At 42.7% G+C, this 130114-nt stretch overlaps 1 protein-coding gene and 1 pseudogene across 1 annotated transcript; both read right to left on the reverse strand.

The window, feature by feature from the left end:
• Window positions 1–15172: 15172 nt before the first annotated feature.
• FAM194C (family with sequence similarity 194 member C) lies at window positions 15173–109565 on the reverse strand. Its single transcript, XM_090284223.1, has 17 exons — window positions 109078–109565; window positions 85070–85119; window positions 84149–84837; window positions 83237–83374; window positions 76267–76395; window positions 68219–68354; window positions 66958–67242; window positions 58521–58673; window positions 57630–57750; window positions 51823–51954; window positions 45025–45145; window positions 40878–41127; window positions 33307–33610; window positions 31184–31291; window positions 29777–29919; window positions 18326–18457; window positions 15173–17704 (listed from the first exon to the last, which is right to left on the reverse strand). The coding sequence occupies exons 3-17, from the start codon at window positions 84648–84650 to the stop codon at window positions 17608–17610; spliced, it is 2751 nt and encodes a 916-aa protein (XP_090140349.1). The 5' UTR covers window positions 84651–84837; window positions 85070–85119; window positions 109078–109565; the 3' UTR covers window positions 15173–17607.
• Window positions 109566–125236: 15671 nt separating this feature from the next.
• Window positions 125237–125624, reverse strand: LOC150004989 (cysteine-rich PDZ-binding protein pseudogene; annotated as a pseudogene).
• Between the last annotated feature and the right edge of the window lie 4490 nt (window positions 125625–130114).

Raw genomic sequence — 130114 nt, forward strand, 5'->3', positions numbered from 1 at the left:
CTAGTAGAGGCTGCTGTCATCTTGCATGGTTTCCTTCAGGAGCCGCCTTCCAGCTGCCTTGTGGCAAGGGGGCTGCAGGCTGAAGTCAGGTCCTCTCCGGCTCAGGGGGTCCCTGGCGAGGGGGACAGTGTATAGGGGAGGTGAAGAGGCTCTTTTACGTGTGGCCTGGCAGGACCCGTGCATGAATCATTATGATGATCTTGCAGTGTGAGCTGGGGACAGAACTTTGACAGCTTGGAGTTTGGACGAACGTGTGGATAGCACATGGGGGTTGGAGCCCTAGCCTCACCACTTCCCAGCTCTGGGCCCCCAGGTCCCTTCCCCTTTCGGGTATCCCTCTTCTCATCTGTAGAATGGGGGCATTTCTAGCATCTACCGCACATGTCCGTTAGGAAGATGTAATAATAAAGACTTTCAAGCAATTAGCCTGGCAGTGCCTGGAACCTAACTTCTCAGTAAGCATTAGATATTATTACTCAGTATTCTTAATGAAATATCTGGCACATGGTAGGCAATCAATTAGGATTTGATGTTTTTAACAGGTAGATATTTGCTTGTGTTTGTGAAGGTCCAATCCACACACCATTTCTCACTGACTTGACAGTTTGATTAGCTAACTTTTAACTATTTATAAATGCAATCTTTTCCCATTTTGCTTATGAACAGGTAGCAGCACCCAGCCCTTGCTCTGCAGGGACAGTGTCCAAGGGTCTAGTCAAACTCTTACTTTTAAAGCCTGAGGAGGATTTGACTCTAGCTGTGAACACCTCATCCGGGATCCTGAGACCCCGTGCCTTTGGAGATCTGGGATTGGTGCCTCCTCAATATGGCAGGCCTGTGGCGCTTTGAACATTATCTGTTTAATCTCCATGAGCACTCTCCATGGCAGGTATGATTATACCCATTTAACAGGAGAGGACGCTGAGGCTCACAGACTTACACACTTGCCCAGGGATATACAGCCCGTGCACAACAGAAGCTTGTGATCCCAGGTCTCTTGTAAGCACACAGTTGGCGCTTTTCCCATTGCACTTAATTCAGACTGTCCCAATCAAAATGTAGACAATTTTCCCTGAAACAGTGCCAGCTGCAGCACCTAGGAGGACTTAAGGGTTTCTGTGGCAGAGGTACCCCTGAGATGGGTGGTAGGGCAATATTAATAACCCCTGGCTTCTCCCCTCATGTTCACCTTAACCTCATTCATCAGCACTTCTTTGTGCCAAGTCCTAGAGGGAACCAAGAAAGGTCAGACACACTCAGCAAGCGATCAAAAAGCGTCATTGGTTCTTGCCTTGTACCCAGGACCAGCTACGTAATTTGCGGGGTCTAGTGCAAAATGAAAATTTTGCCTCTCTTTCAAAATTAAGAATTTCAAATGGTGACAGCAGAACATGGCGGGGTTAAACCAAGCATGGGGCTCTCCTGAGTGTGTGTCCCTGTGAGACGGCACTGGTCACCCACTGTGAAGCTGACCCTGCACATCAGCACCAGGAAAGCAGCATCTGGGAGAGTCCAGCCCCTGCTCATAGCCAGGCACCAAGAAGGAGCTAAACACGTATTTACTGAGTGAGTGAGTTCACCCCAACTCTGTGAGATGGACACAGGATTGTGGTTTGCAGGTGGGTAAACCGAGGCTCAGGAAAGCTCCTGCCTCACCCGAAACCCAGGTCCCTGCCTCCTGCCTGGCGTGCCTGCCCACTGTTCCATGCTGACCCCCCGTCCTGGTCTTTGTTTTTCTGATCCCAGAGAGAAGAGGTAGTGTTTACCACAGGCTGAAGTTTATTTTATTTTTGTGTTTTCCAATAATTGATTCCAACAGTTCCTACAGATGTCCTGCCGAAGGAAAACATGTTTTCCTCACTCAGCCTTCGACTTCCTCATGGTGCCACAGTGGTGGGGGCCCACGACCATGAGGAAAGCGTGGGGTGACTTTTCCCATGGTTATTTTATTTTTTTCCATCTCCCTGCCGGGGACAACAAAACATGTTTTTCTTTTTTTTTCCCAAAGGAAATTGGAGCTTTTTTATTGATCACTTGTTACCTAAAATTCATCTTCCTTCTGTAATTGACTTGAATTAGGCAAGTTGTGAGTGAACTTCAAAATAAAGGACTGTCCTTCATTTTACTAAAAGGACAATGATCACAACTAAAATTCTCATTCACACGAAGCCATCGACACCACTGAAATTCACCTTAGCTTTCTCATCAGCCTGTATACATGTTTAAAGTGGCTTTATTATTGCAAGCCCACCTTTTTCAGAGTGCAGAACTGGGAAACCATACACATAGCCTATATTCTGGGCAAGGTGAAGGGCTGCAAAGAGTTCACTGCAACAGGTATTGGGTGTATGGTATGTGGTAGAGGTCAACAATCTTTTCTTCCTCACGTGCATACCCAGCTGATCCAACCCCATTTCCCACTGTACAGCCTCTGAATTGTCCTAACTCTGGTGATTCTACGCATGTTGGTCCAGCTCTGGACTTTCTGGTCTGTTCTCTTAGCCTGTTTGTTTAGCTTTGCACCAAGACCACCTGATTTAATTACTATTCTACCCACTGAAATCAATACATCATGGTTGGCTAATAATTTAGGTTATTTCCAGTGTTTTATTATTATGACTTGTATAATACTAAGTCAGAGTAATAAAAAAAAGCAATTACAGCTGAGGTGATGTGCCAGGCTCTGTTCTAAGTGCTTTCCATATATTAATCCATTTAATCTTCACAAACACCCTTGGAAGGAGGTGCCGTCGTGATCTCCAGTTTGAGAGATGAGGATCTCAGGGCCCAGAGAGGCTAAGTCATTTGCCTTTGGTCCCACAGCTTCTGCACGGTGGGGCTGGGGTCTGAACTCAGGCAGGCTGGCTTTGGAACCTATAAGTTTATCCACTCCCCTCTGAAATCAATGAATGGATGAAAAGGGTGTGTGTGAAGGAATTAAACAAATGTGGCCACTAATACCTTTCTTATCCTCTTTAATGAATTAACGGGCTCAGTGGCTGTGGAGCCTGAGGACCCCGAGGCTCCGCCCAGCTCTACCACTCACTGGCTGTGTGAAGGGCAGGTCACTACTCTTTCAGTCTCAGCTTCCCTGTCTGTAAGATGTAGACAATCGGCCGACTTGTCTGGGCTGCATGGGGCTTCAGAGACCAGCCACAGTGCCTGCTGAGTCAGAGGAGGTTCCCTATCCTGTTTTAACTGCCTGACTGAGGGCCTAGGGGCCTCTGTGCTTCAGAGGGCTCCTCCCAAAGAGGATTCTGCTTTGCAGGCCTTCCAGGCTTCCTACTGGATCTGGAGGGACGTTCCCAGATGGAGAAACTGAGGCATGGAACAGCTGAGGACATGACCAATGGCACCCCAGACCCTGCTTTTCATAGCCTGTCTCTATATCTGTAGATCTGAAGCTCGAGACTTTCCTGATCATCAGCTCACCAGGGTGGGTGCTCTGCCCCCATTCACTGGGCAGCACCTCCACCTTCAAGGGCTGTCCCCCACCTCACCGGCTCAGCTCAGCTCTTCTAGTCTCAATATTGCCAGCTTCCTGCCACTGGCCTGTGAGCTCCTGAGGATGGGACCCTGTTGTAGCTCTATCGATCGAGCCTGGCACAGGGAGATCAACAGGTATTGACTAAATGAACAAATGCCTTGGTTTGCCCTGGAATGAGGGGTTTCCAGGGGTACAGGACTTTTAGTGCTAAAACTTACATCAATGTCTTGGGCAAACCAGGAAGATTGGTCACCTGAAGTACCACCGTGCAGCAGGTTCTGGGGTCAGCCTTTATAGTCACCATTTGATCTAATACTCATGTCTAAGTTTGGGTCCCCTAGAAGCAGAGCCTGAGCCAGGGACCCAGGTGCACGTAAATTATTGAAGAAGTGCTGTCAGCAGGAGTATGGGACGCAGGGAGGGCAGGAACAAAGCACCAAGCAAGATTGTGATCGTGGTTGGAGAGTAGCCTCAGCCTGGCCCCCAGTGGAGCTCTGTAGTGCAAAGCAGATCGGCCCCCACCTGACGCAAGGGGCCCAACCTGGAGAAAGGTGGTAGCTGAGGGCCACGCTCAGGAGAAGGGGCAGCTGTCAGCCATTAGAAGCCAACATCACTGCAGCTGGGGGACAGAAGAACTTGGGGATCCAGGCAGGAACCCTGGTGTCCACTATACTTCAAAATAGCTATGAAGGGAGGTCAAGTATGATTTTATACCCTGAATGACCTTTTTCATCTAACATCACCCCATGGCTCCCATTGCACTGAGAATAAAATCTGAAGTCCTTACAATGGCTGTTGCCCCTGCCCTCCTCTTCTCTCCTCTGCATTTTATTTAAATCCCAGCCACCCCGGCCTCCTCTCCTGTCACCAGGCACGCTAAGCTTTGCCTGGTCCAGGGCCATCGTCCTTGGTGTTTATTCCTTCTGCCCGGACTCCTCTTGGTCCAGATCTCTCCCTGGCTGGCTCTTTCCTGTCATTCAGGTCTCAACTCCAATGCTACCTCCTTGTAAGTGTCCCTGGCTCTCCCACTAACATCCCCCATATGCCCCTAGTCACTCTACCCTGTGACTTGAGATTATTTTTATCATAACCACTGCTATCTGAAATTACCACTTAATTTCTTCAATAGCCTTATGCCCATCTCCATCTCCAGAACATAAATTCCATGAGAGTGGTGAGCTTTCCTGTTCTCTAACTGCATCTTAGGCCTCGAAAGTACCTGACACACAGCAGGTGCTCAGTAAATATTTATTGAATGAATGAACATGCCCCATTTTATCAATGACAAAATAGAGCATCTGCCAAGTGGCAGAGCTGAGAATCAAACCAAGCAGACCCTAAGGTTGGCCTCCTCACCACCAGCTGCCTCACCTTTTTTGCCTCAGGACCAGCCCATGGCCGGGGAGATTGGGTATGATTCAACACCGACAGCTCCCTAGCTCCTGGCTCAGGACCTGGCCCAGAACAGGGGCTGGCAGATATGCTGCAGCAGATCAGTGACAGGGCCACTGATGAGAAACCTTTCTTGCCCTCTTGGAAGGGGCAGCTGAGATTGTGCCCTGCCTGCATTTCCTGGGGACTCTAGACACAGGCATCACCATTCTGCCATCAGAATGCGCTGGCTGGCTCCTGGGAGGTGGGGTGGCGGGTACTGTCGGCCTCGGTGATCAATGTGAATAATAAACGTTTAGAGTTAATAAGCTCGAGTTAACTTCTCTCGCTTCAGTGACTAATGGGCTTCCCGGAGCCCATAACTCATGCTGTCGGCAAGCCTCCCTTCCCTTGATGGCTGCCCTAGACCCGCCTGCTGTGAGAGGTTGCCCAGGGAGGAGGGACCTGGCTTGGCAGAGACCTTATTTATGGCAGTGAATGCAGTGCTTTCGGGGAGCGGCAGGGTCTTTCCGGCTAGTTTCTGGCTCCAGAGAGGAGACAAGGGCTGGGGAGGAGGGAGGTTGGTGATTGATCTGCCATCCAGGCCCACCTCTGCCACTAGCAGCTGGGGGATCATGGGAGAGTCCTGTCCCCTTTGCACCTGCAGTTTCTCATTTGTCAAGGAAGATAACAATAACCTTGGCTGTTCCAAGAAACAAATGGTGAGATGGGTGTAAAAAGTGCTAGACAGTGGGAAGGGTTGATCATTTTGCCTGCAAATGCGTGAAAAGTTGATGCAGAAGAGAAGGTATCTGAATGGAGGTTTCAAAGATCCTTGCCCCATGCTCCTCAAAGACTGGTCCTCAGACCAGCAGCCCCAGAATCTCCCAGGGGCTTCCTAGAAATGCAGAATCTGGGGTAATGTCCCAGAACTGCTGGACCTGCATCTGCATATTAATAAAATACCCAACAATTTTCATGCACGAGGTCAGTCTGATAATCACTGGCCTAGACCAACCATGGCCAATCACCAACTTTGATGCTGCCATTCACCAGTCCCCTGCTGAGAGTAGACATCGCTAACCCATCACCACACTCTTGCCAGTGGAGCCTAGAAATGGCCCAGGATCGCTTTCTGCCACTGTTCAGAGCTGGTAGTGTACTAGCCTAGGCTCTGCACCCCCAAGTCTCTGACCAAGATTAGGAAACCCAGCCCAGTTTATGAAACCTGTACTGCTCACAGATCAGGGGAGGTAGATGAGACACGGGAGAGGCAGATGTGGGGAACGGAGGCAGGGAGCACCCATGAGGCTCAGTGAGCAAGGGGATTCCTGCTAGTGTGATGGTGAGCAGAGGAGTGGACATTTGAATATCTCTTAGAACTCAGGAGAGGGTCCATAGTGGGCTGGACCCTCCAGCTCACCAGGGAGAAGACAACCTTTCTCACTAGTGTTCTTCATTCATTATGATGACGTGACAAGCAGATCTCTATAAGAACAGCTTTAAAATGACTTATAAGAAAAAGTATCTTCTGCTTAAATTATTAGAGGTATAAAAAGTTATCGTGAAAGTAAAAAAAAAAGAGATGTGAAATAAATTTCTTGTCTCTTGCAATCCTCTTGCCCTGGGGTAACTGATATTAGCAGTTTGGTGAATATTTCTTTCCAGTTGGCTCTTTAAAACATATTTACAAAAATAAGATCATACCATATACCTGACTTTGAACCTGGTTTTTTGTCTAATAATATACCATACACAGGGTTCCAGGTTCATACATATGTTTATACATATATACATACATACATACATACTATCTAATTATTTTTATCAGCTGCCTAATATTTTATAGAATAAAGGTCCCAGGATTCATGCAATTATTGCCCTATTAGTTAACATTTAGTCATCTCTCTTCCTGTCTCCCCTCTTTTGCAGCAAACACCCTGTAGGTATCACCTTACATGTCTATGTGGCTTTGCAGGATAAACTCTCCAAAGTGGAATTGCTTGATCAAAGGGCATACACATTTTAAACTTTAATAGAAACTGCAGCTGACTGTCCCAAAAGATTATAGCAGCTCACACTCCCACCAGCAGTGTCAAAACGGCTTTACTGCCCCCCTCCTTGCCAGCACTGAACGTCATCAATATTTAATATATTTTTTTCCAATCTGATGGGAGAAAAATGGCATCTTATTGTTCTTTTAATTTGCATTTGCACAACTGCCTGAGAGGTTGAGCAGCTTTTGATTTGTTTGTTAGCCATTTGCATTCCTGCGGTGAATTGCCTGATTGTATTCTTTGCCCACCTTTCTTTTTTTCTTTTCTTGTCTGTTCTTTTCTTTCCTCCCTTCTTTCTGTCTGTCTTGTATTTTTGTTAGCTATTTTTAGGCACTTCTTGAATGTTAGTGTTAAGTCCTCGTCTGCCTGATATGGGGTCCACCTCTGTGCCGGAAAGATCTCTGTAAGCTGCATGGACAGAATTCCACAAGAAGAAACAATAGAAATAAATGCAAATTCTTCTTGGGTTTGCAAGCCTGAGCTACCCATGGAGGAGACAGGGCTTGTTGTCCATACAGGGCATCAGAGGATGGTGAACTCAGCAGGAGGTAACAGTGGGATCAGCTGCTAAAACAGCTAAATTAGGACCAGAGGGTGCATTCATCGAGATAGAGGATTTAAAATGCTCTTTCTGCTTCTGGGAAAGGCATTCAGCTCTGAGCTGCTGGGGTAGGGCAAGAAGGGGCTGGATCCCTCTTCCCACGAGGAGCTGGCCCTGCTCAGCCTGGAAGAGAGCAAGGCTGTCCCGGACAGAAGTGGTGGGGCTTCAGGTCCAGGGAGCATCCAGGGAGCTGGGTCTCAGCGAGACTGAGGAGACATTTTCTCCTTAACCCCCTACTTTTAGAATTATATCCTAAGCAATTCCTACTCCTTTCCCTGTTTTTATCTTCTCATAACGCTTGCACTTTCTAACCTCCTGTAAATGTTGTTGTGTGTGCTGCCTGAGTCTCCTCCCTAGAATGTCAGCTCCCTGAGCAGTTTTTTTCTGTTTTGTTCTCTACTGTATCCCTTCCAGGAAATTGTTATTGTGTCTCCTAGTCCGAGCTGTGCAGATAGGGGATGGGCTGACCAATAGCTAGTGAGCTCCCCTTGGGAGATATGAACAAGCTTCTGCTTGGCCACCCAGCAGCCTTTCTGTGCAAGGGACTCCAGGATTCACCTGTGATCCTCTCATCAGAGTAAGGTCTGGAAGGGCCTTTGGATCAACAGGAGACCCCCTGGGCCTCCTCTGGCTGCAAGGGGCCTGTGAGTCAGCCAGCTGGGGCACCAGAGCGCTCCAACTGGGTCAGATTCTGTTTATGTCCTTGTCCTGGCCCATCCTGAGCCCTGGCCCCACCCCCGGTCAGCCCCAGTCCAACCTCAACTCTCCCCTCAGCATGAGGCCCTCATGTTTTGGAAAATCAACCAGCATCACACTAGACTGAAAATATCTCAAAATATCATTTGTGACTTCCTCCCGCTCCCCGAGGTCCCCCGCCCGGGTGGACAGCAACCTTTCCCTTGCTGTTGATTTTCAAGAAAGGCTCTTCCATAGCTGGGACACAGGGAATTTCCAGTATTTTTCTTCCTCTGGGTTTTTTTTTTTTTTCCTTCAGACGCCCACATTGTGTTGTCCTGACGCAGCTCCAGGCAATGTTTGGCCCCAAAGGCCTGGGCTGGGTCAGTGCAGCCTGGACCCGCAGCCCTGGCTCCTTGGGCAGCAGGAACAATGCCTCCATAATTCATTGAAAACTCCCCTCGATGACTTTTTCCTGTTGCTGATTGTCTCCGAGTTCCAGGCCTGCACAAACTGCTTTTTCCTCCAGCTAAATTTAAAAGGGCCAGACCCTGGAAATGGTGCACTAGGCTGGCCTCAGTGTGAGGGCAAAGGTGGAGAAGCTGGGTAGAAGCAGAGCCCCAGAGCCAGTGCTTCACCATCAGCATCCCCCCCCCCCCCCCACACACACACAGGTAGCTGCAGCCTTGTCTTTATTTTAATTCCCCAAATTACACTTAGAGCTCCTTGGACCACAAACTGGAGTTTAGAAAACCCTAGTGGGTCTGTAGAAGTCAGAGAGGCCCCTACAGTGCCAGGGCAGCAGGGAGGTCTTGGGGTCTGCACTGCCAGAACCTGGAGGGCATTGGAATCACAGGGTGAGGAAGAGGAGATTTCTCTCAGGCAGAGCAGAGCAGAGTAGGGAGGAAACAGGTGGCCAGAAGGGAGTGAGTCCCTCATCACAGGGGATATGCAAGCAGAAGGGGCATGCCCACTGACCAGGAAAGCAGTCAAGGGCTGACAGTGTTAGGTGGGAGGCAGGTGGCTGAGGGCCCTTCCAGTCTTCTGTGGCTCTGTCTTCTCCCCAGGAGGGGCTAGCATTTCTGCGCCAGCAGCCTGGGAAGTTCCAACAGAGAGGGAGACCACAGCCTTGCCCCCTCTGCTCACATAGTCCTGACCCATGTCTTTTCATAACAAGGGAGCCAAATTCTCTGGGCCTGACTTCCAGCTCTGCTACTGACATGCTGTGTGACCTTATGCAAGTCTTTTCACATCTCTCTGCCTCAATATCCCCATCTTCAAAATGGGAATAATAAATGCAACTGCGTCACAGGGCTTTTAGGAAACTAAGCAAATTAATATTTGTAAAGTGTTCAGAATATTGCCTGACACAGAGTAAGTACAATAAAAATGATGGTGAATAATATCGAGGACTCTGAGGAAAAGCCTTCACCTCTCATATTCAGAGATGGCAGCCTTTTGTGTTAAGCCGTGCCCTCTCTGGGGATCCACTTTAAACACTTGTGAGGAAAAGTAAATCCCTAGTGTCTGGTGGGCCTAACTTTGTCCCTAAAGGTTGGCCACATGGTTGAGCACACGTTTGGGAGGAGGCACAGTCCTGTGGCCCATCCCTCTAATCATCCCGGCTCCTCCTGCCTCCCAGGGAACGTGGGGGCCCAGCCCAGCATCCACTATCATTGTGCCATCCTGGGTCAGCCGCTCACTTCCCGGGTGACCTCACCAGCTTCCTGGCCTCTCAGTGTTGGTCCCCACATCACAGGGCTGCTCAGAGGGAAAGGGATAGTGGAGATAGCACCCAGAGTGTGGGGAGCTGTGATGGAGACCGCCCTGGGAGACAGAAAGTGAAACTTGGTGCTGCTCCGAAGCCCGGAGGACCGAGGGTGGGAGCTGTGGAGTCAGTGCATCCAAGACAGAGCAAGTGTGAGCAGATCAGTCCAGTGTGAAGACGCCCCCCAGTGGACTGGGGCCCAAAAAGGATGCTGACCTGGCTCTGTAGAAAGAGGTTCTCAGCTGTCCCAGAGCCTCGCTGAAGCTGGTGGGACAAAGGGTGGATCCTACCTTATCCTACTTCATAGAGGAAAAGGCCAGGGGACTAGAAAGAATGAGGGAGCAAAATATTACAGCAGACAAAGTACCCAAAACAAAAGGACTGACCAAGCCAAGCCACAGAGCAACCCTGCAAACACAATTAAGGGAATGTTTCCCAAGTGCTGGTATTTATGTGTCACCTCCATGATGTTTGCCATGTTTATTTATTGAATATGTTAAACCCATTCACATTTTCAACTTAGATGCCTTTAAAAGAAACTTCCAATCACTGCCATGATTTGCCACAAATTAAATACAGGGACACTATAAAACAGACTGGACATTCCAGCCCAGCACTGTTGCCTGCAGAGGCTCTGGGCTTGACACCTGCTCCACCTTTGTTAAGAAGGGAGATTGGCAAGTGTCAGAGGTGTTAAAGATGGGGTAGCGCCCGCCTGAGACTCTCCTCCATGTAATGTGAGATTAGGATGAGGAAGAAAAGCAATGCCTTTCTCACTTTGAGCCCTGTCTGCTGGTACCTAAAACAAATTGCTTACAACCCGTGACACAGCTGAAAAGTTCCCTTGAAAGTACTAATGAGGTGAGAATTCCACATCCCCAGGGGAGTCCCCTCCTGACCTGCCTACCCACAGGACCCGCAGACCAGCCTGGGGGAGAGTCCTGGATTTCAGGCTGGAGAACCCCAGGATCTGGGCCACACCTCATTCTCTTTGGGGTGTCTGATCCTTCTCGGTACCTCCTTTACCGCTTGCAGCCTCTCCAGTATCTTGCCTCCCCCCAAAAGTTCCTGCCTGATCTGAGAGACCGCTCCCTTCCTCTTTCATGTGCAGAGGAGACGCAGTGGATGGAACCTGGGGAAGGTGGCATCAGTCCCCTCCACCTGGGTGCCTAGTGGGACTCCCTAATTAACACAAACAAAACCCAGTTCCTAATCCCTGCCCCCACCCTCTGTTGGCTTCCCTTGCACTTCCCAACTCAGGGACAGCACAGCATCTCCATCCTCCCAGAACACTGGAGTCATTCCCAAGGCCCCTCTTCTCTTCCATCCCAAATCCGATCTGTTAGGAAATTTAACTTGGTCTTCAAAACATAGACTGTCTTCCCCAAGAGCCAGAGGGATCCTGTTAAAACCAAATCAGGACCCGTCCCTCCTCTGCTCCATACCCTCTATGGCTCCTACCTTGCTCAGGGTAAAAGCCAAAGCCCTTCCTGTGGTCGTCACCTCTGGGTCCTCATCTCTTCCCCCACGGTCCCCCAGCTCCTCCACTCTGGCCTGCCTGGCCCTCACTGTTCTTCCAACACTTCAAGCATGTTCTGACCCAGGGCCTTTGCTTGGAAGGCTCTTCCTTCAGACATCCACATGGCTCACTCCTCACCTGCTTCAGGACTTTGTTCAAAGATCACTCTTCTGTGAGGCCCTCCCTGCTTTACTTCCTCATAGCACTTATCACCAGGGGGTACAGTGAGCACTGTACTTCCTGGGTTTGGTGTCTGCCTCTCCTCTCCCCAGAGAGAGAGGTTTCGCCTATTTTGTTCACTGCTCTACAGTCCAGTGAGTGCCTCACATTGGGGGGTCAACATGTTTGCTGAAGTGCAAGTAGGTGACTCACAGGTAGAGAGACAGACTTTTGATGCCCTGGGGCATTAGCTGTAACTAATGTGGCTCACCTAGACCGCCCCCACTCAGCTCCAGCAATAGGCTCCTGGGAGCATAGCAAAGCCTGTCATCAGGGGCTCATACAGCTGTGAAAAGCTGGGTGGCTTCTGGGCTGGACCCAACACCCAGCATGGCCCTGAGCAGGGGGAGTGCGTAGGTCTCCTCCACAGCCCTGCGGACCACCCTTCTATCTTCCCTGCTGTCTCTGCCCCAGCCCAGACCCCCATCAGGGCTCCTCTGGACAACCAGTCTCAGGACAAGGAGCTAAAAGGACCCAATCTCTCTCCCACCTGCAAGCTGACAGCTCCAGGGCAGCTCAGGGGCCCTGCATCCCAGAGACCTGGGGAAGTAAGAACCCAAAGCCATTGGGGAGGGCCCATCCCAATCTCTTTGTCTAGGAAAGTCATTATGATGCAGCCAGCAAAGGCGCCTCAGCCTAGGAGAGGGGACTTTCATTTCCGAGACGTGAGCTGGGGGGCTGGAAGAGATCGCTCACAGATAGGGAGACACTGCTGCCAGGGCTGCTACTTCATTCTTGCTCCTCCGTGACAGGCAGCCCAGCTGCTTAACCCTTGATGGAACTGGAGCCTGGGAGGCAGCCAGCAGGTGGGCCTTGCTGCTGTGCAGGTTGGTGTTGGGCCAGGGGACTCTTTAATCACTTTATTAATAAATAGTTCGTTTCATTCATGACCACTGAGTATGAGCTTAGTCCTTCCTCTGCGGTATCATTCAATCCACCCATATCCCTGGGAAGTTATAACAGTTGTCCTGTCATCCTCATTTTACCGATGAGGATGTGGAGACTCAGAGACCAAAGTCACTTGCCCACAGCCTCAAGGCTTGGAAGGGAGGAGGAACACAGGGAGATGTGGGTTTTGATTTTTGGAGGGAGAGATACTTGTGAGATCTGGGTGGGGGCTCTCAGGGGCCTCAGCAGCTGGGGTCTTGGATTTATTCCGCATCTTCCAGAAAACCCCTGGGCTCTCAGCAGAGGGGCCCCATCCTCTCTCTGGCAAGCCCTTGGCTCCTTCTTCTGCCTCACTCCTGGGCACTAAAGCACCTGTGTTACAGATCTCCTGTTCCTCAGCCACTTGCACTGTGTGTTTAAGACCCCATGTCACTGTGTGTGCAGCCTGGCCCACTGCTTCTCACTGTGAAACCAACGTGACACATTGTTCTTGTGTCCAGCGCCTTCTTAAATCCATATTAGTTCTAATGGTTTGCCTTTTGATTCTTGGTTGATTTTTCTAGATAGATGATTAATCACTGCAAACTGACAATGTTATTACCATTTCTTTTCACATCCTTCTCTCTCTCTGCTATGGGCTGAACATTTGTGTGTTGGTCCCACCCCCGACTTCCTAGGTTGAAGCCCTAACCTGCAATGTTATTCGGAGATAGAGCCCTTGGGAGGTGGTCAGGTATAGTGGGATCATGAGAGTGAAGCCCCAATGATGATATTGGTGCCCATATAAGAAGAGGAGGAGATATTTCTCATGTGACCATATGCCAAGGAAGGCCAAACCCAGGAGGAAGGCCATGCCCAAAAAGAGGGTCCTCACTAAAACTCTGACCATGCTGGCACTCTGACCTTAATCTTCCAGGCTTCAGACAGTGAGAAATATGTTTCTGTTGTTTAAACTACCCAGGCTATTGTACTTTGGGATAGCAGACTGAATTCACTAAGATGCTCTTCTTTCGTTCCATATAATGTTCAGGATTTCCAATATATTTTGCATAGTGGTGTTGACAGTATTACCCTTGTCTTGCTCCTAGCTTTAAAGGAATGCACTTACAGTGTCTCTGTTAAGAAAAACATTTGCTTCATTTTTTTTTTTGCTTTTTTTTTTGAGATAAAATATAAATAACATAAAATTAGCCATCTTAGGCATTTTAAATATACAGTTAACTGGTTTAAATATTGGGTTGGCCAAAAAGTTGATTTTTCCTCCATAAGATGGTTCTAGGAGTGCTTAGTGTTTTTAACTTTATTTGAAACAGTTTTGTTAAACTTTATAGTGACAGCTGTCATTTCAGGTTTATTTAAAAAAATCATTAAAATTGGTGAATATTTGTGTAGCCACTTTAATATTGAAGATAAAAAACCAACATTTTTGGTATATTATGCTTTATTACCTTAAGAAAGGTATAAATGCAACTGAAACACACAAAAAAGATTTGTTCAGTGTATGAAGAAGGTGCTATGATTGATCAAACATGTCAAGAGTGGTTTGCGAAGTTTCGTGCTGGAAATTTCTTGCTGGACAAAGCTCTACTGTCGGGTAGACCAACTGAAGTTGATAGCGATCAAATTGAGACATTAATTGAGAACAATCAACACTATACCACGCAAGAGATAGCTGACATACTCAAAATATCCAGATCAATAAAGTTATTGGTGAAAGTGAAAAATGTGTCTTTTATTTTATGGAAAAAACCATACGGACTCTTTGGCCAACCCAATATATTCACATTGCTCTGCAATGACCACCAGCATCAATCAACATAATTCTTTTCATTTTGTAAAATTAAAACTCTATACTCATTAAACAATTTCTCCACTTCCACTAGTCACTAGCAACTACCATGCTACTTTCTGTCTCTATGATTTTGACTTCTCTAGGGAACCTCATATAAGTGAAATTATACAGTATTTATCTTTTTGTGAGTGGCTCATTCATTCAGCTTAATGCTTTCAAGGTTAATCCATGTTGTAGTATATTGCAGAATCTTTTTCCTTTTTGAGGCTCAATATTATTGTATGCATGTACCACATTTCATGTACCCATTCATCTGCTGATGAACACAGGCTACTTCCATGTTTTAGCTACTGTGAATAATGTTGCTATGAACGAGGGTGTACAAATATCTCTGTGTGATCCTACCTTCAATTCTTTTGGATCTACACCTAGAAATGAAATTGCTGAGTCATATAGTAATTCTATTTTTAATTTTTTGAGGAACCTCCACGGTGTTTTCCATAGCAGCTTTGCCAATTTACATTTCTACTAACAGTGCACAAGGGTTCCATTTTCTCCATGTCCTCAGAGCACTTGCTGTTTTCCCTTTGATAGTAGTCACCCTAATGGGTGTGAGGTGGTGTCCCACTGTGGTTTTGGTTTGCACTTCTCTGATGCTTAGTGACATGGAGAATTTTTCATGTGTTTATTGGCCATTTGTATATCTCCTTTTGAAAAATGACTGTTTAAGCCCTTTGCCCAATTTTGCATTAAGTTGTTTTAGAAGATCTCTATATATTCTGGATATTAATCCCTTATCAATATATAATTTTCAAATATTTTTGCCCATTCTGTGAGCTGCCTTTTTATTCTTTGGATAGTGTCTTTTGATGTATACATTAAAAATATTTTCATGAAGTCCAATTTGTCTATTTTTTCTTTTGTTGCCTGTGCCTTTGGTATCATAGCCATAGAATCATTGCCAAATCCAATGTTACAATGCTTTTGTTCTATGCTTTGTTCTAAGAGTTTTATTGTTTTAGGTCTTACATTTGGTCCCTGATCCAGTTGAAGTTAATTTTTGTATATGGTGTTATGGAAGAGCCCAACTTCATTCTTTTACCTGTGGAAATCTAGTTCTTTACCAGATCTTATGAAACCATACCCTAAACACACAGTTTAGCAGTCAGCTGAAGACTCAGAGTCTAGACTTCTCTGCATAGCTCCCTCTTTGCTGATACTGTGCCCACAAATTCTACTCATTGCTGTCTCTCCAAACTCTGATTTCTCTCCCCAATTCAGAAATACTTTATACTGTGCCTGAATTCTCTTTCCCTGCACCATGATCCAGAACGTATGTCTGGCAGAAAGCTGGGAGTGATTGTAGAACACGCTCTGTGTCCCTTCCTGGTTGGTTGTGTCAGGAGGAAACCCCAGTACTAGTTACTCCAACATGTCTGGAAGCAAAATTCAGTCCATATCTTTTTTGTTTGAGAATATCTTGTTCCTTGCTTAGGTTTTCAGATCCTTCCTTTGTTTATTTTAACATTTTAAACATATTTGTTCTGTACTGTGTCTGACAGTTCCAATATCCAAGGTCCTGTATGTCTGGTTTAACATCTGATATTTGTTTTCATTCACTTCAACTTACATTTTTAAATTTTGGATTGTGAGCTAATGTTCAACCAGGTTCTCTCTGTGGGAATCCTGTGAGATCTAGATGAAGAGTGAACATCTTCAGAGATGGTTTGTGCTTGCTTCTGCCAGGTATCTGGGGGCGCTACTCACTGGGTTTCTGAGACCTCATAGATAGCATCCAGACAGGGTAGGGCAAAAGTGGGTTTACAGCTGTGAGCGCATGAAACACAGAGTTTACTCTTGTAGCAGTATTTATTAATTATTGTCACACAAACAACTCTAAAGTTACTTTTGCCCCACCCTGTCTATATATAAACCAGTATGTGACGGTCGATCTGGACAGGGGTAGAATTTGCTTTCCCTTGCCTTCCAGTTTTTGTGTGTTCCTGTGCTCCGACGGGGAGGAGGGGAGACTGGTTGGGTGTCCAGGACCCCTAACATATATCAGGGCCTTTAGGTATCAAGGGATGCAGGCTTAAGAACATAGCATGTCATTTCAAATCTATTACTAGAGGACAAATGTATAATCCATAAGAAGCCTTTGAATGATACAAATGATAAAAATTAAATCTCAAAAAATTTAGGTTAAAAAAAGCATCTATTACAAAGGGAGCACAGGTTGTTAAGTATAGAGCATGCCACTGAACGCCACCCACAGATCAGGGCCTGAAGTCTCTATTCCAGGCTTGGAGAACAAGGCAGACCCTCTGGGGTCCTCACCCTGCTCTTGAGAGCTGCAGACAAGGAGAGCCAGAGCTGGCGCGCTCTCTGCCCGTCTCAGCTGCCACAGGGAGGCATCAGCACACTAGATGGGCTGCCATCTCTGGCTCCTTGATGCTGGTAAGGATTCTTCACACCTGCTAGCTTAGGCGCTGAGGGTGGGCTAAATGGGGACATTAGCACACAGCGGCCACAGGGGCTCTGGTTTTCCAGTGCTACCAAAGGGCCCTTGGGTGCGGCCTCTCACTGCCTCTTCTGTCCCACTCCATGGCCCTCTCCCTCTCTGTCCACCAGCCTTTCTTTCTCCCTCCTCCCTCATTTCTTTTTCCCTACCTTCCTCTCCCCTCCTTCTCCCCTTCCCTCTCCCCTTTCTCCTGTGCTCTCCCTTCTCATCATCTGTCCCCCCTACTTTCCCTTAGTCTCTTCTCCCTCAACTCCCCTTTCTTCTTCCTGTCTGCCTTCTGCCTCTTCTCTCTCTGATTCCCTGCTTGCCACTTGGGCCATTCCCACTTGGCGAAGGGGAGGAGGGCATAAGCAGTGCCATCACAGACCTCCCTGTGGTTAATGTCTCATTTAGCTTGTCCCTCCTGTCAGGTTCATTTCTTTGGGAGCAGAAGAATCCCAGGCTGACTTCGCTAGCCACAGAAGAAGCTCTGGGTTGGAGCAACCAACTTTCCAAGGACTGGGTCTAGAATAGGGCTGCTGGGGGCCTCAGCCTTGTAGAGCCAGCCTACCTAGCCCATGGCCTCACCCAGATGCTGGAGGCATGCTTCTTTATTACATAAAAGGCTCAGAGACAGGGGGCGGGGGCTGGGGAGGCAGGGCAGGGTGGCCAAGTGGGTGAGGGATGAGCCACGCCCAGGCCTGGCCCTCTGGTGGTCAAGGGGCCTGCATCACTTCTTGGGGGCCAGTTTCTTCCAGTCGTTTATCTTCTTACTGGCCTTCCTGCCTTTGCTGGGAGGATGCAGATCCATATCAGAATGTTTCATCCTAAAAGTCAAAATAGAGAGAAGTGAATGCTGGGAAATGGGTGGAGAGGGCTGGTCTGGACAGCGCCCTGAACCCTGGCCTGGCCTGGCCTGGGCTTGCCTGGCCGAGGTGGGAGTGATTCTTCACCTTGCACAGCTGAAGGCCTCTGGGTGGCTCCAACCCAGGGTCCTGGTGGCACCTGCGACTTTTCTAGGTGCTCACAGTTTTGCTTTTCTATCTTCATGAAAAACATGTGATTTTTCACGCTCTTGCAGAACACGATTTGCTTCACAGCGAACATGGCTAAGTTAGTGGGCTTGACAGGTCTAGTAAGTTTCTTGCAGGGACACAGCTGGCAGTCCCCACCCTTCTCAGACAGGCAGATGGTTTTGGGCTGTGAGGTTTCACTACAAAATTTAAAGGTCTCAACTCCACCAATCAGACCACTGCCAGCAGCTCCAAGGAAAGCAGTTGGGCAGCATGTTGACAAAACAGGCCAGAGGTCAAGGATTGCTGGAGATGACCAGTGCCCAGGGGGATGTGACTACCCAAGGTCACTTAGCCCCGTGTGGCCTCTGTGAGCCATGCTATTCTTCTGACCACAGGAGGGCCCCTTAGTCTTGGGCCAGGGAAGCCACTTACTTCTCAGCTTCAGGGGAAGACTCCTCCATCTTGTCCCCTATGGTCAACGAGGAGCTGCTTCCTTGGACGTCTTCCAACAGTGCTCTCCTGGCTGAGTCAGGGTCATCCAGGACCAGGATGGAGGTTGAAACACTGCAGGGAAGGCATGGAGGGGTGGGCAATGCTCAGTGGAGGCACAGTCTGAGGGGTCCAGAGCTGGGGTGCCTGGCCAAGCAGCCCTCACTTAGAGCTGCCCCTTCAATGTTCCAGTTCCTAGAGAGAAACAGGTGCTTCTCCCTGGGGACCCAGAGACTCACTGGAGGTTGGCTTCCCTGGCTTCTTCTTAAGGTTGGTATTGCCCTAACTCTGTGTCCATGATACCTGTACACTCAGTCTGACCATTAGACAAGCGAAGGAGAGAGGACAGGCAACCAAGAAAATAAGTCATCATGTACAGAGTTATGGGTTGTGCCCTCCCAAATTTACATACTGGAGCCCTAAGCTGTAGTACCCCAGAGAGTAGGAAATAGGGTCATTGCCGATGTAATGAGTTGAGAAGAAGTCATACCAGAGTAGGGTGGGCCTCAATCTAATGTAGCTGGTGTCCTTGTTTAAAAGGGGACACCTGGACACAGACATGCCCAGAGGGGAAGGCCACGTAAAGGCGGTTGGCGCTGCCACAGCTAGGCAGGACTAGAAGCTAGGGGGCTGGAACAGATCCTTTCTTAGCACCCTCTGAAGGAACCTGGCCTACCCACACCTTCATCCTGGACTTCTGGCCTATTGAACCACAAACCCATAAATTTCTGTTTAAGCCACTCAGTCTGTGGAACAGTGTCACACCACCCCAGGAGACTAATGAGCGCATGTGGTCACTCCTCACCTCCGCACTGCAGCTCAAGGCTTTCCAGCCATTCTCTGTCACCAAACACTTTCCAGTTTACAAGATGGTTTTGAGCATCGCAGCAGCCCTGGGTCCCCATTTTACCAACAAGAGCAGAGAGAGGAGCTGGAGGGCACACAGTAGGTTCATGGCAGAGACAGGACTGGCCCTTGTACTCAATGTCTCTTCATATTTATTGAGCCCCCACTATGTGGCTAGCTTAAAGGATGAGCATCTCAGACAGGAGACAAGGGGAGAGAGAAGAGTGAGAGCTCTTCCATTATTGCAAGGGCCCCAGTAAAACAAAATAAAAAAAGGAAAAGTACCAAAACAGGGTCATAGAATCTGGGTACATTCCCAATGTCTGCATTTAGGAAACTAATGCCTCTCTTCACAGCTCACTCTGCCACCCTGCCCCAAGGGGAGCATACACACAAAGTCAAGTGATCCTTTGCATCACAGCAATGGAAACAAGGACAAGGGCCTAGCTGAGGCTCTTTGAGAAGTCAGGTCCTCGGATGGCTTGTGGAGGTGTCCAGGCTGAGCCTAGGGGTGCTGGCAACCATTTCTGCTACCCCCAAGGGAGTGGGCCAGGTGCAGGGTCAGAGCCAGGACCCCCTGCAGGGCTCCAGCCAAGGGTGGGAGGGGAGGAAGTCCCTGGGCTCTATGGGTCACATGGGATACTTGGGGGGGTGCAGGGGGAAAGCCCAGAAAGAAGCATGGTTCCCCTAAATTTCATCATTCATTTACTCACATCACGAGTATTTACTGAGCACCTACTCTCTGAGCTAGGTTCCAGGAGTAAATACTATAGGCCCTGAGCTTACAGCTGGCTACTCAAGCCTGAAGTGGCCTCTCCAGGTCACTGGCCTCCTCCCTGGCCTCCCTGCTTCCAGCCTCACCCGTTCCCACTCTGTCTGTACTGCTGCCTATGGGCTCATCCTCCTCGCTCTGGCATCATCTCTCCCATTTAAAGCCAGTGTGCGGCTCTTCAACTTCTGCAGAGTTGAATCCCAACTCCCTGTAGTGATGCCCAGCTCAAGGCCCATCAGAACTTAACCCCACACCACCAGCATGTTTTTCTAACAGACCTCTTGGCAGCCCCCACTAAATCCACAGCTATCTGTTCCCTGGTCCCCAAAGTACACCTTGCCTTTGCCCACCTTAGTCCCTGCCAGGAGTGCCTTTTCCTTCTCCCTTTCTGCTGGGCCTTCTACTCATCCTTCAAGGCCAGGTTCCCATGTCACCTCCACTGGGAAGCCCTCCCTGAACTCTGACAGAAGGAGTGATTTCCTTGACTGCTTATAATGGTGCAGGGTTCATAGCTCTGTGAATCTGCCTCCAGTCAACTGAGGGGAGGATTTGATTTTAGCAACTTGGCATGGCTCTCAGTAGGTATGAGTGAGTGAATGAACAAATGAATCAAGTGACAGGGACACCACAGGAACGCGAGTGACTAGGACAGTGGGGCCATGCAGCCATCTTGCTGGGATGACAGGAACACTCTTGTTCCTGTTGACCATAGGCCAGGTGCTTCCCTGGAAGAATAATCTAGAGATGGAAGCCAAGACCATCCTTTCATCAGGGATAAGAGGAATAGCCTCCTGGAAAGGGAAGTGGTTGCAACAGGGCAGCCCCTCCAGCAATTCCAGAAACCTTTGTGCTTACTTCAGTGAAGGGAAAGTGTCAGCAAATGCTGGCCCTTACCAGACATGAAGCCCGCCTCTCAAAGGCATCAAGGTCAGCCCCCTGTTTCTGAGCCCCCAGCCCATACTTCAGGAAGGTAACCTCTCTCCACTCAGCCCATCCAGGTTCCCAGTATTAGACAGAGGTGGCTTTAAAACCACCTTCATCCATACTGAGTGCTCCTGTGACAAGCTTATGACATGCTGGTTAGTCCCAACCCAGTCCCTTCCAGATTCATGAGTAAAGACCAATTCTAATCAAGCTTCTCCCCAGCTCAAGAACCTTTAATGGCTCCCCATTGCCTGCATGATCAAATCACGAAACCTCCCTTGCTTATCCAGAGCCTGTTTGTCCTTCAGCAGAGGACCCTATTCCGACAGGTCTGGCCAGACTCCCCATGAGTGTGTCCACAGTGATGGCCTAACACGGGAAGAGCCCGGGCATTACCTGACTCTGGCAGCTTTCTACTTTCTCCTCTCTACAAGCTGACAAGTCTTATCTCACCAGCCAGGCCTGGCCTATAGCTCACATGTCTTGGGGTCCCTTAACAAAGTGGTTTGACCCAGAGCAGGTCAGCAACAGGCTCACAGTGCCACGAAACCCTGGGGCTGAACCAGAGTTTTGCATGAGAACTGCCACAGCTGGGTAGGGACAGCCGCCTGGGTGTGGAGGTAGGGAGGCAACTTGGGACAAAGAGGGAGGTTTGAGGGCCAGCTCTGTCCCTGCTGTCCCCCCCCCCCCCCAGAACTCTCGCTTCCCAGGGCCAGGCTTGCAGGAGCTGTAGCGGTACCCAAGGACAGGGTGGGCAAGGCTGTTGAAGGCAGGGAGTAAGTGGGCTTCCTGGGTTGACGGAGGAGGCTAGCATGAGCAGCTGGTGCCATGGAGTGCCCTCCCTCAGAGCAGGATCACTGTAGGAGGGTCTGGCCGAGGCGGGCTCCTATCTGGGCACTGGGCCCACTCTTCCCATCACCATCCTTAGAGACATCCTGGCAGGGGAAGCTGAGGTGGGCTTGGGCCTCCAGCACAGCAAACTAGAGAAGAGACCCAGGCCTCCTGACCCTGTACCCTGGCCCTCCCTTTCCTTTCCCCTACCCCTCTGCTCCCTCTCAGCCTCTTCCTGCCTCTCCTAAGGTGAGCAAGAAGTAGTTGTGTTACCAAGTGGCACAACTGTGAACAGCTTCCTGTCATATATGAATGGCACTTCACAGTTTACAAAGCCTATTGAGTATTACATGGGCATTTACATAGTACTGTGCCTTTCCAGTTTGTAATATACTCTGCACTTAACAGTTTATAAAGTGCTTTGTCATTTATAGAGTGTCTTGTGGTTTACAAAGTGCTTTACAGGGTATTGGGTACATTGCTGTTTATAAAGCACTTTACAGGGCTTCCAGCTTACAAAGTGCTTTGGAGCAGGTCCATCTGCCAGTTTGGATGGAGGGAAGTTTACAAGACACTTTGCAGGTCACAAGGCACATCACAGCTTCCAAAGCCCTTGGTGATTTATTGGGCATGTGGCACTGTACAAAGGACTTTGTTTTGTATAGATTTCATGATAATTTGGAAGGTGCTCTGTAGTTGGACAGGCACATTACAGTTTACTTTGGGCTTTGCGGTTTCCAGGGCACATGGCACTTCGTCATTACAGAGTGCATTATCTCTTAGTTTTTGATCCTCTCAACTCACTCCTAAGAATGCCTTGAAAGAATGATGTGCTGAATTCCCAGGGAGACAGCTGAGGCCCAGGGCGGGCAAGTGACACATCTGAAGCTGTGTCTGTGCTGGCCGGCACCCTGTCTCTGCAGAGCGTATCCCTGCCCCCGCTGGCTCCCTGCCTCTCTGTAGAAGGCTCGCCTCACAGACTCCCATATGGCCCTGCAGCTGGGCTTGAAGTCTACAGCTTCGCGCTTCTCTCCCCACTGCCCAGTGGGCAGCAGAGCAAAGGCGGGTGCAGGTGGCGGGAATCGCAGTCAACAGAGTGAACCTCTCCTCCGTGGCTCCAAGGTGTGGACCAGCCTGTCTCCCTGTGCCCTTCAAATCCCACATGCACAGAGGTGGCAGGAAAGCAGAATCCCAGGAGTGGGTCTCTTAAGACTTCCTGGGCTTGGCAAACTGCAGTGAGCAGGGTGAGGGGAAACAGGGTGGCACTGGGTTCTTCCTCACCCCCACCCAGCCTGCCCCTACTCCTGGGATGGCGTGTGGCTCAGCATTTCTTAGGAATTCAAAGCACAGCTAAATGGGGAAATGGAGTCAAGTCCAGGGCAACAGAGGGGAAGGACCCTTGGGTTATATGATGAGAACCAGTGTGACCAGGACAGAGGAGACATCCCTGGAGCCCCCATGAGGACCCCCACCAGGCCTAGACTCTGTTGGCGAAGGAGGTATATTTGTACCTAGAGAGCTAACCAGCTAGTAGAGCCTGGCTGTCTCTGGAAGATGCCCTGGAGTGGCAAGGCCAGAGGGGACTGGAGCCTTTGACACACCCTGGGGCCTCTGTCCCCCTTCGATTGATCACATCCTGTCCTGACCTGGTCCCGCTGTGGTACAGTGTGCCTCTGCTCTCAGGCACGAATCTCAGGGGCTGCCAACAGTATGACTTCTCTCGGCCATGACGAGGACTCATCAGGCCAACGAGAAAGAGAGAAAGAGCAGCCACCAGGAGTCAGGTGGATGAAGCCCAGACTCAAGGTGAGCCACCTCCTCAGGACACAACCCTATCTATGTGTCTTAGCTGTACTTCCTGCCCACCAGACTGCTGCCCACTCCACCAGGAGCTTTCCTGACTGTCCAGCCTGCTGAGCAGTCCCTTATCATGGCTCCCTCTGGGGGTCTAGAGCTTGACTGGATGAGGACAAGCCCTGTGAGTCCCTGTGGCTATGTGCTTACCCCTGAACCCCATCCCCAAGCCGCAGACCATCAGAGAGAAGCCAAGAGGGCAAAGAGGGGCCAAGTCTGGGTGAACTCAGCCCAGGACAGAATTGTCCCTGGGGATAGGGGCGGGGTGTCATTAGCTGCTTAATAAATGAAGGAGGGAAAGAAGACACAGGGCAGGTGGAGGAGCTGAGTCTCATGCGGCTCTGGTCTCCAGGACAGTCCTGGAGCTAGGAGCCTTCTTTGGGCCTGACCTTGGTGCAGGCCCACTCAACCCAGTCCTGAGGGTCGATGATGAGGACCATGGCAGCTGCCCCTGAGGCCACGCCATACCGCAGGCTCCCTCCCCTTACCCACTTCTGCTCTGCCTGGCTGGCTGCGCATCCAGGTTCCTTCCCTTCAAGGAAGGAGCTGCACCAGGGAGTACCCCAGGAAACCTTCCAGGGAGACACGCACTCATGCTGGAATTCCAGGTTGTGGGGCAGATGTGAGGGACTGATGTGGACAGTTTGGTGGAACAGGAAGATGTTCTGGTGGGCAGAGTGAGGACGGGACCTGGTGCTACCAGAGTGGAGAGGGTGGACTTTGAAGCTCTTGCCTGGGGAGCTCCCTAACTGAGAAACACAGCCCCTTTCCTTCCCTGTCAGCTGCAAGCACCCACAGAATATCCTTCCCCTCCCCACTTAAGAATTGTGGGTAAAGGCATATAACACACAATTTATGATCTTAACTATTTGTAAATGTACAGTTCTGTGGCATTAAGTGCATTCACATGGTTGTGCTACCACCTCCACCATCCAGTTCCAGAGCTTTTTCATCTTCCCAAACTGAAACCCTGTGCCCATTAAATACCATGTTTCCCCCAAAACAAGACAGTGTCTTGTATTAATTTTTGCTCCTAAAGACGTGCTAGGTCTTATTTTCATGGGGATGTCTTATTTTTTTCATGAACAAGAATTCACATTTATTGTTGAACAAAAAAATCAACATTTATTAATATACTGTACTCATGTCATCACAAACATCAGCATAACCAGCCAAACTCTGAATTCCATCAAGAATTTGGGGGGAGCTGTAGCAATGACTGCTGCTAGGTCTTATTTTCAAGGGAGGCCTTATATTTCTAAGCTTGAAAAAAATTGCACTAGGTCTTATTTTCGGGGGATGTCTTATTTTTGGGGAAACAGGGTACTAACTCCACATTTCCCCTCCCCAGCCTCTGCAAACTCCCGCACTGTTGTCTTTATAAATTTGACTACTCTAGGGACTTCATCTAAGTGGAATCATTGAGCATTTGTCATTTTGCGACTAGCTCATTTCACTGATTATAATGTCCTCAAGTTTCATCCATGTTGTACCATGGTGCCGAAGTTCCTTTCTTTTTAAGGCTGAATAATATTCCATGTATGTATATACAGACCACACTTTCTTTATCCATTCATCCATTAATGAATACTTGGTTTGCTTCCACTTCCTGGATATTCTGAGAAATGCTGCTATGAACAGGGGTGTATAAATATCTCTTTGAGGCCCTGTTTTCAATTCTTTTGGGCATATACCCATAAGTAAAATTGCTGGATCATATGGTGAGTCTATGTTTAAATTTTTTAAAAACTGCCATCCTGTTTTCCACAGTGGCTGAACTATTTTATATTCCTACCAGCAGTGGGTAAGGTTTCCAGTTTCTCCACATCCTCACCATTACTTGTTATTTTCTGATTTTCTTTTTTTTTTCTTTCTGATAATAGCCATCCTAATGGGTGTGAAGTGGTATCTCATGCGGTTTTGACTTGCATTTCTCTGCCGATTAGTGCTCTTCATTCTTCTTCACACCATTTTCTGGGGCTTTGGATCAGCAAAAGTGCAGCAGTTCAAGGTCTTGTTCACCTCCAAATTCCCACTGCGGAGCACAGGGCTGGGCGTGCAGTACTTGCTCATTGTTCAGAAACTGGAGAGTCATGACTTTTAGGCTGAGAAAGGAGACCACTTCTGGAGAGAGGCGTCTCCCCGCAGCGAAGGCATTTGAGGGGCGGTCGATGACCATGGCATGCAGTGATTATCATTGTGTCAACCAGCTCTTCCTCATTCTGACCTGACCTCTGACTCTGGGATGGAATAAAATCTGTCCTAGGTCATCATTCAGTGACCGTTTCCCAAGAACCTCCTATGTGCTGAGCCCTGGGGATGCGGGAGGACATGAAGAGAAGGCAGGTGAAGTGTCTAGGGCAGGTGATGCAGGACACCCAGCCCTTCGGTTGGGCACAGCTTAACACATGCAGAGGGATCCGCAGCTCCTTCCCAACGCACTGCCTACTCCTCAGCGCAGAGCTGTCCCCAGGAGACCCCAGCGCCTCAGGTCTGCATGAGTCTGGGACCCTTCCAGTGGCCCCACAACCTCCTCCCAGTTGTCCTTGGCCAGGCCTGCCCCCACTCTTCTGCTCTGTTTGTCACAACCAGTCTCCTTGCTAGGCAGGAGCCCACCCCAATCTCAGCTGGAGCTGAAGCCTGAGTGGAGAGCTACAACTCCCTGGGCAGCCAAGCTCCTTCACTAGCCATGGACAGACGCAGTGCTTCTTCCTTGCTCACAGCTCTTGCTTCTCACGGTGGCCTCACAGACCCTGGGCCCAGACTGAGGACTCTCTCGGTGGCCGGCTCCTCTGAGGAAAGAGAAGGCCGAAGTGCCCACAGCCCAGTGATCTGGTTCCCACCTCTGCCTACTCCCTGCTGACCTGTCTCTTCTCCCCTCACCTCTCTACCCACTATGGTTGTAAAAAGCTAGCAGATTAAAACTCTAGGTGAGGAAGACATGATTCCCACCAAGGGACAGTGAGTCTCACCTCCCATGCCCACAGCTCTGAGTGCAAAACTGTCTGCCAACATCCTTCTTGGCACAGAAGACCCAGAAATGAAACATTAGCACTCCAGGCACTACACACCTCCCTTGCATTATACACAGATTCTTCTGCCTCCTAAGATTTTTATCTCAGCATAACAGTCTCTCATGCTGGGACTTCTACATCCATTGACCATAAGTTTTCCAAACCTAAAGGTGAACAGTTGTTCTTCTTCCTCTCAAACCACCTCTTGGCGGCCAAGTGTACTGCCAACCTCGATTCCATCATCGACCCCGGTCTCGTGCACAGCTGAGCAGTGGGCCTCCCACGCACTCATCCAAGTTGCATAATTAACAAACATGCGGACAGGCCAAGCACAGAGGCCTGCCCTTCAGCCTGCCACTGCTCACTGCGTGCTGGGTGTGGCTGAACAAATGGCTGCCTGAGCCATGTCCATCCATTTCGTCTGCAGTACATTGAGAGCTCTCACCCAGTGACATCCCAGTCAGGCAACCTAGGCCAACAGCATGTCTCTCACTTCTGATCTAGTTTCCCTGCTGGAAGAGGACCTGGGGTCAGTGGGTGGTTTTAAAACACATCTACAAATTCTTCAACAGTCTTCCATCAAGAAGTGGGGTCTTGCTCCTCTTCTTTGAACATGGGTTGGCCCTAAGGACTCACATGCAGGGGAAGATGATGCTAAATGACTCATGGGGCCGAGTCATAACAGGCAATGCAGTTCCCACCTGGCTCTCTTGGGACTTAGTTCTTGGAACCCAGTTGCCATGTTGTGAGGAAGCCCAGGCCACATGGAGAGGCCACACATAAGTGTTCCCGCTGATAGTCTGCACTGACTACTAGCCACATGAGTAAGCAAGCCTTTTAGAGGACTCCAGGCCCAGTCACCTTCTGACCACAACTACCTAAGAGACCCAAGCACAAGTCACCAAGCTGAGCCTCGTAGGCTGCCCATCCATCAGAGGCAATAATAACAAATAATTGTTTTGTTTGGCACCACTAAGCTTGGAGTGATAGTTTCACAGATATAGATTACAGAACTGTTGTTATGGCAACATTTTCTAGTAGACATTCCATTCCATTTCTTACTAAATGTTTTCAAATAAGCCATTCTAGAAATAGGAAGAGTCCTACTGGTTTATATTTTCACAAATCTGTCCCTTTCCACTTTCAATAACTTAAACCATCTGTGGTGTGTGTGTGTGCGTGTGTGTGTGTGTGCGCGTGCACAGTTTTCTGACTTTCTCCACTATTCCTCAGAATTGTCAAAAATTGTCATAAACATGCCATTAAGTCTTTTCAGAGCCCTTGGATATAACAAATTAAGAGCCTGGAACTCATTTTAGTTATATAATAACAACATTAACAACTGTAATTTGTAACCTCTCAGTAAATGTTAGTGATGTGCCAGCATTTCACATGTATTGACTTACCTAACCCTTACAACTCAAGACAGGTAAAAACTATGCTTCTTCTCGCTGAGGCACACAGAGGGTAAGTGGTTTGCCACATACATACAGCTACTAAAGGCGGCCAGACTCCTCCCGCCCTCTTGCCTGTGTTAGGCATAGCCTGCCTTTCCCCATTAAAGGTCATCCTCCTTTTGAGGACAGCAGAAACCAAATAAGAGCTGTGTCTTTTTGTAACTAGTTTTTGGCAAACCCCACTCCCCATCTAACACATCCCCTAGTGGTGAACTGGGCTTCTGAATGTCTCTGCAAATATCTGCACTTGTTGTCTTTGGCTTCAGTTCATCCACATTTGGGGCCTCCCTAATGGATTCTCCCCTGATCCCTTTGGTCTTTGGTGTATTTCTTACTTAAACCTGAGCAACCCCTCTGCCTCTGTCTTCCTTTTTCTCTAGAATTGTCAATCAAGGACCTCCACAACCTCCCTCTTTGAGTCTCATGCCTTGGGTCTCGGTGACTTTTCTCTGCAGCACTTGTTGGCTGCTGCCCTTCCTGATGTCCGCAGCCTCCTCGGGACCCTGCCTTCTCCACTAAGCATTCCAGGATGCTTGGGCCATGGTACAACCTCTACAGTTTCTCTGGAGTGGATTTCCCCCAAACCTCTTACTGGTCAGGCAGACCTTCTGACAAGCCCCAAACTCAGCACATGAGGGAGGGAATGGCATCAGGACTCCTAGACAGCTGAGCAGCCTGGTGGGAGCGGGGGCTGCCCAACTCAGTGCAGTGGGGGCACACTCACAGGCAAGCCCACGTCTGCACACATGTTTAGAAAGCACTTCAGCAAACATACTTTCCTAAGTTCCTCACAAACAACCCTGTGAGATAGGCATTATTACGCTCTTTTTAAAGGTGAGGAAAACAGGATTAGGAAGGCAGATGGATTAGCCCATGGTCACCCACCTAGTAAAGAGCAGAGCAGGGGCCCCAGCCTTGTCTTGGGACCCTGACCCAGTCAGTTTTCTGCTGCACCATATGGCTCAGGCCTTCTAGAATCTACTCCTTTCTCCTACTACAGCCTACTACAGCCTTCAGCAACGTCATGAGCCCCAGGTTCCTCCCCTGGACCAGACTGCATGCTGCTTGAGCTGAGATACTCATCTTTGCTCTTCTCACCCAAGCTGGGCCCACGCAGTGCTTAGTAATGGGCACCACCTGCTTGAAAAGCAAGCCCTCAGAGGCTGAGAGGTAGACTTAAGCCAGGTCACGCCACTTCCTTTACAAGGACCTGAGATCAGTCCATGAATGACCCTTGTCTATGTGGCCCTGCTGGTAAACAAAGTGGAAGCAGTACTTGGATCACACATAGGACGAAATGGGGTGGGGTGCAATGGGACAAAAGGTGGGGGTGTCACTAGGGTCGCTGCCCAACACCTGTCTCCATCATTTGTCCTACAGAAACCAGCACTGGGCAAATGGTCCTGTGTCCCTGCTTGTCTAAGAGGGCCCTTTCCCAAGCTTGTGTCCTAAAGAAACCAACAGCATGGCCTCATTCACCCCCTACCCCCAGCCTGCTCTCATTTCCACCACGCCCACCTGCAAAGTCCTCCCGTGCTAGCTTCTACAGTGGATGCAATGGTCCCCATCTCTGCCCTTCCTCACCTCACTCCCCTTTGGCTCACCAGTGCCCTCTGCACAGTGCCAACTTCTCCCTCCCCTCCAGCCACCCTTGCCTGCCTCCATCCTTCCTCAGTCTGACTTTTTCCTGTTTTACCTAAATTTGTAGTTATCTGGCAGGAAGTAGCCCCTCTTGCAGTCTTGTTGAGCCTGAAAGATCTGTTTCAACAGATTCTGCTTGCTGAAGCCATATCCATTCAAAACGCAGCCCCCAAAAAGGAGCTTCCCCCCAGCGAACATCTGCTGACAGACAGGAAGGAAACAGAGGGGAGAGGCCCTCAGCACGTCAGCACGGAATCTCAGGGCCGTGCTGCGGGCTCTCAGAGCTCAGGCCAGAATCCAGGCCTTTCTTTGGTGGCTGGGGAAGAGATGTTACACTCCCCAAGTCACCCAGCGAGGTGTGGCCAAGCCTGTCCCCTGTCTAGCCCCCCACCCCCAGGTCAAAGGCCAGCCTCATCATCCCAGCCTCCGCCTACTGCCAGATGGACCAGCTCAAATGTCACTTCGTACACAAGACCTCCCAGAACTCTAGGGCCTGAAGGGTGTCTTCCTGCTCTGGAGCAGAGAGTCTCAAACCCACTCTGATACACAGACCACGGGTCCCATGGGATGGGAGCCCCTGAGGGCTAGGGCCTTGTCCTATAGCTCTTTGTGCTCCTACCTTCTACATGTCAGTCTCCAACAAGTACAGATCTGTCCAAAGATTTTTGTGTAGCAATATTCATTAGTGTTATTTGTCATAACAAAAAAAAAAAAAAAAAAAAAAAAAAAGAGGAAATCATCTAAAAAGGCCCCACAAAAGCAGCACAGGAGAAAAACTAAAATGACAGATTCTTACACAGTGGTTAAAAATCAGGTGTTACAAACTGTTTTAAGACGTGGGGAAATGTTTATGTCATTTTAACTTAAAAAGCAGGACCCCGAGGTCAGAGAAAGACTGTAAAGTCCAGATGCCAAAATATCAGTTTGGGTGAGGCCAAGGCCCCCCACAGCACTGACTGATCAGATGCAGGTACACACTCATGTAACAAATGAGGCAATCTAGGTGGTATGATGAAGTAACCGTATTCTAACTTGCATTTCCCAAATTCCCCACAATAAACATACAGGGTAGGACAAAAGTAGGTTTGCAGTTATAAGTACGAGAAACAGAGTTTATTCTCGTATTATTATTTATTAATTATTGTATTATTTTTTATGGACAACTGTAAACCTACTTTTATCCCACCCTATATATGCGTTTACCATCCAATGTTTTTAGTAAAAAGTTATTTAAAATGAACAGACAGGTAAAGAGGATTTCGCTTTCTGGTTAAGTGCCCCTTCAGTCTCTTGGGATAGGGGGCTTATGGGGTCAGGCTGGAGACAGGAGGCCAGGCCGGGTGAGAATCCTGCAGGCCCTCCACCCTCCCCACTTCCACATCTGTGAATCTGCAAGGGCAGGGACTATGGGGACTGGGCAGCTGACAGCTGGTGGTGAGTCCCCTGCTGGGCTCCGGCTCACCAAAACCATCTCCGGCACCACAGCGTACTTCTTCACCAGCAGGGGCGGGTCCTTCTGCAGGGGGCTGTCCAGGTCATACCTCAGTAGGCGGTAGGGGTCATACCGGCACTGCCAAGAGAATGAGTGCCCGTCAGCCCCATGCCAAGAGGATACGCTCAGATTCCCGCATTCTCAGCCAGGCCAGGTTCCCACTGAGTCTTGGAGCCCCATAAAACACCCCCCTTCAACTCGACATGTGTACTTCCCATGGCCATCCCAGAGAATGTCCCCAGATCCACTTAGGGCCCTCTATTGGTGAAAGCTGTCACCGAGATGATAGCCCACCATGTGACATCCATTAGTAGCCTGGCCCTGTGGAGTCTGTGGGACGCTCCTGTTCCCTCTGCATGAGAGAAACTATGGAGATTTGAAGGTGGTAACCGTGTTCCTGGGTGTATCCATTTTCAGGACTCTTCTGCCCCTATGCCTCTGCTGGCTGCCCTTCTGAATAACCTCTCAGTCATTAAATCCATTCAAATTCACTGAATTGAACCCAAATCTCGAGGTAGGGCCTGGTCAATCGAGAGTAAAGCTGATCTCTTTCTCCTCCTTGTTTCTGGATGCTATGGGCCCATTAATACAACTAATGTGACACTTTCTGGTTTTATTTACCTTTTGTTTCAGGTGCCTCCAGTTATCCTGCCTAATCTTTCAGTTTAAAGTGTAAAACCCAGAACCACGCTTGGTGTTCCAGCTATCAGAATAAGAGAACATCAGGGAAGGTTTCTGTCTTAACCCACTGAATGGTGGAACCAGTCAGTGTAAGAAACCACCCCCCAGGCCTGCTCCCTGTTCTCCCCCAATCCTGCTGTCCACCTACAATGGCCTTCAGCCACCTCAGGCCAGGCCCTGTCCCCATTCATGCTGCTCATGACTGGGCAGCACCATCATGCATTCTTGTGCTTATGGATATTTATTGGTGAACAATTAATAGCCCTGAAAGAAACTAAAGTCAACTCTAAGTTTAAAACATGTGTGGCTTTGATGTATGAAACTAGGAAATGCCTTCTGAAGTTCAATCAGAAGGGTTCCAATCTGAACTCCTGGCATCGGCTGAAGTGCAGGTTGGAGGGTGTCTATGTTAGGGTCAGGAAGGAGGCACTCCTGGGAGGAGGGCTTGAGAGGGTGTCCCCAGGGTGTACACAAAACCTCAGAATTCGAGGCTGCAGCCAAAGGAAGGCATGGCAAAGACAATAGATTTGAGAAGGCACCAGAATAAGAGAGTTTGAAGGAAGTCACCAAGTGGACACAAAGCTCTTGTGCTCACGTGGCATCTGCTCCAGTTGGTCTGGGGACAGTGCCATCCCTGAACTGTGTAACACTCCTGAGAGGACTGCTGACTTGGGATGATGATGATATTTAGAAACAACTCTGCAGCAAGGAGTTTCCACGTGTCCCTGACTGAGCAGCCCACATGAACTGGGACCTTGGGCAGCCTTTCCCCTGTTCACCTTGGCATAGGCCACTGCCTCTGCCAGAAACATTCACCCATCTGCCAAGACCCTTTCATCCTGGGGGACTCTCCCAGACCTTTGAGAGGTGTCCCTCTGCTCCCCAGTTCCTACCAGCCTAGAGCAGTCCTATCATGGCCCTCATTTGGGGCTTGGTGTAGTGACTGTCGCGCCGCGTTGGGAGCCCCTCCAGGGCTATGTCAAAATCAGCCCTGCATGGGACTGATGCATAATAGGTACCTGGCCACTGTCTACAAACTTTCCTTAGCCCTGAGGATCTCATCACAGCTCTGCTCTAAATACCCAGTACATAACCACAAACTGTGATGAGTGCTCTGGAGAAAAACAATGGGGATCTGACTTTGTCTCAAGGTCAGAAAAGCTACCGACCTTGATGTGGTGACATTCATCCTGGGACAGGGGGATAAGTGGGAGAAAATACTGCCAACAGTAGGAAGAGTGAGTGCAAAGGCCCCAAGGAGAAAAGGCAGGGAAAGAGGGCCATGTGCTCAGGTGGAGCGGCAACCTCTCAGCCAGAGCCTCAGCCAGTGCTAGCCCTCCCTGGGGGTCACCTCCAATTGGCTGCCGCCCCCCCCAGACACTGAGGCCTTCTCTGCTGGGCCCAGGACCCACCTGGATGCAGGGGGAGGCACGGCCCTGCTGCTGGCGACCGTAGAGTGTGTCGAGCAACCACTGGAGCTGTCCTGTGCTGGTGGGGCTCTGGCTCGACTCTATCCCGAACACCAGCACCTGGTTGGGGTCCCGGGGTGCTGACAGAAAGCGTTCTAGCTCCACGTCAGATACCAGGGGTGCCTTCACCATGCACTTGCAGCCAGTACGGATGTCTTCCTTACAAATGAGCTTCCTCAGCACCAGTGGGCAGTCAGATGGTGAGGCTGCCCACCTAGTGGGGCTGCGCACCTCCTGGGCCTTCCTTCTGCAAGAAGGAGCAAGTGCTCAGTGGGCCCTGCTTCCACATGGACAAAGGCCCCACTGTCGTGGAGTTTAGGCTGCCAGCAGTTCTAGCCTGGCCTCCATCACCAACATGCACCGCCTTTAATGGGTCCCCCAACCCTCTGGGCCTCCATTTCCTCAAGTATAAAATGCAATTAACAAGTGGCTCCTTCATTCACCTATCCAACAAAAGCTTGGTAGTCATCCTGAACAATTTTCTTTCTCTCACATCCCATATCCTATCACATGTCAGCAAGCCTATTTGCCCTCCATTCAAGATGCAGAGTGCAATCCCTTTTCCTGTCCCCCCACTTCTATTAACATGGTCCAAGCCTCCATCATTTCTTGCCTGGATGCCTGCAAGTGCCTCCTAATGGGTATTTGGCTTTCTCCTCTGGCCTCTCTTCAGACTGTTCTCTACCAAGCAGGCTGAGGGATATGTTGAGAGCCTAAAGTACCTGTGGGACACTATCAGGAATACCAACATATACATATGGAAATTATAGGACAAGAGAGAAAGAAGCAGAAAAAAATATTTGAAGAAATAATTGCCAAAAACTTCCCAAACTTGAGATTTCTCCAGGAAGCTCAACAAGTTCCAGGTAAGATGAATTCAAAGAGATCCACACCAAGACACATTAAAATAAAATTGCTGAAAACAAAGACAGAGAGTCTTGAAAGCAACAAGAGAAAAGTGATTCATCTCACACAAGGGATCCTCAATAAGATTAACAACGAATTTCTCATCAAAAAATCATGGAGGCCAGAAGGAAGTGCAATAACATATTTAATTGCTGAAAGAAAAATAATACCAGCCAAGATTTCTATATTGAGCAAATTTAGCTTTCAAAAATGAAAGGGAACTCAAGACATTACCAGATAAACAAAAGCTGAAGGAGTTTGTCATTAGTAGGTCTGTCCCACAAGAAATGGTAAAGAGAGTCCCTTAGATTAAAACAGAAGAGTATTGGACAGTAACTTGAAACTATATACACACATATATATAAAAGAGGAAATTTATGGGAATTGGTTCACATGCTTATAGAGGCCCAAAATTCCCACAGTCTGCTCTCTGCAAGCTGGAAAACCAGGAAAGCCAGTGGTATAATTCAGTCTCAGTCCAAAGACCTGAGAACTGCAGGGGGGCAGGAAGGGCACGGGCAACGGGATAATCCACAGTCTAAGGCAAAAGGCTTAAGAACTGGGAGGCTGCTATGTAGGTGCTGAATTCTAAAGTCCCAAGAGCCAGGAGCTCGAATGAACTTCCAAGCTCAGGAAGAGGAAAGTCGGGGGGGGGGGGGGGCGTGTAGAAGAGGGTAAATTAGGGATAAATGGTGACAAAAAGAGACTTGACTCTGGATGGTGAACACACAATACAATATACAGATGATATATTATAAAATTGTATGCTTGAAACCTATATAATTTTATTAGCTAATGTCACCCCAATAAATTCAATTAAAAGAAAGATCATGGAAATAAATATTATGTCTTATATTTGACATGTTCAAGCACTAAAATCCAAACTAATTTTTTTTTTAAACTAATTTCTGAAGGTCTCTAAATTAATTTATATCAAGTTAGTAATAGTCTTATGACTTGGAATACATACTAATTAGTTATTAGACTGGGGAAAAAAAGATGAGAGAGAAGGAATTTGCCTTTCCTTTGATTGTTGGGTTTTTTAAGGCCCTTATTAAATTGCCTTAACCCAGTCAAATTGAAACATAAAATTAACCATCACATCATGATACATACACACACATATACACAAACTCAAACACAAAAGTCAACAATGGAGGAACTGAGGAACAAAAAATATATAACATTTATAGAAAACTGATATCAAAATGGCTGAAGTAAATCCTTCTTTAATAGTATTTACTTTTTAATGCAAATGGATTAAAATCTTCAACAGAAGTTACAGATTGACAGAATGAAAAGAAAATCTATGATATAACTATATTCTCTTTAAGGAGACTCATTTTAGATTCAAAGACAGCACAAGGTTTCAAGTGAAAGGACAGGAACAAACTCCCAGCAAACAGTAACAAAAATGAGCATTGGTGGCTAAACTAATAGTCAAAATATATTTTAAGTAAAAAGTTATTTCAGGAGACAAATAAGGCATTGTACCTGAGAAAAGGGCTACTCTCTCTAGAAATATAACAATTATGAAGATATACGCAGATAACAATAGAGCCTCTAAATATATAAAGCAAAATTGGCAGGACTGAAGGGAGAAACACACAATTGTACAATGATAGTTGAATATTTCAACTCTCTGCTTTCAATAATGAACAGAAGAACTAGATGAAAGCTAAGCAAGGAAACCGATAACTTGAAGAATATTATAAACCAACTACACCTAAGACATGCATATTAGATCATTTAATCCAACCACAGCAGAATACACATTCTTCTCAAGTGTACATGGAACATTCTCCAGGATAGACCATATAATCACTTACAAAAAAAAAAAAAAACAAAAACTCAAAAATTTAAAAAAGAAAGAAATCATAGAAAATATCTTCTCTAAAAACAATGGAATGAAATTATAAATAAGAAGAAATTTTGGAAAATTCATAAATATGTGGAATTTAAGTAACACATTCTTATCAGACAATGAATCAAAGAAAGAATCCCAAAGGAAACTAAAAAACACTTTGACATTAATGAAAACAAAACACAACATACCAAAACTTAAGGGATATGTTGAGAGCAATGCTCAGAGGGAGAAGTATAGCATTAAAAGAGAAGAAAGATCTCAAATCAATAACCTAACCTAATTTTACACTAGAAAAACAAGAACAAACTAAACCAAAAGGTAGCAGAGAGAAGGAAATAATAATGATTAAAGTTGAGATGAATAAAAGAAGAGTGCAGAAAATTAATATAGAGAAATAACTAACTAAATGTTGGTTCTCTAAAAAGATCAGCAAAATTGACCAATATTTAGCTAGACTAAAAAAAAAAAAAAAAAGAGAAGACTCAAATTATGAAAATAAAAAATGAAAGTGGTACATTACTACTGACCTTATAGAACTAAAGAGGATTATGAGAGGATATTATGAACTGTGCACTAATAAATTAGATAACCTAAATAAAATGGATAAATTCCTAGAAATACACAAACTACTAAAACTGACTCAAGCTCAAGAAGAAATATAAAATCAGAATAAGTATCTAACAAGTAAAAAGATCGACTCGGTTAAAACAAACAAACAAACAAACAAAAACTTCCCCAAAAGAAAAACCTGGGACCAGATGGTTTCACTTGTGAATTCTACCAAACATTTGAAGAAATGACTATGATTTTCATCATATTCATCTAAAAAATAATCTTAAAGAAAGAAAAATACAGGTGAATATCCATTATGAATACAGATGCAAAAATTCCCAATGAAGAATCATAACAATGGCTCTGAATGCCTCCTGAGTTCTCTCTGTGTGGGCCAGGATCTCTGTTCACATAGGTACAAATACATATTAAAGGGAGAATATTTTTAATTTGTACATTTATTCTTACCTAACCCCTCCCAAACCTACTTTGCCATCATTCTTCCCCATCCAAGTTAATGACACAATCATTATTCAATTATTTCAGCCCAAACCCTAATAGACATCTGTAATACTTGTTTACCCTTATCCCCCATCTTATCAGTAATTTCTGTTAGCTCTACTTCCAAAATTTATAACAAATATGTCTAATTTCCTCCTTATTTCTGATACTACCCTTGATAGCACAATATCAGTGTCACCTGGATTACTAAAATAGTATCTTAACTATTCTGATTCTACTCTTTCCACCCTAAAATCCTTTTTCCATGGGGCAATCCAAAATGTTCTACTTCCAACAATAGCTTACTAGGTAGGGTGTTTTAGAAACCCTTCTGAGAAAAATAGAAAAGCTCAGCAAAATATATATTTTAGAACTGTTTAAATTCATTAGAGATTTCACAAGTAAGAATTTGCAGGGTCAGCATCTGGAAGAAGAGATGAACCAAGAAAGGTGAGTGTGACATATAGGACAGCTTTACCCCTCAAGGCTAGTACTGATTCTAAAAGTGAAACCTGGGGATGCCAGGCTGAGAAACTGATCAGAACTCCTGACCTGTTCATGGGTTAGAGGAGTGGGAATGGGAGTTCAGGGACCACCAAAGATGTTGGCCCTGATAAGCAGTCCTGGCTTTTGGCTGAGGACCTGAAGAACAATACCTCAAGAGTAAAGGTGAAACAGAAATAGACAAGCCCTCACAAAGATTGAAGCACAGCTTCTCTCCCTATACATAGATGAATCTTGCATGCATTATGCTAAGGGAAAGAAACTAGACTCAAAAGGCTATATACTGTACAATTTCACTGACATGACATTCAAGGAAATACAAAACTTATAGTACAAAAAACAGGTCAATGTTGTTAGGGTTTAAGGGTGAGGGAAGAATTGGACTGCAAAGGAGTAGCATAAGGGAATTTGTAGGTTGTTTGTTATTTTTTGGGTGGAGGAAGGTGGTAAAACTCTTCTGTATCTGGGCTATGGTGGTGGTTACACAACTCAATGCACGTAGTCTTTTATGTCATAGACTTTTATGTCAAAAAGAGTAAAGTTTACTGTAAGTAAATTCAAAATAAATTTAAATTGAGATAAAAATCAATTGCCTTTCTATATACCAGCAACAAATAGAAAATTAAATTAAAAATGTATAATAGCACCAGAAACTACTAAATACCATAGGATAAGTCTAATGAGTGACAAACAAAACCTCTATGCTGAAAACTACAAAATACTATGGAGAGATTAGAGAAGCCCCAACTAACTAAATAAAAAGATATATCATGTTCATGAATTAAAACACTCCAATATTACAAAAATATTAGCAATCCAGTCAAAATCCTAGGACGTTTAAAAAACTGACAGGATGATTCTAAAATTATATGGAAACATAAAGGGCCATGAACAGCAAAACAATTTAGAGCAACAAAGCCTGAGTACCTATTCACTGTATATCGATATTTATTATAAAACTATAATAAGACAATAGGGAACAAAAGAGTGAGTCCAGAAAATGATCCTTGATTTATACATATAGAGCCCCTTGATTTATTACAGAGTTTTTACCACAGAGCTGAGGGAAAATTATAATCTTTTCAATAGGCGATGCTGTTCAGATATACATATATGGAAAAATTAAAACTTAGCTCCTACCTCACATCATACACAGAAATCATTTCCAGGTGGAGAATAAACATAAACATTAAAACAAAAAAAGCAACTAGAAAACAACTTTGGAGAATATCTTTATGCTGTTTGAACAGGGAAATTTCTTTAAAAGGATACAAAAAGCTAATCATACAGAAAAAGAGTGAAAATGGGACATTAAACTTAACAACTTGTTTATCAATATACACCATGACCAGTGTAAAGGTGGGAGAATCATTTGCACCATGTATACCTGACAAAAGTCTTATACCCACAGTATATATAAGGAACTCCAATATATAAATGAAGAAACGACAAGCAACCAGTAGAAAAATGGACAAGGGAACTGAACAAGCACTTTGCAAAAGAGAATATTCAAAATGGTCAATGAATAACTGAAAACGTGGTCAACTTCCATAGTCACCAGGGAAATACAAATGGAAAACCATTTATAGAATGGTTATAATAAAAAGGATTGGTTACCAAGCATTGGTGAGAATGTGGAGCAACAGGAACTCTCATACACTGCTGCTGGGAGTGGAACTTGATACCACCATTTGGGGAAACAGTATCTATTAGGAGCTGAACATACACATACTCGATGACAGCAATTTCATATTCAGGAATACATCAACCAGAAATAAGGACATATAGGAACATCAGCACAATTTGTCATTACTGAAACTACAAACAACTCAAATATCCATCCACATTAAAATGAACAAGTTGTAATGTATTCACACAATAGATTATAATATAGCAATGAAAATGAGCAAACTACATGTAACAATATGGATAAATCTCACAATTTTAATGTTGAGCAAAATAAGCCAGACACCAATGATCTACACTGAATAGATCCATTTAAATAACGTTAAAAAAATTAAAAGTCATCTATGGTATTAGAAATCTTTTTGTTGGGGAGGAGCATGGGGTTACTCATTGGGAGGAAATAAGAGGAGACTTCTAAGGAGCTGGTAATGTTCTATTTTTTGACTTGGTGATAATAGGGTGTACTCACTTTATGGTACTCATTGAGCTATATACACTGAGGATTTGTTCATTTTTCTGTGTTTATATATATTATATATTTTTGAAGTTAAAAATAAAAATATAAAAAATATATCTTTTAAAAGGTGTTTTTTAAAAATCCGTAAGTCGGTTGATGTCATTCCTGTCTTCAATTAATGGAATGACTTCCTATAACACTAACAAGGCTCCTTGATTTGACTCTTGCCTACCTCTCTGTCCTCAATTTACATTACCCTCTCTTCATCATGAGGCTCCACACTGGTCTCTTATTTTCCCTCAGACAGACCAAATTTGTTCTTGTCTTGGGGCTTTAGTATTTGCTTTACATTTGCCTGATGTTCCTTCCCCATCCCTTTTTGTGGCTGCCTATCTCTTATCCCTCAGTCTCCAGTTAAATATCATCTCCTCAGGACTGCCTTTCCTGACCTGTCTACCTAATGGAGCATATCCCACCCACTTTCGAGTCACTCTCCATCCCAGGGGTTGGTCAAAGTTTTCTATAAAGGACCATAGTGCAAATATTCTAATCTTTGCAGGCCAGATGGACAGGGTCACAAGGACTCAAGATTTCTGTGCTAGCAGGATAAGCAGCTATAAATACACAAATGAGTGGGTGTGGCCATGTTCCAAGAAAACCTTACTTAAGAATTTGATATTCAAATTTCCTATCATTTCAGATGTCATGAAAAACTCTTCTTTTGATTTCCTTCCAAGCACTTAAAAACATAAAAACCATTCTTAGCTCACCCATTAAAAAGTCAGACAGCAGGGCCGAATTGGCAAAAGGCCCTAAATTGCCAACCTCTGCTCTAACCCATTACACTGATTTTTCTTCCTAGCCTTATCACTATCTAAAATGATTTCAGGCATTCATGTGTTTATCTTTTATCTTCCCCCTCCCCAAGAATTCCAGCTCCAACAGGGAAGGATCTCATCTATTTTCTTCACCATTGTGTGTCTGCTACCCATCACAGCATCTAACACACAGAAGCTGGAGGAAATGAAGGCCCAAGCCCACCTGGGTGTGACTGGGGCTTTGGCTTGGATCTTGATGGTCTTTCGACTGGGGCTCACAGGAACAGATCCAACATCTTCCTTCGAAAACTCTCCAAACGAGGATTCTGGTTGAACTGATGGACATCGTAAGGCAAGGACTTTTCCTGAGTAGTGATGTAGCTTGGTGCCCCGCTCGAGATTGAACCAGGATTTAATTTTGATTTGACTTATTTCTGCCTCTTCCCTTACTGGATACTGTATGGTGAGCAGGCCTGTTAACAGAAGACACTTCTGCTACTCCCCTTGTGGCCTGACCTTACCTCCCTGTTGTGAAGCTCTGCAGGTGGGCACCCTTCAGCTCGTCTCTTTCTCTGCTCCTTCACTCTTGTAGATTATCCCATTGGCTGCCTGTCCTCTGTTGCCTGGCACAGGGCTCCAACCCCAGTACAGTTAGTGGTTCAGTAAATAATGGCTGAATGTAAAAATGAGTCAACCTCATTTCCATTCATTTGTCAACACTCAGTTTAGATCCCTCGTCTCTTAAGGGGCCTGTATTTCATTCAGCTTTGTGCCCGCCACAGCACTCAGTGTAGAGACTGGGTACACAATGCATCCATGCTGTTCCCTTCCCTGAGAATGCTGTGCCCTGTGTCTTCAGATTTAAGTCATTTCTATCTACTTTCTTTGTTATGTTATATTTATATTTGTATTCTTATTTTACTTTCCCTACTAGACTGGAAAACTTTTGAGGCCAGGGACTTCTCATTCCTTCATTCATTTACCATTTATTAAATGCTGGGTGCTGGGAATACAGAGACTACCCAAAACAGGGTTCTCTGCCTCTGAAAACTCCTACTGGCAGTACAGGAGGGATAGACAAACAGAACTATTTTTAATGCTAGGTAGTAAGATTTATCATTTGAGCATATATAAAATGTGGGAGCTCAGAGGAGAGGGTGCTCCATTCTTCTGGGGGTATCTGGGAAGGCTTTCCAGAGGAGGGTCACAGTTGAATTGACTCTTTGGGATGAGGAGAAACACCCCAGGGAGTCCATGGGGGGAGCACGGCCCCTCCATGCCCAGCTAGGGGTTGGCATGGAATGCTGTGAAGTGCGGCAGGGAGGGGATGTCAATGTTCCTTTGTCCCCAGGCTCATCAGCAGTGAGAAGAGTCAGCTGTGGGAGGGGTCCTGAGGCTCCCCAGCTGGCCCTGGGGAGTTCTGTGGGCCTAACAGGACAGCCTAGTGAGGTGGCTGCTTTTTTCTCCTCTGCTAAGATCTTTCACAACAAGAAGAAAAGAATGGGGTTGCCAATGGTTGATGGATAATATAGCAGATGGAGGTAAAAGTGAACCTGGTGTGGGGTTGGGGACAGAAAGATATACAGAAAGATGATGAGGCCCAGGAAAGTAAGAAAATTGCATGGAGACATTAAACACAGATGAGAGAGTGCTCAGAAATTGAGGGTGGGCACAAGCATGGATTTGGGTGGGATTATGGTGTCCCATGATGGGGCTCTGGCAGGAGTGTCTATATGGCTGCTGGAAATCGGCTTTTCTCATGCCCTACAATAAATCTGCCTAGGCTCAGGAATTTGCTAAAAAGAAATAGTGCAGAATGGGCCATTTGTCCATCGCCTGGGTTAAGGCCCAGAGCTTGCTCAGCTGACACCAATTCCCCTCCTACAGGCTTTAATGGCCCCACGGGATAGCCAGGACCTCAGGCTTATGGCTCCTCCCTCAGATGACACCAGGCCTCTCTTATAAGCCCAAAATTGGAGTAGGCGGGACCATGGTGATGGATATCCTCTAACAAGGATTTAAAAAAATAAAGAGAACAGGATTTCTGGTGAAGATGGAGGCGTACGTAAACACACTTTGCCTCCTCATAAAACTACAGAAAAAATTACAACCAAACTACAAAACAAATACCACCCAGAACTGTCAGAAAATCAAGCTGTATGGAAGTCCAACAACCAAGAACTTAAAGAAGCCATGTTCATGTAGACGGGTAAGAGGGGCAGAGGTGCAGAGATGGGTGAAGAGACACAGAGAGGGGAAGAGGCGTGGAGAGGAACGGAGATAGCAAAGTGGCACAGGGAGGTGGCGGGACAGGCGGTTTTACATTCACGTGTGGTGGATAAAAATCGGGAGGGATACCTCAGGAAGAGGGATCCCAGCTCCAAACCAGATCACCCAGCTTAGGGTTCCAGTGCCAGGAAGATAAATGCTCATACTTCTGGCTGTAAAAACCAGTGGGAGTTGGGAGAATTCTGAGGGAAACTGCGGGTTTCTCAGGAATCTCTTCTTAAAGGGTGGCAACGGACTTAAGACTTATGCAGACCAACCAACACCCTCTGGGATTCAGCACCAGAGCAACAGCTGGAAGGGCACTGGTTGCATACAGGGAGAAAGTGAAGTGACTGGAAACAGAGAGAGTGCCAGAAGACAGGTTCCTCCTGGGAAAACCTTCAGAAGCCAGTCAGCAGCATTGTCCCCGCTCTAAGCCCTCCCCAACATGGAGTCACAAACTGGTGACACAGGTTCCCCTGCCCTGGAAATTACCTAAGTCTATGACCCATACAGTTTACAGGTATGCTTTTCTACAATAGGCCATGCTACTAAGACAGAGAGTGAAAGCAGCTCCACCTAATACACAGAAACAAACACAGGGAGGCTGCCAAATTGAGGAGACAAAGAAATATGGCCCAATGAAAGAACAGAACAAACTCTAGAAAAAGAACTAAACAAAACAGAGATAACCACGATAACCAACCTGTCAGATGCAGAGTTCAAAACACTGGTTATCAAGATGCTCAAAAGAACTCATTGAGTATGGCAACAGCATAAAAAAGACCCAGGCAGAAATGAAGGTTATGTTAAGCAAAAAAAGAAAGAAGAAAGAAAGAAAGAAAGAAAGAAAGAAAGAAAAGAAAGATCTACAGGGAAGGGGAGGAAGCCAAGAATCAAATCAATGATTTGGAATATAAGGAAGAATAAGGCATTCACTTAGAACAGCAAGAAGAAAAAAGAATTTAAAAAAATGAGGATAGACTAAGGAGCCTCTGGGACATGTCCAAATGTTCCAACATCTGAATCATAGGGATGCCAGAAGTTGGAAACTTATTTGAAAAAAATAATGAAAGGAAACTTCCCTAATTTGGCAAAGGAAATAGACATACAAGTCTGAGAAGCACAGATAGTCTCAAACAAGTTGGACCCAAATAGGATCACACCAAGACACATCATAATTAAAATGCCAAAGGTTAAAGATAGAATCTTAAAAAGCAGCAAGAGAAAAGCAGAGAGTTACCTACAAAGGAGTTCCCATAAGACTATCAGCTGATTTCACAAAAGAAACTTTGCAGGCTAGAAGGGACTGGCAAGAAGTATCCAAAATGATGAAAAGCAAGGAACTACAACCTAGATTGCTCTTTCCAGTTAAGCTATTGTTTAGTATGGAAAGGCAGATAGAGTGTTTCCCAGGCAAGGTAAAGCTAAAGGGATTCATCATTATCAAGCCATTATTATATGACATGTTAAAGGGACATACTTAAAAAGAAGATAAAAAATATGAACATTAAAATGGCAACAAATTCACAACTATCAACAACTGAATCTAAAAAACAAACTAAGCAAACAACCAGATCAGAAACAGAAGCATAGATATAGAATTCATTTGGAGGGTTATTAGTTGGGAGGAGGAAGGGGAAGAATGGGGGAAAAGGCGCAGGGATTAAGAAGCCCAATTGGTAGGTACAAAATAGATAGAGATGTTAAGACTAGTATAGGAAATGGAGAATCCAAAGAATTTACATGCATGACCCATGAACATGAACTAAGTGGGGGGATTGCTGGAGGGAATGGGGGTACAAGGTGGAGGGGGGGCAAAGGGGGAAAATTGGGACAGCCGTAATAGCATAATCAATAAAATATATTTTTAAAAATAAAAAATGTTGAGGGTAGTGAAGGTCACCATTATTAGCTGTGTGGCCTTGAGCAAGCCCCTTCATCACCCCGAGCCCAGTAATTTCATCTACCAGTGGGGAAATTTCTCTGCCATGTCCATCTGCCTTGGGTGGTAAAGAACTGTCCTTGGAGATGACTTGCAGGTAACTCAGGATTTGGGAAGCCATCAAATAGGCCCCCCACCAACCTTTCTGCCTCCTTACCCGCTGCCAGTAAGACAGAATTCATGAACTGAGACACTGTCTTCTGAAACCGCTTCTTGATCTCTGCCAGGGCTCGGCTCATCTTAGACATCTTGTCATTCATGCTGATCTTGTGGGTCATCTAGGGAGAGGCCAAGGAGAGAGCAGTCACCTTTCCTGCCAGCGGCCATCTGCCCAGACCGGTGACAACCAGGCCTTGCTTTGACTTGGAGAATGTATTGTCCCCTCTGCCTAGGATACACCTCTCTCTCCCTCAGCTCAGTGGATTCCTGTACCCCAGCCCAGTATGACTCAAAGGTCCCCACCTCGGAGAGTTTTCCCTGATTCTACTAGGCATAACTGTTCCTTGCCTTGGACACCCATTATCATGCAGCCTGAAGACAGAAGTTAGCCCTGTAGGAAGTAATTGAAAGCATTTGAGCCTGTCTCCCCCACTTAACTGTAAGCTCCTAGAGGGCAGGGACTGAGCTGGTCTCCTTTGTGTCTGAGTGCCCATCATGCAGAGTGTTGAATTAGTGCTTGTTGAATTATGAATAACTAGATGGATAAAGGCCTCTCTGGAGCCAGTCCCTCTCTGTATGCATCCCCAAGAACCCTCTTCCTTCCTCCAGCTGCCAGAGCATCTCAGCTGAAAAACTGCCCTTGCCCAAGGTTACACAGATTGACTGGTACTTGTGAACACAAAAGCCCAGACCTCCTGCCTCAATTTGGAGTTACCCTGAAGGGCCATTCTGGCTCTGGGGCCTCCTCTGGGGTGGTGAGGCAATTGCTGGGGCTGCCCTGCAGGTCAACTGCTCCCTCTGCCAGAGCGTCAAAATGGAACTGCAGAACTGGGCTCAGATTCTAGTTTATGGCAGTTAGGGTTTGCTCTTTTCTCCAGGAAGCCTTTGCCAATTTCCTCAGCCGGCAGCAATCGCTCTCCATGCTAAACTTGCACATTTGCCCCTTCTTGTCCTTTCTGCACTGGGTCCTGGTCATTTTTTACCTTCTGTATCCTAAACTTGGTCAGCCCCTTAAAGGCAAGAACCATGCTTTCTACATCTCTCACTTAACCCAGAGGAGGTGTGAAAAAGATTTTTCTTCTGTGGAATTGAAACCTCAGGTGAAGAGAGTGGGGTGGGCAGTGGCCAGATTTTCCGAAGAACAATGAAGTCAGCCCACATGTCCTTCTTTACCCTGCGGGCAGGACTTCTGTAAAGAATGCTCCAATTAATGGCAAAACCTCAACCATCCTTCCGACTGCAGGCCCCAGCTGCCGCTTCTGGGCTAATTTTATTTATTTATTTGTAATTTATACCCCGCCTGCTTCCAAAAAGGATTTGAGGTGGCACTCTAGGCTAATAAAGCATTTAAATTGAGGCACTGCCTCGCTTCCAAAGTGCTGCCTTGATAGAAATATTTAGTGAGGAGCCAGGCCGCAGGGCCATAAAAGCTGGAACTGCCATTCTGCTTGTCGCTCTTCTTCCAGGGAGATGGGTGTCTGGGGAAGCCATTTAACAAGCTTTGCAGTGACAGGGACTTTGAGGAAGGAAGCCACCCTACCCCCACCCTCAGCTTTCCTAGACTGTCATGGATTTTGCTGATGAGTGATACCCAGCCCCAAACACATACACACACAGGATGGAGTTGAATGGGTTGTAAAGGTCTCAGGATGGCAGTGTGTGAAAGCTGGGTGGACCCTTGTACATCATGATACAGATGGGGAAACTAAGGTCCCAAAAGGGAAGGGACTAACCCAAGGCTTTATGCCCTCTTCCTAGCTGAGGCTCTTTGCCAGCCTTCACATTCAGCAAATTTTCTCAAGGGCTTCCTGCAGCTCTCACGGTCCAAGAATCCAAAAGGAGGCAATTCTCTGAGCTTCAAGGATTTCATGTAGAAATATTTTGAGAGGCTTAACCCAGCAGTTAAGGTCAATGTTTGGAAATCTTGCTATCTGCAATAAATCTGACCTTTCTTCATTTGCTGTTGTCTGGTTAGGGAACTGTAATATATACTCCTTGTGCTCACAAACAGAAGGGATTATGACCTGAATGCTTTTCGAGAAGTCAATCTTCTTGGTCAACATCAATGACTGCCGCCTAGAATGCACTTGTTTTCAGAATCTGTTCTAATGTTTGTTTATCCCTATGCAAAATGTCCCCAAGACGGTTATGCTCTTAGAGTTAATGATGCTTTTTCCATAACTTCGCAGCCTCTGACAGCACTTGTCAGTGCCTCTGAGAGCTGCCTTTACAAACACTCCACCTCCTAGACCCACAAGGTCCAGTAGAAATATAATGCGAGCTACATGAGCAGTTTGAAACATTCCTATAGACACAATTAAAACATTCTTAAGAGGTAAAATTTATTTTAATAACATATAAAAATTATAACTATTTCAATATGGAATCTAAATAAATAATTTAAAATTTTACATTGTCTTTTCATATGAAGTCTTAGTAATACAGAAAGTATTTTCACTTATGGCCCATCTCCATTGGACTTGTCACCACACTGCAAGTGGTCAATAACCATTTGCAACTTGTTGTTACCATACTGGACGTCACAGCTTTAGATTTCTAGTCCTAGCTTACAAAAGTTACATTTAGGTAAGAAAAAAAAAAAATCAGTCTTGAATTACTAAGGGGCTTTCCTAGGCCTACTGGGTATATTTATGGACTTAGAGTGATTTCTCTGAGCTGTTCATCAGGGTCTTTTTAGCTGTTTAAGTCCTGGTTCTCAGCTGACTTCAGAAATTACCAGATTAGAGATTGCCAGGCATTCAAAGCATTGCTGCAATTTTATGGGAAAAAATTTTTTTCTAATATCTATTGCCTTTGGTAAGTAAACTCAAAATTTTTTTTATACACTCTAAAAAGGTTATCAAGAAACAGACATGTGACCTCATACATACTTAACAATGACTTTTATTATTTATATTTTAATTTTTATTGAATTTATTGGGGCAACATTGGTTAATTAAATTATACAGGTTTCAGGCCCTGGCCAGGTAGCTTAGCTCAGTTGGTTAGAGCATTGTTCTGATATGCCAAGGTTATGGGTTCAATCTCCAGTCAGGGCACATACAAGAAGCAACAAATGAATGCATGAGTAAGTAGAACAACAAATCAATATTTCCCTCCCTCTCTCTCTCTCAAATCAATAAATAAAATTATACAGGTTTTAAGTGTACCTTTCTATAATATATCATCTGTATATTGTTTTCTGTGTTCACCACCTAAAGTAAAATCTCCTTCCGTCACTATTGATCCCTTCTTTACCCTCCTCTACCTTCCCCCATATCCCTTTCCCTCTTATAATAACCATACTGTTGTATGTGTATATGAGTTTCTTTTCCTTAATCCTTTTACTTTTTCAACCAGCTCCCTAACCCTCTCTGACAGCTATCAGTCTGTTTCTGTATCTCTGAGTCTATCATTATTTTGTTTATTTTGTTTATTAGATTCTACATGTAAGTGAAGTCATATGGTATCTGTTTTTCTGTGACTGGCTTATTTCACTTACATAATGCTCTCCAAGTCCAACCATGCTGTTACAAAAGGTTAGATTTCCTTCTTTTTTATGGCTGAATAGTATTCCATTGTGTAAATCTACCACAATAGTTTTTTTTGTTGTTGTTGCTGTTGTTGTTTTTACCCACTCATTTACTGACAGATACTTAGGCTGCTTCCAAATCTTGGCTATTATAAATAATGCTGCAATGAACATAGGGCTGTATATATTCTTTCAAATTACTGTTTCTGGTTTCTTCAGATAAATTCCCAGAAGTGGAATCACTGGGTCATAAGGTGGTTCCATTTTTAGTTTTTTGAGGAAACTCCATACGGTTTTCCACAGTGGCTGCACCAATCTGCATTCCCACCAAGAGTACACAAGGGTTCCCTTTTCTCCACATCCTTGCTAGCAGGTTTATTGATTTATAGATGATAGCCATTTTGAAAAGTGTGAGGTAAAATCTCATTGTGGCTTTAATTTGCAGTTCTCTGGTGATTAGTGACAATGAGCATCTTCTCACATGTCTATTGGCCACTTGTATATCCTCTTTGGAGAAATGTCTGTTCAGATTCTTTGCCCATTCTTTATGTGGATTGATTTTTTTGGTATTGAGTTGTGTAAGTTCTTTATAAATTTTGGTTACTAACCCCTTATCAGATATATCATTGGTAAATATGTGGGTTGTCTTTTCATTTTGTTGGTGGTTTTCTTTGCTGTGCAAAAACTTCTTAGTTTGATGTAGCCCCATTTGTTTATTTTTTCCTTTGTTTCCCTTGCCTGAGGAGACATATTAGAAAAAATACTGCCATGAGAAATGTCTGCTATTTTACTGAGTATGTTTTCTTCTAGGATTTTTATGGTTTGAAGTCTTACATTTAAATCTTTAGTCCATTTTTAGCTTATTCTTGTGCATGGTGTAAGTAGGTGGTCTAGTTACACTTTTTGCACGTATCTCTCCAATTTTCCCAACATTTATTGAATAGACTGTCTCACCCCATTGTATGTTTTTGTTTCCTTTGTCAAATAGACCATCAAGATGTGAGTTTATTTCTGGGCTATTTTGTTCCATTGATCTATTGTCTGTTTTTATGTCAGTACCATGCTGTTTTGATTACTATGACCTCGTAGTATTGTTTGATATCAAGTAGTGATTCCTCCTGCTGTGTTCTTTCTCAAGATTGCTGTGGCTATTCAGGACCTTTTGTCGTTCCATATAAATTTTTTCAATATTTGTTCTAGTTGTGTGAAATGCAATAACAATGACTTTTAGAGTTGTAGCATGAAACCAAATTAATTGGATGGACTCATCAATAAGCATGATCATTGATCTCAGCCCAGATGGACTCAGAATCCTGAGGTTATTTCACTCTTTGAAGTAACGAAGTGCAGGCTGAAATCACAGGCATCTAAGTTTCCTGGATTCTCCTACGAGACCCCTTTAATGAACTCTGGCAGCTCCCTCAGAGCCCTTATCTCTGGTGCCCTGTGCCCATCAAGCTGGAATACAACAGGTGTTGATGTTATTGCCTTTCCATTAGACTGAAAGTATTTCAGAGACTAGAGGGAGCCAGATTTCTTTCATTTCTACATCCCTAGCAGCCAACTTGGCACATTGTAGGTGCTAATAAATGTTTATTGAATTAGTTCATGAATTAATGAAGTTGAAATGCTGCTGAAATGAAAATGCATTGAAAATAACAGATGTGATGCTTTCCTCCAGGAGAAACACAGGTATTCTATGTTATCTTGTTCAGATAACATGGGTCCCTAACAAATGCCTGTCTCCTGTGTCTCCAAGGAAAGTGAGGATGTAGGGCTGGCTGCTCCTTATGGGCTCTGTCAGCTCTGAGAGTCTATGGAGCCTGTGGTATGTGGCAGCAAATGCCCCCACAGCACAAGAGCCTTGTTCAGGGTGACCATATAATTGATCATCCAAACTAGGATACTTTTGAGAGTGAAAGAGGGTGCTATTAATAATTCCTCCAGGCTGTCAGATGTAAAGAGGGGCTGGAAAACGGGGAGGTGTGGTCCTCCTGCTCCTTAACTCATGGAGCCTTCCTGAGTAAGCCAATCCCAGCAAAGTGCCCTGCGTGCCAGGCAAGTGACTTGCTTCATCAATGAGCCCTTGGTCACCTCAGTCTCATGGTGTATGTCAACTGCTCTCTTCTAGATTATAAATCCCTCAGGAATCAGGGATTGTGTCCCCTTCATCCTCTCCATCTTTCTCCACAGTGGTGACTAGGAACCAGACACACAGCAAGATCCATACAGACTCAGCAAATGGGAGAATTGGGCTTTCAGTGTTTGCTGTTTTCTTACCCACCCAACAAATATTTAGTAAATGCTTAACTTGAAGCAGTCCTTGTGCTTGCCCTGGTGCAATCGACATCAGTAAAAATCGCAGGGAATTCCCAGTTTGGTGGAGAAGACTGACTTGTAAATAAAAGAATGCTAGAATGGAGGTGAGTCATGTCTGGGAGGCCCGCAGAGAGGGAGAGGTGGACTCCACCTGAGATGAATAAGGGGGTGACAGAGTTGACAGTTATTCTGTTCAGCAGCATCCCTTCCTTTTCTGGCAACAGGACCATGATTTTCCTTTAGGAAAATACTCCTGCCTCGTCCCTTGCCCAGGTGTTACACCTGCAGCTGATCACACCCCATGATTCCCAAGGTGGATACAACACATGAGTCTGGTCAGTGAGAGCAACACACACTTCTGGCCACAGGGAACATCTTGGGCATGGACAGCCAACAGAGCTGGTGATGTTGATGTTGGCACTTCTACTGGAGCACTTAAGGAATAGAAGTCCCCATTCTCCTGGGGAGACCAAAGATGGTAGAATAATGAGCCCAGAGTTGCTCATGACTATCTTGTCACCATAAGAAGAGAAACTCCCTGACAATAAAGCCAAAAACCAAAAAGCAGAGTCAAGAGGAGGGAAGATCTGATGTAATCAGTTGAGGGCCTGGATCCAGCCATGCCTGAAACTGCCTATTGACAGACCCCATTTACTGAGCCAATGTGGTCTCTTTTCATGCTTATGCCAGTCTGCATTGGACTCTGTCAAAACTAAAAGGCTCTTAACTGATAGTAGTTTCACAGAGAAGGCACTAAGATCAGGCAGTGAATGATGAGTAGGAATCCATTAGGCAAAGAAAGAAGGAGGGTCTTGCATGAAGTGGAGGTGTGTGTGAGGGGCAAGGATGTGGGGTAGGAGATGCAAAGGCATTGAGAGGTGGAGTGGCAAGATATGTTGCGATGCCCTGGGGTCAAACCTGGGTGCCTGGTTTGCTTTGCCTTACCCTTTTATCACGCCCTACTCCGTGGGGACAGTTGTTGGGCGATACAGTGAGGGCTACTCTCTCATTCAGGGAGGTGAAGGTGACCATGATGGAGTCCTGCCCCAGTACCGTCAGCTTCATTTGCTCATTCACCTGCAGACGAAGAAACCAGTACTCAGTAGACCCCTGCTTCTCTTGTCCTGCCCAGCCCAACCCTCCCTAACATATCACAAAGCACAAAACCCCTCTTGGCTTGGGTTTGAGGGAACTGTAAAATCTTTCTGGTTCTTATGTGGGAATTTAGCTTTCATGGAAAAGAGAGAATAATTCCAGTCTCTCTCTGGGGGATTAGCAACAAAAGTAACTGATGCCTTCTTACCTGTGCTCCTTCCCTTTCCAACCCAAGCTTGAAAACAACTTTGAGAGAGATATAGGAGTCCAGCAGGCAAGTCAGCTTTGGTTCTGGCAGAGCTGGTTGGGGATGCCTGTGTCTTGGGTCAGAAGCCAACACCATCCCTGAATCACATGCTGTGTCCACCCAGGCACCAGGTCTGAGGATGAGCCTTGTTCTATAGCACACATGGCTGCCTTGGGAAGCTGAGCATATGGCAGGGAGTACCAGAACCTACCACTCTGAACGGAGGTGGGCAAATAGTAAAAAGAAACCCAGTGGGAGCCAAGCCACACATGCTCAGTCCCCTCCTCTACGGTCACCAAATGTTACCACTCTTCCCCTGAGGAGAAGCCAATGGAACTACCTCTTTTCACCACTTCCAAAAGGATGGCATTTCCTATATAGCCTTTCAGGGAGGGTGAACTGCCCTTACAGCAACTCCTTTCTAAGAACTCTGTGGTCTAGGGGTAAGTTCCTGTTCTGCCTCCTGTTGATAGGCCGTTGAGCCTCTCTGAAGCACAAATTCTTCTATGTGAAATAGTTTAAACTAGTATTAGGTTCAGGTGAGAAAAAGATTATGGAAATGGCTTCGTGAGCTGCAATGGATCATACCAAACATGAGCAGGTAGGTTGCAAAGTGAATCACGTGTAAGGCCCTTGGACTATCCAAATGTGCAGTTATTTATGCAGTGTTCCTAGTGAAGGCCTAGGAGTCTGAAGCCTTACACTGCTGCATGATGATGCTCCCTGATCTACACACACCCCACGACTTCTCTGACTTAAGAAAATACTCTCCATTTTGCTCCTCCCATTTCCTTCTACTACTCCACTTGTTAGCCCAAAGCACCACATTCAACTTCTTCACCAATGAGTCCCTTCCTCATACTCCGAAGTCTGGATGCTAGTCCCCTCCAGCACCCTGAACACATTTGATCCATGGCTGTTTACTTGCCAAGTCTTTTAATATCTTCAAGCTTGTTCATCACACTTTTACTTAAGAGAAAGCCTATACTATTCAATTTTCCTTTAGAGAGATCTAGAGTAGAGCCACAGGTGAGAGTACAAACACTGCAGCTGGAAAAGTTCAAATCCTAGTGTTGTCACTTGCCAGTTGGACAATTTTAAGCAAGTTATTTTCCTTCTCTGGGTCTGGGGACAACAATAGAATCTGCCTCCTCGGGCATGGAGCAGAAATTGTGGGCTAAAACATGCAAAGGGCTTAGCTTGGTGCAGCTGTTTTTATTATCCCTGTTCCCTGGGTGTTTTCTCTTCCTCTCTCCAATGCCCTCAATACAAACTTAGTCACTACTCATTTGCTCAGAAGTTCATGAGCCATCCACTTATATATATCTCCATCATCCCCAATCTCTCATCCTAGGTGAGGATCCAGTAGCCTGGAAAGATATGGCCATTGAACCCAATCAAAATATCTAAAAACACATTGATCTTTGACCTTCTCATAAAGTTCTGTTTTCATCCAGAGTATACACACTCCACTGTGGAGTCATCTAGAATTCCCTCCTCCTCTCACTTATTCCTTATAGCTCATGCCTGAATGCCACTGAATTATTTTTACTGAAATGGCTCTTTTTAAAAATATTGCTACTACCTTTAATCATGTCAGGTCTGGCTAGTAACCCCCACCTAGCCTTTCTACTGTCCTATCCATTGATTTTTTTCCCTCTCCAGCTGACCTTCCACACAAATGCTAAACTGAGCATGCCAGCTCTCAGCTTAAAAATTGACTGGCTGGTTCTACTTCCAGTATAGCTGAGTCAGCTTCTAAGAGGCTTGGGGAAAAAATGCACACACACACACACAATCTTCCCACAGGAAAAAAAAAATACCCAAAGCTATGAAGAGTTTAAAAAGAGTAGGCAGATTTTGAAGAGTCAAAACTTAAAGGAAAGGACCAGCATGGGATTAGTTTCTGTTTTACAGCTTTAGCCTGAAGACAGGCCACAATCATGACCCAGATTCCATCTTTCTAGTTCAAAGAACCAAAGGACAGAAGAACCTGGGGCAACTATAATCACAGAAAAGTAAGAAAAGATTTCCAGAAGGGACAGAGCCAGAAAAATAGAGCCTCAAATCCATGAACTATGCATGAGCAGGACAGACTCAAGATAGCTTACAGCTAGGAAAACAAAAAAACTGATCCGAGATTTGAGATGTTTCCCACTGCGGGTGAAACAGTTTGTGGTATGAGTCTAGCCAAGTTCCTTGCTTGTTAAAACAAAAACATCAACACTCTTCAGATAAATACATCAGAATTCAGAGACTCCACTACATAACATTTACAATGTCGACAATCTAAAATTACTTAAATGTGAAGTGTGAGCCATTCTCAAGGCAACAGATAATCAATGGAGGCCTATCCTATGTGATTAGGAAACAGATGTTGAAATTATCAAAGACTTTAAAGCAGCTAATTTAACTATATTCGATGAGGTAAAGGAAAAAATACTCAAAATGAATGAAAAAATAGAAAATATAGGAAAGAACTAAATGGAAATTCTAGACCTGAAAACATTATCTGAAATTTTAAAATTTCATAGGATTAACATAATAGCAGAATAGAAATGACAGAATAAAGTCAGTGAACTTGGAGAAAAATCCACGGTAATTGTCCAATCTGAAAAGTAAAGAGAAACAATATGAACAACAACAAAAAGTAACAGAGCCTCAGGGACCTTTGGGACAATATTAAAAGGTCTAAAAATACATGTAATTGGACTCTCAGAAGAAAAGGAGAGACTGGAGTATAATTTTTTTCTAATGGCAGATTTCTTAAATATGGTGAAAGACATGAATTTACAGATTGAAGCTCAGTAAATCCCACAGAATAAATATAAAGACAACACCACCTACATATCATATTCAAACTTAGAAAATCAAAGAAAAGATAAAATCTTAAAAGCAGCTGGAAAAAATGAACAATGATTTGATTACAGACTTCTGATCATAAACTATGGAGATCAGACACAGCGGAACAACATCTTTAAATAATAAAAGGGGGGAGGGGAAACAAACAGTCAACACAGACACCTAGATCCAGCAAAAATACCCTTTAATAAAGGCATTATTTTCACATGAAAGAAAACAGAATTTTTTGCCCGCAGATCTATACTTTAAGAAATGCTAAAGGAAGCTCTTTGGGCTGAAAAGAAAATATCCCAGGAGGAAACTTGGATTTTCAGGGAGGAATGAAGAACACTGGAACTGCTACGCTGGGTAAAAACAAATGGCCATTGCAGCCTCCAAATGAGCATACACACTCCTCAGCCTGACATCCAACACCTCTCACCTTCACACCACAACATAAACACCTCTTGGCCCTGCTTCTTTCATAAGAGACACATGAACTTTTACAATACCATCCTGAGTCCCAACTTCAGCCTCTACCCCAAATCCTCTTCCCTATTTTTTCTATCTATATAAATCATATTCATACAAATTCATGCTACAACTTAAGGAACACTCTGTTTTCCAGGCCATTCCTGGCTGCTCCAGGTCCTGTTGTGTGTTTCTGTATGCAGCTCCCAGGAACAGAACAATAAACTAAAACACGCTGCTAAAACATCTTACTGATATCAAAGCACCTTCTCCTCTATTGTTTCATTTAGTTTTAACAACAGCAGTTTGAGGCAGGAGAGCAGGTCTGGTGACCCACCTTGTATAGGTAAGACAACCATGGCTCAGAGAAGGTGAATGGTTTTTACAAAGCTGCACAGCTAGAGTCCATAAAAACTGGCATTAGTGCTTGGCTTCCCAGACTTTCATAGTTCTCTGTCCATTTGGTCACACTAACACACAACATCTGGTGTCTGCCTGTAATCAATTTATAATCTTGCATTATAAACTTTTCATATAGCTACATAAGTTAAATTTTAAGACAATTCAACACACATCCCTAGACTGAAAATCTTGAACCTGGCCAAATTTCAGAAATAATCAGGAAACTTCAAAATCCTGGACTTGTAACAGATCAACTGAATAAGAATCTGTCTAAAAATTTGCCTGGGAACATGCATTTTTAAAGTCCCATAGATGATTCTGATATATACCCAGAGCAGAGAACATCTCTGTTGCACGACTAATCATCCAATAACTAATCCATACTGTGGGCAATGTGAGAAGAGAGAAATGGGTGCGAGGCGGGGTGCCACAAAGAAGGGGAAGTCTGAGCAGGAGTTTGAAGAAGGGAAATTTTGGATTGTCAGAGAAAAGAGGGAGTGCATTCAGGCCAGTGTGTGGGGTGGGTAGGTAGGAAAGTTGAGACATGTGCAAGAGATGGAATGTTTCTGAGAAGAGGTTCACTGATTTAAAAGGAATCAGGATATAAGGATGAGAATGCAGTGGCCAATGTAGAGGATGAATGGGAAGGGCAGGAGAGAGGAGATTAGGGATAAAATGCTTGAGCCACATCATGCACTCCAAGAGTGCTTCGGTCCATAATCCTTCCCTTGGGGCTCTTACTCTCAGGCCACTTTGAGTGGATTCTATGTTCTGTGATCTTTCTTTGAATCCCAACCCTATGAGCTTGTCTCTCTCTCACAGCCCTGTGATCCTTCACTACCCTGTGTTCTTATTAACTCCCGCCCAGACTTTTGAATTCCTTAGGGAGTCTTGTTCATAGTTATAGCCTCTAGATCAGTTATTCTCAAAAAGGGGCAATTTTGACCCCCAGGGAACATTTGGCAATATCTGGTGATATATTTTGGTTGTCACAACTGGAGGAGAGAGTACTAAACTGACATCTAGTAGGATGTTGCAAAATATCCTACACAGTTTTAACAAAAAATTATCTATTACCACCTGTCAGTAGTGCTAAGGATGAGAAACTCAGGCTTAGATAAAGTGTTAAGCACACTCAATTGCTTTATTAATAAATTAAATTATTTAATATTAGTAATTCAGCATTGAATAATAAATTAATAAATCTTTGATTAATGGCTGTCTGAACAACCTGATAAAAGAAAAAAATAGGTTTGGGTTTATCAGCCACCATTGACTCCCAGGTTTTTAAATTTCACAGATAGTAAAGTTGTAAAAACAAAAACTGGATAGACCAACATAGATTGCTAATTTTTCTTATTGCCATGTATAAATAAAACTATCAACAACTATAATGGTTACTTCCTAAAACAATGGACATTTAAACTATCAAAGTGTAATCATATTAATAATTAAAAAAACATAGAAAGGATATTACTAAAAAAAGTGAGTACACAGCCAACAGTTGCTGTAGGCTGGTGAAAAGTTCACTTTAGCCAGCCTTGGACCAATGCCCACTAACTTAGGAACCTCTGAATGTGATTACAAGATCCTGGAGAGCAGGGCTCTTGTCTTACAGGTAGCCCTTTGGTGGCCCCATGCTCAGCAGCCCAGGGAAGGCTGCCAAGCCCACCCTACGTGTACTGCTACCCCCTACCTTATATTCCAGGGAAAGCAAAGTCTCCGTCTTAGAAGCCCAGCTCCACTTGTGAACTGTATAGCCCTTGTAGTCATTGGTGGTCCCGCCTTCCTCATCCAAGATCAAGACATATGGGTAGCTAGGAGAGACACATACGTGAGGAGCTGCCACCAGGCCCCTGAAGGAAGCCCTCCCCATTACTGGCTAGAGGCAGGCAGGGCTCTGAAACTCTGTCCCAGCTGGAGGAAGCACAGAGTACCGCAGGCAGCCTCACTCCCCTGCCTAAGATGGTCTGAGGCCCTATTACACTTGTTGATGCTAATGGGAGAATCCATTGGGAAGGGCAAGTCTGAGAGAGATGAAGGAGACTCAGGTCAAATCCAAGAGGGATAGAAATGGAATATATATGCCCTGTTGCCCCAGAGCCTGAGTACACAAGATCTTAGGCATCAAAATGGGAACATATATAACATGAAAGTAAGTCATTTCTTCCAAGAACAGTTCCTTATGGAAAGGCAGGCAAAATCAACTTTTGACTGGCAAAAATGTGTGCCAGCCAAAAATGTGATGCCCATGGCCTCTCCTTTACTCTCTTCTGGTATAAAACACTTCTCTCCACTAAAGCATTGTTCCATGAATCTAGCCAACACTCAAGGTCTTTGTGCTATCGAGATACAAGTGGAGTAGGTCTTGGAAAATTGCCACTCTCATTGGCTATGATACAGATACAGCAAGTGAGGGCCTAAAAATACCTATGTTGCTGCAGGCACTGCCTCACTGCCTTCTTAAACCTCAGGACACTGCATGATCACTTCTTTCCTCAGACACTCCTATCTGCCACCTCAGTGCCCCCCTCTGTTACCTCCAGAGATACTTACATTGGGGCCATAATTCCCCCAGTCTACTCACCGAGGCTTTAGGTTGTGGTGAACACAGCCTTGGCCTTCAGCATTGAACAGGGCCAGGAAAGAGAAGTTGGGTGCATCATTAAAGAGGCAGGTGATGGTTCTCCCTCTGCAGCATGTGGGGATCTGACATATGGCAATGTTTCCGGAGGCATAGCTGGCAGAAATGGTTAAGTAGAACTAACAAAAAAACTCTCCAGGTTCTGCTCTCAAGTGACTCATGGAAAGCAAGTCTACATGTTTAAGTCTTAGCTTAATGATACATCATTCCCAGTTTTCAAATACCCTCCCTGCACTTTGCGTAAGAAATAAGTAAATGGCTGTGGAACTTACCATACCTCTGGTGCTTTACAGTATCTTCTTTCTTTTCCTCGAAACCACCCTGTGGTAAATATTATCACCTCCATCTCAGAGATAAGTAGGGTTTCCCTGCATCTGAGGGATTTCCTGGGATGTGGGACTTTCATCACTAAAACCAGGAAAGTCTCAGACAAACCAGGATGAGTTGATCACCCTACAGTTGCGCAATTCAAAGTGCAAAGAAATGATCTGCCTCACATCACACCACAAGGAAGTGGTAGAGCCAGTATCTCAACTTTAAGGCCAGTGGTATTTCTAATGCTCTCAGGCTGCCTCCCTTCTGACCAACTAGGAGAATAGTCATTGTCTACCTGCTGATTACTTACCAAAAGGCCCTATCCTGCACTGGTCCCAGCTAAGAGGGATTTAGTGTTTGCAGAAATTTCAGAAGTACCCTAGATAGAAAAATTTCAGGAGTTGGCACTAGGTCCCCCCTCTTAAACCTTTCCCACAAACTGTTAAAGATTAATTAACACAAATTATAAAAAGTAATCAAACAAATTCTGAAGCTGAATAGTATAGTAAATAAAATGAGAAAATTCACTAGATGGGTTTATCCCTAGCATTGCACAGAAGAAAGAATCGGTGAACTTGAAAATAGAGCAATTGAAATTATCCAGTCTGAAGCACTAAGGGGAAAAAAAAAGGAAAGAGAAAAAAGAAACAGAGACTGGGCGATTATCAGATTGACCAACATACGCATAACAAGAGTCTCAAAAGAAGAGGGGAGAGAGATGGTAGAAAAATATTTGAATAAATAGTGGGTGAAAACTCCCCAAATTATGAAAGACATAAATCTTTCTTAAAATTTGGGGAGTTTTCACCCACTATTTATTCAAGAAGCTCAGCAAACTCCGAGTAGGATAAATTCAAAGAGAGCCACACTAAGACATTATTATCAAACTACCAATAGGCAAAGACAGAGGGAATCCTGAAAGAGGTAAGAGAAAAGAGACTTGTCATATACAAGGAATCTTCAATAAGATTAATGGCCAATTTGTCATCAGAAATCATGGAGGCCAAAAGGATGGAATATTTATAGAGCTGAAAGAGAAAAATCAGTCAACTAAGAATTCTATATTAAGCAAAACTATCCTTCAAAAATTAAAGAGAAATTAAGACTTTCCATATAAAGACTGAGGAAGTTCACCATTATAAGAAATGTTAAAAGGAGTGCATCAGGCTAAGATGAAAGAGTACTTGACAGGAACTCAAAGACATGCAAAGACAAAATTAACACTAGTAAAGTAACTATATAAGTAAATATAAAAGCTAGTATTATAGCGCTTTTGGTTTATAATTCCTCTTTCTTTCCTATGTGATTTGAAAAAAAAACCAAATGCATAAAATGATCATTGTAAATCTATGTTAATGACATATGTCTATATAAAGATGTAATTTCTGATAACAACAACATAAAGGAGGAAGAATAAGCTATATAGGAGCAGGGCTTTGTATACCATTAAGGCTAAGTTAGTATTAATTCAAACTAGTTTGTTGTCAGTTGTAGGAATCAAGTGTATTAGTTTCTTGGGGCTACTGTAATTAAGTCACTTGAACAGCAGAAATTTGTTATCTCACATTTCTGGAGGCTAGCAAGGTGTTGACAGGAGGCTGGGGAAGAATCCTTCCTTGCCTCTTCAAAGTTTCTAGTGTTATCAGGAATCTTTGGCATTCCTTGGTTTACAAATGCATCATTATAATCTCTATCTCAGTCATCCCATGGCCTTAATTACTCTGAGTGTGACTCTGTTTTCTCTTCTTGAATTAGGGCCCACAATAACCCAATATGACTGCATTTTAACTTTATAATTACATCTGCAAAGACCCTATTTCTAAATATGGTCACATTCTAAGGTTTCAGGTGAGCAAAAATTTTGGGAGATCAACCCATTATACCCATTATACCAGGATAATCACCAAGAGAATAACTTAAAAATATGGGGAAAAGAAAATGAGAAAGGAATCAAAATGTCATCTTACAAAAAATAAAATAAAATAAAATAAATCAAACACAAAAGAAGGCAGTAGTGGAGAACTAAGGAACAAAAAAGATATTTAAAATAAATGGCAGGATTAAGCCCTTTCAATATTTGCAATTACTTTAAATATAACTGGATTAAACTCTCCAAACAAAGGCAGAGATTGTGAGAATGTATTTAAAAAGCATAATCTAGCCCTGGCCGGTGTGGCTCAGTGGATTGAGTGTCAGCCTGTGAACCAAAAGGACACTTCACAGTAACTCAAGTCAGGGCACATGCCTGGGTTGCAGGCCAGGTCCCTGGTTGGGGGAATGGGAGAGGCAACCAACTCATATTTTTCTCACACATCAATGCTTCTTTCCCTTTCTCCCTCCCTTCTCCTCTCTCTGAAAATAAATAAATAAAATCGTTTTTAAAAAAGCATACTCCACATATATGTTATCTATAAGACACTCATTTTAAAGCCAAAGACACAACTAGGTTAAAAGTAAAATGGTGAAAAGAGATATTCCATGCAAAATGTAACCAAAAGAGCACAAAGTTGGCTATATTGATATCAGATAAAATAGACTTTAAGTAAAAATTCTTTTACAAGAGACAAATAAGGACATTATGTATTCAGAAAATGCCCAATGCCTCAAGAATATATAACAGTTATAGACATATACACACCTAACAACACATCCTTAAGATATATAAAGCAAAATTGACAGAATTAAAAAATAAGTACTATAATAAGACTTGAAGACTTCACTCACTTTCAATAACAGATAGAACAATTAGACAAAAAATCAATAAAGAAATAGAGGACTTGAACACTTATAAACCAACGAAACCTCCCAGGCATTTACAGAATATCCCACTCAACAATAGCAGAATACATATTCTTCTCAAGTTCACATGGATCATTCTCTGGTATAGACAATATGTTAAGCTACAAAAGAGCTCTCGATAAATTTTAAAAGATTATAATTATAGAGAATATATTTCAACCAAATGAAAGTAGAAGTCACTGGCAGAAGGAAATTGGGAAAATTCACAGATAAATGGAAATTAAACAACTCACTCAACCAATGAATAAAGAACAAATCACAAAGAAAATTGAAAAATATATAAGATAAATGATAATAAAAACACAGCATTCCAAAACCTATGAAATAAAATAAAAACAGTGCTCAGAAAGAAATTTATAGCTATAAATACTGACATTAAAGGAGAAGTAAGATATCAAATCAATAACTCAAACTTCAACATTAATGAGCTATCAGAAGAAAGAGCAAATTAAAGCTAAATGTAGCAGAAGGACAAAAATAAAGATTAGATCAGAGAAAAACAAAGTAGTGAGTAGTAAAATAATAGAGAGAACCAACAAAACCCAAAATTAGTTCTTTGAAAAGATTGAAAAACTTCACAAATCTACGCTAGACTGAGAAAAAAGGAAGACTCAAATTTCTAAAATTATAAGTGAAAATAAAGACATTACTAATGACCTTATAGAAATGAAAAAAGATTGTAAGAGGAGTATATGAACAATTGTATATCTACAAGTTAGATAACCTAGTTGAAAAGGACCAGTTCCTAGAAGCATGCAAAGCAAAGTTGATGGATACAAGATCAACACACAAAAACCAGCTGTCCCTCATACACACAGGATGTCTTTCCGTTCACTTCAGTCTTTTAAAATTTATTTCAAGAACATTTTGTACTTTTCAGTAAACAAATACTTTTTTGTTTAAATTTATTCCAAAGTATTCTATCCTTTTTGATGTTATTGTAAATAACAATTTTTGCCATTGCTTTTGCCCATTGCTTTTTTATTGCTGTTGTACTTACAGATCATTTATTGCTAGTATCCATGAATTAGAAGAATTAATATTGTTAACAGTAATACTCCCTATAGTGATCAACAGAATCAATGCAATCCCTATCAAAATTTCATCAATCTTCTTTGCAGAAATAGAAAACTTGATCCTAAAATTCATATAGAATTGCAAATAACCAAAATAATCTTGAAAAAAAAAAGAATGAAGTTGAAGGACTCACATTTCTTGACTTCGACACTTACTCCAAAGCCATAATAATCAAAATAGTGTGGTACTTGCATAATAATAGACATGCGGATCAATGGAATAGAATGGAGAATCAAAAAATAAACCAATACAGCTATGGTCAATTGATTTTCAACAAGGGTCCCAAGACCATTCAAATGGGGAAAATAATAATCTCTTCAACAAATAGTGCTAGGACAATTAGATATCACATATAAAAGAATGAAGTCAGACCCTTACCTCACATCATGCAAAAAATGCAAAAGTCAACTACAAAGGTATCAAAAACCTATATGTAATAGCTATAACTATAAAACTTTTAGAAGAAAACAGAGGAATAAGCAATGTTCATAGATGTAAAAACCAAAGTACAAGAAATAAAAAAAATAGAAAAATTGACTTCATCAAAATTAAAAACTTTGTACACCAAAGGATGCTACCAAGAGTGTGAAAAGACACCCCAACGTATAGGAAAAATATTTACAAGTCATATATCTGATAAGAGTCTAGTATCCACAACATATAAATAACTCTTACAAGAAAAAAAATCAACAAATGGCAAAGGACTTGAATATACATTTCTACAAAAAAGATATACAAAGAATAAACATGAAGGTGCTCATAATCATTAGTTATTAGGGAAATGCAATTAAAACCATACTGTGATATCAGTTCAGACTTACTAGAATGGCTGGAATTAAAAGACCGAAATATATCAAGTATAGTCAAAGATGTGAAGAAACTGGAATCTCACACATTGCTGATAGGGATATAAAATTGTGCAGCCAGTATGGAAAACATTTTGGAGGTTTCTCAATAAATTAAACATAGAATTACCATATGACCCAGTAATTTCACTCTTAGGTATAGACCCCAAAGAATTGAAAACATGTGTGCAAATAAAAACTTCTATAAGAATATTCATAGAAGCATTAGTTACAATAGCCAAATCGTGGAAACAACCTGATGTCCACTAATGAAAGAATGAATTTTTAAATCTTCACCGGAGGATATGCTTATTGATTTGAGAGAGAGAGAGAAACATTAATACATCAATGTGATAGAGAAACATTGACCAGTTGCCTCCTGCAGAGCCCAGACTGGGGATTGAACCAGCAACCTAGGTAAGTGCCCTGACTCAGAATCAAACCTGCAACATTCTGGTGTCCAGGATGTTGCTCCAACCAACTGGAGCCACCTGACCAGGTCAGGAATACATTTTTTAAAGGTGGTATAATCCAAGAAATAAAATATTATTCAGCCACAAAAGGATGGAAATTCTGATGCATGCTACAACATATACAAACCTTGAAAACATTATGTTAAGTGAAAGAAGCCAGACACAAAAGGCTACATATTGTAGGATTCCCTTTATATGAGATGTCTACAAGAGGCAAATCCACAGAAAGCATATCGGTGATGCCAGGGCTAGGGTAGGGGGAAATAGGGAGTAAATGCTTAATGGGTGTAGTGTTTTCTTTTGGGGTGACCAAAAGGTTTTGGAACTTGTTAGAGGTTGTGGTGGCACAATGTTGTAAATGTACTAAATGCCACTGAATTATACATGTTAAAAGAATCAATGTTATATTATGTGAATTTCATCACTTTTTTTTTTTAGAAAAAGGAATGAAGTATTGATGATACTACAGTTGAACCTTGGACAATGTGGGGGTTAGGGGGTGCCGACTACCCGTGCAGTGGGAAATCCACATATAACTTAAGTTGACCCTCCACATTCAAGGATTGACAGCCTTTAGTTGACCCTTGGCAACATGAGTTTGAACTGCAGGGGTCAATTGAACTTTGCAGGTCAATTGAACTTCGCAGGTCAGTTGAACTTCAGACAATTGAACTGAGCTAGGCCAACTGAACTGAATGAGTACATTGAAAAAAGAAAAAATCCACATTTAAGTGGACCTGCACAGTTAAAACCTGCTATGTTCAAGGGTCAGCTTTACAGTGTGGAAGAACCTTGCAAACATTATGCTGAGTGAAAGAAGCCAGATACAAAAGGCCACATATTTTATGATTTTACTTCTATGAAATATCTGGAATAGGCAAATACACAGAGTTGGAAAGAAGATTAGCTGTCTTCAGAGAGGGTAGGAGAAGGAAAATGGGAGTGACCGTTTAGTAGGTATAGGGTTACCTTTTGGGGTGATGAAAAAGTCTGGAACTAAATAGTGGTGATGGTTGTGTAATATTGCGAAGGCACTTAATGCCATTAAGTTACATGCTTCAAAATAGTTAAAATGGTTAAAATGTTACATGCATTTTACCATATTTTAAAAATGCTTACCTCACACAATGGTTTGGAGTGTTCAACAAATCCCTAAAGGAACAGTGCTGAGCACAGTACTGAACACAGTGATTAAGGTTTATATCTTTATATCAATGTGATGAGTTTATATTTTCATGTGCAAAAAGGCTTTGAGGGAAGTTTGGTGGGAAATCAGAGGTCAAGGGACGAGATTCAGGGAGACACTGACAACCAAATGAAACGAATACTGGGCTGGCTCTGGGATCTGATGCTAACAAGCGCAACCCCATTAGGGCTTGGAGGTTTTTGGCATCCCAAAGGCAGATATATCATTTCTACCTGAGAGCTTTGCCCAGTATCTCTGTGAAAACAGAATAAACTGCTGAGCCTACTGTTCTGTGGAAGCCATGAGGCGAGGAAAGTGTTTTCCAAACATTTTCTTTACTCAGGAGGGATCCAACAGTTGCATCATGTTTTAACTATTTGAACATGGTGACACACAACTTCTCCTTCAAGATCACTGAGTCCAACTTCCTCATCTTATAATGGAGGGAAGTGAGGTCCAGAGAGATAATGTGACTTGTGTGCAGTCACCCAGAACTAGGCCCCAAACCCAGACCTCTTGGGACTCCCATAGAGGAAATGCATTAACTGCCAGGATGTGTTCATTGTTGGGATCTGAGACGAGCCTGCCAGTAGCCATGGCCTGCAGGTTTGGGGTGGTCCCACCCAGGTTGGGCTTGGCACTCTGAGGCAGGTGAGAGAACATACATCCTAGCAGCTGGTGCCAGGCCCTGATTGTAAATAGTCCACCCTCTCTGGTTCCACCGATAGTAACCTAATTCACAGACACAGCTTCATGAGGAGCCCAAGGGGATGATCCTATTCAATGCACTGTACAGTCATAAAAGGGGGGAGGGAGAAGCCCCATGATCACAGGGAGCAGCAGCTACCCTGGAATGAGTTTACTGTGTTCAGTATCACAGGGTGCATTAGAAGCAGTGCCGAGCAGAGTGTGATGAATGGACTCATTTACAGTCAGGGGAACAATAGGACTTCTTTGACAGTGTGCTTAAATTCTGAATTCCCTGTTCAGTGGGGAGAAGGCAAAATGAATTGATGGGAGTGTGGTGAAGCAGGCCTGTCTGGGTGGCCTGTTTGACAGCTCAGAGAGCTGCCCTAGTCTCCAAAGGCAGGAGACCCTGAGTGCCCAGTGGTTTTTATCAATCCCCTTCCATCCTCTCTATCCTGCTCTCTGCCAGAAAAAACAATCATGAAAGGCATAAAAATGGTGCCGCGGAGAAGGCCCTAAATGGAAGTAAGGCAGCCCTGAATCCAGGCCTGGCTCTGCCACCAAATTCCTTTTGCAACACTGAGTCGCACTACCCATTTCTACAACGAAGGGACAAGAATGAAGAGTGGCGAAGTGTCTCTCCTCTTGTCTAACTCAGACTGCAAAACCTGGAACAAGTGTTTCACCCTGACCTCAGCCTTGCTGACAAATGCATTGGTCATTTGTGATCTGGTCCAGCTCTAGCAAATGCAGGTGACAGGACCCCAGCAAGGAACACAGGGGTCCAAGATGATTTCCTGCTCTGCTGCTTCACACCCAGAGGTTCTCCAAAGGGAGCCCTCTCTGACCTGGACAAATTCTTAATACCCTGGAGGACCTATCACCAGGATTCTTGAATTAATTGAAAAACCAATGTAAATACTCATACTTTTTCTGGCCCAGAAGTTCTCTTGGGCTGAATGGCTGGGGACAAGGGGCAGCCCCAAATAAAAGGATACTATACGAAGGAAGACCCATCATAGAAGGTATAATGCAACTTGATGGTCTTCCTGTTTCCCTTCCACTCCTGAGAGTGCTGGCCAAAGTGAGCACAAGAGATGGAAGTCTGGTGAAGGATGGCAGTGGAAGTCTGAGCACCTGGAGGGTGAGGGTGATGGGAGCTCAGGGTCTGAGTGTCTCCTTTCGGGGCCGAAGCTGGATGAGAAGGCATCGTTGCCCTGTAGTTGTGTAAGATCGTGGGGTAGAAGATATTCTTCCCTTTCCACAAGGCTCTTTCAGCTTCTCTGCAGGGAAGGAGGCCAACATATCTTCTAGCCACTTGGCTCTCACTCACAAGGGAAGCTCTCTATAGCCCCTCCCCAGCTCCCAAGACTCCCATGTCATTTTTCTGTCCCCAAAGTACCTGTTCCCATCCCACACCCCTTATCCTCACAGTTAGTGTTTTTAGGAAGAACTAGGAAGGGACTAGTATAGCTTTAGGATCAGTCCTTTCCACCTTCAGCGCTAGGTGAGGACCCATGGAGTGAGACTGTGTGCAAAAGAGGGATCCAGGGTGCTGGACGCTTTGCTTACCCTCCAGTCCTGAGGTTACAGAGAAAGAACTTCCTTCCAGAATGTCACAGTAAGGAGCAAAACTGAGTCGCTTCCTTTTACCCATGTTCTGTGGCTGCAGTAATACTGAATGGCCCAGGGAGCCCAGGACATATATGGCTTAGATGTGACCAAATTTTAAGTCCTTTATGGCCCATGGTCTGGGCCTTCAGAGAAATACAGACTTAACTTGCCAGGACTTGTGGGACCCATAAAATCATAAACAGCATTAACCATCCATGTCAATGTTTTTTGTTTGTTTTGAGAGGTGTTTCTTCTTTTTTGTAGAACTCTGACAACTTATGTTAAGAAAGAAACATTCAAGGCACAAAGGCTATATGGGTACTGTAAGAAGTCCCATAAAGGGGGTATCATTGGTGAGGAGACAAAGATCGATATCTTGGGGTCAGACCCACTGAACTCAAGCAATGCCTGTTTCCTCACCCACAAAACAGGCATAAATCCCATGTTCCTCATAAGGTCGTATAAGGATTGGAAAGGATTGTGAAAGACTGGGGATAGGCCATCACCCTGCCACTGTTGCTAGGTGCACTGGGTAACTGACACTACCTGATACTCAGCCGCTTTTGTGGTTCCCTTTTATGCACACACAGACAACTGGTAGACCTGCCCTCCTCTCCCATTCGCCCCGACCACTGAGGTGCTCACATATGGCGACACAGCTCCTGCAGCTTCTCCCGAGCCTCGGGGCAGGGGTCGCTGAATTCCACAGTGTCAGAGGCATAAGTTCCCATTCCTCGTTGATGGAGTGACATGCTTATCTCTTCTAAATTTTTTGATTTGCCTGTAGTTGGAGATAAAGAGCTTAATGACAGATTTTAGAAAATGCTTTCTCCTGGGGAAGAGAGGTCAGGGATAGCAGGAGGGCAGCATCCCCTGAGAGTCAAAATAATTGGGAGAATCATTGAGGCTTCCTGGAGACAGAAATCCCTGTTTTATAAGGTCACTTATAAAACACACGTCACTCTGTGAGTCAACTAAGTGTGTGTCAGGAACAGACTTGTGCAAAGTGATGAGTCCAGCTATGTTTCCCCAATGATAGGCTTGTTCTAGGTGGGGAGGGTGTAGACATGGCACTGTAGATGCCAAAGTGATTCTCTTCTGATACTTCTGATCAAAGAAAAAGTTTTCAATTCTGTCTCAACTGGTTTCAATGTCTCTGATGTTGCCTAATCTCAGGCCTTCTGCAGAGGGCAGTGTGGATCCATTGAGTACTGGACTGCATTTTTTTTTTAACATTGTGGTAAAACACACAAAACAAAAATGTACTGTCTTAATCATTTGTAAGTGTATAGTTCGGTGGTGTTAAATACATTCACATTGTTGCACAACTATTACCACTACCCATCTCTATAACTCTTTTTATCCCATAAAATCAAAACTTTGTGCCCATTGGACAATAACTCCCATTCCCTCTCCACCAGCCCTTGGAAACCACCATCCTACTTTCTATCTCTATGAATTTGACTGCTCTATATACCTCCTATAAGTAGAATTATATAGTATTTATATTTTTGTGACTGCTCTATTTCACATAGCATAACGTCCTCAAGGTTCATCCATGTTGTAGCATATGTCAGAATTTCCTTCCTTTTTAAGATTGAGTAATATTTTCTTGTGTGTATAGATTGCATTTGCTGTATCTATTTATCCATTGATGGACACTTGGGTTGCTTCCACATTTTAGCCATTGTGAATAATGCTGCTTTGAACGTGGGTGGACAAATACCACTTTGAGACCCTGCTTTTAATTCTTTTGCTCTATATCCAGAAGTAGAATTGCTGGATCTATGGTAATTCCATTTTTAACTTTTTGAGGAATTGCCACAATTTTCCACAGTGGCTGTACCATTTTACATTCCCATCAGCAGTACACAAGGGTTACAATATCCTCTTTAACTCTTGTTTTTTTTTGTTTTTGTGATAGTAGACATTCTACTGGTATAGGATGAGGTACTATCTCATTGTAGTTTTGATTTGTATTTCTGTAATGATTAGTGATGTTGAGCCATTTGTATATCTTCTTTGGAGAAATATCTATTGAAGTCCTTTGCCCATTTTAATTCAGGTTGGTTGTTTTGTTGTTGTTGAACTTTAGAAGTTCTCCATATATTCTGGATATCAATCCTTATCAAATATATGATTTACAAGTCTTTCCTCCCATTCCGTGGACTGCATTTTTACTCTGTGGATTGTGTCTTTTGATGTACAAAGTTAAAAATTTTCCATGACGTCCAATTGGTCTGTTTTTTTCTTGTGTGGCCTATGCTCTTGACGTCATATCCATGAAATCATTGTCAAATCCAATGTCATAAAGCTTTTCTCCAATGTTTTCTTCTAAGAGTGTTATTGATCCTTGCATTTAGGTCCTTGGTCCATCTGAAGTTAATTTTTGTAAATGGTTTTAGGTAAGGGTCCAACTTCATTCTTTTGCAGGTAAATGTCCGGTTTTCCAGCACCATTTGTTGAAAAGTCTATAGTTTCCCCACTGGATGGTCTTGGCACCCTCATCAAAATTTATTTGAACATATATACAAGAGTTTTCTTCTGGGCTCTCTATTCTATCCCCTTGATTATTGTAGCTTTGTAGTAAGTTTTGAAATCTGAAAGTGTGAGTCCTCCAGTTTTGCTTTTTTTAAAAGATATTTTTGGCTATTCAAGCGTACCTTGAAATACCATATGAATTTTAGGATAATTATTTTCTATTTCTGCAGAAAGCATAATTGTGGTTTGGATAGGGATTTAATTAAATCTGTAAATTGTTCTGGGTGGTACCAACATTTTAACTATATTAAGTCATCTAATCCATGAACTTAGGATATGTTTCCATTTACTTATGTCTTTTTTACTTTCTTTCAGTAATGTTTTATAGTTTGCATTGAACAAGTCTTTCATCTTCTTGGGTAATTCCTAAGTATTTTATTCTTTTTGCTACAATTGTAAATGAAATAGTTTTTCTAATTTCCTTTTCAGATTGTTTGTTGTTCATGTATGGAAGTGCAACTGATTTCTGTATGTTGATTTTATCCTGCTACTTTGCTGGATTCATGTATTACTTCTAACAGGTTTTTGGGTAAGATCTCTAGGGTTTATATATATAAGATCATATCATCTGCAGAGGTAATTTTACTTCTTCCTTTCCAATTTGGATGCCTTTTATTCCCTTTCTTGTCTAATTGCCCTGGCTAAAATTTCCAACACTATATTGAATAGAGGTGGCGAAAGACATCCTTGCCTTGTTCCTAATCTAAAAGAAAAGCTTTCAGTTTTTCACCATTGAGTATGTTTGTTGTGTGTTTGTCATATATGACTTTTATTATGTGGACGTGGTTTCCTTCTATTTCTAGTTTATTGAGGTTTTTTTTTTATTATGAAAGGGTGTTGAATTTTGTCAAATGACTTTCTGCATTAGTTGAAATGATGATGTGGGGGGTTTTCCCATTATTACGTGAATGTAGTGTATTGCATTGATTGAGTTTTTGTAAGTTGAATCATCCTTAGTGTTATGGTGTATAGTCCTTTTGATATGCTGCTGAATTCTGTTTGCTATTTTGTTGAGGAATTTTGCATCAAAGTTCATAAGGGATATTAGCCTTCAGTTTTTTCTTTCTTGTACTGTCTTTGGTTCTGGTAATGAGGAAAAAGGTAGCCTCGTAGAATAAGGTGGAAAATATTCCCTCTTCAATTTTGTTGGAAAAGTTTGAAAATGATTGGTATTAGTTCTTCTTTAAGTGTCTGGACCACTGAAGCCATCAGGTCCAGGGCTTTTCTTTGTTGGGAGTTTTTTTCATTGCTGATCCAATCTCCTTACTATTTATAAGTCTATTCAAATTTTCTTTTTATCCATTACTTAGTCTTGGTAGGTTTTGTGTTCCAAGAAATCTTTCCTCTTTGTGTAGGTTATCTGATTTGTTAGTGTTCAATTGTTCATAGTTTTCTCTTGTAATCCTTTTTATTTCTGTAGGATTGGTAGCAGTGACCCACTTTCAATTTATCCTAGTAATTTGAGTCTTCTCTCTTTTTTCCTTAGTTGATCTACCTAAAGGTTTATCAAATGTGTTGTTTTCAAAGATTCACCTTTTAGTTTCATTAATTTTCTCTATTGTTTTCTCTATTCTTTATTTCATTTATTTCTGTTCTCATCGTTATTATTTCCTTCCTTCTCTAGCTTTGGTATGTTTCTTCTTCTTTTCTGAGTTCCTTCAGTTGTAAAATTAGGTTGTTTGAGATCCTTCTTGTCTCTTAATATAAGCATTTTTAACTATAAATTTCCTCCCTTAGTACCACACTTACTGCATCCCTTAAGTTTTGGTATGTTGTGTGTTCATTTGCACTCATATCTAAGCATTTTATAATTTCTTCTTTAATCTGTTAGTTGTTCAAGAGTGTGTTATTTAATATCCAGAATTTTGTGAATGTTCCAGTTTTTTTTCTATTATTGATTTCTAACTTCATTCTATTGTTCTTGGAGAAGATATTTTGTATGATGTCTATCTTTTTTAATCTATGGAGATTTAATTTGTGATCTAACATCATGTGCATTTGAGAAAAATGTGTATTCTGTTTTGTTGTTTGTGTTCTCTATATGTCTATTAGAACTATTTGGTTTGTTAAGTCCTCTGTCCTTACTTATTTTCTGTCTGGCTGGTTTTTTCCCCATTATTGTGAGTGGGATATTGAAGTTCCCAACTATTATTGTAGAACCATCTATTTCTATCTTTAATCTGTCAGTTTTTACTTCAAATATTTTGATGGTCTGTCATTAAGTACACAAATGTTTATAACTATCATATCCTCTTGCTGTATTAAAATTTTTATTAATACATAGTGTCATTCTTTGTCTCTTATAACCTTGATTGACTTTAGGTCCATTTTGTCCAACATTCGTATAGCCACCCTTGCTCTCTTTTGGTAACTATCTGCATAAAATATCTTTTTCCATCATTTTTCATTTTGTCTTTGGATCTCAAGTAAGTCTCTTGCAGACAGCATATATTTGAATTATGTGTTCGTATCCATTCTACCAAACTCTGTCATTTGATTGGAGAATTTAACTTATTTACATTTAACATAATTACTGATGAGAAACTTCTATCATTGTGCTTTTTGTTTTTTATATGCCTTACAGCTTTTTGTCCCTCATAGCCTGCATTACTGACTTCTTCGTGTTTAGTTGATATTTAAACATTTTGAAGTGTTTAAATTCTTTTCCCATTTCCTTTTTATATATTCTGTAGCCATTCTCTTTGTGTTTACCATGAAGATTACATTTAATATCCTAAGTTATAACACACTAATTTGAATTTTTATCATCTTAATTTCAACAACACACAAAAACTCCTCCTTTCCGGCTTTGTCTCTACTCCTTTCAGTTGTCGATGTCACAAAATTACATTTCTATATATATCATATGCCCCAAAACATAAAGTAGCAATTGTTTTAAATGCATTAGTCTTTTAAATTATGTAGAAAACAGGATTTGGGGTTACAAACAAAAGTTACAGTCATAGCTTTTACACTAATAATATTTTTAAAACATTAATATTTTAAAAATGTATTAGTCTTTTAAATTGTGTAGAAAAAATGCAGTTATAAACCATTGTTACAATGCTATTAGCTTTTATAATTGGCCATGTTTTTACTTTTATTGAGATCTTTATTTCTCTTCAAGACTTTGAGGTGCTGTCTAGTGTACTTTCATTTCATCTTGCAGAACTCCCTTGAGTGTTTCTTGCAGGATTAGTCCAGTGATCACAAACTCCCTCAGGTTTTGTTCATCTGGGAATGTTTTAGTATCTCACTCACTTTTGAAGGACAGTTTTGCTGGACATATAGTTACTGGTTGAAAACTTTTTTTCTTTTAGTGCTTTGAATATATAGGTCCAGTGCCTGTGGCCGCCAAAGTTTCTGATGAGAAATCTGTTGATAATCTTATTGAGGATTACTTGTATGTAATGATTTAATTTTCTCTTGCTGCTTCCAAGATTCTCTGTCTTTGTCTTTTGGAAGTTTGATTATAATGTGTCTTGGTGTAGGTCTCTCTGAGTTCCTCTTACATGGAGTCTGTTGAGCTTCTTTGGTGCTTATATTCAGGTCTATCATCAAATTTTGGAATTTTTCAGCCATCATTTCTTCAAATATTTTCTCTCTTTCTTTATCTCTCTCTCTCTTTTTCTTCCGGGACTCCCACATTATATATGTTGTGCCACTTGATGCTGTCCCATAGGTCCCTTAGATTCTGTTCATTTCCTTTCAGTCTTTTCTCCCTGTTCTTCAGATTCAATAATTTCCATTGCCCTATCTTCAAGTTTTCTGATTCTTTCTTCTGCTTGCCCAAACCTGTGGATGATAATGTTTTGTGTTTGTTGCACTTATTTTTAGTTATCTTCTGTGACAAGTGTTAGGGGGTATGAGGATATGGTGACAAGAAATTGTAAAGATGATCCTCCATGACTGAAGTTACAGAGGCATCTATTCAGGTCCTGCCTGCTTCTGAGTCTATTGCCCACCCAATGGGAGCCTCATGCTCTCCATGGATATATGCAGCTCAACTTCACCTTGTTTTCAAGAATAAAACTTGGCTTCATGTCAGGGTCATTCCTCAGGCTCCAAATGAGCTCTGAGGGCATCAGAAGGATTTTTCCTCACTGTCTGCCAAGCCTTGGGTTTCTGGATACTGTGTGAGTACAATCTCTGGTATGTGCTACTCCGAGTGGCTCCTTGTCCCTTCTCCAACTCCTCCTGCCACCAGAGAGCAGAGACTTGACCCTGAGACCCAATTACCAGCTGGCTGACTTCTGGAACATCTGTTGGCCTAAGCATCCATGTCTGGGCTATACCTGGTTGCCTTAGGTCCTCAAGAGTGATAGCCTCTTGCTCCCACAAGAAACCAGTGTTGACAGACGTCTCTCAGTTCTCTTCTTGTAAAGTTGGGAAACTGTCCAGAAAGAGCAATTGTCCACTGGGAGTAGCCCCAACTCATGAAGCCTGTCTGCTCCAAGTCTGCCTGGCCCTACAACTGGAAAGGGGGCCAGCTGGTGAGGTGTGATAGTACATGAGCATGGAGCACATGACTTAAAACCAGAATTACTCTACAATATATTGTTCAAACTGGGAAAGTTTTCACAGTGAAAGTGGGCATAATTAATAGTTATGCTAGGATAATAAGCATAAACTGAGACATTCTTGTGCAAGATAGGATACATGATTACTTATAAACTATTAGGGAAGGTTAATCTATACTAGAATGCATGTATGAGGACAATTCCAAGAGATGTTAAGAATCTATAAGAAATGCAGCATCATTGAACATATGTCCTAGTGAGAATGATGAAACATCAAGACAAATTGCATCTTGGTAGGATAACAGAGGAAAACAGCCATATAGACAAAGAAACCAACAAACATAATTAACTTTTACTGAGGGACTACCTTACTCAAGGTATCACACTTGAGGTCATCAGGAAGAAAAATCATGAAATCAGGGTGTGTTTTGAGGATACTTTCTTTTCCCTTAAAGTGACTGTGCCAGCTCAGGAGGGGATATGATAAAACCAGGAGTACATAAACTGGGATGCCAGAAGTGATATTGTGGACTATTGCACCACAGTGAGAGAAAATGCATCAACAGAGATAAAAGAACCAGAGAAATGAGAGGGGGCAGCTGAATCAGCTCTCTGAGGGGAAGCTGAGGATGTCAGCCCTATTAGGAAAGGCATTCTTTGTCTTAGAGTCTACATGTGTACCCCCAGCATTTAGAACAGTGACTGGGAATTAGAAATTGTTTAATAAACACTTGTTCAATAACTGAAAGGATATAGGATCAGCTTGATATGGAGACTGAGGCCTGCAGGAAGGCAAATCACACAGCCAGCCCAGGGCAGGGGCAAGAATAAGATCCAGACTTCTCAACTTCCAGCCTTACCTCCAATGTCTGTGGAAATCAATTGGACAGTCTTTAAGCATTCCTACCGTATGTTGATCCTCCCACCACCTCTTTTGAAAATAGCCCTCCCCTACCTGCCCCTTTCCACCAGTCTGCCATCAAAGCTTGAGGAGGAGGGAGGTGGCCTGGAAGTTCCTTGAGGCCTTACCGTGCCCCAACTCATCTCCTCTCTGAGCTTCTGGTCGCAGTCATTGCTACTGTCAGGCCTCATCTCCATCCCCATTCTTTCCCTTAAGCCCTTCCTTCTGCTGTATGTCTTCCTTGATAGAATAGGAGTGCCTTCTAAGTCTTCTTTGGTTTTTGCCCACATGAACTGCCCCAGTTTAGGACACACTGTTAGGCTTTGTATCCAAACACCTGTCTTCAGATACTGGTTCCCCAGTTGCATTGTGAGTAGGAGCAACACAGACCTCTCTGATTAGAGGGGGTCAGGCTGGAATACTGAGGAGATGGAAGATGTGGGTTTGAGAGGAGTGTTGTTCCAGGTAAGGAGAACCACGTCACCAGGAATGGAGGGCTTGTAAATATTCAAATGGTAAGACTGTACCTCGGAGTAACTAGGTTGAGATATGTCAACTTTATGGGAAAGAATCTGTGGCAATAGCTTCTGTCAACAGCCAGATCAGCTGTATATCCTTCCTATCAGAGAACCAAATCAAACTATGCCATTGACCTAAACAGAGAATCTTCTATCTTTGCCCTGACTCACACCCCTACCCCGACAGATGAGCTAAGAGTTCTTGCTGGAAACCACTGTTACCTGCTCTCTTCTTGGCTTCCTTTCCAGTTGAGAGGGAAAAACTTAGACAGCCAGTAGAGGCCTCATAGATAAGCTGATAAGGTGAGTTCACTCCCATGGCTGAGATGCTTGTGAAGGACTCTGGAATAGAAGAGAGGGATTCTTCTTTCAATTTTTTAATTTTAATTTTAATTTTTTTTATTTTTATTTTTAATATGCTTTATTGATTTTGCTGTTACAATTGTCCCAATTTCTTCTCCCTTTGTTCCCCTCCACCCAGTGACACCCTCCCTCCAGTTGCCCCCACCTTTAGTCCATGCCCATTGGTTGTGCATATAGTTCTTCTCAACATCTTCCTGTCTACTCCACTCCCTCCTACTCTGCTTCTTAATTTCTGTACCATCTCCCTCCCTTTCCCCCCTTCCCCCTCCCCACTGACCTGCCCCCGATATGTTCCCCATACCTATAATTCTTTTCCCACTTTCGTTGCCTACTTAGTTTGCCTTTGTTTCGATTCCCTAGCTTCTGTTGTTGGTTGTTGTGATACAGTTTTCATTTTAATGTTCATAGTTTTGACCTTCTTTCTCCTAAACAACTCCCTTTAACATTTCATATAACAGTGGTTTGGATCTGATGAACTCCTTCAGTTTTTCTTTGTCCTGGAAGCACTTTCTCTGCCCTTCTATTCTGAATGACAGCTTCGCTGGATAGAGTAATCATGGTTGTAGGTTTTTGCTTTTCATTACTTTGAATATTTCTTGCCAGTCCCTTCTTGCCTGTAGAGTTTCTTTTCAGAAATCAGCTGATAGTCTTATTGGGATCCCTTTGTATGTAATTCTCTTCTCTCTTGCTGCTTTTAAGAGTCTTTCTCTATCCTTAATTTTTGACATTTTGATTATAATGTGTCTTGGTGTGGTTCTCCCTGGGTCCAGTTGTTTTGGAACTCTCTTTGCCTCCTGGAGCTGTAAGTCCATTTCCTTCCCTAAGTTAGGGAAGTTCTGCTTCATTATTTTTTCACATAATTTTTCAATTTCTAGTTCTTCTTCACCTTCTGGCAACCCTATGATTTGGATGTTGGCCCACTATAGCTGTCCCATAGGTTTCTGAGCCTCTCCTCATTTTCCTCACTTTTCATTTCCTCTTTCGGCACTGGTTGACTCTTCCTTCCTCATGTTCCAATTTGTTGATTTGATCCCTGGTTTTCTTTCTCTCACCACTAGTTTCATATGTGTTTTTGTTCATTTCAGCAGGACTATCCTTCATTCCTTCCCCATCTCGTTTAAGATCTGCTGTTAGGTCTGTAAGCATTTTTATAACCAAAGCTCTGAACTGTGCCTCAGAGAGATTTTCTATCTGCTGAGCCGTTAGATTAGATACTTGCTGTCTGGTCAGTTGTGTCACCAGGATCTCTATCATGATCTGTGCCATCCTGACAGTTTTGTGTTTACCTTTGCCTTCTGGGAGGGGCTGTCATGCCTCCTAAGCTATAGGGGGCGGAGCCCCATGCACTCATCACTACCAGGCAACCCTTCTCACCACACTGGCATGTTCTGTGGGGGTGGGGGTCCAAGGTAAATTCCTGCCATTCGCTCTCTGCTGAGAGACCAGGAGCCTCCTCCTCTGTCCCCACACCCTCTGGCCCTCACAGTCCGAAGCAATGGGGGTCTGCCTTCCCCAGCATTGGAATCACAAGCTGATGGGTTTTGTCTGTAGCTGGGGGTGCTCCCCAGGCACTTCTCACCTCCCCTTAAATACGGGTGTCTGTGCTTACCGCTGTCCCAACGCTGCGGCCACAGCTGCCACCACCAGCACAGCTTGACCTCTCCATCCTGGCTTTGCCCCTCCTGAACCCATCCAGACAAGCACCACTTCTTTATAATTTCATACGTTGGATTTCCATGTAGCTTTATTTTCCAAAACTTCTGATAATTTCTAGTTTTGCAGTAGTTCTATTCCTTCTTTGTGTGGAGGGAGATGGAGCATGTCAGTCTAGGCCTCCCTCTTGGCCGGAAGTCTTAATTTTAATTTTTTAAAACAAAACTATCATATGGACTTTTTGTTCTAGCAGAATGGTAGACCAGATATTCTAAAGTGCCCTGTTATACCACCTTTTGGAATAAGAAGGCTTTTTAATGCACAAGCAGACTCTGAGTAATTAAGAAAAATTAAGAGTCCTTCCTACAGTTCCCCCACTCCCCCTCCAATATCTCCCAAGAGTGAAATGACCAGAGGAAGGAGCAACAAGCAAGCAAAAAAGGTGACATGATGTTACTAAAGGACAAGTGCAAGTGTAATTGCTGTAGTGAGTCAAGAGAATAAACACTGAGCCAGCTAGAAGGAAATTTAGTCATCTAGATTCCCTTATCCAAGCCGTAGAAATCAGATCAGTCTCTTGCAGAATCACACTGTCTTCTATAGAACCATTTGATTATCTGAACATTTAAGAATTAGAATTTAGCACCCCCATCATTCGGGGGAAATCTTCATCATTCTTACATAAACTTCATCAAATCCTTTCCTGATTCTTCCCCAAATATGGTTAATTTTTAGAAAATGTTAGGTAACTCATTCCTTGACATGGCTTATACAATTTCATAAAGAAAACGACAAACCTGATTCACAAGTACTCAAAGATAATAACCAGAGACTGCACACTGGATGATGCAGCACACAATCACTCACCATCACCAGTGACCCCAAAATTGAAATTAGAACTTCCAGTACCTTTTAACATAACAGAAAAGAAAAGAATAAACAGCAGCCAATGCTGGTAAAGATGGAATAAAACTAGTTAACACTGTGGTGCAGAGAAAACCCATCAGGAAAGCAATATTTAGCAAGAGCTAAACACATATTGAGACCCTTTGCCCCAATAAGACCTCTCCTGGATAGTCAATCTTAATCACCAATGCAACAGAAATAAGAAGTGATGTATATAGAGTTGCGTATCACAATGCATATTATACTACTAACATGAAAACCTGGAAACCTAAGTATTTGGTTAATTATGGAACATAAATATTAGAAGGAATCTACATCCATTCAAAATGACAATTATTAAAATTATATGGCCATGTTGAAGAACATTTGTCTGTTAAGTCACAAAACTGAAAAATAAAAAAATGTAGTATTCTTTTAAAAATATGAGAGAGAGAGAGAACACTGCATAAGTGAAAGAAAAATAGCTATATGTAAAGATGGCAAGATTATATGCTTTCTTTCCTTGATATGTTTTATTTAATAAGATTTCCATCATCTAAAAATCAAAGAGCAGTCCAATTTTCTTTCATGACAAGCCAGGACTAGTAGGTATTAGTACAGGAGAAAAGGCTGGAACCAGTTTTACTATTAATACAATATATATTCTAGTTACAGTTTAAAGGGAAGACCATTCCAGACTCAGTTGTAGCATTGGTCTACCTCACATTATAAGATGGTCTAGAAAAGCAAAATTCAGGCAAAATAAATTAATTTGTGTCTTTTTTTAATGCCCTGGGAAAGCTATCTAACTCAAGTCCTTCTAAGATGAATGCTCTTCCAAAAGATATATATTCTTCATTTATATTTTTTCATTTTGATTTTTATCAGACTCTAGGCTTGTTTAAAGAAAGGAGTGTCTAGAACAGATGTGGCAATAAGTGCGAGAGATTTCCTAGGGAGTGTGATGGAAGGGAGGCTTTCCAGTGCTCTGCTAATGCAGCAGGATACAGACATCACCAAAAGGCTCTCTCTGGAGTTCGTCTCTCCGCAAATTCTCATCCACTAGATTAACCACAACCCATGAAGGACACCAGAAGCTTCTGTGGCACATTTAAAAGCCTGTGACTGCTAATGGTGAGGACTATTTCTTTTCTTTTCTTTTTAAAAAGATTTTATTTATTTATTTTTAGAAAGAGAGGAAGGGAGGGAGAAAGAGAGGGAGAGAAACATCAATGTGTGGTTGCATCTCATGTGCCCCCAACCAGGAACCTGACCCGCAACCCAGGTATGTGCCCTGATGGGGAATCGAACCCAACCTTTTGGTTCGCAGGCTGGTGCTTAATCCCCTGAGCCACACCAGCCAGGGCAGGACCATTTCCTTTTCAAGGTGAGGGAACAGAATGTTCAGGTAGGAGAGCATCACGGACAGGTCTGAGGGGGGTGCTTGGGCCAGAGCTACCACGACATCCACCATAGGACTCTCCCCACTGATAAATAGAGCAACAGGCACCCGACCACCACCCCCAAATGAGATGGATCTCTAATCCCTATATGGAACACAAAGTGCAGAACTCCATGTATGCTGGTAACCATCTGGAAAAACACTAACAGCATAACGTAGAGGACCTGTGTTAACAGGGCAGAGCGGATCCTGAACAGAACCAGCATAGAGTTAAGTTCCCTAAAACAGAGACCTCCATTGCATGGTATATAGTGTGGGGGAAAATGTTTGGGATTTTACCTTAAAAGAGGAAAACAAAATTTATCAAATAGCCTTATATTGTATTTAACAAAAATTCACTGATACTGTATGTAGCATATGTTAATTCTTATAAGACATAAAAGCAACCGTGTCAATTTTTTTTGAGGCACTGTCATTTTCTTAAAACATGAGTCCTTTCATATTTACTTTTTGGAAAAAAGTCCAAGAGCTTTATCAATTTTTACTTCTAATTCTTTGATACCCAAACCATCCTTTTTCTGCGGAGCCTTTATTACCCTAGACGGCTTTCCTGTCTTTAGTAGTTAACTAGCTTTGCTCCACTGCATGACTCTTCAGTGGCTGCACGTGGGGACCACGCAGCTCTCCAACATCACTTGCCCTGGCTTCAGGAAATCCACGTTTCCCCCAACAATTACAATTTTACTATGTAATCTATTTGCACTGTATGCTCATATTATTACCAGATATTTAACCTCTGACCATCACGGGACGCCTGACAAGCATTCAGTGGACAGAAGAGATACTAAATGGGGATAGATTATAGGTGATGGCAAATGGTTTCACCTACACAGGAGCTCCCAGGAGATGCATCCAAGATCCCCAGTGGATGCCTGAAACTGCAGATAGTACTGAATCCTATAGAAACTATATTTTTTCCATACATACATACCTATGACAAAGTTTATTTTATAAATTAGGCACAGTAAGAGATTAACAACAATAAAATATAGCAATATAACAATAGAGTGTAATAAAAGTAAGGTGAACGTGGCTCTCTCTTTCTCTGGTAATTTTTATGTTTTCAGTCCAAACCTACTCCTGAATCTGTGTAGCCATCCCTTACTTGCAGTGAATGGCTCAGTGTCACACATTTCAGGGGATCCCTTGCTGAAGTCTTCATATAGGCTCAATGCTTTCTGGAACAACATGTTCCCATCAACCAGAATACATTTTCTGCTCATGTCATCTATACAAAAATATATTGCCTTTTCCATGTTAACTATCACACACTGTGGCTATAACTTTTGCAGTTTGAGATGCAACAGCAAAATCAGAATGACTTTTTTTTTTCTTTCTTCACGATTCCATGAGTAGAAGATAGTTCTTATCATAGATCTTAGTAATCCCAGCATACACTTGCATACACTTTTTTCCTTTCTTTATTAAGTCTAGCAGTTTTGTTTTTGTTTTTCAGTTTAAAAAAGCACTTTACAGTGCTTATCCCAATTGCCAGCATCACTACTCTTGTGCTTTGGGGTCATTATTAAGTAAAATAAGGGCTACTTGAGCACAAGGCCTGTGATACCATGACAATTAGTCTGATAACCAAGGCGGCTACAGTGACTAGTGGATGAGAAGTTCTACAACGTGGTGGAGATTGGACAAAGGGGTGATTCACGTCCTGGGTGGGATGGAGTTAGGCAGCGCAAGATGTCATCACACTATTCAGAATGGTACACAATTTAAAACTTATGAATTGTTTATTTCTGGAATTTTCCATTTAATATTGTCCAATCACAGCTGACTATGGGTAACTGAAACTGTGGAAAGTGAAATTGCAGGTAAGAGGGAAATATCAATACTATATAAATTTTTTATGCTTCTTTTTGAAACCTCCTAACAGTAAAGACTTTTAGGCATTCAAAATGAATATTTCTATGTCCACCAAGCTTAAGACATACAATATTACAGGTATGAATGAATCACTGTGTCATGCAGATCTCATTTCCCTCCACCCCTCTCCCAAGATCACTTCCTCCAACTTTGTACTTTTATAGTTGTACTTTGTATAATGTACCAACAAGCAATATATTATTACTTTGTAATCTTTTAAACTTTATTTAAATGGTATCATACCAAATGATACCATTTACTTAACACTATTTTTTTGAGGTTTATCTCTACTGATATATGTGCTTTAATGCTTGATTCATTTTTGTTTTCATGTCTCATTATGTCCCATTGTTTAAATAGACTATAATTTACTTGCTGTTTTTTCTTCCTGTTGATGGACATTTAGGTAATTTCCAATTTTTTGCACTCCCAATGATTCCACAATATACATTCTGATATGATTTCTTGCACATGAATGCCAAGTATGACTCTCAAGTATGACCTATGGACTGCTATAAACCCATACCAGGCCATGATCATGTGTATACAAAAATTCAAAGTAAACATTTAGAAGCCTTTGTAGTAATTTGAAATTGCTGTGACATCTTTTTCTTATTTTTAAAAGGTTTGGTCCATAAGAGATTGATAATTTGCAAATTGGTCCTTCCCTGCAGATAGTTTGAGAAGCACAGCTCTAGAGAATGACCTAGGAGAAAAATTGCTGGATGGTAAGAAGTTACAGCATCTCCCACCTCACAGATGCTACCAAACTGCTCTCTGCAGGAACCAATTTATACACTCACCTGCAGCATTTGGGGATCTCTGTTGCTCCACATCCACTTCAACCCTTGGAAATGTGAAACATTTAAACTGGGGATTTGACCTTTCCATTGCACTCTGGTAGTGTTTGAATTTTCACCTAAGGGCTGAAGCTTGGGTACCCACCTTTACCTGTCGGCCCAACACCATAGCCACTTCTCCCAACTGCACCAATCAGGTAGTCGAAAGCCATCTCCTTGGCATTGAGGTGGAGCAGCTGACTGGCCTCCACAAAGCGCCTTGTGATGTCCAGGGGGTTGGCACCTGCTAAAGGAATCATCAAAGCAACTAGTTTTCTTCCCAGCATGGGGTTAATGCTTCCAGAAAAGGACCTCCATAAATGGCCCAGGAAATAAGAGTGGAGATCTATGCCAGGGTAACTGTGAGGGGGCTCCTAATGGAAGGGCCTCTAGTTTCAAAACCTGTCAGGTGGCACATTGCTCTCTGCCTATCTTGCCCTTCTCTCTTCCATACCCATAGATATGGGTACCAATGCTATTGGTAGTTAAAATAACACAATATTTAGGTTTGATTACTGATGTGGCTCTAGGTCCTGCCTGGCCTTGATCTGGGATGACAGCCTCATCACAGATGGACCCCAGTTCCTGTAACTCTCCCTGATTCTAGCTCTACTGGGCTCTGTGCTCCCACCCACCAATTGTCCCTCCTGTCTGGCAGCTCCACATGCTTCCTCCTCCTGGGCACTACCTCTCTTCACCTCTGCATCATTTCCACAAACTCCACCCTTCAGGGCCTCTGACCTCACACTCTTCTCCACAGCCAACCTTCCAGTCTTGGCTCTGCAAAGTTGGGAGAATGGGTAGAAAAAGTGGAGAGCAGAGAGGGGTAAGAGGATGATTCTTGGGGGTGGTTATGAAAGGAGGTCAATTCCTACAGCAGATCCATGGCTGCCACCTGTTCCCAGTGCATCATTATATAACTCTTTGGGGTAGGTGCAGTAGACACACACACATTGGTCCAGGCCCACTATTCTAGGTCCATAAACAAATGGAGAAGAATCTGACAAGCCATCCTTACCAGATGCAGACTCCACCATGGCCTTCATCTTCAGGGTGAGCAGCTCTGTCAGCAGGTGAATGGACTGCCGCTGGAACTTGTGCAGGAGGGCCTTCTGGCCAGAGTGCACCCGATGGTGATGGGTTGGGGAGTGGCTGATGAACTTGGCTGGCCCAGCAGATGTAGTTAGCCTCTGCGGTGATGGTACAGGTGGTGGTGGTGGTGGTGGTGGTGGCAGCGGCGGCTTCTTCTGGATAGGAATCTGCACAGGGGTTGATTCCGCAAGCACCACAGGCAGGGGCCCAATGCTGATCTCCAGGCCCTGGATGTCAGATGGGGTAGGCACCATGGGGCCAGCAATGAGTTCCTCCCAAGTGAACTCAAAGATGTTTCTGATGCCCTTAGGTACAGCAATGCCTGCATTCCGGCACGTAATGAGTAATTTGGAGATGTGGGCCAGCAGCTTAGGGGCCATGGCTGTGTATTGCAGGTATAGTTCTCGGTTACTCTTGATGTCGTTCATGTTGCTGCAGTATGCATACTGTTAGGTAATACTGTCCATCTTGGACAATAGGAACCTTCAGCTGAAAAAGAGTCCGAGCACCCTGAGAGGTGAATGAGAGCAAAAGTTCTTACCTAAGGTGAAGGCTTGGAGACAGACAGAATGGAAGTGCTGAAATGGCCCTTAGAGGTCATTGAGCCAGTAGGTCCTATCCAGAAAGGAAGAATTGGTCATTCCCTCCACAGCAGGGCAAAGGGATGCCACTCCTCCCTTTTCCTCCCAGAGAAACCTCAGATAGACCCGTATTAGTGAGTAACTTTGGGGATAAACAGGTTCCAGAAAAGGTTCGTGGAACAGTCACACAAGCTGAGTTCCTACAGAAGAACCCCAGGGGCTGGAGAAATGGAAAGGATGGGGAAGGGAGAAAGGTTTCGGTGTACCTTTTAGAGAGCTGAGGTGGAAGATCTGCTTGTGGTCTATTAATAAAAACCTGCAAAAACAAAAAATATTGCATCATCTTTCTCTGGAGGAAGGTGATAAGCTTCCTGGTTGGGTAAGCTCCTGGTTGCAATGCAAGGATGGATATAGAATTATTCAACACGTACATCCATGGGCAGATAGGAAAAAATGAGGAGAATGAGTTTTCTTAATTCAATGACTAATATCATCTGCCACATTTCATAAAATCTAAGATTTGATGTAACTGATGCACCATCTTGACTGTTAGACATACCACAATTCCAGAGATGCAAAAATGGGAAAAAATGTGTACTTTAAAATCAGTAAACTACAACAGTATTTGACCACCTTAATAAAACTTCTTGAGGGTTCTGAGTGCTCATCAAGTGGACGTATGTAGCAGTGAGGGTAGCAGATGAGCATACTCATGTCTGGGTCAGCTGAACACCATTAGGTGCTGCTACATGGTTTTTACCCTGACATTTTTCTGAAGTGTGTCTTATTTTTATTTTCTTACTTTATACCAAAAATAGACCACTAGTTGAAGAGAGGCAGTATGAAGAACAATTTGATGAATACAATATGGCTAGGGGAAAAAAATCTGCAAATAAACTTCTAGGTTTTTGTAATCAGATCTGAAAGTTTCATTCACCTGATCAAAATGAGCTCCATAAGGACATATTATTGTCCATATATCAACCTAAGATACATTAACAAAAATATAAAGTCACTTACTGATCTTACATGACACAAAAATGACTTCATTTTCTGAGGGATTTGTGAGAATATGAGTCTCTATAAAAATACTCAGGATTTAGAACATATAAGAAAGGTTGATCTAAGGGAAGCTGAGAAAAGAAGATGGTCCCCTGCTTTGATCACCTTGGCCAGCATTTCCATGCAATGCCAGTTGCCCCTTATGTCTGATTTAAATGGCTCCAGTGAGAACACTTGCTAGTAACGGTGACCTTCAGGCCGCTGGCTGGTGACTTCTGACAACTCTTGTTACCACACCTTCCAAACATCAAGGCATTAGTTACTGCCTTCAGCCTGACAGTCACTTCCCACCATGTCCGTGGCTGTCTTCTCCCACCACACAGTCCTCATTCTTCTATTTTTAAAACCATGTCCTCTGGAGCCACCATTCCAGGACCACACCCCTGTGGCACACCATCTGTGTTTACAGAGAAGTTTCATGCCATGATCTGGTGTGACCACCCTGGGGTGAGAAGACTATGATCTCTCTGATTTTACTGATAGAGGTTTAGAGAGACAGAGCTCTTGGTTAGGAGTCACCTGCCTGCAGACTCCTGGCACAGAGACCTTTCCAAATGCAACACTACGTCCCCACGGCCTTTAAGCTGCCTCTGCCCATCTATCAGCAACAAAATCTCCAAAGAACAAGAGTCCTACAGAGCAAACCCTTCTGACACCCAGCCGATTTGCAGATAAAGTGGCTTCTTATGTCTATTTGCTGATCCCCTGGCATCTATTCCTCAGCTCTAGAGACTCAGAAAAATAGGTTCTTTTTTTCTTTTTTTTTTTCTCTTTTCTTTTTTAAATGATAAGTCCACAGAACAAAGAAACAACTCAGAATCTCTGCCATCTGGGCAGCCAGCCAGAGGAACTGACTCTGACCGTGCAGGGTTGATTTTTTTTAAGCCAGGACTCAGAGGAAGACAAATAAAATCCTTAAAATGTTAACTGGTTTGAAGAACTTCTCCCTACCCCCTACCAGTTCCTTTCCTTTGAGGTTAATTTTAAAGATGTCTTACAGATAAAAGCTGATTTTTACAACAGCTTTATTGAGATAGAATTCACATACGATACAATTCAGTCTTTTAAAAGAGTACAATGGCTTTTAATACATTCAAAGTTGTGCAACCAATACTTCTAATTTTAGAACATCTTCATCACCCCATAAAGAAACCCATTAACGGTCACTCTCCATTCCCCTACCCCCAGGCTACCACTAATCTAGTTTCTGTCTCTATAGATTTGCCTGTTCTGGACATTTTATGTAAATGAAATCATATAATATGTGGCCTTTTCTGCTAGGCTCCTTTCACTTAGCATGTTTTTGAGGTTTATGTTGTAGTAGGTATCAGTATTTCATTTTAAATAGAATATACCATTCTATGGCTATACCAAAGCTGGTTGATCTAGTCATCATTTGATGGACATTTTGGTTGTTTTCACTTTTTAGCTACTATGGATAGTACCTCTCCAAACATTCATGTACAAGTTTTTGTTGGACAGATATATTCATTCTCTTGGATACATACTTAGGAGTAAAATTGCTGAGTTATATGGTAACTAAATGTTTAACACTTTGAGGAACTGTCAGGCTGGTTTCCATAGTGGCTGCACCATTTTATAGTTCCACCTTTAATGTATGAGGTTTCTAAATTCTCCATGTACTTGTCAACACTTATTATAACTTTTTTGATTATAGTGCCATCCTAGAGGATGTGAAGCGGTATCTCATTGGAGTTTTGATTTGCATTTCCCTAATGACTAGTGATGCTGAGCATCTTTTCATATACTATTAGGCAATTTATATTTTCTTTGGAGAAAAGTCTACTCAAATCTAAAAACTGTTTTTTAAAAATATCATTTTAAATTAAATGCACAAGTAACATATATTCATTACCATAAACTTATGTCTTCAAAATTCACATAGAGGTAACCATGTGATTATACTCAGGCCTATGAGATGAAGGTGGAAGCTGTGGGGCAGAACCCTGAGAAATCTTTTTAAAGGAAGCTGCTTGCATGGAGAGAAGACGTTTTCTTTACCCACTGCCCTTCTCATTCTTCTGGAATGGAGCAGATGGCTGTAGCTCCAGCAGCCATTTGAGCCATGAGGCTACCTTGAGGATGGAAGTCATGCATTAAAGGGGGCTGAGCAGATCCAATAGAGCCTGACCCCTGATAATATCATGGCACCGCCACACCAGCACTTAGCCACCTACCTCCAAACTTGTTTCACATGACAGAATATAGCCTAATCTCTTTAAGCCACTTTATTCAGATCTCAATTCTTATAGTCACATGTGTTATTGACTGACAACTAGCCATGCTGGAACATCATCACTCCCTTCTTTCCAATTATCCAATTTTTATTGTAATTTATTCATCTTTCCATCACTGAGACATGGGTCAAAGTTTAACAAAAGTGTTATATAACTGACATACAGATACATAAAAGTCACACTGAAGGATGTCATAAAGGATGAGTAAGAGTTGCCCGGCAGATAGGAAAGAGGAGGTATTCTTGGCCAAAGGAACTGTATGTACAAAGAAACAGAAACATTTAAAGCATGGTGAGTTCACAGAACTACAAAACATATCAGCAGGGATGGGGTCACAGAGGTCTATGGGAGAGTAGCAGATGAAGTTGGAAAAGTGGTCTAGAATCAGATTGTGAAGAATTTGCATTTGTTATATAATCAAATACTCAATACAAACACGCAAATGTATTGCCTTAAATTGCTAGTTGTGTCCCATGTGGTAAGGTTCATCTCTTCAAATGGAGGGCAGCAACCATGTCTTCTCTCCCTTTATAGTTTCCATGACACCAAGTACAGTTCTGCACGTGCAAGAAAGTGAAAACTATTTGTGGCATCAAGGTCCAACAGACAGCCTAAGTAATCCATGTAGAGGGCTGTAAGCAAAGTTTCAAGATTTAACTCCCACAAAGAAATGAAAAGATAACATAAGAAGCTTATAAAGCATAAAAAAGATGACCACAGGCCCAGCACCACTTTCATTCTACCTTTGTTGCCGGTCTCCTCTGTTCCAAATAGAGATGCGGGGAGAGGCACACACAGCAGGCTACAGTGACTAGTCACAGTGCTCTCTGCAAGTCAGAATGGAAGCCTGGAGAAGGTAGTGTTACTTGGTGGCTAAGAGCTTAGGCTATGTGACCTTGAGCCTGGCACTTGATCTGTGTCATGTTCTCAAGGCCCCATGTGGATGCTAGTCTCCACCTTCTAGGACCATGAGGATTGAGAAGATTCATGTAAAGCATTGGCACAATGCCTAGCACAGTTAAGTGTTCAGTGAATGTTAAGTAGAAAAAGGTAATTACTTGAAGTGGTTGGAGAAGGTCTCACAATAGAAATGACAGAACTGGTCCAGAAATAGAAGTTGACTGGTGAACAAGGGAAGGAAGAGCATTCTAGGCAATGGGAACAACACTTGTTCAGGCTGGAGGCTTTAAATAGCCTGGCAAGTTTGGGGAATTGCAAGTAACTAGATGATGCTATAGGTTAGTGTGGATGGAGGAGGGCTGTGTGGAACGGGTGGGCAGCAGCCAGCTGAGAAGAGCTTGTGTAAAATGCTGAGTCTGGACTTCGTCTTGTAGGCAATGGGAACTCCTCGAAGAACTGCAAGCAAAGAAGGCATCTGCATTTTCAGGTGCTCCTCCCAGGGGCTGGCATTGTGGTGGGAATGTGAGGAAGGAAGGAGTGTGTGAGATGTACAGTTGCTGGAGGTATTAGCCAAGGAGTGGGGCTGCATCCACGGCACCCCGATTTCTGCCTACAGTAAAAGGGGGTTTTCAGTCCCAGGTGCACATGGAAGGGTATTGAAAAGGCACAGACACAGCAAACAACCAGAGGGACACAGTGAGGCACAAGCAGATCAGGGGTGAAAAGGGGAAAACTTGTGAGCAGTCTTCGGGAAAACTAAGTGCACTTGACTATGACAAAGTGATGGGGAAATCTGGGTATAGATTTAAAAGAAAGGGGCACATTTCTTTGCTTTTCCTGGCACTGATCCAAGAATGCAATTTTGGGTAGAAGTGCATATAGCTATGTAAAACAAAATGAAATAGAGCTCCCTTGGGTTACCTAGTCCCGGCTTTCTTTGCTATTTTCTCTGATTTCTGGCTCTCTCTGGTTCTAATCAGAAATGCTTTCATAGGGACAGTGAGCAGTCCAGATATAACTGCATGACTGCAATCTGTGAGCAAGCAGGGCTGTAGGCTGGAATAGGCATGAGAATTAGCCCTCACTCGATGCATGAAAGAAGTGGAGATGGGACTCGGAAAATTAATAGACACTGTCCTCTCTACAGTTCAGTATATAAACGGTTCGGGACGAACACTTGAATTCTTTAGCAGATAAGAAGAAGAAAGGCAGAGCTATCGAGTTAAGTGGATCTGCGAGTAAGCAGTCAGGCCAGCAGCACACATGATCAAGCTCAACTTAACCGCCTGCGACTGAGTAAGATTTACTGGACCGCGGTCACCCTCATCCTGGAGTGGAATTCGCTGGTGAACCATCTGCAACAACCACCAGAGAGATTTCTAATGGTACCAGAGGCCCTTATTAAGACAGATCTCCTGAGAAGACCCATTAAGAAACAAAAATGATCACCCCTTTGACCCAGTAATCTCATTTCAGAAACTAATGCCCAAAGGGACAGTTGAAATGGGAGGGAGGATACTTGGATAAATATCAATGTTGGTTAAATGAAACAAAAAGATGCTTATAGCCACTTCAGTCCTAATTGTGAAATAATACAGTCAGCCAACAACTGATTAAGTGTTTAACAATGATGTATATTAAGCTGATGAAATATTAGATAGCAATTGAAAATAACTGAGCTTTTAAATGGTAAGGGAAAAAATACAATAAAAAGTTTAAAAAATAAAAATAACTGAGTTCAGTTTTAGAAATAATGGTATATGAAAGGAAAAAAACCCAAATGGTATGTTTACATTGATTACATATCCCATAAAAAACCCTTTCTAGATCATAATTGGAAGCAGAGATATAAAGTCTTATCTTTTTAAGGTAAAGATTGGTTTTAGGACTTTCAGCAAAGATGGAGACCTAGACAGACATGTTGCATCGCCCTCCACAACTAAGAAGGAATATAACTACCTCAAAACTAGAGACAACCGAAAGATGGCGGAGGAGTAAGCGGAAGCTACACTAACCTCCTCCCAGGACCAGTCTGGATTTACAACTTAATTTTGGAGAAATCATCTGAAATAACCAACGGAACACTAGCTGGAAAGAAGTCTTATAAACACGGAGAGACAGAAAAGGCCGCTACATCACAACTTGACCGGTAGGGAGTGCGGAGACGCGGAAGGGCTGGTTGGGCTCACACGGGTGGCAGCTGAAGGGACTGAGAAACAGCTCAGCAGCCGGAGATTCCCCCTGAGAAGGGCAGGGTCTAAACCCCCAGCTGGGCTTCCCAGCCTACAGCAACAGAGTGGAAAGTAAAATAGTATCAGCTGTGAAAAGCGAAAAGCCACAGGGTTTCTTGCTAGCCGGTGAGAAACAGCAGGAGAAAAAGAGCTCTTAAGTGGATCACATACGAAAATATTTTGGCCCCCACTTACCCTGGGCTCAAGCAGAGGGAAGGCAGAGAGGACTGGAGACACTTGGGGAGAGTTTGGCACGGTGGCTTTGAGGGGAGAGCCGGAGGAGCGGCCGACTGGGTCCCAGTGCTGACTCATCCCCAGTACTGCAGGCAGACCATTCCCCTCCAAGTGGCATCAGCCTGAGGGGAAGCAAAAGCCCTGCCTACAGGAATTAAGCTGCCACACCCACAGTCCTTAAGCCTGACAGCTAGTCACAGATTGAATAGATTAACAATCAAAGAAGACAGACAACAGCAGTAGATCCCTGGAAGTCTCCAACAGGCTGCCTAGGGCCAGACTGGTACATGATCTGACGCCACCAGAGGCAGATCCAGGAAGTGCAGATCATTCTAAGAAGCACCAACAAACAATAGGAGTCAAAAAAATGGGGAGACAGAGAAACAACCTCCCATCAAAAGGAAAGGTAGAATCCCCAGAAAGAGTGCTAAATGAAATAGAGGGAAGCGAACTATCAGATATGGAATTCAAAACATGGATTATGGAGAAGCTGAATGAGCTCAGCGGAAACTACAAAGAACTCCAGAAAAACTACAAGGAACTCACAGAAAATTATGTGAGCATGAAAAAGGACATAGAACTTATCAATAAGAGCCAGGAGGAAATGAAGAATACGATCTCTGAATTGAGGAACACAGTAGAAGGAATTAAAAGCAGGCTAGAGGAAGCAGAAGATCGGATCAACGAGCTGGAGGACAACCTACACAAAAACTCCCAGACAATGCAACAAAATGAAAAAAGACTGAACAAGACTGAAGAGGTTCTAAGACAGCTGCAGGACAACATGAAACGCAATAATATCCGTATCATAGGAATTCCAGAAGGAGAAGAAGAAGAGCAAGGGATAGAAAACCTCTTTAAAAAACTAATGACAGAAAACTTCCCTAACATGATGAGAGAAAGAGTCATGCAAGTCCAGGAAGCACAGAGGGTCCCAATGAAGATGAACCCCAACAGGCCCACCTCAAGACACATCATAATTAAAATGGCAACATTCAAAGACAAAGAGAGAATCCTAAAAGCAGCAAGAGAAAAACAACTAATAACATACAAGGGTACTCCAATAAGGCTATCATCAGATTTCTCAGCAGAAACACTACAAGCCAGAAGGGAATGGCAAAAAATATTCCAAGAAATGAAAAACAAAGGCCTACAACCTAGAATACTATACCCAGCAAAGCTCTCATTCAAAATGGAGGGTGAAATAAGGAGCTTCCAAGACAAAAGAAGGCTAAAAGAATACATCTCCACCAAACCAGCAATGCAAGAGATGCTAAAGGGTCTGCTCTAAGAAGATAAAGAAACAGAGAGAGACAGAGAAGAACACGAGTACAAAGGGGAAAAATGACAATGAATAAGTACTTATCGGTAATAACCTTAAATGTAAATGGATTAAACGCTCCAAATAAAAGACATAGGGTAGCTGAATGGATTAGAAAGAATGACCCACATATATGCTGTCTACAAGAGACCCACCTTAGAACAAAAGATCTACACAGACTGAAAGTGAAGGGATGGAAAAAAGTATTTCAAGCAAACAGGTATGAAAAAAAAGCCGGGGTAGCAATACTTATATCAGACAAAACAGATTTCACAGCAAAGTCCATAAAAAGAGACAAAGAAGGGCATTTCATAATACTCAAGGGAAAAATCCATCAAGAAGATATAACCCTTATAAACATATATGCACCCAACTTAGGAGCACCCAAATATATAAGGAAACTTTTGAAAGACTCCAAGAAAGATATAGACAACAACACACTCATAGTAGGGGACTTTAACACCCCATTGTCAACAATGGACAGATCTTCGAAGCAAAGAAACACCAAAGATATTGAGGCACTGAACAACACTCTAGATCAAATGGACTTAGTCGATATATATAGAAGTTTTCACCCCAAAGAAGCAAAATATACATACTTCTCAAGTGCACATGGAACATTTTCAAAGATAGACCACATGGTAGGACACAAAACAAGCCTTAACAAATTCAAGAAAATTGAAATTATATCAAGCATCTTTTCAGATCACAATGGCTTAAAATTGGAAATCAACCTCAAGGAAAAAACTCAAAAACATTCAAACTCATGGAGAATGAATAACATGCTATTAAATAATGAATGGGTTAACAACGACATCAAGGAAGAAATCAAAAAGTTTCTGGAAACTAATGATAATGAACACACCACAACCCAAAACCTATGGGATACAGAGAAAGCAGTCCTAAGAGGAAACTTCATAGCAATACAGGCCTACCTAAAAAAGCTAGAAGAATATCTAATAAAAAATTTAACCCTACAGCTACAAGAACTAGAGGAAGAACAACAAGCAAAGCCCAGATCAAGTAGAAGGAAGGAAATCATCAAGATCAGAGCAGAATTAAATGACATAGAGTCTAAACTAACAATTCAAAAGATCAACAAAAGTAGGAGCTGGTTCTTTGAAAAAATAAACAAAATTGACAAGCCTTTAACCAGGCTCATCAAGAAAAAAAGAGAGAGGACCCAAATAAATAAAATCAGAAATGAAAGAGGAGAAATCACAACTGATACCACAGAAATACAAAGGATTATAAGAAATTATTACGAACAACTGTATGGCAAGAAATTTGACAACCTAGAGGAAATGGACAAATTCCTGGAAACCTATAGTCTTCCCAAATGGAATCAAGAAGAAGCAGAAAGTCTGAATAGACCAATAACAGCTAGTGAAATTGAAGCAGTAATCAAAAAACTCCCAACACACAAAAGCCCTGGACCAGATGGCTTCACAAGTGAATTCTACAAAACATTTAGGAAAGAACTAACTCCTATCCTTCTCAGACTATTCCAAAAGATACAAGAAGAGGGAAGACTGCCAAACTCATTCTATGAAGCCAGTATAACCCTAATTCCAAAACCAGGTCAAGACACAACAAAGAAAGAAAACTACAGGCCAATATCGCTGATGAACATAGATGCTAAAATCCTCAACAAAATATTGGCAAACCGGATCCAGCAACACATTAGAAAGATCATACACCACGATCAAGTAGGATTCATCCCAGGGATGCAAGGATGGTTTAATATTCGCAAATCAATAAACGTAATACACCACATAAACAAAATGAAAGACAAAAACCACATGATAATATCAATAGATGCAGAAAAAGCATTTGATAAAGTACAACACCCATTTATGATAAAAACTCTCAGCAAAATGGGAATAGAGGGAGCATACCTCAACATAATAAAGGCCATATATGAGAAACCTGAAGCCAACATCATACTCAATGGGCAAAAACTGAGAGCATTCCCCCTGAGATCAGGAACAAGACAAGGATGTCCGCTCTCTCCACTCCTATTCAACATAGTCTTGGAAGTTCTAGCCACCGCAATCAGACAAGAAAGAGAAATAAAAGGCATCCAAATTGGAAAAGAGGAAGTAAAACTGTCATTATTTGCAGATGACATGATAATGTACATAGAAAACCCTATAGACTCCACAAAAAAACTACTCGACCTAATAAGTGAATTCGGCAAAATAGCAGGATACAAAGTCAATTTACCATAGCAACAAGAAAAATAAAATACCTAGGAATAAACTTAACCAAGGAGGTAAAAGACCTGTACTCAGAAAACTACATAACACTGAAGAAAGAAATTAAAGAAGATACAAATAAATGGAAGCATATACCATGCTCATGGATGGGAAGAATCAACATCATTAAAATGTCCATACTACCCAAAGCAATTTATAGATTCAATGCAATCCCTATTAAAATATCAGCAACATATTTCACAGACCTAGAACAAATACTTCAAAAATTTATATGGAACCAAAAAAGAGCCCGGATAGCCACAACAATTTTGAGGAAGAACACAGTAGGAGGAATCACAATACCTGATATCAAACTATACTACAAGGCCACGGTAATCAAAACAGTCTGGTACTGGCATAAAAACAGACATATAGATCAATGGAACAGAATAGAGAGCCCAGAAATAAACCCAGGTTCATATGGTCAACTAATATTTGACAAAGGGGGAAAGAACATCAAATGGAGTGAAAAGAGCCTCTTCAACAAATGGTGTTGGGAGAACTGGACAGGGACATGCAAAAAAATGAAACTAGACCACCAACTTACACCATACACCAGAATAAACTCAAAATGGATCAAAGACTTAAATGTAAGCCGTGATACCATAAAAGTCCTAGAGGAAAAAATAGGCAGGAAAATTTCAGATATCCCACATAGCAACATTTTCACTGATATATCTCCTAAGGCAAGGGAAATAAAGGAAAGAATAAACAAATGGGACTACATCAAACTAAAAAGTTTCTGCTCAGCTAAAGAAAACATCAGCAAGATGAAAAGGAAACCAACCATATGGGAAAATATATTCGCCAATGACATCTCAGACAAGGGATTGATCTCCAAAATATATAAAGAACTCATATGACTCAACACCAAGAAGACAGACAACCCAATTAAAAAATGGGCAAAGGACCTGAACAAACACTTCTCCAAAGAAGACATACAGAGGGCCCATAGACATATGAAAGTATGCTCAACATCACTAGCCATCAGAGAGATGCAAATAAAAACCACAATGAGATACCACCTCACACCAGTCAGAATGGCCATAATCAACAAATCAACAAATCAACAAACAACTTGTGCTGGAGAGGATGCGGAGAAACGGGAACCCTGGTGCACTGCTGGCGGGAATGCAGACTGGTGCAGCCACTATGGAAAACAGTTTGGAATTTCCTCAAGAAACTAAAAATGGAACTGCCTTTTGAACCAGCAATTCCATTGCTAGGATTATATCCGAAAAATCCTCAAACACCAATTCAAAAGAACCTATGCACTCCAATGTTCATAGCAGCACTATTTACAATAGCCAAGTGCTGGAAACAACCTAAATGCCCATCTGTAGATGAGTGGATCAAAAAACTGTGGTACATTTACACAATGGAGTTCTATGTAGCAGAAAGAAAGAAGGAACTTCTACCATTTGCAACAACATGGATGGAACTAGAGAGAATTATGCTTAGCGAAACAAGCCAGGCAACAAAAGAAAAATACGTTATGCTGTCACCTATTACAGGAAACTAATGAACAACACAAACAAATGAGCAAAATTGAACCAGAGGTATGTAAACAAGGAGTAGACTAACAGTAACAAGGGGGGAGGTGGGAGGGAGAAAAGGGGGTAAGAAGGGGAAGTGTCAAATCAAAGAACATGTATAAATGACCCACAGACATGGGCAACTGAGTGGGGACTGAATGTGGGGGAAGGGAGGGGCAGGGTACAGGGAAGCAAGAGGGGAAAAAAAAAAGTGAGACAACTGTAATGGAAAAACAAACAAAAAAATTTTTTTAGTGGGGGAAAATGAAAATATGAAGAATGGAAATGCCAGTTCAGTGAATATTAGGACAAAGATTTTCCTTCACGTTGTATATTTTTCTCCCTATTTGATCTCTCCAGAGTTTGGCATTCTAAACAAGTAAGTAATGACTTAAGTTTCTTTGCATAGAACTAATAAGACCAGTTGTTAATAGAGGTTCCTTTTTTTGACCAAGCCTTTGACTGGAATGTCAAGCCTAAAGGAGACATGCTTGGGCTCAGGTTGTTACCAAAAAGCCCTGAGCAACTGGGAATGACTCTCAAAGGTAATAAAAGCCCGTGAAATAAAAGGCCTGCTGCCATGGTTGGTTGTGCGGTCCACAGCAATCTCTCCAGGGAAGGAACGAAGGTTGTTTTCCTGAAAGATGGCTAGAAGGGACCTTAAGGCACAATGGAAAACCAGAAAGACTTGGAAAGGACAGGTGTGTACAGGCAAGGATGAATGCCAGGTATGTGGCCCAGCTTCTGTGTCCTGAAGAGCAGACTGAGGGTCACCCTAAATGTTCCTTGGGTAAGTTCCAGCAAAACAGAACTAAAGATCATAAGTGATCATTTGCTGCTCTTGTTATGTTTATGCAAATGAACAGGATAAATTAAAAATGGACTTAATGTAGTCCCTTTAAAGACAAGGAGAGTAATCTTAGGGAGAAAAATCATTATTCAAGGAAAATCACAATGATCAGTGGCAGACTGTAAAGTAGGGCAGCTAACCGTCTTAAAAGTTTCTTCTCATTTAAAAAATGGTTTCACTTGAAAATTAAACCATATCTGTGATATCACCGAAGAAATTCAAGTTGCAGGCAAGTAGAATGTCAAGTGCCTTGCAACTGGATGTCTTCCCAATAAGACAGTCTTACAGATTTAGAGACTTGTTTGTTGGTTATGTTACATAAATTAACATGTGTTTTCTGTTTTGAAAGGGCATAAGCCTATGACCGCATTACCTGAGTGATTGTCTGTACGCATAAGCCTCACTTAATCCTCTCTGCAGCGCTGCCTCCTGAGACTCAACAGTTTGGCTGAACTAAATGGCTGGGTTGGTGAAGAATGGGGTTGTCTGTGGGCTTCACTTTAAAACTGATTTCTCTTTTCTATCCTAATGGCTTAGACAGAAAGGGCCCAGAGGTCTGAGAGGGGGAAAACATAAACTATTTCCCTCAGCCCAAACTAAATATAATGGGCAAAAGGGTTTTGGACAGGTGAGATGTGCCTAGCACACCTTCCTCCAAAGAAGCCCTTTTCTTTTTTTTTTTTTTTTTCCTCCTAATGTGGAACATTGAAAAATTAATCCCTGGGGCCTTTTGTCATCTAGTAGTTATGGATTGAATGATGTCTTTTAACCTTTTTTGCCAAATCTGTTGCCCCCAGAACACAACAAGGACACCAGCCTGCTAAACCAAGCACGCCGTTGTCCGGAGACAGCCAACTGACCTGGAGTCTGCACGATCCTTCCCCATGTGGGAAGGCCACCCTCCCCTCCACACCCCCACTATTATTAGGGATTTCTGGACCCAAGGGTAGGTAGGACAACGACCATGTCCAGCTTGAAGCAGCTAGAGGAGCTTGAGACCTTCACCCATTGTCCTTTACAAGATTACAAAGGGTCTTAATACCTGAGAGGGAGGGATAGTTATTTTTTACGAACCATGGGTATGGACTTGGGGGGGGGGATTGCTGGGGGAGGGAGATACTGGGTGGAGGGGAGTAAAGGGGAGAAAATTGGAACTATTGTAACAATATAATCAGTAAAGAAAAGCTGGGGAAAAAAAAAAGAAAAACTAGAGACAACCATAAGTTCCAGGAAATCGAGCTGCATGGAAGGCCAACAAAGATATAAAGAAGAAATACTCATCCAGACAGGTAGGAGGGGTGGAGCTGGAGCAGAGAGAATGCGGTATGGTGGTGGCGGTGGCTGCAGCAGTGGCAGCAGCAAGCTGGCAGAAAGCGCAGTCAGACATTTTAAAAAGTAGGGAGTGCTCCCAGCACCAAACCAGACCACACAGCTCATGGTTCCAGCACCAGGGAAAGTAGAGCCTCATTGCTTCTGACTATGAAAACCAATGGAGGTTAGGGCAGAGGAAGAAACTGCCAGTCTCTCAGTAGAGTCCATTTTTTTAGAGGCCCCCACAGTCCTAGAACGCCCTCAGACCCACCCACTCCTGGAACGATGGCCAGGGAAACAGCTAGAGAGACGGAAGTGGGAGAAGTGCCTGGAAAAAGGGCAAGTTTTGAGCAAGCGGCATTGTTCCCTCTCAGACCCTTCCCCACATACAGTGTCACAACATGGTGAAATGGGTCGCCCATACTGACGAATACCTAAGGCTCTGCCCCTTACAATGTAACAGGTGCAACAGCTCTACTTAAGACACAGAGGCAAACAAACTCAGGAGCCTGTCAAGATGAGGAGACAGAGAAGTATGGCCCCAAAGAGGGAATGGATCAAGGTTCCAGTGGGAAAACTAAGTGACAAGGAGATAGCCAACCTAACAGACATAGAGTTCAAAACACTGGTGATAAAGATGGTCTTTACATCTTGACAGATATGCTTAAGTACGGCAAACGCAGAAAGGAAGAAATGAAGGCTATGCTAAATGAAACGAAGGAAAATCCACACAAAACCAATGGTGAAGGGAAGGAAACCAGGATTCAAATCAATGATTTGGAACATGAAGAAATAAACAGTCAATCAGTACAGAATGAGGAAGGATTGAAAAAATTGGTGAGGGGCTTAGGAACCTCTGGGACAACTTCAAACGTACCAACATCCGAATCATAGGGGTCCCAGAAGGAAAAGGGGAAAAGCAAGAAACTGAAAGTTTATGTGAAAAAATAATGAAGGAAAACTTCTGAAATTTGGTGAAGGAAATAGACATACAGGTCCAGGAGGCACAGAGTCCCAAACAAGCTAGACCCAAAGAGGACCACACCAAGACACAGCATATTTAAAATGCCAAAGGTTCAAGATAAAGAGAGAATCGTAAAAGCAGCAAGAGAAAAGCAGAGAATTACCTACAAAGGGGTGCCTATAAGACTATCAGCTGGTTTCTCAAAAGAAATTTTGCAGGCAGGAAGGGACTGGCAAGAAGCATTCAATGTGATGAAAAGCAGGGACCTACAACCAAGATTACTCAATCCAGCAAGGCTATCATTTAGAATGGAAGGGCAGATAAAGTACTTCCCAGACAAGGTAAAGCTAAAGGAGTTCATCACCACCAGGCCATTATTATATGAAATGTTGAGAGACTTATTTAGGAAAAAGATCAAAATATAAACATTAAAATAACAGCAAACACAACTATCAACAACTGAACCTAAAAAATAAAAACAAAATCCAACTAAGCAAACCAAAATAGGAACAGAATCATAGGTATGGGGATCATTTGGAGTTATCAGTTGGGATGGGGAAGGAGAAGAAATGGGGAAAAGGTGCAGGGATTAAGAAGCATAATTGGTTGGTAAAAAATAGACGGGGAAGTTAAGAATCATATAGGAAAGGGTGAAGCCAAAGAATTTGTATGCACGACACATAAGTGGGGTGGGATTGCTGGAGGGAAGTGGGATACTAGGCGGAGGGAAGCAAAGGGAAAAAACTGGGACTACTGTAACAACATAATAAAATATACTTATAAAAACAAAGATTATTTTTAGAAAGAAGAAAATAAAACATGGGTTCCCTACGAAGACAGCAGCACTGTTCTCAGACACACTTGTGACCTAGACAACCTAGGCTGGGAGCAAGGCCCATTCTTGTATTTTCTGGTTTTCATAAGCAATCCTGAACAACCTTGACAGTATGTGTGGAGAGGAATCTCCACAGGAATCCCCTCCATGGGGCAGGCAGAGGGAGAATCAAGTCTCTAAAGCTACCGCCATGTTCAAGTTCAGGGAAGCTTATTTTGACAATGATCAAATACAAACAAAAAAAAGTTACTCCCTGGAAAATGCTTAAAACCAGGCAAAATTGATACCAAGCAGGTCAACTTCCAGAGTCAGGGAGAAAGTGGCAGTTACAAATGTAGCAGAGAAAGGAGCTGTTTAAATTGATGAAAAATAATATTTCTAACCAACCCCATTACTGGACAAACACACACTTACTAGGCATGAATATATAAATGCAGTCCAGGACTGATTAAGAAACACAGTAACAGAAGATCAATACCAGACCTGGGTGACAGGTTTTCACTCAAAAATGCCTTGCTCATTTCCTTACTTTGGTTTTCCAGTTTTCCTAGATCTACAGTAATCACACCATTCTCTCCCTTCCCCTGCCCTACCCCTCACACATATGTTAAGTATTAAGGACGGTATACATAACTTTTACTAACAAAATGTCCCATCAAGCCAGTTTGCAAGAGTAGGCGGGAGGACTAGGGGGCGTTCATTTTTGCTCACGGTTTTCAGCAGATCAAGAATTCTTTTCAATTATCCTCACTTGCCTTAGCTATATAGTTTGGCTTTTTTTTTTTACAGGAACTGCTTGATGTATAACTGACTTAGTTCAATTTACTGACTGGAAAAGAAACTTAAACATACATGGGGTGACTACTGTATGTTGTATTAACTGCAAAAACCAGTACTCACCCCGTTCCAAATTCTAAATTCTACTGCCTCATCTGTGTGTCACAAGGTTTGCTGAAAACTACCCACAGGCTGCACTATAACTTTAAGAAAAATAAATTATACACAAGTCTTTGGCAAATATATAGCTAAACATAGCGGGAATCTCATGTATATGGATTTAAAGTTTCTCCTTTGGGATTTCCGCAAGCAAACAAAACGATTTATTTAGCCAATTCAAATGAACTGTATCAAAACACACAAAGGCCTGAGGAAAGATTTAAATAAAAACAAATATTTCAAAGCAATTTCTGATCCAAAACAGTTTGCTTAGTTCTACAATGACATGAATAAGGTGTGGTCATATTTTCTGACAAGAGGATAAACACAGTCACAAGAATATTTTAAATGCTTCATGTATACCTGGAAAAAATTGTCAATCCTTTAGTTACTAATAGGAAGGATTATGTGTAGTCAGACCCTAGAACATGTAAAAACAAATCAGAGGTATGCTGTGTAGTACAGTAGCACTAGACCATGTGTCTTTTGAGTACCTGAAATGTGGTATTCATGACTAAGAAACTAAATTTTCATTTTATTAATTTAACTTTAAAACTTGATATTTGATTCAGTTATTGGCAAACTTTTTAAACACGGTTAAGTATGTTTGGAACAACTTAGGTCTATGAATCTACTCTGTATTTTATGAAATCTAAATATAAATCAAGTATTTCTGATGAAAAATTTTGTAAGTAGATATACAGTGGATTTCGAAGACTTGGTATGAAAAGAAATGTAGACTATCTCAGTAATATTTTTGCACAGTGATTAAATATTGAAATAAAAGTTTATAATAAAATTAATTTCACTTTTTTAATGTGGTTCCTAGAAAATTGAAAATGACACTAAAGGCTTACAGGATATTTCTAATGGGCAGAGTGTAGATCTGAGTCTAAGAATCCTAATGCCATCTGCTGGTTGCACTCTTACAAAATAGGCCAGTGAGAAATGGTAAAACTAAGTTAACACTTGAAGAACTTTGGGTTTGAAACGGAAGACAACTGGGCTTCCCTTTGTAACAGTTGGGCTCATAAAACACTAAATGATCTGCTGTTAAAAGGAAATTGGTTAATAGTCTTTGAAATCCTAGAGAAAATCTCAGTTATTAGTTGATTATGACCATGAGTCACTATGCAGACTGCTTCAGTGGGTCTACTCAAGATGCTCTGAGTAACAACAAAAGGTATTTGGGGTGGCCTCTTACACGACCACTGGCACACACTCGTGGGCTTCCTGCTGCCTGACTAGTCTTCCCGTCCATTCTCCACAATTTGCCTTGAGTCCTTCTGTTCTACCTTATGTAAATACATCCTTTTTCTCACATCTGTCTCTTTTCCTTCTTCCTTTTTTTTCTTGATTCTAGGATAGCTAATAGTATTTTATATTCCAATTTTTCTTTTTGTCTCCTCTTCCTTTGTCCTCTAAGCTGTTCCAGTTGGTTTTGTAGCTTTAGCTCTCAGATTTAGGGTCTTTGATCCACTTTGAGTTGGTATTTTATATGGTATGAGGTATGAGTGCAAATTCATTATTTTGCATGTGGATTGTTAGTGGTCCCAGAATCATGTTGAAAAAAACTATTCTTCCCCATTGGATAGTTTTGGCAATATTGTCAAAAATCAATTAACCATAAGTATATAGATTGATTTCTAGCCTCTCAACTCTATCCCATTGGCCTACATATTCATCCTTGTCAATACATTGACTCCTGTAGCTTTGTAGCAAGTCTTAAAATCAGGAAGTGCAAATCCAACTTTGTTTTTTTCCCCCCAAGATTGTTTTGGGTAGTCTGGGTCCCTTGCAATTCCATATAAATTTTAAGAATCAGGTCATAAATTCCTACTAAAAAAGGCAGCCAGGTCAGTTGGTTTTAATGTGCATTTGTTAAGAGCTATTTCCCTAATTAGGGTGCAGAATGACCATTAATAGGTCTGGCAACTTGGCCCAATATGAAGTTTAGAGGTTAAGTTCTCAGGAATCTGGGGTTTTTGTCCAGTACTGCCTGATACTCAAGCAACAAGATTGACTGCAAGTGTTGGAGAATGCATGAGTCTGGAGCAAACCTGAGCCTAAACTGCACTTTAGCCCTAGATCTGTCATTTAGATGCCACATGACCTTGTACAAGTCATTGGCCCTCTCTGCACTCCAATTTGCAATCTGTATGAGAACGAGGGCACTTACATCACCACCACTGTGCTGTGGGAACAGAAAACATGTGCAGCTGAAAGTCCAGAGGATGGGCTCCTCTGAGCACTTGGAGGACCTGCTCTAGCCTATTCTTACAGGACTCACTGGCCTGAGAGGCAGCCTTAGGACCTTGTGGGTCTGATAGCCAACTGCTACGGCTTATCCGCAACTGTAAAGAGGGCACTGAGGTGTAGCAGGCACAGGACAGGGATGGTATCCAGGCACATTTAGTCCTTCTGGAGCCCTGCTCACGGACCCAGTGTTAGGAAAGACGAAGGGTCTACCTGTCCCCAACTGCAGCCCAAGTCTATCCCAATCAGGCTTCTGAGGTGATGTGGCTCCTGAGAATGATGAGGGCCTCGAGTGGGAGTAACAGGAAGTCAAGCATAGCTGAAAAACTAACCCACACAGCTAAGGAGCATCTTGCTCTCTGACCAGATCAACAGCTCCCACATGTGCTGTCAGACCAGTTCTTTGACTTTATTATGTACATAAGCTTATTATGACATAATCACTTTTAATTTTGCCATTTCAAATTCCAAAATGAATAGCAAAGCTATGTTTTCCCCTTGGAGAGATTTGCATGCTTTATATCCAGTTTTTTAGGTTTAATAAGAAATAGATGTTAAAACATAAAATATAGACATAAAAATATAAATATAAAAATCCTATAATAAAACTTTAAAACGTTTTCCCTTGTTTTAATTTCCTTTTCAAAGTATAGACTTAGAATTTTAAAACAGTAGCATTTACCTAGTTATTATGCATTGGTTATATATGTAATTCCTGGTTTTGCATTGGAGGCTGCTGAAGAAAAACATTTTCCACTTCTTAAATATGTTTTTCTGATAGAAATATTTTTTAAAGAATATTTGTGTAACCCATCTTTAGAGCAACATTGTATACAGTAGCTAAGAAATGGAAACAGCCCACATGTCAATTGAAAGATGAATGGATCAACAAAATGGTGTATATACACAGTGAAATATTATTCAGCCTAAAAAAGAAAGAAAATCCTGACATATGCTACAACATGGATGACCCTTGAGGACACTATGCTAAGTGAACCAAGTCAGTCACAAAAGGACAAATACTGTAATGATTTTACTTACATGAGGTATTAGTGTAGTCAAATTCATAGGGACAGAAATTAAAACAGTGGTTGTCAGGGGCTGGTGGGAGGGAGAACGAGAGGTCATTGTTAAATCTGTATAGAGTTTCTGTTTTAGAAGATGAACAGAGTAATGGGGACGGATGGTGTGATGGTTGCACTGCATTTTGAATATGTAATGCCACTGAGCTATACACTTAAAATGGTTTTGATAGTAAATTTTATGTTACATGTATTTTATCACAGTCAGGAAATTGAACAAAATGCCATAAATATAGAAAATTTAAACATATGAAGGTAGAAAAGAGAAAATAAAAATCATGGACAATATATCTACAGTTAATATTTTGGTATATTCTCTATTATTTTTCTGTCCACATATATAATTATACAGTATGTAGTATTTACTATTGCTTATTTTCAATTAAGAATATATCACATTTTCCAATGTCATTACATCATCTTTGTAAACATGATTGTTAATGGCTAAATAATATCTCATCAAATGGCTATCATAATTTATTTCACAACTGAAGTATTTCATAATTTATATGGGTTTCTCAAAAATATCCCTGTTACAAATCACATGATAATTAACATTCTTGTATGTACATCTTTGTGCATATTCCTTGTAATTTCCTTAATATAAAGTGCTGTAAGGGGAGGGAAAATATATTCCTAAGGCAAGTTGCTACATTAATGTTGATGAGCTTTTTATTGGTTTCTCCGTTCTTCTATTCTACACTCACCTCAGATCACTTATTAAGCCAAGTCCATTTCTATTGCATTCCACTGAGCCAAACCAGCCAGGGCCAAGGCACATACACTATAAACAGGTCGATATAGGTGACGGCTTGTAGATTTAGAAGCAGATGGCAGGTTGATAGAAAGTCAATGACAGGCAGGTTGATAGATAAATGATAGGTAGATACAGTCAGAACGCGGCGGCAGCTGGACCGCCCACCTGGACTTTTGATGTATGCAAATGAACCGCATGCAAATGAACCGCATGCAAATGAAGCATATGCAAACCAACATGCCGAAAGTGTTGATGGAAAACTCACCATAAGGGAAATGTAGGTTCAGAAAAGTGTGGAGACGGTGCTCAACACCACAGACGGGGAGCCCGTTTGCATGGCTCTTGGACCCTGATGTGAAGTCTTTTCTCCATTGTTTTCCTGTTTCTCTGCTTCTTTGTTTCTACGTGTCTTTGAGTCCATTTGGGAGTTTGGTTTTCCGTTTCATCTCCTTTTTCCCTGTCTCAGTAAGTGTGGTGTAACAATGGTAGGCCTTTCTCTGGGCGGTTTGTAAGAGCAAGACTCTTGACAGATACGTACTTGTGTAGACACATGCATACATACACAGGTACGTGGGTACATACATAAGTGCATAGAAAAACATAGTTACATAGCCCCGTGAGGAGGAGACAGGGGGAACCAGGACCTGGAGGCAAAGACCTGAGACCGCTCAGGGTCACGGCCGCAGCCCCAGGCAGGCTCCCAGGCAGAGCCGGGGTCATCGGGAAGGGACCTCCTCACTGACCTGGGTCAGTGAGGTGAGTCTGGTAGAGATGGAGGAGGTGTCTGCATGCCGGCTGTCATGTCCTCCTGGACGGGGCGGGGCTCTGCCTCTCCAAGGGCACAGACCTGCGACTCGCCCCAGACCTCAAGCTCAAGCTCGGGGGAGACCCAGTCCTGTGGTCGCTGCTGTTCCAGGAGAAGAGAGTCAGGCTCTGGGCGTGTGCCGTCCCTCCGGGTACCAAGGCCTGTGAGCTAAGCGTCGCTGGTTCGATCTTCCAGTCAGGGCACATCAGAGAAGGAAAACTCTGACTCCAAAAAACCTCCGCTGCCTTGCGGCATACCTCTTCAGGGGAAAGGCTAAGGGAGTAAACCCCGACAGAAAATCCGGAGCCAGAGTCCCTAAGGCGGTTTGACGTTGTAGTCAACACCGGCAACTCCTGCGGTGCACCTGAAGCCAAGCTGTATTGACTCCGTCTTTCCCTTGGACCCTTCAGCTGCGAAGAGAGGGGGGGTCTGCTGCATGGGCAACAGCAGACCCTCCATATCACCCTGCCCAGGCTTTGTAGCTTCAGCTTCACTGGAGAGGACACTCCAGCGTCATCACAAGATGTCGATTCAACACGGGAGGAGACAGATACCGTGTCACTCCCGAGTCGGACTGCACAACCATTCTCGGCGGTGCAGATAGACTCTTAAGAAGCTACACCATCGTCTCTCGAGACGGACGGCTGCCGACGACGATTTCTATTGCATCTAAAAATTGCTTGTTTCCAAAAAGTTCAATCTGAGAAAAGCCATATCTCTCTTCAAAGAAAAACTTAAGAGTTTTAATAAGTGTCATCTATTGAATAATTACTTAATATACTTTAAAAGGCAACAAATGTACAATTGATGACTTTTTCCTTAACCCTTAACCCCTACTGCTTTACAGGATGTGGTTTAGTTAGAATGTTCCTTTATAATTCATTCTGAATCTCTTGTTTAACTTAAAAAATTTCAAGTACACACTTAAAGCAACCTTGGCTAAAATGTTCATTCATAATGCATGGTTTCTTTTTTTCACTTGAAATTTAAAACTGTATGTTTAAATTATATGATTGAAAAAAGTGAACTCAAAATTACAATTATTTATATTACTTTAAATTCCTCTCTGATTGCTGTCAGGATACATGGATATGTTCTTTGTATTAATAACCAGTGTGTACACACATTTTGGTATTCTGCTTCTATTACTCCAGTAATTTTGCTTTCGCATCTCCCTTTGTCAGTACTGTCAAAAGAGTAACTTTAAATGACAATAATAGTTCACATTCATTAAGCATCATGCCAGGCACTATGTTAAGAACTTTGCATGATCACATTTCATCACAACAACCCTCTGAGTTAGGTGTGTTTATTAAGTCCATTTTCCAGTTTGGGGAAACGGAGGGTCAGAGAGGGTAAGTAATTTGCCCAAAGTCAACATACAATGTGAGTGGCAAAGCTGGTCTCAGACTGAAGTGTGTGATTGATGACCTAGGCGAGGAACTACACTCTACTGTCTTTTTCACCTAAGCTGTCATCCTCTGTTTGCACAGACCCCACAGACAAAAAGAAGATACAGTCTATGGAGGAGGTGGTAAGAGACCTGCAGGCCCAGCTAGCATTAACTCAAGAGGAGCTGGCAGCCCTCTTGGAGAAGCAGCGGCAGCGGCAGGTGGGCACGGAGAAGAGCTGTCAGGGGAATCAGTCACAGACCACCCTGGAGACCCAAGATACATGTGAATCTCACAGGGCCAAAATTTCGACTGCTTTCCTGGAGCTGGGAGTTAGAGCTAGGGTGGTATCTTCCCAGTGTGGCAAATGATTTTAGGTCATCTGGAAGGATAATTCAATTATTTTGCTAGAACTGTCTGTCCAAAAGTAGAGCAGGGAATGGAGGTTTCCTGCATTATTCAGCACCCTGGGAAGGCATTTGAACCTGAATTTCAACTTTTTACAATGCATTCTTAGTTAGATTTTTGCAGAGAAAGCATGGATCTTGTTCTGAATGTTCCAGAACCAGCCCAGAGGAGGTTCTCAGTAAATATCTGTAAAATGAAAATACATAAATTGTCCTACTCATTCTTTCATTTATTCATTCACCATTCATTCTCTCAGCACATATTCATTGAGCATCAGCTATGCCAGGCATTCTGAGGACTATAAGGACAGAAAAGACATAATTCAGTCCTCAAGGAACTTTGAAGGTAAGATAAAACTTGGCCCACTCCAAGTCCAAGCAATGGGGACCGTGGCACAAATATTCTTTGGGTCTCCATTGTGACTTGCAGGACAAGGGGACCTAGCAGTTGCTCAGTAAATATTTGCCATAATGCAGAATTAATGATTCTGTCACTCTTGCTTTTCTTTGTAGGAAGAAAAGAAAACATCCGAGAGTGAAAGAGATGCTATAACAAGGTTTGAGGAGTGGAAACAAAAAGAATCTGAGGAAATGGACCAGAAACTAAAAGCACTTGGGGGTGAGATAAAAAGTTTTGTCCGTGATCATTTTCCACTACAAGAGGTACCCTGTGTACAAGACTTTTCAAATTTCTTTTGTCGAAAAACTGATTCTCTGTTCTGTAAATTCATTTTCTTGGTTTGTACTAGTTTTATTGTCTCTGCCTCCGTGGGAGCTAATACACTGTGAGGCTGGATGCCACATTAAATGCCGGCACCTGCTTGATACTTGGCTGATTGTTTCATTTTGGCCTCAGAATTGCCCTTCAAGGTAGACCTTACCTTCTCCTCATTGTCATGTGACCCATAACGAAAGAGGCTGGAGAAGTCAAGTGCCTCACTGGAGTCCACACAGAGACCATATTAAATGCCGGCACCTGCTTGATACTTGGCTGATTGTTTCATTTTGGCCTCAGAATTGCCCTTCAAGGTAGACCTTACCTTCTCCTCATTGTCATGTGACCCATAACGAAAGAGGCTGGAGAAGTCAAGTGCCTCACTGGAGTCCACACAGAGACCATATTAAATGCCGGCACCTGCTTGATACTTGGCTGATTGTTTCATTTTGGCCTCAGAATTGCCCTTCAAGGTAGACCTTACCTTCTCCTCATTGTCATGTGACCCATAACGAAAGAGGCTGGAGAAGTCAAGTGCCTCACTGGAGTCCACACAGAGACCATATTAAATGCCGGCACCTGCTTGATACTTGGCTGATTGTTTCATTTTGGCCTCAGAATTGCCCTTCAAGGTAGACCTTACCTTCTCCTCATTGTCATTTGACCCATAACAAAAGAGGCTGGAGACGTCAAATGCCTCACTGGAGTCCATACGGAGACCATATTAAATGTCGGCACCTGCTTGATACTTGGCTGATTGTTTCATTTTAGCCTCAGAATTGCCCTTCAAGAGGAAAAAAAGGAACTGCAGAGATAATGAGAAGCCACAGACCAGAACCGTCCAAATCACCTTATTTGAAATATGTACAGCTTCTTTCAGATCCCAGAACCACAGTATACCTCTTTGCACCTATATGGGAAGAACAAGCCAGGCTCACTGCCTCACAGATCGAGAGGGTAGGTCTGTCCTACCTCCCAGCCAGCCCTCTGGGTGCTCTAGGCCTCCTCTCCACAAGTGTCTCCTTAGATTCTTCTGGACACACCACTATTTGTCTCATTAATCAGGTTCTCTAAGAAGACAGGAATCTTCATGCTTGAGGGGCACAGAGTGACTAGGACGCAGCTTGCCTCCCTCCAGGCCGAAGATGTGTCCGTTGTCCTTAGGGGCTGTGGGCTGATAGGTTCACAGTAATCGCAGAGACCATATTAAATGCCGGCACCTGCTTGATACTTGGCTGATTGTTTCATTTTAGCCTCAGAATTGCCCTTCAAGGTAGACCTTACCTTCTCCTCATTGTCATGTGCTTTCCTGGAGCTGGGAGTTAGAGCTAGGGTGGTATCTTCCCAGTGTGGCAAATGATTTTAGGTCATCTGGAAGGATAATTCAATTATTTTGCTAGCACTGTCTGTCCAAAAGTAGAGCAGGGAATGGAGGTTTCCTGCATTATTCAGCACCCTGGGAAGGCATTTGAACCTGAATTTCAACTTTTTACAATGCATTCTTAGTTAGATTTTTGCAGAGAAAGCATGGATCTTGTTCTGAATGTTCCAGAACCAGCCCAGAGGAGGTTCTCAGTAAATATCTGTAAAATGAAAATACATAAATTGTCCTACTCATTCTTTCATTTATTCATTCACCATTCATTCTCTCAGCACATATTCATTGAGCATCAGCTATGCCAGGCATTCTGAGGACTATAAGGACAGAAAAGACATAATTCAGTCCTCAAGGAACTTTGAAGGTAAGATAAAACTTGGCCCACTCCAAGTCCAAGCAATGGGGACCGTGGCACAAATATTCTTTGGGTCTCCATTGTGACTTGCAGGACAAGGGGACCTAGCAGTTGCTCAGTAAATATTTGCCATAATGCAGAATTAATGATTCTGTCACTCTTGCTTTTCTTTGTAGGAAGAAAAGAAAACATCCGAGAGTGAAAGAGATGCTATAACAAGGTTTGAGGAGTGGAAACAAAAAGAATCTGAGGAAATGGACCAGAAACTAAAAGCACTTGGGGGTGAGATAAAAAGTTTTGTCCGTGATCATTTTCCACTACAAGAGGTACCCTGTGTACAAGACTTTTCAAATTTCTTTTGTCGAAAAACTGATTCTCTGTTCTGTAAATTCATTTTCTTGGTTTGTACTAGTTTTATTGTCTCTGCCTCCGTGGGAGCTAATACACTGTGAGGCTGGATGCCACATTAAATGCCGGCACCTGCTTGATACTTGGCTGATTGTTTCATTTTGGCCTCAGAATTGCCCTTCAAGGTAGACCTTACCTTCTCCTCATTGTCATGTGACCCATAACGAAAGAGGCTGGAGAAGTCAAGTGCCTCACTGGAGTCCACACAGAGACCATATTAAATGCCGGCACCTGCTTGATACTTGGCTGATTGTTTCATTTTGGCCTCAGAATTGCCCTTCAAGGTAGACCTTACCTTCTCCTCATTGTCATGTGACCCATAACGAAAGAGGCTGGAGAAGTCAAGTGCCTCACTGGAGTCCACACAGAGACCATATTAAATGCCGGCACCTGCTTGATACTTGGCTGATTGTTTCATTTTGGCCTCAGAATTGCCCTTCAAGGTAGACCTTACCTTCTCCTCATTGTCATTTGACCCATAACGAAAGAGGCTGGAGACGTCAAATGCCTCACTGGAGTCCATACGGAGACCATATTAAATGTCGGCACCTGCTTGATACTTGGCTGATTGTTTCATTTTAGCCTCAGAATTGCCCTTCAAGAGGAAAAAAAGGAACTGCAGAGATAATGAGAAGCCACAGACCAGAACCGTCCAAATCACCTTATTTGAAATATGTACAGCTTCTTTCAGATCCCAGAACCACAGTATACCTCTTTGCACCTATATGGGAAGAACAAGCCGGGCTCACTGCCTCACAGATCGAGAGGGTAGGTCTGTCCTACCTCCCAGCCAGCCCTCTGGGTGCTCTAGGCCTCCTCTCCACAAGTGTCTCCTTAGATTCTTCTGGACACACCACTATTTGTCTCATTAATCAGGTTCTCTAAGAAGACAGGAATCTTCATGCTTGAGGGGCACAGAGTGACTAGGACGCAGCTTGCCTCCCTCCAGGCCGAAGATGTGTCCGTTGTCCTTAGGGGCTGTGGGCTGATAGGTTCACAGTAATCGCAGAGACCATATTAAATGCCGGCACCTGCTTGATACTTGGCTGATTGTTTCATTTTAGCCTCAGAATTGCCCTTCAAGGTAGACCTTACCTTCTCCTCATTGTCATGTGCTTTCCTGGAGCTGGGAGTTAGAGCTAGGGTGGTATCTTCCCAGTGTGGCAAATGATTTTAGGTCATCTGGAAGGATAATTCAATTATTTTGCTAGCACTGTCTGTCCAAAAGTAGAGCAGGGAATGGAGGTTTCCTGCATTATTCAGCACCCTGGGAAGGCATTTGAACCTGAATTTCAACTTTTTACAATGCATTCTTAGTTAGATTTTTGCAGAGAAAGCATGGATCTTGTTCTGAATGTTCCAGAACCAGCCCAGAGGAGGTTCTCAGTAAATATCTGTAAAATGAAAATACATAAATTGTCCTACTCATTCTTTCATTTATTCATTCACCATTCATTCTCTCAGCACATATTCATTGAGCATCAGCTATGCCAGGCATTCTGAGGACTATAAGGACAGAAAAGACATAATTCAGTCCTCAAGGAACTTTGAAGGTAAGATAAAACTTGGCCCACTCCAAGTCCAAGCAATGGGGACCGTGGCACAAATATTCTTTGGGTCTCCATTGTGACTTGCAGGACAAGGGGACCTAGCAGTTGCTCAGTAAATATTTGCCATAATGCAGAATTAATGATTCTGTCACTCTTGCTTTTCTTTGTAGGAAGAAAAGAAAACATCCGAGAGTGAAAGAGATGCTATAACAAGGTTTGAGGAGTGGAAACAAAAAGAATCTGAGGAAATGGACCAGAAACTAAAAGCACTTGGGGGTGAGATAAAAAGTTTTGTCCGTGATCATTTTCCACTACAAGAGGTACCCTGTGTACAAGACTTTTCAAATTTCTTTTGTCGAAAAACTGATTCTCTGTTCTGTAAATTCATTTTCTTGGTTTGTACTAGTTTTATTGTCTCTGCCTCCGTGGGAGCTAATACACTGTGAGGCTGGATGCCACATTAAATGCCGGCACCTGCTTGATACTTGGCTGATTGTTTCATTTTGGCCTCAGAATTGCCCTTCAAGGTAGACCTTACCTTCTCCTCATTGTCATGTGACCCATAACGAAAGAGGCTGGAGAAGTCAAGTGCCTCACTGGAGTCCACACAGAGACCATATTAAATGCCGGCACCTGCTTGATACTTGGCTGATTGTTTCATTTTGGCCTCAGAATTGCCCTTCAAGGTAGACCTTACCTTCTCCTCATTGTCATGTGACCCATAACGAAAGAGGCTGGAGAAGTCAAGTGCCTCACTGGAGTCCACACAGAGACCATATTAAATGCCGGCACCTGCTTGATACTTGGCTGATTGTTTCATTTTGGCCTCAGAATTGCCCTTCAAGGTAGACCTTACCTTCTCCTCATTGTCATTTGACCCATAACGAAAGAGGCTGGAGACGTCAAATGCCTCACTGGAGTCCATACGGAGACCATATTAAATGTCGGCACCTGCTTGATACTTGGCTGATTGTTTCATTTTAGCCTCAGAATTGCCCTTCAAGAGGAAAAAAAGGAACTGCAGAGATAATGAGAAGCCACAGACCAGAACCGTCCAAATCACCTTATTTGAAATATGTACAGCTTCTTTCAGATCCCAGAACCACAGTATACCTCTTTGCACCTATATGGGAAGAACAAGCCGGGCTCACTGCCTCACAGATCGAGAGGGTAGGTCTGTCCTACCTCCCAGCCAGCCCTCTGGGTGCTCTAGGCCTCCTCTCCACAAGTGTCTCCTTAGATTCTTCTGGACACACCACTATTTGTCTCATTAATCAGGTTCTCTAAGAAGACAGGAATCTTCATGCTTGAGGGGCACAGAGTGACTAGGACGCAGCTTGCCTCCCTCCAGGCCGAAGATGTGTCCGTTGTCCTTAGGGGCTGTGGGCTGATAGGTTCACAGTAATCGCAGAGACCATATTAAATGCCGGCACCTGCTTGATACTTGGCTGATTGTTTCATTTTAGCCTCAGAATTGCCCTTCAAGGTAGACCTTACCTTCTCCTCATTGTCATGTGCTTTCCTGGAGCTGGGAGTTAGAGCTAGGGTGGTATCTTCCCAGTGTGGCAAATGATTTTAGGTCATCTGGAAGGATAATTCAATTATTTTGCTAGCACTGTCTGTCCAAAAGTAGAGCAGGGAATGGAGGTTTCCTGCATTATTCAGCACCCTGGGAAGGCATTTGAACCTGAATTTCAACTTTTTACAATGCATTCTTAGTTAGATTTTTGCAGAGAAAGCATGGATCTTGTTCTGAATGTTCCAGAACCAGCCCAGAGGAGGTTCTCAGTAAATATCTGTAAAATGAAAATACATAAATTGTCCTACTCATTCTTTCATTTATTCATTCACCATTCATTCTCTCAGCACATATTCATTGAGCATCAGCTATGCCAGGCATTCTGAGGACTATAAGGACAGAAAAGACATAATTCAGTCCTCAAGGAACTTTGAAGGTAAGATAAAACTTGGCCCACTCCAAGTCCAAGCAATGGGGACCGTGGCACAAATATTCTTTGGGTCTCCATTGTGACTTGCAGGACAAGGGGACCTAGCAGTTGCTCAGTAAATATTTGCCATAATGCAGAATTAATGATTCTGTCACTCTTGCTTTTCTTTGTAGGAAGAAAAGAAAACATCCGAGAGTGAAAGAGATGCTATAACAAGGTTTGAGGAGTGGAAACAAAAAGAATCTGAGGAAATGGACCAGAAACTAAAAGCACTTGGGGGTGAGATAAAAAGTTTTGTCCGTGATCATTTTCCACTACAAGAGGTACCCTGTGTACAAGACTTTTCAAATTTCTTTTGTCGAAAAACTGATTCTCTGTTCTGTAAATTCATTTTCTTGGTTTGTACTAGTTTTATTGTCTCTGCCTCCGTGGGAGCTAATACACTGTGAGGCTGGATGCCACATTAAATGCCGGCACCTGCTTGATACTTGGCTGATTGTTTCATTTTGGCCTCAGAATTGCCCTTCAAGGTAGACCTTACCTTCTCCTCATTGTCATGTGACCCATAACGAAAGAGGCTGGAGAAGTCAAGTGCCTCACTGGAGTCCACACAGAGACCATATTAAATGCCGGCACCTGCTTGATACTTGGCTGATTGTTTCATTTTGGCCTCAGAATTGCCCTTCAAGGTAGACCTTACCTTCTCCTCATTGTCATGTGACCCATAACGAAAGAGGCTGGAGAAGTCAAGTGCCTCACTGGAGTCCACACAGAGACCATATTAAATGCCGGCACCTGCTTGATACTTGGCTGATTGTTTCATTTTGGCCTCAGAATTGCCCTTCAAGGTAGACCTTACCTTCTCCTCATTGTCATTTGACCCATAACGAAAGAGGCTGGAGACGTCAAATGCCTCACTGGAGTCCATACGGAGACCATATTAAATGTCGGCACCTGCTTGATACTTGGCTGATTGTTTCATTTTAGCCTCAGAATTGCCCTTCAAGAGGAAAAAAAGGAACTGCAGAGATAATGAGAAGCCACAGACCAGAACCGTCCAAATCACCTTATTTGAAATATGTACAGCTTCTTTCAGATCCCAGAACCACAGTATACCTCTTTGCACCTATATGGGAAGAACAAGCCGGGCTCACTGCCTCACAGATCGAGAGGGTAGGTCTGTCCTACCTCCCAGCCAGCCCTCTGGGTGCTCTAGGCCTCCTCTCCACAAGTGTCTCCTTAGATTCTTCTGGACACACCACTATTTGTCTCATTAATCAGGTTCTCTAAGAAGACAGGAATCTTCATGCTTGAGGGGCACAGAGTGACTAGGACGCAGCTTGCCTCCCTCCAGGCCGAAGATGTGTCCGTTGTCCTTAGGGGCTGTGGGCTGATAGGTTCACAGTAATCGCAGAGACCATATTAAATGCCGGCACCTGCTTGATACTTGGCTGATTGTTTCATTTTAGCCTCAGAATTGCCCTTCAAGGTAGACCTTACCTTCTCCTCATTGTCATGTGCTTTCCTGGAGCTGAGAGTTAGAGCTAGGGTGGTATCTTCCCAGTGTGGCAAATGATTTTAGGTCATCTGGAAGGATAATTCAATTATTTTGCTAGCACTGTCTGTCCAAAAGTAGAGCAGGGAATGGAGGTTTCCTGCATTATTCAGCACCCTGGGAAGGCATTTGAACCTGAATTTCAACTTTTTACAATGCATTCTTAGTTAGATTTTTGCAGAGAAAGCATGGATCTTGTTCTGAATGTTCCAGAACCAGCCCAGAGGAGGTTCTCAGTAAATATCTGTAAAATGAAAATACATAAATTGTCCTACTCATTCTTTCATTTATTCATTCACCATTCATTCTCTCAGCACATATTCATTGAGCATCAGCTATGCCAGGCATTCTGAGGACTATAAGGACAGAAAAGACATAATTCAGTCCTCAAGGAACTTTGAAGGTAAGATAAAACTTGGCCCACTCCAAGTCCAAGCAATGGGGACCGTGGCACAAATATTCTTTGGGTCTCCATTGTGACTTGCAGGACAAGGGGACCTAGCAGTTGCTCAGTAAATATTTGCCATAATGCAGAATTAATGATTCTGTCACTCTTGCTTTTCTTTGTAGGAAGAAAAGAAAACATCCGAGAGTGAAAGAGATGCTATAACAAGGTTTGAGGAGTGGAAACAAAAAGAATCTGAGGAAATGGACCAGAAACTAAAAGCACTTGGGGGTGAGATAAAAAGTTTTGTCCGTGATCATTTTCCACTACAAGAGGTACCCTGTGTACAAGACTTTTCAAATTTCTTTTGTCGAAAAACTGATTCTCTGTTCTGTAAATTCATTTTCTTGGTTTGTACTAGTTTTATTGTCTCTGCCTCCGTGGGAGCTAATACACTGTGAGGCTGGATGCCACATTAAATGCCGGCACCTGCTTGATACTTGGCTGATTGTTTCATTTTGGCCTCAGAATTGCCCTTCAAGGTAGACCTTACCTTCTCCTCATTGTCATGTGACCCATAACGAAAGAGGCTGGAGAAGTCAAGTGCCTCACTGGAGTCCACACAGAGACCATATTAAATGCCGGCACCTGCTTGATACTTGGCTGATTGTTTCATTTTGGCCTCAGAATTGCCCTTCAAGGTAGACCTTACCTTCTCCTCATTGTCATGTGACCCATAACGAAAGAGGCTGGAGAAGTCAAGTGCCTCACTGGAGTCCACACAGAGACCATATTAAATGCCGGCACCTGCTTGATACTTGGCTGATTGTTTCATTTTGGCCTCAGAATTGCCCTTCAAGGTAGACCTTACCTTCTCCTCATTGTCATTTGACCCATAACGAAAGAGGCTGGAGACGTCAAATGCCTCACTGGAGTCCATACGGAGACCATATTAAATGCCGGCACCTGCTTGATACTTGGCTGATTGTTTCATTTTAGCCTCAGAATTGCCCTTCAAGGTAGACCTTACCTTCTCCTCATTGTCATTTGACCCATAACGAAAGAGGCTGGAGACGTCAAGTGCCTCACTGGAGTCCACACAGAGACCATATTAAATGCCAGCACCTGCTTGATACTTGGCTGATTGTTTCATTTTAGCCTCAGAATTGCCCTTCAAGAGGAAAAAAAGGAACTGCAGAGATAATGAGAAGCCACAGAACCAGAACCGTCCAAATCACCTTATTTGAAATATGTACAGCTTCTTTCAGATCCCAGAACCACAGTATACCTCTTTGCACCTATATGGGAAGAACAAGCCGGGCTCACTGCCTCACAGATCGAGAGGGTAGGTCTGTCCTACCTCCCAGCCAGCCCTCTGGGTGCTCTAGGCCTCTTCTCCACAAGTGTCTCCTTAGATTCTTCTGGACACACCACTATTTGTCTCATTAATCAGGTTCTCTAAGAAGACAGGAATCTTCATGCTTGAGGGGCACAGAGTGACTAGGACGCAGCTTGCCTCCCTCCAGGCCGAAGATGTGTCCGTTGTCCTTAGGGGCTGTGGGCTGATAGGTTCACAGTAATCGCAGAGACCATATTAAATGCCGGCACCTGCTTGATACTTGGCTGATTGTTTCATTTTAGCCTCAGAATTGCCCTTCAAGGTAGACCTTACCTTCTCCTCATTGTCATGTGACCCATAACGAAAGAGGCTGGAGAAGTCAAGTGCCTCACTGGAGTCCACACAGGGCATTCTAAAGTGACAGGGGTGAGATTCAATCCTAGCCAGGCAGTGGGCTGCAAAGCTTGTGCTCTTCTCAGTAATTGTGATAATGATGCTTTGGGAGGTTCTTACGAGAATAAAATGAGCCGAAACACTTCAAAGTCACTAGCGTGGTATTGGCACATTGCATAGCACAGCAGAATCTCAACAAATGATACTTTCTCTTTCTTCTTTATTCATCTCTGTATCTGTCATGACACCTGGTACAATGTAGGTACTCAGGAAATATTTGTGGAAGAAAATTCAAAGGATTGTCCATAGCCTTGTTTCATAGAGACACGGTGAATTTGGATCCTCTCCAAAAGCTCCCTGAAAGAACAAAAGAAGTTTTGAAGCCTGTCAAAGCTACTTATGGTTAAAATCTTCAGGACGAAGCAGGAAGACAAGAATAATACTAAAAACAACAAAAGTAATAAAATTTTGACGTTAAATTCACTAGGTGGAGAGCTGCTGTTTTTCAAGAAATAGTACTAGTTGAGGTTGTCAAGTACTCTGAAATGTAAGGGACAATAAATATGACGAGAATGACTCTTGGGCTTGGTGGATTGTTTAACAGTGATGAGTTTGGCTGGAGACAGTGCACTTCTGTAAGTGTATCTTTGCTTAAGAATAAGTAAAAAATATAAGATTTCTGAATGTATAACATGGGGTACTGAAAGGAGGGCGTTCTCACTGTGATGCAGGGAGTGGTTGGCTGAGGTCCATCTCAGAAGGGATTCAAGGGGGTGAGTAGGTGGAATGTGTGCCACCATTCCCCAGCCAAGTCCACAACAGACATTGTTTATCGATCACGGCATTCCCTCATGCCTGAGTCCCAACTACAGTCAGTTGAAATCACTCTGACTTGGCATTTAAGATCCAAAGTTGGGGGGAGGGAGGGCGGGACATCAGTAGTAGTGTAAACAATAAAAACAAAGTAAAAAAAAAAAAAAAACCAACATGAAAAATCCAACCATTTGTTGGCCCTGGTTCCAAAAAGCAACTTTTGTGCCCATTTAGTGCCCAAGATTCAAAGACTCCTCCACCTTCCCAGGAAATTTCAGTTTAGTCTCCTGACACAGACCATGGCACCAAAGCTACCAATACCTCTCAGTATGCAACGGAGCTTTTACTTAAGTAGTTGTGTAGCATAAGTAGCTAAATATTGGTGGAAAGGGGGAAGCAAAGAGAATTGGACTTTGTTGAGCCTGATGAACTGGATTGCTGAATTGGATGGTGGGTCTGCTTCACTAGAAGCTGCAGCATTCACAGGCATACCAGATTATCACAGCGTTGCCCTACCAAAGGCATTAACACCCCTCCCCCCACCCCTCCATGTAGGGAGGAAGGACCAGTTTTTCAGTCTCTCCAGGGTACCAATGGTCCACTCACCTGGACTATGGGGTGGGGCGAGGGATAAACAATAAAGGGCAAATTCCTCTACTGGGAACAGGCAAAATAGAAGCCAAGATAGCACAGGGGGAGCTGACCACAAAGGCTTGTCTGTCTAGCCTGAGAAAAGTGTCAGCTTGGATAAGGGACACAGAGCCACAGGAAGATCTAGGAAATGGATTGGTTAGGGAAAGGACCCAACACAAACTTGTGAAGAATTGGGAATTTGACTGGTTATTTTGAAAGAGTGCTGGTCCATTCCTAACAAAGCTGTCTCTCTCAACCTCTCTCTCTCTCTCTCTCTCTCTCTCTCTCTCTCTCTCTCTCTGCCTCTCTCTCTCTGCAATGTGCTCACCTGTGTGCTTGGAAATTCTCTCTCCATAGCAGCCACATGGGCCTATCAGCCACCTGGGGTATGGCAGCCACATAGACTCCAAGCAGGCTCCAAGCACAGCACTAGATGAAACACTGCCAGGAACAGACTAAGCTAGCCAGATGGGGACAGACTAAACTGGACTAAACCTTGGCATGGCACAGAATTTCTGGACACTGGCCCTATTTCTAGGCCAGATGAAGACAAGCCTGGATATTATCACAGCAGGACAGAGCTAAACCTGGAACAGTCCTTTGTGTTGGTTCCAGCTTTTTTAAAAAAAAGATTTTATTTTTATTTTTAGAGAGAGGGAAATGTAGGGAAAAAGAGAGAGGAAGAAACATGTGCTCACCTGTGTGCTTGCCTCTTGTGTGCTCCCAACTGGGGACCTGACCCACAACCCAGGTATGTGCCCTGATTGAAAATCAAACCCACAATCCTTTGGTTTGCAGGTCAGTGCTCAATCCACTGAGCCACACCAGCTAGAGCTGTTTCAGCTTTAGTAACGGTTTGTTTCGATTAGGATGCATTAGTTTTAAGTAATAAACACTTCAACCTTCCATATGTGGGTCCCCAGAAATGGTTTAAGTAATAAACACTTCAACCTCCCATATGTGTGTCCCCAAAAATGCTTTAAGTAATAAACACTTCAACCTCCCATATGTGTGTCTCCAGAAATGCTTTAAGTAATAAACACTTCAACCTCTCATATGTGGGTCCTCAGAAATGCTTTTCTTGTGACACTGCAATGATCCCATTTCCACCTGTAACAGTTATTAGTACTTTTCACTTTTTTTTCCAATGCACTTGCTCTAGAACTCATATACAAACAAATCTATGCACACTAGATTAGAGGACAATCAAAACAACAACAATCACGCTGCATCCAGGATCATCCCTACACATCCTTGAAGTAAACTTGTTCTTTATTACTCTTCTTCCCTTGAGAAGGCATATTCTAGGACATTCTTCAGTCTTCATGCTCCCAAGTCCATCAAACCCATGTCGCACAGTGGATATTTGTGTGGGAGTTGCAACCCCCCATGGTCTCTGATGAAAGCCTGGCCTGGGTATCTATGTTTGTTTCGATTAGGATGCATTGGCTTTAAGTAATAGCAAATCACAACTGAAATTGGGTTAAGCAATAAAGAAGTTAATTATCATTCATTACAAAAAGTTTATAGATGGGATGCATGCAGATGAGGAGCATAAATTAGAACTCTGGCTCCACTTTCCTAGGCTTCTCTTGTTTTCCCCACTTCCAAGAGTTGGCTTCATCTTCAGTCTGGTATCAACCAGGCTTTAGTACTTTCTATTTAATAAAAAATTGTTGTTCTATTACAGTTGTTCATATTTCCCCCCTTTGCTCTCCCCTGCCCTGCCCACCGCCCAACTCCCACAGTCAATCTTCACCCTGTTGTTTATGTCCATGGGTCACAGACATATAAAAGGGTGCTTAACATCACTAGTTATCAGAGAGATGCAAATAAAAACCACAATGAGATACCACTTTAATGGTCAGAATGACCATCATTAACAAATAAACAAACAACAAGTGCTGGTGAGGATGTGGAGAAAAGGGAACCCTAGTGCACTGTTGGTGGGAATGCAGACTGCTGCAGCCACTATGGAAAACAGTATGGAATTTCCTCAAAAAACTAAAAATAGAACTGCCTTTTGATCCAGCAATTCCGCTGCTGGGATTATACCCTAAGAATCCTGAAACACCAATCTAAAAGAACCTATGCACCTCTATGTTCACAGCAGCATTACTTATAATAACCAAGTTTTGGGTACAGCCTAAGAGCTTAAACGCCCATCAGTAGGTGAGTGGATTAAAAAACTGTGGCACATTTACACAACGGAATACTATGTGGCAGAAAGAGAGAAGGAAACTGGCTTTAGTACTTTAAATCATCACATTTAATCACAATTATGCTTGGATGGAGGAAGAAGGTGTGTATGTGTGTGTGTGTAATGTGTATTTTGGGGGATGGGTATTATTTTTTCCTGTATTCTCATCAAGAGTGAAGAAATCTAAGAATTCTCTTACAAACTTTCTTTTTGAATCACTAGTTAAAAGTGGATCATATGTTTTTCCTCTATATTAATCACTGGAAAGGAGCTTTAGTCACTATTATTGACTTACACCAACAAAATATATCCCTTGAGCTGGGAATAGGGTCATAGAACTAAGAGATACATACACTTCTTTATCAAGAAAAAGTGTTAGTAGTAGAATGTTTGAGTAGGCAGACCAATAGTTTCTGCTACACCAGGACAGATCTGATATGATCAGAGATGGACTCTTCATAGAGGAATGACAAATTTTCTTTGGCTAACGGTCGATCAGTCTCTCTTGAGAATTTAAACTAAGAGGAACATAGATTATGCTTTGTTGGTAGTGGACACTGAATTAAAAATTCATACACAACTGGGTCTGGGTGGGAAACCCATTTTTAGTTGATGAGGAAGCAGAAGGTAGAGAGAGCCAGAATCGTGGAATGGGTTTTTTGCCCTTTGCATACAAAAAGACTTGACCAGTGTGCTCCTATATGTTTGCACTCCAGGGTAAGCACAGTGTAGGCTTACACTAGGCCCTCTGCATGCTTCGTATGTGTATCTTTGCAGTTCTCAAACTACTGAGGAAATTCCAGATGGATGAAGAGCACTAATGCTAATCTGATGATTGCTCTTCAAGGTCCACCTGTTCTTGACTGTCTAGATAAAATCCTCACTGGTGTTTGCCTGGGATTCCCCACTGAATAAGATCAATAGGATCTCCAGTTCCTCAGACCTGACTCTTTTTCCACTGGGAGAATCCTGACTGGCTCACATAATCTCTTGAGAACAATGACAGATAAAACTGTCGATATCATTTATGTTGGTTTCTTCAAAACCTTGATCATAATTGCTAGTCTGTCTTGTCCTTAAATTGTAATAATAGTTTAGTCGGGTGTAAAATTCTAGTTTGACAGTTGTTTTCCTTCTGAACTTTGAAGATATAATTACAGAGTTTTCTGGCATTTGTTGGTGTTAATGTCAGTCTCATTACCATTGTTTGTAATAAATAATTTTCTTCTTTGCTTATATTAAGTTGTTCTTTTCATTGCTGATATTCTTCATTTTTACAACAATGTATTGTAGCTAAGTATAGCTAAATTCTGCTCAGGAAACAGTGTGTTTTCAACATCAAAACATATGTCTTTCTTCAGTTCTAGTGGTATTTCCTCTCCCCCATTCTGACTATTCTTCTTTTTTAAAATTGAATTAAATGCACAGTAAAGCTCCCCATCCTGTGTGTCACGGAGCTAATCTTTTTGCGGCATTACATCTTTTTCTCTTTTTATGTTGGGTCATTCTTACTTGCTGCTCTTGGTCTCCATTGCTGTGTCCAGTCCACTATTTAACTTAACTATGATCTTCTATCAATGACTATATTTTACATTTTCAGCATTTCATTTGGTTCATTTAAAAATACCACCTGTTCTTTCTTTCCCAATTCCTTTTTCTGAAACATTTAAAATATACTGATTTATAGTCTCTTGTGTTTTTCTATTAGCTACAGATTCTGAGATGTGATTTCTCTTGGTTGTTGCATCTGGTGACTTTCTTATCATGATTTGTTTTCTCACGTGCTTTATGGTTTTTACATTTACAAAATCTCTCCACATGATAACGGTTGAGAACCTCTGCTCTTGGCCTTGCTCCCACATAGCTTTCTCCAACACTTTTTATAGTCTCAACAACCGTCAGCTGCTGGCGTTGGTTCAGCACCCGACAGTGTTCCAACCAGCATCTTTGGTTCTTTTCGCCTTTCCAGTTTGGTTCCCAGACGCCTGTTGCAGCCCCTATCACTCACTGTATTTGCAATCTAGACTAGAGGGAGGAAGAATAAAGGCCAGGGGATCAGACTTCTGCTTATAGCTCATCGGCTGGAATTGTGTCATGTGCCTTTGATTAAAAAATATATATATATATATGGTGGCTGGGAAAGTGGCCATTTAAGCTTTTCCAGATTCTACAGTAGAAGATGGCAGGAGCAAGGAGGCTTGGGAGTGCCTATGAGGTAAGAAAACATGTATTGGGTCTTTCAAAAAGTTTGTTATTGTAAAAATAAAAATTACATGCCCATTATAGAAAACAGACTAGAAGAAAATAAACTTAGCTCAGTCTCAGCACTTAAAGCCAAGAACTCTTAACGATTTGATGCATTTCCTTCCAGACTATTATGTGTTTTCTCCATGACTTATATCATACGGTATTTACAATAATAGATTTGACCTTTATTTGTAGCATGAAATGATGAGAGATTCTCAATCTGTTATGAAAAATTTTTAAACATTAATTGCCTGCAGTATGTTTCATTATGCTGCTGTACCGTACTGTAACTTCTCTCCTGCTGCTAGCATTAAGTTTCTTTCCTTTTCCAGTTTTACAGAATTAAAAACAACCCTGTGCTGAATTTCTTTGTGCCCACAGCCTTTCCCCCTTTTGTTGTATTTATTCATTTGTTCACTTGGTGAAGGGAAGGAGATTTAAAAAAAGTTTGATTTCTGTTTATAAGAGCTTTCCCAAAGAGTGGTGATTCATTTACATTACATATCATCATGGATGAACACTTTTCCTGTCTTTCACAACAGTTTGAATTCAAGGTAATGTGTGAAATATGTGTTTTTCTGAAATCCAGCAAATTCATTTGGACCTCTGTGGGGTGTTCCTTGTGTTCTTGTTCTCGTATAAAATGTATTGGCATTTTGGCTTCAAAAACAAATGAAAAATCACAAATACAACTTGTGTTTGATTTGGGTCTGAGCTAATTACGTAGGAAACAGTCAGTGATCATGGTCTCGGATAAATACTCTGTGAAACTACAATTCATCAACGGACTGCTCATTCTAATAACTATGCAACCAACAAGGGATGGAGGCAAGAATTTCAAGTCTAAATGCCAAGTTCAATGCAAAATATCAGTAATCTCCTTCTCACATTTGCAAAATCTATAAGTAAAGTTGAGGGAGAGGATAATAAAAATTATATAGAATGTTAAATAAAAAGTTAAATTTTCCACTTACTCCAGGTCAATTAAATGATCGTAAGGAAAAGAATAACTTCAGGCAGAAGACTAGTTACACTGTGCTGTTCAGAATTTCTTAAGGGCAAAAGAATAAATACCCATCAACTTCATAGGTTTAAAGTTAATTGTTTTTCTTAAAACATGTTACTCTGTAACTTGAACACCTATGTTACACCTTGAAAAGCCCAGACAGAAATTAAAATTATACAGAAAGCCAGAAACTTCACTGATGCAATATGTTTGCTGCAAGTTTTTGCTACCCAAAACCTTTTATCCACACTTTGCACACATACCCTTTTTGTAGGCACAGACCTGGCAGTAATGAGATCCTGGCCAGTGCAAAGAACTTTTACAAATTCTGCAAGTGGAGAACTTATTCATTCCATATGGATTAATTTTTGCTTTTTAGAAGTAAAGTTTTATCTTTTTCAGCTCTCGTGTATTACTTTCTCTGGGATTCCTTGCACCTGGGGAAACATGTATCTGGAGTGATAACAGTGCCCAGTGCCTTTTCACATTTTCCATGTGCCATCCTTCCGCGGACAGTCTCCTTAGCCATGGAACAACAGCAATTTTTTTTTTAAAGAGTCAGAATGATTTCCTTTGGGCTGATTCCCAGGAATGGGACTCCGGGGTTACAGAGAGAATGAACATGTAGAGTCTTGGAGTATGTTGCCAAAGAGGCCTCAGGGGTCATTGCGACACCAACTTTTTGGTGAATGCTTCATTGAGTTCTGCCTGCTCCATTGGTTGTGCCTCTTTCCAGAGGGATGGGACTGGTCTGTCTGCACAAAAGCTAGTGGTGGAGGGTTCTGCCAGCCCTCAGGAAAAGATAAAGTCATGTACACTCACTATTGACTTTCAAAACATCTTCACCCACATTCTGACCACTACTCCCATCCCTCAACATGTCTGTTTGCAGTGGGACATTTTTGTTTCTCTCACTCTCTCTTAATTATGACTCAACTCCTAATACTTGGGTAAACACTCCAAGCATCATAAGGGGCTGAATGACCGGTTGGCCTGTGCTCCATTATGGTAGTTAATTCACTCTTCAGCCAAACTCCCTTCTCCTTGCAGAGCCATTGCCATGGCAACAATCCTCCTTGGGGCAAATATTTGGGCACCTTGTCATCCAGACAAGTTGACATGTAAAATTAACTATCACAAGATCTTTGTATCATGTTATCACCCACTAGATAGTGTTTACCATTGAGGAGGCACTAAACAACCCAGGTAGACAAAACATCTCAGTGCACTGACATCAGCTAGCTTCTGTAGTTGTCAGACATGATGAGCACATGAATGAAATAGTAATGGTGGCCAAAGTGGAGACTATGCATCGGTCCAACAGTATGGACTCTCATTTACAAGCCTGATCTACTTACTGCACAAGCATATGTCCACCTACCACCAACATAAACTAATGCTGGGCTCCTGACATGACATATTCCATCAAGAAGACCAACTAAGCACTTAAAGGCAAGTGGAGTACATTAGGTTTCTTCTATCCTGGAAGAGCCAGAGGTTGGTTGGTTTTCACAAAAATAAACACTATTTATTTTATGTATGAGTTTACCTTTCCTGTCAATAAAGCTTCAACCTGTACCATTATCTGAGGGATTATGGATTTTGATTCACTGACTGGGTCTCCATATGATGTTTCATACCAGAGGACTCATTTTACAGCAAAGTAGGTGCAAGAGTGGGCCTATGACCATGGCATACACTGGTCAAAACACATATTGTGTCATACAGATGCTGATAGAGCATTGAAGCAGCCTGTTGTTCCAAGGATCACAGTAACACTGTTCAATGAAGGCAGCTGTTCTCCAACTTCCAGAAAGTAACAGAAATTCTCCTCTGTCAGTCATGCCATATCTTTACCTAGAAGCCAACATGACAGAAGGCACTGCAAAACAACTGCCAACTCAGACATCAAAAAGATACAAGTCAAAATCACTGAAATTCCTGGCCCATGACACTCTTTTAAAATTCTTAAAAGAGAATGAGGAGACAGGAAGGTTAGATCTCCAAGTGAAATCGAAGGGACCCAATTCGAAGATGTTTCTAATTCTTGGTAAAGCTTAAAGAACGTCTTGAGCACTCATTGTCTGAGTTCAGGTGGCAATCTTTCCTTAATGAGACAGCAAGATGTCTGGAAACACTGTACATTGAGCATCTCCCATTCTTCACACATTGCCAGTAAGTTCATATTAAGCTCATATCACCTCCAGACATACCCTGTGCTTACTGGTGCCTTGTAGAGGGAACTAATGGCAAATTTTAAAATATGCTGACCAGAGTTTAGTTTGCATTTATTACTAAAAACCAAGAGAGGCCAAATTTGTGCTTATAGGATAGGTAGGCTTAAAACTTCATAGAAAAATGTTTTCTAACTATTGTCAATTGTCCGTGTAAGAGAGCAAATCAATATGCAGCATGATGAGGCTAACAAAATACTTATAGTCAGCAAGAACAGAACAAAATCAAGGAATATCCAGACTTGGAATACACTATGCAGTTCTAACAGCTGCTTGTCAAAGATTCATAATGGTAATGGGAAAAGACTGTAAAGAAGACAATTAAAATTAATCAGTGCCTCAGCTGTCTGCATCAGCTACATTGTGGTTCGAAAGCATTTTATTACCTTGTCTTTTTCAAATAATTACAAAGTGATCAAAATAAAATGCAATCATCCTTTTAACAGTCTTTCACAAGACATACATTTTCATTTTAAGTCCAATTATCATTTTTTTAAATTAAAAATCGACCATGCTTTTGATGTTATGTCTAAGGATTCTTCACCAAATGCCAAGGTTCTGCAGATTTTGTTTGTTTTTTTCCCTTAAAGTTGTATTTATTTTTACAATTAAATCTATGATACATTTTGAATCAGTTTTTGTATGAGGTGTGAAGTTCAGAGCAAAGTTAGTTTTTTAACCTACGGTTAAGCAGATAAAAAGATAAGCTACAGACTGGGAGAAAATAGTGGCAAAGCACTTGACAAAGGACTCTTACCTAGGATAGACAGAGAGCTTTCAAAACTTAACAGGCAAAAAAAAAAAAAAAAAGTCCAGTTAGAAAATGGACAAAAGGACACTGAAACATTTCATTCATATTTCAATAAAATATGGATTGCAAATAAATAATGAAAATATGTTTTACACTACTGATTATGGAAATGTAAATTAAGACCATGATAAAATATCACTACACATCTATCAAAACAGTTAAAATAAAAAGTAATGACAGTATCAAATGCTGGTGAGGGTGCAGAGAAACTGGATCTCTTATATATTACTGGTGGGAATATAAAATGGTATAGCAGCCCCAAAAAGAAAATGTATAGGTTTCTTTAAGAACTAAGCAGCCATACAACGTAGCAATTGCACTCCTGGACATTTATCTCAGAGATACCAAAAGTTATGTCCACACAAAAACCTGTGCATCATCGTTCATAACTGGTTATAATAGCCAAAAACTGTAAACAACCGAAATGCTGTGTGCTGGTCTCATTCTATCAATAAACAACGTTGTGGTTGACCAGGCCCTTGTGGTTCTTACTATGGCTGCAAGACGCCCTTCAGCAATAACCATCAGAAAGCTAAATAAGAGTTTATTACTTGCAATATAATGGGGTGAGGGAATGGGAAGTACACATGCACATGGGTCTGGGGTTTTGCTTTTATTGAGGTTGAGGCTGGGAGCCTAAGGTTTCATTGGCTCACTCTATATTGGTGAATTTAAAATACAAAAACCAGAATTTAAAGCTTGAGAAGAGTAAAAACAAATGACCCAAAGGATCAGTTATTGAAATTAGCCAAAATCTCTAAAACAAAGGCACCGCAATGGAGGGAGGTGGCCTGGCTCCCTATCTAATCCAGTGGCTGGCAATGTTTTTTGGAGACAACCATCCTCGATGCCTCAGCAATCAAAGCCTAAGTCAGGCACTCAATTACCAAAAGAAAAATAAAATGTCAAAGTTTACACTACAAAGGTCTAATAGGTGAATGGTTAAACAACTCATGGGACAGTCATACTATGAAATACTACTTAGCAATAAAGAGGAACTATTCATACACAAAACAACTTGGGTGAATCTCAAGGGTATTATATAGAGTGACGAAGCCAATCTCAAAAGGTCACATACTGTATAATTCCATTTATGTAACTTTATAAAAAGTGACAAAGTGATAGACATAAAGAAGAGGTTAGGTTAGTGGTTGCCAGGGGTTAGAAAGTAGGGGAGGAGGATTAGGAAGGTGTGACTACAACGAGATTGCATGGTCTTTGTGATGACAGACTAGTTCTGTATCTTGACTTGTAGTGGTGGTTATGCAAATAAACACGTGGTAAAATGATACACACCAATACACATACCAATATCTATCTCCTGGCTTCAATTTGTACTACAGTTATATAAAATGTAAACGATGGGGGAAACTGGGTGAAGTGTACACAAGAATCTCTGTATACCATCTTTGCAACTTCCTATGAATCTATAATTTTTTCAAAATTAAAAAGTTTTAAAAAATGCAATCAATGTTAAATCATCCAAAAGTTTGGGAACTATAAGAGAACTTATACATTTGTTGAAAAGGCTGATATAATGCTAAGTGAACCCAAAGAGCAATATGGATGATCATGGTGCAGCCTAGAAAGAGCTGGAGAGTTTGTTCAATTCCCCCAAACAGATAGTTCAAACATTTAAGTACCTAGAATATGCAACCTGGTGCCAGAAATAGTTGTGGGATTAAGAAAGATAAATTAATTAAGAATATAAGACAGAATAACTATTAAAGGCACAAGGGCCTCTGCAAAAGCAGTTCCCCTTGCCTGGAATACTCTTTATTTTTCTAGTTTGTTCTTACTCATCTTTGAACTCTCAGCTCATTGTCACTTCTTCAGGAAAACCTCCCTAACTCTCCTCATTGCCCTCCACATTAGATCGGATTCCCCTACTACACGCTTGTAACAGCCTGCTGCATTTTTCATTCATAACCCTAACCTCCATTCACA

The sequence above is a fragment of the Furipterus horrens genome, unplaced genomic scaffold (assembly GCF_987537825.1).
Source record: "Furipterus horrens unplaced genomic scaffold, mFurHor1.1.pri manual_scaffold_7, whole genome shotgun sequence".
NCBI lineage: Eukaryota > Metazoa > Chordata > Mammalia > Chiroptera > Furipteridae > Furipterus > Furipterus horrens.

Bases quoted from the DNA above. Each gene is read 5' to 3' on its own strand.
- FAM194C (XM_090284223.1), bottom strand. From the start codon at position 84,650: ATGAACGACATCAAGAGTAACCGAGAACTATACCTGCAATACACAGCC. The intron at 51,955-57,629 runs GTAGGGGGTAGC...CTTCGTCTGCAG, and splicing joins TGCTTTCCCTGGAATATAAG to GTGAATGAGCAAATGAAGCT. The intron at 45,146-51,822 runs GTAAGGCAAAGC...GCCTCTCCCTAG, and splicing joins GAGTAGGGCGTGATAAAAGG to ATGACCCACAAGATCAGCAT.